Raw genomic sequence first — 121896 nt, forward strand, 5'->3', positions numbered from 1 at the left:
TAAAAACAACGTATAAATCATTTATCAACGATTTACATTGTTAGGCAAGGCAAAAATTAGGGCTTTCAGTGACCTCAATTTGGTGATTTCAAGGAATTTTAAAATCACAAGAATACCTTGAGTACAGTATTTCTAAGTCAAAAAACCTGTACAAATTGTCAAAACCCAATAATGTGTTATGGTAACCTTAGGCAACACAAATAAAATAACTTGTTTCTCGGGCACCGCCCGCACGCAAAATTGGTTGCGCGTGCAGTCTATTTATTAGTCTTGATGAAAAAAAATAAATATGTAACGCCCGCCCGCACATCGACAAGCAAGTCGTAAAAAAAATATCCCGCATGTACCTACATCCGCCATACATGTATATCTATTCAAATGTATTAAAACTGATTCAGATGAACATGCTGTCTTTTTTATCCGAACAATGGCGAAGTTTGGCAGATTTGCCTTTTTTATTGATATCGAAAGAACCTCCATTTTGTATCACGTGATATTAATTACCTCCCCTGATAAACTAGAATTTGATTCGTGTTAAAAGTCAGAATTTGATTCGTGTTAAAAGTCATTGGCGACAATATTTCAATCATTCGATCGTAATCGGCTCATTATTGCCGGCTTCAGTCGGTCCTTGTTTGGAAAATCCTATTGATAAAATAATGAACCGTAGAACAGGTTAATTAATTATAGCTAAGAATACGATACGATGACGATAGTCGTCATGATGTATACCTTAGAATCTGGGTCATTATTAGCACATTTACGGTAGTTTCGATAATCCGGAAAATAATAATTGGATTACCGATTTGATGGTTTTACTGACCAGTTGTTAGTTAGATTTAAATAGTCATTCAATATAAACACCGGATAGAACACCGAATATCCTGAGAAACACACCGAATATCCCAAGAAACAGTATTTCCGGCAATCTCCAATACCGATGATGACACGGTGTGACATGCATTGGTTGGAATTCGGTAAATAATTATAAATAAACCGGCGATACTAGATTTAGTTTTAAATACTGTTTACCATGATTATTATTTTTGATACACCTGGTGAAAGAGGCTTAGTTTTTAAAAATATTGTTGTCTTTATGGAGGGCTATTACATAGTCGTATGGAATTTTATTTTAAACCAATTTCAATTATGTGAATTAAATATGGAAAATTATTTTCCTTTCAGTCAGTGTTCAGTCTCAGTGTTTTAGTAGACTTGATTTTGGGTTTATGTTTTAAGTATGTACAATAAAGTTGAATATAACGGAAAGCAAAAACGTAAACAAGTAATGACTTTCTCATTTAAAAAAAAAAGAAAAGAAAGACCGCCCTCCCGCCCCAACAATTTTCAGCAATAGCCAAATTTTATTTTGCACCATCAATGAGTAAAAAAAAAAAAGAAACCGCCCTCCCTCCCTACAGTTTCAGCTGTCAGTTGCCCGAGAAACAAGACATTTATTTTGTGTGGCCTTATGCTCGAAAACACTAGCGTTAACTAACAAGTTCAAGGAACTTTTACATGAATGAATTTGTAATAATTGTTTATCGAAATCCCTTAAAAACACAGAACTATGTCGAGAGGATAACTTGGAAGTCATCCGCCTTAAAAAACACTCATCATTTCGATGCATCACACACTAGCGTCATCATGGTAAACAAAATACATGTAGCAATATTTGAAAAGGTTACTCAAGAATTGTCTGGCACTTAAAATGAAATAGCATTATTTTATACATTTTTAATGAGATTTGGCAAAGCTCCTTTTATTTAAGCATTTCAAAGACATGGAAAATATTTTTTTCAATTCAATGACATTCAATCAGTACCGTTCATGGAATGGCAAAACATTGCAATAAATAAAAATAATTGATTTTTCACAACTCATATATTATTATTCAAATAATTGCAGGGCTTCGTTTTTATTTGGTGTGTGAAAAAAAAAGCACTTGACATCAACTTTGCAAGTGCTCTTTCAAACCAACTCACAAACATTTTATGGGAGCTATTAATTCATTCTGTGGCACCTGATAAAGATATTTGGTATTAATTCTTAATTCAGTTCACTAAACCCGATAACTGAATGACACTCTGGTTTTTTTAATGTAGGCATTTAAACATGGTTACTGTTTTGAGTGATACATGTATTCTTAATAGACACAGGACTAAAAGATAGGTTGCCAGGCAACAAAACAAACACTCCTACAGCAACTAAGTTGTCCCGGCAGTCAACAAGTGTTGTCGCATATTTTTTTTTTTTTTGTCAGTATTGAGAACATTTATACATGTAACATTTGAAAATCTGATTATGAGTAATAACCCATGATGTAATTATCAGAAAACATTAGAATTTGTTTCGATTGTTTGTCTCATGACATTAAACAATTTATATTAACTTTAGCGACTTAGCTAGAGCATTCACAAGATTTTTCAAAGTGATCAAGGGCCATAACTGTGGCAGTAATTATCAGTAACTCTTAGTCTTGTGACCTAAAACACTGTGTATAAATTTAAAGTCAATCGGATATTCTAGCCTTTAGAGCGTCCACAAGCAATTGTGGATGCTGGACCAACAATATACGACCAAATTTCAATGTATGGGCGTATAAAAATCACTTCATTACTGTGTGCCTAAAAGATTGAACTCATCGTTCTGCCAATTACATCTGGTGTTTCAGTTTCACCTAGAATTATACTTGGTGAAGTCGCGCGAATTACTTGGTCAAGAAATTCTTGAAGATACGTATTTACACAACATGAACACGAGGTGTCATATCTGTGTTAACCAAACACTAATTTACACCCAGGCTGAAATCCCAAAATAAATTGATGACATATATTGATTAATATTGATCTCAAAAGTCCTGAGCAATCGAACTGATTATCTATACTTAGTCTAAGCATACAATGTTCACGATCAAACTCAGTCAAGGTTTTGAAGTACATGTACCTGGTAGTGAAACTATACACTTAGATTCACAGTGTGCTAAATTAGCACTGGCCCGAACGCCAGTGGCCAGTAGATTTTTGGTCTGGCCAGTAAAAATTTAAAAAGCACAAGTCTGACTGGCATGTGGAAAATTTTAAAACCTTCAACCGTTGTTATTCCAAATCACTCGAAAAAAAAAGATAAATATACGCATTTTCCTTTACAAGGTCACGCGATCTCGCGTGAAACTGCGATGGCTCAAAATGTTTGCCTAATTACTTGTCGCTGATGGGCGAATTTTACGTCTGACAGGTGGCAAGAAAAACTATTTTATGTTCAGTAACCTGACTTGAGACCACAATACTCACATCTACGTCTACGTCACATACATTTAATTATTCATTTCTAATTGCTAGAATTAAGCTCAGAAATACCGCGAAAAGTCGCCGTTTGCATTGTTTCCATTGCACACTGTCGTACAGTTACTCACACAGTTGGAAGTAGCCAATTTTATAACAAATTTCACACCATCTACGCTTGTTTTCATCTGCTTGGATAGCATTATGAAGTATTATGTCTAAAAAACTTAAAACGCACCCCCAAGTCATCTGACCTACTTATTCTACCATAACGACACCACAGTAAATATCTGGAATGGAAATGCACATGGCTCGTTGTGTGGTGTATTTAATCAATTAAAAATTTAAAACAATTTCCATAAATAAAGGCTATGAATAATTTACAAGAAAATTTGACAAAATCAATAATTAGGTCGGAAAACAATTTCATTATAAATATAATTTGTAGCGTAAATATAGACATGGATGTGAGAAAGGAATTCCAGGGGGAGTTACCTGTCCTCCGCACGTGGTACATGTAAATATGCAGCCATGCACAGCCACAGGTGTCAAGTCGTGTTTTGATATTAAATTTATTACGTATATTTAAGAATCTGAATTCAATTTAGCACGGAAGTTTGGCATTATAGAATTGCACGAATTTTAAGGTCGCCGAGGCAAAGCAGATTCGCAGACTTTTAAGAATTTTTAGGCATTCCCATAGGTTTCGTATTACGATATTTATAGGGAACAATGTACGTAAAGAGTGTATACCTACATGTATGGATATGTGTGATGTGACTGGTCTTTGATGATTTAGAGTGACAGGTTAGTTACTGAAGTGATATGTAGCCTATAAAAAAAGCTACCTGTGCAACTAATGTTTTATCATTTGGTGGAGCCTTTTAATAACTTAATAACCACGTGTTTGGTGCTAACATTTTTTTTGTTTTTTGAATTTGCCTACATGTATTTCGAATAAATTCATCAACTACTTTTTTATATACATATTACAGACATAAAGAATTAAAACATTCTTTTCATAAACATTCACCATTGGAAATTTTGCCGTTCCTTAATAAGAGTTCTATACGGTGCGTGATCCACAACAACTCCACGTGCTGTATTTGATTCTGAGCGCTAAATTTTACCCGCATGTTATTTTTATAAAATCGTTTTTGACTTACTGTAAATTGATTTGACAGTTGTATTCAACCCTTCCTTTCAACTTATTCTCGAATACGAGATGTCACCTGCCCTAGTCCGAAATGGTCAAGGCCATATTTTTTTGTGTCCAAAATGACATGGAATCTTGCTTTCCAAATCAGCTCTTCATTGACATTCGAAAAATATACATGACAATCCATTATATTTGTATTCACCTAATGAACATCTACATTAAGTTTAAACATTCTACCTCAATTAAAAGTGTTAAGTTCCAAATTCTTGACCAATCAAATTGCTTATCGCTAGTTAGACTAAGCAGAAAATGCTCATCTTCACACTTCATAAAGGCAATCACCTATTGAACACCTACACCAAGTTTGAACACTCTGCCTCAATTAAAAGAGTTATTGTGTCCCAGGGTCTCGACCAATCAAATTGCTTATCGCCCTGCTTACCCTGAGCAAAAAATCGATCATTATCAAACTTAATCAAGGTATTGATGTAATGAAAATATTGTGTCCCAAAGCATCAACCAATCAAATTGCTTATCTCTGCTTACCCTAATCAGAAAATGCTCATCTTCGAACTCCATCAAAGTATTCGCCTAATAAACACCTACACCAAGCCATATTTTAGTATTTGGCTATCCGTCTGCACTATCTGAACATATTCAGACTATTCGTGTGTAATATAAAACTTCATTTTAACGTTTTAAGTGCATACAAATTCATCTATTGTACAGAGTGTGGTATGTGTATAGGCTAATAAACCATAAGATAATTATTCAAATAGATGATTTGAATTATCGGACATAATATTGACTATGCTCATGTTTTTAATAGCTTATATTGTCATTGTCACTAAGAAGCTTAAACATACATTATGCAAGAGCTAAATCTGCCTATTGCAGGTCTTTCTTTGGGCCTGAAATGTTATACAAACTATTAGACATTTATTAACATGAAAAGACCTTAATCACAGCTCGATGCCATCTTATGTGGCAGATTTTCACTAGATTTGAATCTGATTTGCTGCTCAACGCTCATTGATGATTTAATCCAAAAATAGATAATCGAGACTATGTTTTTTTATCGTACTGACTTTAAAAATGATGATCGAGGCTAGCGGCGAGGCCTAAAATTTTAACGCTATTATCTCGGTTCAGAGTGGAGCAATTTGACTGAAATTTTCAGCATATTCCATTTATATTATCTAGGCTTTCGTCAAAACTCTTATACCCAGAACAGTTTTATTCAACATTGTCTAAATAACAAAAATCATTTCGGCAGTTTTCTTATACCTTATTTATCTGAACCAATTTATTTGAAATGATCAATCCTTTTATTTATATTTCGATAAAAACAATCTGTGACCGAGTAAGAAAATGCCGAAATTGCAAGGATAGGAGTTGGCTCAAATTAATCAAACCGTCGTCGTGAGGAAAATTTTTCCACGTTTTATATAACAAGCAGTAATAAATTTCACCACATGAAGGAAACATGAATTATTCAAACAACAAGTTTTAATTGATTAAACCAGTGTAGAAACTGGTGTAAACACTAGTGTTAAATTGCGAGGCTCAGTTTAAGGCATAAAAAAAACACCAGTTACACACCACTACAAGTACAACACAACATTAACACATCTGTAATAGGGGACTTGAATTGACACATTGATGACATTTGCCTCACATTTTTTTTAAAAGTTTTCTGTTAATTATTGATTTAATTGAAGTATTTTGTATGGTGGTAATTGGTAATTGAAAGTATTTTGTTAGTATTGTGTGATATTTGGTGGTAATTGGGTAAATCATCCTTTCCAAATACTATTAATTACCTTGTGGGCATTAAGTGATTGTAGTTATAAACTTTAACAAAAGTCTTTATTCTGGATCGGAGAGCCAACTTCCTTTTCGTCATTTTTTTGGTTAATTTTTGAGGATATTTTGCAATTCCAGCCACTAAAGCATGACCATAGGGTTTGTCTGTGGCCCCTTCATCAAAATTCTGGAATTAGAAAACCATTCACATAAATATTCAATCTGGAAAGTAGCTCCAGTTTCAATATAAAATATACTAATTTTTACTAGTCCTGTTAAATTGTTTAATTGTTGACAGAATTAAGTTGTTGGCAAAAATCATTCCATCATTTACAACAGATGATCTAAAGAGACACGAACATTTATAGTGTGTAGCCACGCAAAGCATGGAAATACACCCTCAGTCATAGCAGCTTTGCCTCAAAAAAAAAGAAAAAAAAAGAGATAGCCATAGAGAGCATTCAAGCTTATCCGAAAGGAAAAATTGTGGCCTTGAGAGAACTGACCAGCAAAGTTAAACGAATTAAAGGGGCATAACCCCGGAACAAACATCGTGACTGATTAAATCAAAATCCTGAAGTTTGAAAAAGATTTGTCAAAAATTGTGGGCTCTAGAGAGCAAACAAGCAAGTGTGGATGGACCGACAGATATGGCAACTGCATGGGAGTATAATTAATCAGAATCTGTTCATCACTTACATAACCTGTAATAATGAATAAAGGTTAAGATTCAGCGATAAAAATTGCTAGGTATATGGGCTATTTTCAAAAAAATGTACAAATAACATAAGAAAAATGGTATACACAATCGGTGATATAAAATTTTCGCAATCATCAAAATAAATTTTATGTTGTACATCAGCATGGAAGTACCTTTTTCGGGAAAAAATTCTGTAAATATTTTATCTAAATAAAATCAGTACAACAAATTATGTGGTCTAAATGTCCCTTCTGTTATACGGTAAAACTGCTCATTCCCAACTTGAACTTGAAAATCTCCTTTGAAAATTGAAAGGTCAGTACAAATTACAGTGCTTTTCAATTAGCTATCCAATAGAGTTGAATAAAATGTCCAAGCTGCTATTTAAAGAAGAAATAGAAATCAACTATAACAAATATTTTAAGAACAATTTGTCTTTTCCATTTATGCTTTGTTAGCAAGTTTGTACATTTTTGTGAAAATAGCCCAGATTCTGAATTCATTATACCATTCACCAGCATCTCTGCATAACTCTCGTCACTTTACTGCTTGGATAATATATCATAATGACAAAATGCTTTACCTTGACAATTATTCCCTTGTGTCCAGCATATCGTCCATTTAAAACAAGGACTACTTTATTTGACTTGATAAACTTCCCCATGATGACTAAAAAATAAAAGTAAACACATTAATTTTAATAGGTCTGTCTACCAAAGTATGTGTCTAAATTTTTGTTTATCACTGAAAATTACTTATCAAGCAGAATTACACATTATGTCAGGCTGTACACATTGACATACTTTGCTACGGTCATTGACATGGTAATCTCCTGTGTGAGGCTTTAATATTATCTTTTTCAATTCATTTCGTTCCTGGAGTTTTACGTCCACTTCCAGAGTTCCAAACAAGGGTGATATTGTAGCTTGAGATCCAGCTTTTTTGGGTAAGACACCTTGTCTTTGCAGGGAAGCGTCCCAAGGTGAAATTCGTCCGAAGGAGAAGCTACGACCTTAGATAAGGTAGGTAAGTTTAGGTTTGAGTTTGACTGTTTCAATTTATGAGGTATTTGCAAATTTATAGAATACTCTGTTAGCAGTACCCGGAGTCGCAAATTACACTATTGATATTAAATAATCTTGCCCAAATATCAGGCTTAAATTTAATTCCAGTTGCAAATCCATTATCAACTTTATAGACCTTCAGATCACTAAAATATTAAGTAAAATAGACGATGTTTGCCATATCTTCTTTAAACATTAAAATGGATTAATGGAGACAACAATCGAGACTATTTAGGCTACTCTTATCAGAACTTCAAACATTTAAAACTTTGCCGAGAATAATTTCAACAAAGTAATTTGACAGAAATTTTCAATACATTTATTTTTGGTGATTTTCATTGTCGTGAAAAAAATCCATTTGATATTCTACTGCATTTTCACACGACAAAGTACAATTTATACAGAAATATAGGACATAAATATTAGATTTAAATTTCTTTGAAATAGCCACCATAATGATATTAACATTTCAGTTTATAAATTTGTGACTGTGATAGCGAATATATACCAAATACCGTAGACTTTTGAATTTTGGTGCAACACTGGTTGATAACCATTGCAATACATTTGATTAATGAAAACTCTTTCCAGACAATCCTGCGACCTTTTGGACCCAACACAAACAACTTTTTGAACTTAATGGCTGATCAGACTTCATGATTGACACTTAGCCAATTTCCTCATACACGAAAGAACCGTACGATTTCTTTCCACATACTAAATTAACATCACGATTATCGGTTTATCAGCTTAGTTATCCCGCTTTGATTGTTGCCATTTCTAATATTTCCGAATAGACTTTTCTTTGTACGCACTAATTTATCGAAATTGGGACTCCTTCTATTGCAAGCTTGTCAAGGAATGCATGTCAATTAAAGATACATTATGGGAGATTTTAATAGAGAGTTGGCCATTCTTGCTATAACAGTTCAAAAATAGATGATGAAAGAAGAATATATTGAAAATTTCAGTCAAATTACTTTATTCTGAACAAAGTTATCACTATTGTAATTTTTGACTAGAAATAGGAGTCAACTCTCTGTTCACCGTCTCCGAGAATGGACGATCGTTTGATCGACAGACGTTAACTCCACCTACATAATCTTCGTTATCAAGTAATGTTTTCAATGGATGTGGTTTAAGACGGGGTTGCAATTCAATTCTTATCACATTTATTTTTACTACAAATTAAAAATAAGACTTTTAATATATAGATCAGAAGCGAAAGTTTGAAAGGAATGGACCAAATGAATGAGGCATAATTATAGCCGACTTCTTGTTAGCCTGCGTGTACTCTTGTACTGTAACTGATAGGCCTGCGTAACTCCCGAACAGTGATCCAATGGAGCTGCATTTCAACTGGGGTGATGTTAGCTGCGATGTTTATCAATTTCTATAATTTTTCTGTAAACACAAGTGACAAAAGAGCGTAGCCTATAATACCGACATGCAAACTCTCATTTTAACCACAACTAAACATAATATCAAGGCCGTATATATCGAACTTTCTATCAAATTGACTGACATGCGACCTCGCTCAACAGCGGCCTCGCTTCGTACAATCTATCATTTAGCCTTGATCTAAAATTATTTCCGGGAGTATGACGTCAACGTAACGGTTAATCTCCGCTTACGACACCATTTAAAAATCTAATCAATCAACGAAATCATGTTTAAATCCAAGCCATCTGTGGGTCTACAGAGTTGATTTTGTGCTTGTTGTGTAAAGAAAGATCTAATTTATAATTTCTATGACATCTGTAGCCTAAATAAAGGCTTGCAATAATCAGATTTAGCTCTTGCATAATGTATGTTTAAACTTTAAGTGCAGCTTACTGATTATTGTTAAAAAAAAATGTCTAATTAGGGGCTTGTAAAAACCGTGCATGTCTTGTAACTTGTAAATATTTTCTTTTGTGTTTAAGTAGGTCATTTTAAAATAAATTCATATTTATATTGTTCTTTTTTTAAGTTACATTAATTTTAGTGAAAACGATGATTATCAAAGAACCGTAAAGTGCAATTAATGTTTTATCGTTTGGTAAAGCCTTTCAATTACCACTACACATTTCATGTTATTTTTATAAAATCGTTTTTGGCTTATTATAGGGTGACCCGCGTAGTGAATATTTTCCCCGACAGAAAGTTGGACTCGACACAGCGAATGCGCACGCTTCAGTGGCTTGTCGCGAAGTGATTTCTCGTTAACTACGTAGTATGATAATTGTTGAGTTGCCCAACGTGCGTGTTTCTAAATTCAATTTCTTGTTCCAGCTTTCTGTTATGTTTCGTAAAAAAGTAGTCTTGATTATCCCGGCCTGTCAATAAGACGTAGAATGATCGGTAGACTGGTTAAGCAAAACTAATTTCAAAACAAATGCACATAACCTATTTTTTTTACTCGCAAGTGTCCGGATGTTATGGCCGACACTTGTAACCATCTTTCAGGCTCAGTCTATTATTTATGGAAGGTTAAACGGTCATAGCTTATTAAATACAAGACCATTTATTTAGTGACTATAAATGTACGAAACTGATTTAAGGCTTGGTGTATATATAAATATTGTAGGCCTACTATTGTAGTGTAATTGTCGAGATATTTGGAGATATTTATTTGTGGTGGGTCACCATGATCAACTGACTCCAAAACGTTGACATATTTCAGTCCTTCATTTTTATAAAATTGTGTGGGAGCCATAAAAAGCTCCTGATACCTTGAATATATGCAGTTTAAAAGTAAACAAAAACCGAAAGTAGTTTATTAATCTCAATATCTAGGAGAGCGATTTACATTTAGCTAATTTGCAGGAGCCTTTAATGACTCCTTCGAAGGAAAGCTCCCCTTAACGTGAAGGACTGATATTTTTGGGAGTTTGAAAGCTAGTCAGTCCGAAATTATGCATGACTGAAATTTTCTGTAATTTTCCAGACTGCATGTATCTTGGAATCTTTGTCTTGTGCCTTACAATGTATTTGGTAGATACTACTAGTAGGGATGCTGAAACAGAAAAATTTTAAATTCTGCGTAACTGAATCATTCATGAACCGACACTTCCATATTTTCAAGATAGTGGTACGTAATCAATCGTTATTATTTGAATGAAATTTCGTTGGCTGTAGTTTGCAAGTTCATAATTTAATCAAATCTACCTCTTCCGACTGGCCTATTCGTCACATTCTGTACCGTTTCTTTACCTTTACTTTTCTATTACAAAAATACCCACCGACAAGCATCTTGTCAGAATTAATTAGCACACCAAAATTAAATTTGGTCACGATACAAAACCTGCCAGGTGAAAGAATATTAATATTTAAGAAGAGAAGTCTTCATAATCTTTGGACACAGAGGGTTGGTGTTGTGTATTCACAATTTCTAAGTCAAGGAATGGATTCAACAAATGAATAAAGCCCAGAGGATAAGCATTTTTAATCAAGTTATTCAATACTTATTTATTTTTATGGTAAATTGTGCAAATTTAACTGGATTATTGTCGATTTTAAACGGATCTAATATCACACCTGAAAGCCAATATGGAAGTTGCGTGAAAAAGGACTTTACCGGAAGTAGCGGGATCTCGCGAGGATATACGAGAGCTAGTTCATGACCACTCGGACCAAACACCACTCGCACAAGACTAGTCGGACCAACTGATAGACCACTCGGACCAAATAAAAAGATTATTCGGACCATACAAAAAGACTATTCGGGCCCAACAAAGAGACCAATAATAAAGTGTTGTTTTAATAAATTAATAATTGCATCTGTTTTCTTTAAAATAATAAAGTGTTATGTACTGGAACTATTTCCACTCGACACAAACTAGGTCATTTCGGGACGAACATTTGTTTCAATTTTATTTCCATAATTTGCTTGCGCGTAGGGGTCTTTAGCAGTTGGAGGAAACCGGAAGACCCGGAAAAAACTTACGGGGTTGGACAGGCGACCCTACTCCTTGTCACGCACAACTGGGGATTCGAAATCACGCCAGTTGACTCAATGACAGACTTTATGATACAGCGCGCACGTGCTAACCATTCAGCCATCCACCCCCCCTCACCCACCCGAACATCTATAGTAACGAAGACATTGCTAAGTTACATGTATCATGTATGTATATAATCACATATAAATTTTCGCTTCTTTGTTTTGTGATTTAATAATAAATAACATATTGTCCGTATTTTATTTTTAAAATGAGTAAGTCAAGCCTTCTAATATAATTTAAAGTAGCTAAGTCTCTAACTCAATATCATCCAAAATCTTCGACATTGAAAACACGATTTATTTGTCGGTTTAAATCAACATGTTGTGATCTTCCTAGGAAAAGATGGCCTTCTGATATCCAATATTTAAGACAAAATAAACATTTTACAATTGGTACACGAATCCTGTACCATAATGCGTTTCAGCGCTATTTGTAATATTAAGGGACTCGAAAAACAAGGCTAGGCATATTCCACAAGTCATGTCAAACGGTGACGCTATATTCTTATCTGGAGAGCATGCCCAATAAATACTATCGGCGTAGACTGGAATAACCAGAAACTAGAGATTGAAATTCAATTGAGAAAACTGGTGTATGTCGCCGAACCTAACTGATTAGAAATTACAGTAAAAAGAGAAGCGATTGAATGTAAATCAATTTATATACATCCATATTACATTATTGTATGCCTTGCGACCCATTTGTGTCAATTTCTAGGTCCCAAATATTAGCAACTTAGGTCAGAGTGGCCCTTTGGTTTGGTCCGAGTAGCAATGATAAATATTGGTCTGAGTGGTCTTACAATATAAATTAATTGGTCCGAGTGGTCTTTTGGTTTGGTCCGAGTAGTCTTTTGGGTTGGTCCGACTTGTCTTTCTATTTGGCCCGAGTTGTCTTTTGTCCAAGTGGTCTGGATAGCTCTCATTTTACCGCACAATACTGGATCTTCAATGAGTTACTTTCTATTTTTCACTCGGCAACCGGCTGCAGATTTCACTCGGCCAACTTCGGTTACTCCTCTACACCAAACCATGTTTCCAAACAGAATTATCTTTCCGTGACCCGCAAATTATATTTTTAACTGGTTTGCTTTTGGCGCAATATTCTGATGTTTAGGCTAACACTGTTTTTAACGGCGTCAGCTTCTTATATTTATTGGGCTACAAACACTAAACAGTTGTCTTTTATTTTCTGAGGAGATTTTCTGACCTGGGTAATGCAAATGAAGTTTGTTACTTTATAGTAGGCTAGTATTTGACTAAAACTGCATAACTCAAATCTTAATCATAGATGTACCGATTGTAAATAATTTTTTTTGTTGACGAAGTCTTTTCTAACTTTTGGGGTAAGACTACTAACTAAGTAGCCTACATTGAAATTAGTGCTAGTACAGTAAAAGTGGTCTTGGCGTCGGGTAATCGATATGAAAACAAGTCTACATTATAATTAGGCCTAGATATCTACCTAGTCCGACTTCATTTCAAGCATTTTATTTATACCCCTTAAGTTGTAGTAGTGACAGTTTAACTACAAGTAAGTACAACAGCAACCAACAGGGGGTCACAGTATCGTGACTCATGGACTTGTCAGGAGTATAACTTGAGCCTGAGAATGATCAATGAGATACACACAAATGGATAAGTCTGATAATCAGTTAATAAATCAGATGTAACTTGTAAATAAAGGCACTGTATGACAGTGTATGTAGGCCTACATATGATATATATTCTAAATACTAATAAATAGGCCTAGTAGTATTGTTTTATTAATATTACCTATTTATTAATTAATAGGGTTTCAGGTCAAACTCAAAGTTTCAAATGATCAAAACGCTCTATATACCAGTCAATGCGTGGGATGGCACCAAAATAAGTGCTTTTCTGTCATATTTGAGTGACGTCATGAGTCATAAGCGGTATTTTCCCTTCAGAATCGCTATACTGGCTAGGCTCTATATAGTACCAATTTTAAAACTGAATGAAATCCGCACGTTATTGTCAGCTAAGATTTATTAAAATCATAATTATATATTATAGATCTAATTTCAAATATTATACTTAACTAATAGAATCAATTAAGCTTTTACTATCTAATATGGTCGAAGCTCAGGTCCTAAAAACGCCTTTAATTTATGGTTTCTGTTATTCTTAAATAGATATTGTTAGGGACCTCATGCTGGAGGTTCGGTCGCATGATCATTTAATGTTCGAATTCTATACAAAATTGTAAAGTCTGAAGTTAGTATCAATGTAATTTGCTTATCTGGTCAACAAAGGTCCATTTACATTGATTTTGATGGAAAATTAGATCTGAATTACATATTACATATTTAAAGTTTATATTTCTTGATTATAAAGGTAGAATTTGAAATTATTTTCTGTGTTTTAAATGGGTTGTTTTTTTTTTTTGATGGCTTTGACCATTAAATTGAAAAAAATCAATGAAATGGACCTTTGTTGTGGTGTGGATAGGCTTGGGTGTAGGGGTGCCGGGAGCCCAAGTAGTGTCGTTAAAAAAGTATTAACATTAGTGTTACTTTACTCTTATTTTATGAAAGTTTTTTTCGCAAGTTGATTTCCTTTATTTTTTTAATGTAGAATGGTAATGAACTGCTTTTTTCCTTTTCTTTGCTTTATTTGTTCCGTTTGAATTTGATTTATCTGTTTAGTTTTTGATTGTTTAATTATTGTTTTTGTTAATTAAGTTGATTCTTTTAAACTTTGTTTTTATTTTTATACGTCCGTCGTCCACAATTTCTTGTGAACGCTCTAGAGACTAAAGTTAATATCTGATATTTACTACCAGAGTTATAGCCCTTGATCACTTTGATAAATCTTGTGAACGCTCTAGAGGCTAAAGTTAATATCCAATGGACTCCAAATTGTTACACAGTGTGTAAGGTCATGAGACGAAGAAGCCTAATGATTTTCAGCGATATCCGATAATTACTACCAGAGTTATGGCCCTTGATCACTTTGAAAAATCTTGTGAACACTCTAGAGGCTAAAGTTAAAATCCAATTGACTTTAAATTTATACACAGTGTTTAAGGTCATGAGACAAGACACCTATTGATTTTCAGCGAGATCTGATGATTACTGCAAGAGTTATGGCATTGATATGTGAGAGACATCAGTTTAAAGTCGATTCTGGTTATTATAATCTAATGTATGAACTTTGTGTTGATTTTACCAGCCTGTAATTGTGGTATCATAATTAATTGTGATTTTAACATTTTTTTTAGTTAACTATATTAAATGAATTCCAAATGTACGTGTTGGCGAGGGGGTACATTAATAATTATATGTTTTTGTAGTACATGTTCCTTGTTTTATAATAAAACTACGCCCTTTCATTTTTCAGAAGAAAAGTATAGAAAATATTTCCAATTATCTATCTTGAGGTAAATCAGTTTATTATTTTCATTAACAGTTCTTATTTTTGTAAATTTTTATGTAAATCAACTACTTGTCATTGGAGTGCATCTCAAAATTCACTTTCCTTATCTACATAAAGTTTATGTAATAAGTTATAGTGTGTAAATTTGAAGTAAGTTCATATGTTTTTTTATTAATTATTTACAGATCACAGAGATTGAATGCTGCAGGTCTTGTGTTTAGTGTATAGACTAATTGGTGGATGTTATTAACATTAACCTTTTAGCAAAGGTTAGCTTGATGATGTTACTGCAGTGTAGTGGAAGATGTTAACCTAACTTTGGTAGACAACAAGCCTAACCCTGAAGTCAACGATGTACAATATGTCAGTGTCACGGTTCCACTACCAAACGTAACGCGAATATACATGTATTTACTTTGATTGAAATGAGGTCAACTTAAAAATTTGTGTAGATGTGTTATTTGTTGTAACAGTTATATCCATAAAAGTTATATCCATAAAATGTAAATTGTATTTTCTCTATATTAGTATAACAGATTTAACGAAATAAGATTATTTCACTCATGACTCGTAGTCACCCACCATCGTAGAAGTGTCAACATATCGAGAACACGCATTCATGAACCATGATTAGTTGGGACAAATTAATAATGAGGAATACTGTTTTCAAAGGCCTTAAGACAGGAAAGTGGTTATTGGTCACAACATTCATGTGTCACTGCAGGGGAGGGGGTGGAGTCAAATGATAATGCATTCGTGTTGGATAATAAGGTCTGTCATTTAGTGAAGAGGCTTAGCTTCGTTTCCAAGAGTAGGGTCGACTGCATTCCCACTGTTAAGATTTCGAGAAACAGGGCCCAGATTCTCACATCAGATACTTGAACCACAGAAAAGGTTACCTTTCAGAAAATTGGCTCTGTAGCCTAAAACTGAATCACCTATATCTCGGTTCAGAGCAAAGCAATCTGACTGAAATTTCAGCATTTTCTGTTTCTATTATTTATTGTTGAACTATTATAGCGAGAACTGTCAGCTCTTATCTAATCTTACCCAATGGCGCCAATGCCCCTTTAAAATGCCCCTTATAAATCTAGTTTAAAATCCAAATATTTGTCTAAACTTTAGACAGACCTTATGATCTACTAGTATTCTCCAGTTGGTCAATTTCACTGCAAGTCAGTCAAAACGGCCAAACATGACTGGCGAAAATAAGACAAATAAGGTTGGAAGTACCTTCAAAACAAACCATGGCACTTGAATCAATGACAGACCTTATGATCTAAAGCATACATCAGACCACTCAACCACACAACTGGTAAAGACTTTAGACAAATATTTGGATTTTAAATTAGAAACAAAACCATACTGTTGAAGATGTAATTGAGACAAGACATTAGACTAGCACTTATATTTATTAGCAAAAAAAAGCCAACAATTTGATTGGTTTTAGTGCTTAGCCAATCAAAATTGAAATTTCTACTAAAATTTGGATTTGATCTTAGTTAAAATTTCCCTACTTTTAAGTTCTGGTAAAATGTCCTTATGTGTCGGAAGTTCTGATTTGTCGACTAAACGAAAGCGACCAGACTGTCCACCGTTGGCTTTGAGAAATGCGACAATTTTGATCGGTGACATACTTTGCGTTACAATGGTGTACATCTGATTTCTAGTGGAATGATTTATAAAGCGAACTGGAACGGGGAGGTTATACAGTAAGCCGTTAATCTGGCGTGTGATATGATGAGGGAAAGCAGGTCCAAACAGTAGAGTAAGCGTCTGCTTGGGCATCTGTTCGGTTCTCTGCTTCACCAATCATGATGAGATGACCAGCTAGATAGAGGTTACAGAAAATTTTCTCCTTTTCTATTTCTGTGTTCATGCTACGACGGTACAGACAAATGGGCGTCAATTTTACATCGTTGAAAATTCCATCCAAGACAGTAATGATGGATGCAGGATGCGTGGCACTGCTAAGTTCGTTCATTTTGACAAACTGTTCACGGAGATCAAATGCCCTAGGATTTGGTGCTGCCTTTACCAAAGTGCTCTGAACCTGTGCTTCTGCTTCTGTTATGACAGACTGTTCGACACCATCTAAGATGTTGCCATGTTCAACATTCATGGTGGTCAGTCGTTCAACCACCATATTATAACACAATGACTTAGCAGTTTTTTTGGAAACTGAAACACCTGCACCTTGTAGTATGTTGTCAATAAAGTACATTCCCTTATGATAAACTTTCCCTGATTCAGCTTTACAACTCTCTACATCATATCGACAACGGACTCGACATTTAGCCACAGAGGCCGCCAACTCCATTTTGCTGACTGAATTGGTTGAAGCATATTTAGGATTGGTTAGAATATCTTGGATCTGTTTCAAAATAGATGGTGGGGGTAACTCTGCAATTGTTTCTTTCTCCATCTTAGCAACGGTCGAGTTAAAATTCTCCAGTTTCTCCTTGATAACTTTTGGGGTCATATCATTCTGGTTCAAAATTTCAGTGACAGGAAGGGTACGATAAAGTTCCACCGCCTTCTTGAAACATGACAGTTTGATTTCTTTCTTGTTGATGCCGATAGCTCTGGCTAGGAACACACCACATCAAAAAATCTGGTCTAATTCCAACTTTACAACTCATCAGAGAATTCTCAAACAACTAAAATGAAATAAAATAGGATTTAATGGGAAAGAGAGGAAAATGGGCTTTATTGTTCACTCGACACTAGGTCATTTCGGGACTAACATATAGTTCATTTTATTTCATTAGGGGTCTTTAGCAGTGGAAGGAAACCCTGAGGACATGGAGAAAACGCACGAGGTTGAACAGACGACCCTACTCCTTGTCACGTACAAGCGGGTAATGACGCATTAACGCTTCGACCACCCAAACTCGCCCAACTGGTCTTATGTAGATGGGCAAATAAAAGAATTTTATACGTAATACATGCTTGAATAAAAATAAAAATAAAGCAGAATCTGTGTTTTTAATGAGATTATTGTGAAAAATATTAAACATGCATTATGCAAGAGCTAAACCTGTCAATTTCAGGTCTTTCTTTAGGCCTGAAATCTTATCTAAATTATTAATTAGACATTAATTAACTTATCCAGACCATAATAAACTCCCGATGTCAAGGCTAGCCTTCGATGTCGACTGGATTACAATTCTATATGATGCTATCGCTCATTGATAATTAAATCACAACAATAGACAATCGAGACTATTAGTTTCGAGGCTAGGCGAAACTTTCATCCGCTTAGTTTTCGGTTCATAGTGGACCAATTTGACTGACATTTTTAGCAAATTCCCTTTACATTATGTAGTTTTTAACTATTATAGTGAGAACTGCTAACTCGTTATCTTATCTCCATCTCCCATAATGTATCTTTAATAAATAAAACCTCACCATAATTTCATTGATTACTTTTTTTTCACTTCGTAAAAACATTGAAAGTCGTCGAATTTTTTCTGCTAGCGGCAATTTTGTGGCATCGATTGGTTCTGGGTTGGGTGTTTTGTGTACAGCGGCAGCAGGCAGACCTTTGTTATCAATGGGGCGTGTCTGGCAGTCTGGTAATGTTTCCCATTTCTTCTCTGTAAATAAACCATTAAAAAATGTAGTTTGTTAAAGCTGCATTTAGTAACTGTATTGAATAAACCATGACTAATATACCGGTGTATTAAATACAAGTTTTTTCACAGTTCATTTCTGACGACGTCTTGAAAAGTGTTCTCTTGTATTTATCAAGCCACAAACAAAATAAACTTCTAAATAACTTGTATTCTGAATATTGTTTAGTGCCCAGGTTCACTTTGCTCATTTCTGTTGATCAGCGGCTGGGGAGGGGGGGGGGAATAGGTTTTACATTTAGATTCAGAACGAACATGATTCTTCTACAGCCATCCTTTTTACAGTGGTTACAACTTAAACATACAGGTTTCAAGTTTAACTGACTACCATGACTAGAGAATAGAATAACGTGATTTATCAACGAATTAACAGAATTTTAAAACAAAATTAAAAGCTTTTGAGCAGTAGTACGGTAAAAATTATGTGTGTCAAAAAGATAAGCACCACCGTTTAAAATGAGGTCTGTTTGATATTTAACCATCAACAATAAACTCAGATGGTTTTTATTTGGAACCATGTAATATCCATCACAAAATACTTCCAGCATAAGTCTTGCCACTCCAAGAAGAATAGTGTCAGGTTCCTTTGGTACCATGGTACTAATCAAACAAGAGGTGTTGAGGACGTGATCCAAGTGAGAGAGGGGGGGGGGGTTGGATGGCTGAATGGTTAGCGTGCGCGCGCTGTATCATAAAGTCTGTCATTGAGTCAACTGGCGTGGTTTCGAATCCCCGGTTGTACGTGACAAGGAGTAGGGTCGCCTGTCCAACCTCGTGGGTTTCCTCCGGGTCCTCCGGTTTCCTCCCACAGCTAAAGATCCCTACGCGCAAGCGAATTATGGAAATAAAATTGAACCATATGTTAGTCGAGTGGACGTTAAACCACATTTCTCTCTCTCTCTCCAAGTGAGAGAGGGATACACATGACGATGGTTATCACTACTCTTGTCTGTAATCCTCATCCTTTTCCTGACCAGATCATCTAATGGACTCCTATATTTTTCGAAATCCTCAATTAAAAAATATCTATTACTTAAATGACCAAATATTCCTGTCTTGTTTTACTTTAAGGTGGTCCTTAACCTTTTGTCAGTTGTATTTATTTTTATAACTTACTTGCACCACCGGCACTGTTTGCGGGAGTTCCAACACCTCCTATAGAATTCAACTCATTGTTAAAAATATAATTTGCGGGTCACGGAAAGATAACTCTGTTTGGAAACATGGTTTGGTGTAGAGGAGTAACCGAAGTTGGCCGAGTGAAATCTGCAGCCGGTTGCCGAGTGAAAAATAGAAAGTAACTCATTGAAGATCCAGTATTGTGCCATTTTACCGATGATGGCTTTACTGTATACACTGTGGAAGAGTATCTCTTCTACTTTTTGGTCTGAATGGTTTTGGTTACCAACAAATTGTACTTGGAAACAATTAGAAAATACTGATAGTGGAATATATTTACCTCAAGCAGGAGATATTATTATTGTTTTACCCTTAGCTGTGTTATTGTTGGTTGTTCGAAAACTTTTTGAAAGGTAAGTTCGTCCCCTGAAAACCATATTGAATTGATGGTCCATAGGGCATAGGCCATAGATTAAGGGGTGCCAGTTTACTCGTCCACAGTTTAGTCGTCCACAAGGTATTGTTTATGTCGTCCACAAATAATGGTTAAAGTAGCTAAGTCTCTAACTCAATAGCTCTCAAAACCTTAGTTTCGACATTGAAAACACGAATTAGTTGTCAATTTTAATCAACATTGATGTTGTGATGTTACCGTGAAAAGATGGGCATCAGATATCAAATTAAACATTTTACGATTGGTACAATTGGTACACGAATCGTGTACCATAATGCGTTTCAGCACAATTTGTAACAAGCGACTCGAAGAATGAGGTTAGACATATATATTCCACAAGTCGTGCGTCGGTGACTTCATATTCTTATCTGGAGAGCATGCGCAATAAATACTATCGGTGTAGACTAGAATAACCAGACGCCAGAGATTGCCATTCGATTGAGACTTCTGGCGTATTTCGCCGAACAGAACTGCTTTGAAATTAGAGTAAAAACGGAAACGACTGAATGTAAATCAGTTTATTTACATTCATATATCGTCGCTGCGCTTCCAAAATCTCGTATCTCGAATTTTGCTACTTTTCAGGAGACACAAAACACTTTACAGATCTAATAATAACTGGCGGACTGAATGGTTCCTTCGATATAATACATGCTAAATAAGACCACCTTCAAGGGTGTATGAGTGTGAAGCATGTACCTATATAACACCAAATTAAAAAAACGAGATACGATATTTTAAAGATTTTTTTTCTCCAAAATGAATGAGATACGATATTCGTATCTCTACTATATTAAAAAAAATGAGATACAAGTTTCTGAAAGTTGTTGGACCAATAAAAGATTATTTTAATAAAGCACAATCACAAATCTGGGAGAGTGGATGAGTTACTGAGTGGGTGGATTTTTGAACTGCTGGGCGTGATACTGGATAAATTGATCAAATACTGCGCGGTGAGTTAGTTACTGAGTAAGTGGGTGGATGGGTGGGTGAGTTACAAAGTGGGTTAGTGAGTTTCTGAGTGGGTGGGTGATTTACAAAGTGGGTTAGTGAGTTTCTGAGTGGGTGGATGAGTTACATAGCAGGATAGTGAGTTTCTGAGTAAGTGGGTGAGTTACAAAGCGGGTTAGTGAGTTTCTGCGTGGGTGGGTGAGTTACAAAGCAGGTTAGTGAGTTTATGAGTGGGTTTGTGAGTTACAAAGCGAATGGATGGGTTTCAGAGCGGATGGGTGAGTTCATGAGTGAGTTTATTGATATAGGTTGGTTATAAGTAATTTGGGATGTCGGTGGGTCAGCGAATGAGTGTGTACATGAGTGCATATTTAGGGATACAAGGTAAGTAGAGAAGTATCAAAGTGGGTATTAAGTCAAAATTTACATTTCCATTAATAAAGCACAATCACGAATCTGGGAGAGTGGATGAGTTACTGAGTGGGTGGATTTTTTAACTGCTGGGCGTGATACTGGATAAATTGATCAAATACTGCGCGGTGAGTTAGTTACTGAGTAAGTGGGTGGATGGGTGGGTGAGTTACAAAGTGGGTTAGTGAGTTTCTGAGTGGGCGGGTGGTTTACAAAGCGGGTTAGTGAGTTTCTGAGTGGGTGGATTAGTTACACAGCGGGTTAGTGAGTTTCTGAGTGGGTGGGTGAGTTACAAAGCGGGTTAGTGAGTTTCTGCGTGGGTGGGTGAGTTACAAAGCAGGTTATTGAGTTTATGAGTGGGTTTGTGAGTTACAAAACGAATGGATGAGTTTCTGAGATGATGGGTGAGTTCATGGGTGAGTTTATTGATATAGGTTGGTTATAAGTAAATTGAGATGTCGGTGGGTCAGCGAATGAGTGTGTACATGAGTGCATATTTAGGGATACAAGGCTTTAGGTAAGTAGAGAGGTATCAAAGTGGGTATTAAGTCAAAATTTACGTTTCCATTTATAGAACACAAACCTTATTGTTTCCCCAGTCTCTGTTGGTTTTTAATTCAGACAGAAAAAAACGGAGAGTATGTTGTTTAATATATTTATTATTATAATAATACATTAAAACCAACACCAACTAAAACTTGTAACACAATTCTGTTATTGTTAAACATGTAATTAAACCAAATCAGTTTTCATGTGGTAAATTATCATAAAATGTATGGTAGTCTTTGGGGATGACAACCTTAAGTTCCTGCAAGTGGCCATACTTTTTCTTCTTGATTGGTAGAGGATCTTCGTGAAGTTGAGGTACTTCATCAAGTGGTGAGGGTTCTCCCATCTTGGCTCTCCTTGGTAAGGGGGAAAACTCGTCATCATAATTTAATTTATACTCAATAACTCCATCTGGATTATATCTTATAACTCGTAAATCAGTGACTACTGGTTCTACTGTCCTTGTTCCTGGCCTTATTGAGTTATAGTATTTTAGCTTGGAGTACTCCTTGAAAAACTCGTGAGTGAGATATTCCACTTCATAGGGCTGTTTGGGTCTAGCTTCGCAGATTTTATCCACGTAGTTCTGAGGTGAATAGATTGGCTTTCGTTTTATTGCTCTTTCAATGACACTGTGAATGGAGTCACACTCCATTTGTGTGTGACCCCTTTCAAGAATCTTCTGAGTAATAACAGTATCTTTTTTTCGAGAAAGCAGTAGAAGAGCCTGAGATACAATTAGATTTCTGTTTTGATATGTGCAGCCATCTGTGTATATAATAACTTCCGTGATTGAATCAGATAATCAGACAAAGAGGAAGCGAATGAGTTGGCAGTAAGGTCTCCCTCTGACTCAAACCAGAAGTAACATTTAACTTGACGAGTGGCTACATTGAAAATAGTGTAATTATGGCACCCTAACTTAGTTTTATAGTAGAGTGCACTAGCCTCTAACTTTGGACACATGAGAATAGCCTGTAAATCCAATGTTAACATTAATAACGATTTATCTTCTAAGGCTCTTTCTTTATCTCGACCCTTTTCCTCTCTGGCAGCTTCTTTCTTCTCAATGTGCAAATTATACTCCTCTTCGCTTATGTTCTTGGTTTGTTAAGCAATACACGTATCACACTGATCTTTCTTGGGTACATATAATGACAAATTCATTTCATCAAAACCCTGAAAGAATAATTTACGGCCACAAACTGTTTTGTTATTGGATTCACAATAGTATAGGTTCTATACACCTTATATATATCAGCTCTTGTTGAAAATGTGGGTTCCAAATAAAGTTTGGTGCTTGTTGATCTACAGTAATGGGACGGTAGTTTAGGGATGTCGTTGAGAAAATCTCTGGCAGTATCACCCTTTGGCTTTAGTGTAGAACGTGCTGGTTTTGAAATTGCGTTGTTGTCTGGAAATTTGGCTGGTATTCCATACTCATTACAGTCCGCCTTCCACTGGTAAACAGTCTTTTCTCCAAGACAGAGTGTGCTCAAAAACATGGATTTGCACACTTGATATCGTTGATTATTATATTTCAAATAATATTTAAATGAACTTTGTCGTCTGCTCTCCCCCTCGGTCATTCTTTCCTTTACCTCTCCCCTTTCAACCAATCCACATACATAGACCCTTTTCTCTTCCCAATTCATATTCCAAAAACCCTTGAAAAACCCCTCTCTTGATTCTTCACTTATTTCATTACATTTCCGTCCAAGTTTCTCGCACCTGTCTGTACACTCCCTTGGTCTCAGTTTTCTTTCTTCTCTGTCAATTTGAAATTTATACTGCCCATCTACTTCAGTTAATCCTTTATACTTCTTTCCTTCCATCCTTAAACGCTTGTTAACCTTTTTCTTCCAGTAAAAACTCTTATCATCTGAAGTACGTCTCTTCTCGCCAGTTCTTACATGTATATCATCACTGTTTCCATCTTCATCCTCTTCTGTGCCAGAGTCAGGTTGCCAATCCGGATCTTTCACGGAGTCATCAAGATCCATTTCTTCTATTAGTCCACCCCTGTTTACCATTGGTTGTTTAATAATTATATCCGGCTCAATATACACATCAGTAAGATCAGTTGCAGGATTGCTCTTGTGGCTTTGTTTAATATCTTGTGTACTACATGTACAGTACTAGTACTCGTACTCGGTTTGGAGACAACTTTATCATTTGCAGAATAATCTAACTCTATGGTTGCTGTTACGTTTTCGGGTGGTGCTTCAATTATGCTGGTTATAATTGAGTCTATACCAATATCTCCTATATCAGTATATACTAATTTCACCAATATCCTCTTCGACCTCAATATCATCTAAACTAACAATGGTTTGAGCATTATCATCGGATACCAGAGGTGATGTTTTGAAAGAATTTTCAATAATGTTTGATCCAGAATTTTCATCTAAATTTGAACTTAGTAAATGGGCTGGTTTGTTGTAGTTGTTGGTTATGTTCTGTTGTTTACCATTTCTGTTTATATTACCTTCATGTGATTTATGAGCTATTGGTGGTCTTTCTAAAGACAAACCTATATTGTTGAAATTGGCATTAGCAAGTTTAAGAATCATTTCCCCCCGAGAAAATGGTAGTAAAGGCCGTTGAGACATCTCTAAAACCTTCTTTTAATTCTGAAATGTAAATATTAAATTACGTCAAAATATCGTATATCGTAAAATATTTTTCTAAATGTTTTATTCCAAAATTTCGTATCTCAAATTTGGAAGTGTTGGCGAATATAATAGACACTGTAATAGTTTAATTAAAATATAAAAGGCCTTAATGTACTACGTTGTTGTTTATTTGTCAATGTGGGAATAAAATGACTAATTTTCTAGGCAATATTAGCTGAGCTGACAAAATATCTACATTACATACCTAAAATTAACTCCAATTGCTACTAAATCACATCTAGGTAACTTAATTATATATAAAATATAAATATTATTTCTTGTTTTTGATTTATAGAGGTTAAATATCATAAAAACTTACCGTATTAAACAAAATGCAGGCTTCTATTGACGTCGTTTCAACGTGGTCTTGAGATACGAGGATTTGACGAAAATATTTTTTGTCTAATCGAAATACGACAATTAGTCACAAGCTAAAAATAAGCATTTCTAATTGGTTTAGAGGTCCGAGGTTTTGAAAGGACATGTATCAATGAAATGTGAATGTAATAAGCCCAAAAGTAGTTTTTGGCTAAATCCGAGATACAAGGTTTTGGAAGCGCAGCACTGATATATTACATTAGTATACGTTGCGACCCATTTGTGCCAATTTGTAGGTACCAAATATTAGCGATTTGGCTCCACAACTAATAGTTGACTCGTACACATGTTAATTCAGTATGGAATAAAAAAGTTTTACTCATCGGTTGTTTATGATTGTTATATTTACCGGTAGATCTACTCTATCAACCAACTTGCTTCACTGATCATGGCCGAGATTTAATTAGTTCACCAATGTTTTTGGAATAAAATAGCCTTGCCTGGTATCGTATTGTTTGTTGATTGGTGTTATGATTTTAGACATAATGAATAGTACAAATCAAAGATAAGACATGCCGTCCATTAAAGATACATAGTAAGATTTAGATAAAGAGCTGTTCGTTCTTGCTGTAATAGTATTAATAGTTCAAAAATAGATAATGCAAAATTAAGATATTGAAAACTTAATTCAAATTACTTTATTCGAAGCGAAGATATTAGCCTTTGAACGTTTGACAAGATGTACACTGATTATGGCTGTACTGGTTGTTTGAAGCTTAGCCTTGCCTCACCACTTTTTTTTAGATTAATTCATATTATAATAATAAATGGTGGAACTATTCTAATCTACTTAAAATCAGACTTATCCGATGGCATGAAGACTTGATTAAGATCTTGCCATGTTAATAAATGTCTAATTAATAGTTTATACATGTATAACATTTAAGGCCTAAAGAAAGACCTGCAGTAGGCAGATTGGTAGCACTATAAACCTCAGAATGCCTCGTTCAGCATTTTTGTCCAAACGTGGCAAAAACGTGCTAATAAAATTTTTGCCATAATTTTGCCACGTTATAACGTGGTAAAAACAAAATGCAACGTTTGTATGGAGTTCCAAAACATATTTTGTTTTAAAATTGGCATGTTTTTGGAACATGGTATTTTGACCAGAACGAGGCTGTTCACAAGGTTGGATACAGGATTTTTCAAAAGGGTTGGGAGTGGGGTTGACGACTTTTTGGACTTACTTCAGGGCTGAAATTAATGCCTGGTGTGGTAACCTGGTTACAGGATACCACAAAATACAGGATGGTAACCTAACAGGTTACGACATAAGTTGCTTGAAAATGATTTATGTTAACCCATCAAGTTTTCTGTTATGTATTATTAATGAGAACGTCTAGGGTAACCTGTAGGAATTGAGGAGTAAAAGATCAGAATTTAATGAATTTGAGAAATGAAATCTTTTTTCTTTGATTTGTTTAAATTTATATATTATTGAACATGAACACGTACATGTATGTAGTTAACCCTGTCAACGTACGTAAGCAACGACTGGAAGCTTTGACCTTTCACATTGCTTCATGTCGTATTTCAGTGTTGTACTACTACATATCAGTTAGTCAGTTTGTCTTCGTCGACCTGGTCCGAGAAGTCATCGTTGATGTCCCACGACAAACGTCTTCAAATTCAATGCAACATCTAGCTTTTTCCGATTTCATTATGGGAGCTGTGCAGTTGACAAAGGAGTAATTTTGCGTCATCGAGTATCACTTGATCGGAATACCCCTTATTCACTGGGGAAATCTCTCCCGCTATCTGCCTTGATAAAGAGCTGACCATTCTTGCTATAATAGCTAAAAAATAGATAATTTAATGTAAAATTAAAATATTGAAAATTTCATTCAGATTACTTCATTCTGAGCCCAATTATCACTGTTTATAGTTTTGACAAGATGTGTGCACAGTGGTTACCAGGGCACTGGTATATTCGAGACTTACAATGTAGCCTCGCTTTCCCATTTTTAAATTAAATTTTTAAATGGCGAACCGTTCTAATCTAGTTAAAATCTCGAGTATCCAATGCCATCAAGAGTTGATTATGGTTTTGTTTTGTTAATATTATTAATATTAATTTAAAATTAAATGTCTAATTAATAGTTTATATAACATTTCAGGCCTAAAGAAAGACCTGCAATAGGCAGATTTAGCTCTTGCATAATGTATGTTTGATAGTTTTTATAACATTTACATGCAAGGCATAAAGAAAAACTGCAATAGGTACATGTAGATTTAGCTCTTGTATAATGCCTGTTCAAGTATTGGCCGTGTTACATGTACGAAAAACTAACAATTTATGGGGTTATCAAAATTACTGGTAAATGCACTAATTGCTTGGATGGTATTCATTTTCCACATGGCCTATTTTCTCAACGGAAACTTACTGGACCTACTCATAATCAGCTTGTATATTTATGTGATAATCATATTTACTGTTAAATGGTAAAAGACTTAGTCGCCATGGGTGTGTGGACGAGTCAACCCAATGCCGTGTGGATGACTGACTGAGTGATAATTCCTTTGAAATTGAAGACGTAAAATTGTGAGAGGGTACATGTATCTGTTCGAATCTGACAATTCATAAAAAGAATTGACTGTCACTATAGAGAAAGGGAGAAAAATAGAATTAGTCTGTGAATTAGCCTTCATGTGCATGTACATGTGTACCTTGTTTTTTTTTGTTTTTTTTATTAATTCTCTACTTAGAAATGGGAGGGAGGGAAATGGTATGAGGTGTTTTGGAAAGAGTGTGTATCCTACATGTACATGTATCTCATACACAACACCAACCTTAGCTTCAGATGTAGATTTCTGAAGCTAGAGCTAATACCCATCTGGCATACTAAAATTTCTCTGAAATACCACGCCCATGAAAAAGAAAACCTCAAAGGGGCTTTAAATGTGCAGATCAGGCCTGAAATTCAATCTGGATAGGCTACAAGTTTAAATTTATACACAGTGTTTGAGGTCATGAGACGAAGAATCCTATTGATTTTTAATGATTTCCGATAATTACTGCCAATGTTATGGCCCTTGATCACTTTGAAAAATCTTGTGATGCTCTTGAGGCTAAAGTTATCATCTGATTGACTTCAGATTGATACACAGAGTTTAAGATCTCGAGAGGAACAAGTAGATTGATTTTCAATGAATTTTTATGACTTGAACAGCTAAAATCATGATATTAAAAGTTTTGTATACTAAACGTTAGCATGGGGCAGAACTTTATGAAAACCAAACAAATTCTAATGGTTTTCTGATAAATACTTCATGAGTTGTTTACTTGTTACTCTTAATCAGATTTTAGTGTATTATAAATGTTTCATTACCGAAAAAGTAAAAATATGCGACAACACTTGTTGACTGCCCGGACGATTTAGCTGCTGTGGGCGTATGTTTCGTTGTCTGGCAACGCATCTTTTTTGTTGATGGCAAAGGAATAAAGATTGCGATTAACTAGTCACATGCAGAATTGATGTTTGTAATCTACATGACGAATGTATGTGGTGTAGTCTGTAGAATTATAGTTCACATGGCTTTGTAGTAACTACATGTACATGTATACTGTCATGAATATCCTTGTCTCAGATATATTGATATGTTTCTATAGTAGCACACTATTCATCAGTAAATATGCCAAGCATTACTGAACAAGCTGTAGGCCTAAACGGTTTGTGTTGTGATTTGTAAATTTGTAATCCATGTGGCGGTGACAGTCGTAGCTTTTAAGAAAAAGTAATATTGGTTTGTCTATACTGTACATGTATTTATAGGGATATTGAAATGGACAATTCCACAGTAACAGAATTACATTTAGAGCTATTTGAAATTTAAAGCTTATATTAATTATTAAACTGTTTAATTATATGATTATAATTTTAAACAATGTACTTTTATAATTTTGTGTACACATTGACATGCAAGTAAAATATTCCTTGGCAGTTGGAATTCGTTATAAATAAGGTCGTATATAGCACCACTGTCATTCTTGTCAGAAAGTTAGATTTAACTGACTTGACATCAACATGACTTTAAGTTGATGAAGTGTATCTGTTTATGATGCAGACAGTTGTCAATAATTTGTTGTAAACTGCATACAGAGACTTGTAACTAATTGATTTTACTTATAATTATTGATATTCCCCATACTACATGTATCTCTCTTTATCAGATTACACAGGGCTTTATTAACATTCCATGGCATTTTCTAAAATAACCACTGGACACTGGTAAAGGTGAACAATGTCCATCATATCCTTTCTCAGTGTAATCCATATAGATCCTTCCAACTCATGTATCTGAACTCATTCAATAAACAGACACATGAAACCAATTAGATTCAGCCAACTTGCTGATTTATGATGTCAAGCTAATGGGATTGGAATTATTAATGAAATAAGTCTTTCGAGTTGATTTGATATTTGTTTATTTTTTGCATTGTCTACATGTGTATTCTGTCTTGTCCACAGGTTGATCTTGTAGTTTTTTATACGCCCACATTTTCATGTGGATGTATTGTCGTCGCCCCTGTTTGTGGACACTCTACAGGTCACAATTTTTATCCAATTTTGACAAAACTTGAATTATAGGTCTATCTCTCAAAGATCTTGGTTCCTTTCCATATTGGCATGTATCTGACCATAACTTCATGGATTGTGGCACCTGATTGTACGAAAAATCAAGTTTTTAGCTTGTGGACACACTAGAGGTCACAATTTTGATTGGATTTTGTTGAAACTTGAAATTCATGTTTATAGCCCAAAGATCCTTTCAATATTCGCGCATATCAGATCGTAACTTCCTGAATTGTGGCCTCTGATTATGCTAAAAATCACGTTTTTAGCTTGTGGTCCCTCTAGAGGTCACAATTTTTATCCGATTTAAAAAAAACATTTTAGTACATGTATCACTGTTACACCCTAATGATGGTTGAGTTCGAATTTTGTGAATATCGGACCAAAACTGACTAGCAAAATAGTGTAAAATGTGGTATGTCAAGGTTGTGGACCCTCTAAAGATCACAATTTTCATCCGATAGAAACTTGTAATGCATGTCTATATCCCAAAGATCTCGGTTCCTTTCGATATTCGCGCATATCAGATCTTAATTTCCTGAATTATGGCCCCTGATGGTTTGAAACATCACGCTTTTAGCTTGTGGTCCCTCTAGAGATCACAATTTTTATCCAATTTAAAAAAAACGTTTTAGTATGTCACCTTTAACCCTAATGATAGTTGAGTTAGAATTTCGTGAAAATTGGACCAAAACTGTCTGACGAAATCGTCGCCCCTCGTACGCAAATAGTGTGAACATCTCATATACATGTATCAAGGTTGTGGACCTCCTAGAGGTCACAATTTTGATGTGATTTTGATGAAACTTAAAATGCATGTTTATAACCAAAAGATCTTGGTTCCTTTTGATATTCGCGCATATCGGATCGTAACTTCCTGAATTATGGCCCTTGATTGTACGATAAATCGCGTTTTGAGCTTGTGGTCCCAATAGAAGTCACAATTTTAATCCGATTTAAAAAAAAACGTGTGAATATATACACTAATGATATTTGAATTTCATGAAAATCAGAAAAAACTGACAGATATAATGGCAGCCTTTTGTATGCAAATAGTGTAAAAATATGGTATATCAAGGTTGTGGGCCCTCTAGAGACCACAGTTTTTATCCAATTTGGATGAAACTTTAAATATATATGTTTTTATCATAAAGATCTTTGTTCCTTTTGATAATCACACATATCCGAACATAACTTCCTGCATTATGGCCCCGGATTGGTTGAAAAATCGCATTTTTAGCTTTTGGATTCTCTAGAGGTCACAATTTTTTTTCCAATTTTAATGAAGGATTGGAATTTCAGGAAAAAAATGAAATGGAACTGACCGACAAAATGGCCGTTCTTCGTATGCAAATTGTGTATAAGTATGTAATACAAAGGTTATGGATCCTCTAGAGGTCACAATTTTTATCTGATTTTGATAAAACTTAAAACATATCTTTATATTCCAAAAATTCTCAGTCCCTTTTGATATTTGCGTATTTCAGACCTTAACTTTTTGTATCAGGGCCCCTGTTTGTACAAAAAATCGTTTTTGTTTTTAGCTTCTTCTCTATCCATCTCTTGCAAAATCTGGTCGTATCCTGCCTGGCAGCCGCTGGTTGTTTTGTGTGTAGTGCGGTCCTACTTCGCTTACTATTAGTATTACAGTGTATAAATGGAGGCCTACTATACATGTAATGAAATTATGGAAGTGTGCCTGAACATGTACATGTGTATGCACTATGATGTATTTGTTTGGATTACATGTACATGAAACACTGAACCTGTACAACACTTATAATGCGAACTTAGTGTTAAAATGGAATTACTACATGTCTACAATTATTCCATGAAGCAGCTTATAAGTTATAATAATAATATATAACTGATTAATTAATTTTTCTGATGGAATACGATTTTACTACTTATTAATATCCACTACTGTCATTATATTATACCTTGCAATTTTATACAATGTACATCTGGGGTTATAAAAAATCATTAATTTTATTAATTATTTATTGTGACTTTTATGCAAATAGAATATGAAACCATAAACTACATGTACATGTATCTAGATACATACATAGACAAGTTCTATAAACCATGTGCGTAGTGCGTACATGTACTGTATACATGAGAGTGTATGCTAGCCTACATGTACATATGTATCTTTTCAGCCCAAAATACAAGTACATGTAAGAAGAGTAAATTGAATTTCCTCAAATTAATTTTTTTTGGGGGGGGGGGGGACTAAATTAAAATACCAGAGCAGGGGAAGAGTGCAGTAAAATGAGTTGTGATTTAAGTCCTGATGCGTCATTTTAAGCAGTAGGAGAGAGATGGAGAAATGGGGTCTAACGTCCACTCGACACAAACTCGGCCTATTTCAGTAATTCGCTTGCATGTGTTAAGTAATAAGAAGCCCTTCCAAATTACAATATTGTGAAAGATGAAATTCTAATAGGAATATCAGTCCAATGATGGTTTGATTCCATTTACAAAGAGATGTAGAGTTGAAATTTTATCGATCTATGTTGCTCGCTATGCCATTTTGTTGTCCACAAAATTTAATGAGAAGCCTGTTTAAAATCTAATTGAATCCAAGCCTGGACATAATATACTGTTGGTATTTTCTATTTTCTTAATTAAATGTACATAATCAATCTCAGTACGTATTAGTGTGGATTACATGTAAGCTGTGAGAAATTTGGTAGTTTAGGTACAAATGCCAATAGCGCATGGTTAATTTAATAGATTTTAATTGAGAATGTATAGGAAAAAGCATATCAAACATTGTTGTGCATAATTATCACTGACAGTCGGAGTTGGAGGGTAAAAACCAGGAGATTTTTTATACGCCCACGTTTTCATGTGGACGTATATTGTCGTCGCCCCTGTCCGTCCGGACGTCCGTCCACAATTGTTTGTGGACACTCTACAGGTCACAATTCTTATCCGATTTTGACGAAACTTGAAATATAGGTTTATCTCCAAAAGATCTTGGTTGCTTTTGATATTGGCATGTATCGGACCAAAACTTCATGGATTATGTCCCCTTATTGTACGAAAAATCACATTTTTAGCTTGTGGACCCTATAGAGGTCACAATTTTTATCTGATTTTGTTAAAACTTAAAATGTAAGTTTATAACCCAAAGATCTCGGTTCCTTTCGATATTCACGCATATCGGTCTGTAACTTCCTGAATTATGACCCCTAATTGTACGAAAAATCTAGTTTTTAGCTTGTGGACCCTATAGCGGTCATAATTTTTTTCCGATTTAAATAAAATGTTGTAGTATATCACCGTTACACCCTAAGGATAGTTGAGTTCGAATTTCGTGAAAATAGGCCCAAAACTGACAGACAAAATGGCCGCCCCTCGTTCTCAAATAGCGTTAAAATATGGTTGTGGATCCTCTAGAGGTCACAATTTTCTTGTGATTTTGATGAAACTTGAAATTCATGGTTATAACCCAAAGATCTTGGTTCTTTTCGATATTCGGGCATATCGGATAGTAACTTCCTGAATTATGGCCCCTGATTGTATGAAATATCATGTTTTTAGCTTGTCCCTCTAGAGATCACAATTATTATCCGATTAAAAAAACGTTCGAATATATCACTGTTACACTGTAATGTTTATTGTGTTCAAATTTTGTGAAAATCAGGCTAAAACTGCCAGGCAAAATGGCCGCCCCACGTACGCAAATAGTGTATGGCATCTGGTATATCAAGCTTGTGGGCCCTCTAGAGGTCATAATTTTTATCCGATTTTGATGAGAGTTGAAATACATGTTTATAACCCAAAGATCTTGGTTCCATTCGATATTTGCGCGTATTGGATCGTAACTTCCTGAATTATGGCCCTTGAATGTACAAAAAATCACACCATAAATGAAGGTTGAATTCGAATTTAGGGAAAATCGAAATGAAACTGCCGACTAAATGGCTGCTCTTTGTACGCAAATTTTGTAAAAGTATGCAATACGAAGGTTGTGGTCTTGTGGACACTCTAGAGGTCACAATTTTTATAATACATTGATGGATTCACTAACCAGTTGTTAGGAAAATTTAAACTCATTGAATATAATCCTCTTGACAGAACATCGAATACACGGAGAGAGAAACAGTAGATAATTTCCAGACAGAATCTCCATTGTCGAATTCCAATGACACGTGACATATCGTTTGGAATTATGTTAATAAACCAGTTCTAAATAATAGCGTTTACCGTTAAGATTTTTTATTTTATACAGTACTGACAGATAGAGGCTTAATTTTAAAAATATTATTGAAGGCTACATGTATATAGTTGTACAGAAGTTTATTTTTTAGCAATTTCAGTTATGGTTGTCATGTGATCATTGTGCCGTTTGTCTATAATCGACGAATGAATAAAAACTTTTGCAAGTTACGTGACTGTTACGTGATGGACAAAGGACTACAAATTGTGTTATGAACAAATGCCACGACGGCATATCAGCTTAGTTTGGCTACGGCATTTTCTCACATGCAATAAACAATAAAAACAATTTTGTTTTTTTGTCAGTATTATTAAGATTCGCGCAGATTGCATATGTTAGAACCCTCTTAGATTCTCACAAAAAATGACGAATTTCTAGCCCTGACTGGTCAAACTCTAAACTCAGTTCCATGAAAATCAGATAAAAATTTGCAAACTGACTGAATGGTTCACCTTTTACTTGATAACGCTGCAAAATATACATGTACATGTATTATATATATAATATAATAATGCAAATCTTTTTGACACTGTCATTGTTACCTCATAGTACATTTTAGTTTTAGTTGACAATATATTTGTTCATATGGAGAAGTGTTCAATCATGTACATGTATGCTGGTGCATTAATTAAATGGTTTTGGATATCATTCTATACATGCCCCATAAATGAAAGTGTCACCAAAATTCTTTTTATTATTAGCACGCAATACACCTGTTCCCATTGGCAACAGATGTTCTTTGAATTTGATTCAATTATTGTTAGTTACAATTATATTATTATCTATGAAATCTATTGATTCGTTAAAACAGGGTAGTGATTTTGTCACAGAACAGAGAGGTCTTACACAAGCTGTTTACTTACATGTTATTGGGTATTTAATGCAAAATTCAAGAAATGAAATGAAATGAAATGAAATGGAGTTCAACGTCTGACTGTTCTGCTCCGAATTGGGCTAATGAAGACGGGCATACGCCATACAGTACAGTGTGCTAGGAGGGAAATTTTGCCCGTACAGCGGCACTATACCCTTCTCTCATATCGAATTCCAACTGTCATGGGATCTTTTACATGTATGCCAATGTGTACACGGGTCCTTGATTTTTTGTCCCATCCGAACGACTAGACAGCTGTCCTTGTCAAACCCTCCGTCCTGTATCACTGACAAGGGGGAACCACGCCGGAACACCTGACCTCCAGGCTAGCAAATTAGCGTCTTACCCACTAAGCCACCGCGTCCCCCAGATATTCAAGAAATATTCACACATATTGCAACCCCTTCACACGTACTAGTCGATTGTGATCAATTAAGTAACGAACGTCAATCAATGGTTGACAAATTGGTAGGGAGGGATAAAACACTTTGCCTAATACTCCCATTTCCCCACACCTGGATGATAGACATTGGATGATCCAATTTGGATCTCTCAGCTTATCTGGGACTTCATTGATCAAATTTGTATGACAAATCGCATATAAGGATATGCAAAGGCTGCCAGATGCAACATAAAAATGTCTCCTAGAGAGAAACGTTAATCATCTGGCAACTAAACTAATTAATTAAAAGACACAGTAAGGTGGGGCTCAAAACTGTCCCAAAGAAGGAAACATTCTGTCCTGCACAAAATTAAAGTAACAACCAAAGCAGGGTGAAGCGCAAAAAAGACCCCACAGAGGGTAACCACCTTACATGTACATGTACGTCTCATTTATTACACTATGTATATGATATTATAAATCAGTTGCTGGTGAACTGTGTGTTAGATAAACAATCTGGGTAAATCAGTTGCTTGTGAACTGTGTGTTATCAATATACAACTGGCGGTAGTTTTTTCTTTGATGTCCATAACAAACTGTCATGACGTCATCATAGGTTGATATATTCGGTTCATATCAACCGCTGATGATGTCATGACAGGTTGATATATCATATATGTAGTTCATATCAACCGCTAATGATGTCATCTCCGGTCGATATATTCGGCTCATATCAACCGCTGATAATCGAAATAATACAAAGAACACAGAAATAAATTTTTATTCTTTTGACAATTAAAAATTGTTATGGTACAGTTTGTAGCATTCAGGACCGAAATAGACGGGCTACTTATCGGCATATTTAAATCGGTTATCCATACTCCATGTCTAAGATATCTTTCAGAATTTTCTTTCCGTCCACAGGTCCACATTTCTATTACATGTATTTCTCCACACACTCCAAGACTTGAAAGTATTTATCGCCCAAGAGTTCCTTTGTAAAGTATTTTTGGGTACAGTCCACTTAAAACAGTCGGTCAAATCCTTTGGATAGATCTTCATCGATATTTGCATTGACATCTATTCCATCGTCAATATGTTGGCTAAAAAGGATTGATTATTCGTCTGACTTCGTATTACTATCCATTTTGTTTTTGCTTTCAATTCAATTACTCCAAAATGGCAACGTATAAACAAAAACATGCACATACATTCATGATTCACATGATTACTTCAGTAATTTTCGCTATTTGGCAGAAACTATCTAGCAATTATCCAATCATTGTTGCCTTTTAATAGAAGAGCCCATTAAATTTAAGCGTTGTATATGTCGGATATAAACCTTCTCTCCCTGGGATTGATATCATAGGTTAATATCCTATACATATCATATCATATACCGGTACAGGTAAACAACCTGGGTAAATCAGCTGCTGGTGACATAAACAACCTGGGTAAATTAGCATGAACTGTGTGTTATCTTGTGTTGTACATTATAAACAACCTGGGTAAATTAGCTGCTTGTGCATATTTTCTGGAAAACTAGATTATAAGAGTTTCATTCTGTTTTGTTTTTTTCTAGATATTTTGCATCTCCACTAGGTCAATATTTGGGACTTAGTTTAACAGGAGAGAACGTAGAGAAACCTACACCAAATATTATTTTAGAAAAATTCTTCCATGATAATAAAAAACCTACAGATGCAGATTTTGTGGTAAAGTATATTTGATTTTTTATTTTGTGCTATAATAAAAGACTATCTGGAGTAATATTTAGTGCAATTCAATCTGTAAAATGATCCTATAGAACAGACAAGTAAATATTTGTTAGAACAGTGCTTTTATTTCAGAATGATTATATGTATTCCAGATGACATAATTTTATGTGTCATCTAACCTAACATTTATATGTATGCCTTATTAAGAAGAATTTACTAAGGTTGCGCAATATTTTAATATTGCTATGATTAATGCAATGCAGAAAAATTAAACAAACTTTGAACTGACTGCTATAGTACAAGTGGCTTAGAATTGAGATTTCATTATACTACCAGTATTATTAAAGTACAATGTACATGTTTATAACCCAAAGATCTTGGTTCCTTTCGATATTGCCGTGTATCGGATTGTATCTTTATGAATTATGGCCCTTGAATGTACAAAAAATCACGTTTTTAGTTTGCGGTTCATGTTGAGGTCACAATTTTTATCTGATTTAAAAAAAAGTTGTGAATACATGTATATGGTCACCATTACGCACTAAGATCTTGGTTCCTTTTGATAATCGCGTATATCCGAACGTAACTTCCTGGATTATGGCTCCTGATTGTTTGAAAAATCACATTTTTAGCGTGCGGATTCTCTAAGGGTCACAATTTTGTTTTCCAATTTTAAAAACCGTTTAAATATATTACCATTCCACCATAATGAAGGTTGAATTCCAATTTAGGGAAAGTCGAAATGAAACTACCCGACAAAATGGCCGCTCTTTGTACGGGAATTATGTAAAAGTATGCTACGAAGGTTTTGGATCCTCTAGAGGTCACAATTTTTATCCGATTTTGATGAAACTTAAACATATCTTTATATCCCAAAGATCTCAGTCCCTTTTAATATTTGCGTATTTCAGACCATAACTTTCTGGATTATTGTCCCTGATTGTACAAAAAATCCTATTTGTTTTTAGCTTGTTCTCTATCCATCTCTTGCAAAATGTGAGTGTATCCTGCCTTCTGGTCTTTAAAATAAAGTGCCTGAAATTAAATAGTTATCTCTAATGCAAATATGTGATAATGAAACAATTTTACTTTCTTTTAATTTGATACAGCAAATCTGTACTGAACTGACTATAGATTAATACATTTTGTCTAGAGCCCCTCTGATTGGTGCAACATTTTATAAACCTCATCATTATTTTATTTCATTGAATTTTGGGGAATCAAAATTTCTTTAAATTGACTAATGGATTATAATTTTAAATATTTAAAATCGGTACAATAAACAGTGTCTAGTACCTCTCTAGAGCACATGTAGTCACTTTTTAGGCCTTTTTTCAGGCATCGTCATTATTTGGTTCATTAATTTTTTGGGTTGTAAAATTTCTTGATTAAGGTGAATTCAACTGCAACAGTGTGATTGATTGATTGGAATTCCTGACGGTATACAGAGTGGGATCTCAGTTTCAAAGCTGGATCTCTTTCTACAGTTGCTGTAGTCATGACTGATTTTCAGAATTTTCAGCACTGACTGATCTTTTTTTCTGGAATATCATTAGCATAGTACTAATACATACAGTACATATAGTACTATTATATATACATGTAGTTTGCTAAATGGCTAAGCAAAGAACATGTAGATTATAATGCTTTGATATTTTTGATAGATATGTCTAGGGTTGTATTGTTCCAAATTAATTATAATTATGTATATGAGGCAAGAGTGATAATGCCTCTTTAATAATCACACGATATCATGTTCTAAAGGTTAATGTTAATAATGTAACGTAATCAGAACATGTACATGTATAGTACATGACATGACTTAGACCTTTGTACCCTTTATTTACCAACAGCCAGACATTGACTTAGCTCTTGTAAAATTGATACCTTGTTTCTTCCCCCGAAGTTCTGGCAAACCTTATGTCATGTAGACATAACATGTAGTTTAAGATTGTATTTTCATTGGATGAAAATCTTATTTATTAAATCTGTAAATTGAAAAGCTATGCAGGCAATTTTGGGACCTATTTCCTAAATGTACATGCAAGAAGAAACAAGGTATCAATTTGACATGGTTTTATGAAACCACGTACATTAGTACTAGTAGGCTAATATTTACACAATCCCTTTCAAATATAATTCCACCAAATTCTAATGAATAAGCTGTGATTGTGTAAGATAAATTGATTTTATTGATTATCCAGGTCATATTTTTATGCACACATGTAATGTAAAATGTATATGGTGTAGTCATGCATGTTCATCTCTCACAATTATTTGTGGAGGCTCTAGAAGCTAAATTTGTAATCTGACTGACCTTACTTATTATTGACCTACATGTACATGTATTAGGTAAACTCAAGAATTGATTGTTAATTATTCATAGCACGCTCTATAAAGTACTACATATATAGGCTTGAAGCATGAATTAGAACCCAAAATCACATTGTATACATATCTAATTTTTTATAGAATTAATAAAGGGATAAGGGTTAAATCTGTCATAGTCACACCTGTGCGATTGTACAAATTTTGAGACTCATCAATGTTTTACATGATTACTCCTGAATAGCTTGATAACCAATTCTAATGTTGATTTAAAGATGGGTTCCCAGAAAAGTATTTATCGGGTGGTTATTTCCAATAAAAGTATGGCAATTTTGGTATATATGTAAAGTAGAGATATCCAATCTTACTAGAAAAATACTGGATTTCCCGTAAAAACACACATGGAGCGTATACAGGACAAAAATGTAAGGGTTCCCCTAATCAACAGCCCGACGATTAGGAACTTCTGCACGCGTGATGTCAAAGGTCACAAGCGAACATTGAGCGCTTGATGTACAAGTTGATAAACTTTATGAATTTGTTATACGTACAATACTTTCTGAGATAAAAATAACGGAAAAAGACGCGGGTAGTGGATAATCCGAGAATTTAATTAGGATTCTATATTTGTAATAAATAGTAAGCGATTAAAGACAACATCGTCTTATGTATGCAATGAATTCTCCTCTGACTCCCAAGACGTGACGTAAACATGACCTGGTTTGATCGAATTTTAATAGCAGGGCATTCCTTTGCAATTACAATGTTTTAGAAGGATTTGAAGCATAATTGACAAATTGATTAGTTTGAATATGTTTTTGGCCCATATACACCATTAAATCACCCAGTTTGTACGCGGGAACCCATCTTTAAACTGACAAATAATTTGGGATTTCAATGTCAAAGACTTTGGATGATTTTGAGTTAGATACTTACCTACTTTAAATTGTGTTCTCAAGCTCTGGTTTGGCAACAATCTATTGAAATTTGCTATTACATATGGGATCTGTCAGCTTTAGCTACATTATCTTTGAGTGGCTTTTAGCAATCTGGAAACACATTAACAGAACACAGTTTTTATGGAAAGCAATCACTAGTTTTATTCTAAAAGCACGATGTTTCGACAAGTATCCTCTAATCGTTATGAAGCACAATGACATTTAGTAAACTTGAGGTCAATATATATGAAATATATTTCATTTAAAAATAGTTTCAACTTTTTCAGGCCTCGGGGGGGGTCCATATTTAGGGTATCAATTTAGGCTGTCCCAGGGTCAAAATCGTCTTTTATGGGCAATTTTGTACTCTGTGAGATGTACTCTTTCATTTAAAATTGATTTTGACCAGTACCCTGCATGTATGAGTATAAGCCATTTCTGGCCCCCTTCGGCTTTGGGGTATCACAGTCTGGGCCATCCCAGGGGTCTAATCGTCTGTTATGGGCAATTTCAAACTCGTTGCGAAATATTCTTTCATTTAAAATTAGTTTTAACTGGTAGTTTTTTTAAACCCTCTGGGGTCCATATTTAGGTGTCAGTTTGGGCCATCCCAAAGTCAAATTTGTCTGTTATGGTGAATTTCGTACTCAGTGATATGTACTCTTTCATTTTAAATTGGTTTCGACAGGTACATCGAATGTACTAGTGGTCGCTCGAGTTATGGCCCTTGTTTCACTTTGTTCAATCTTGTGAATGCTGTAATGCCAAAAGTTATAATTTGATCTCTATGAAATTTATATGTATCATCTAAATTAGTGAAACGAAGGACCCTATTGAATTTCATCAATTTCAGTTATGGCCTCTGTTTTACTTTGTTGAACCATGTGAACGCTCGACCGCCAAAAGTTAAGTGTACCATTCTATCTGTATGTAATTTATATCATTTAAAATAGTAAAACGAAGAAACCTAATTGAAATTCGCAATTTTCGTTAATTACTTCTAGAATTAATGCCGTTGTTTCAGTTTGTAGAACCATGTGAACCCTAAAACGATGAAAATTATGATCTGATCTGTATGAAATTTTCTTGTAAATGCCCCCCATTACCTACAAAAGAATACATATGCGACAACCCTTGTCGACCGCTCGGACGATTTGGGGGGATCACGTGGCTAAGTGGGTAAGACGCTGGCTCGCTAGCCTGGAGGTCGGGTGTTCGATCCCTGCATTGGCCGAGAAAGTTCATCCAGATTTTCCGGCATTGTTCCCCCTTGTCAGTGATGCAGGACGGAGGGCCGGACAAGGACAGCTGTTTAGTCCCTTGGATGAGATGAAAAACCGAGGTCCCGTATATATATAGGAATGCACGTAAAGGATCCCCTGGCAGTTGTAATTCGATATAAGAGTAGGCGTTAGTGCCGCTGCCCGTGCAAAATTTCCCTCATAGCACACTGTATGTCGTATGCCCGTCTTCATTAGCCCAGTATGGGAGTAGGACGTTAAACCCCATTTCATTTCATTTCGGACGATTTGGCTGCTGTGGGAGTATGTTTCATTGCCTGGCAAACTCTCTTTGTACTGGTTCTTCAGTATTAAAACCAAGACAACTATCAATTTATTAAAACAACAATATCAGTTTATTAAAACACCACTTTTTTCAAAATCAGATTGGTCCGAGTGGTCTTCAAAAAAAAAAAAAAAATGAATTAAACAATTATAATTATCACTTTATTTGTTGGTCCAAGTTGTCTTCTAATCTTGGTCCAAGTGGTCTTCTATTAATTTTTTTGTTGGTCCAAGTGGTCCTCTTACCTTGGTCCAAGTTGTCTTCTAATCTTGGTTCAAGGGGTCTTCTATTTTGGTCCGAGCGTTCTTTAAGTGTTCTTCTATCTTGGTCCAAGTTGTCTGGATACCGTCGCCGGATGTTGATGGAGACTATCCGCGGGAATAAAACCTTACATTATCTAAATTGTTTTTATGTACCTCTTGTCTCATTGTGTTCATTATCGCTATCAGTATGTTTGGAGATGGACATGTATTAAGTATGCAACATTTTTAAACTCACGCACTATTTCGTAAACGTGAAGGACTGGATCGTTTACCTCTTATTTTTCAGGCTTTGCAAAAACAGACTGATTCTACAAGACGTCAAATAGAACGATGGTTTCGTAACCGCAGAAATCAAGACAGAACAAAAACTCTTCATAAATTTACGGAAAGCAGGTATATCTACTGTTCCATAAGTAGAATTTTGTACATGTAAATAAAATTTGCTCTAAATAGTCTAGTTGAGCAATCTTTTGATTCATCAGAAACTTTTTGCATTCCGACTCCCCTGCGATTTCTAGCATGGTGAAATTGTACCTTCTTTTTTTTTTCAAATAAAATCTATAGTTTTTCTAAACTTTTGATTTGTATTTGGCTGGGATTTTTTTTATTTCTGAGTTTGTTGTCCGCCATTTTGATTTTTATAGGAGCTACTCTCTATTATATTTACAATATCTAAATCCACAAAGTATACAACAACCTTTTGTTTATGTATTTGAAAATGGTTGTTTTATTAACCATGTCCTATTATTTGTATATAAAGATCGAAAGTCTGTAGCTTACCCTACTGAAAAGTGAATGTACGAAACTAACGGAAAACACAAGTGCTGTCGATTGGGCTATTTATAGTAAACCCAGTGTACTACTAAACAGCGTCCACTGCAGTATTATTTTTTTCAACTAAATCAGGGTACATTACATGATATATAATGTATATTGATGTATATACATCGATTCAACAATGCATGTACATGTATATCGTGCCTGCTGCCAGCATTAATGCACACTACGTGTATGATATAAACATGTGACTTTAGGGTGTGTTTGTACTACACAGTCTATCTCAATCTGAACCCCCTTCTTATGTCCATTTTAAGGAATACACGTAGATGTAAATGGTATTAGGCTAAAGACAATTCCTATCAATTTTTAAGTGTGTTCAGAAAAGTACTTTCAGGGTTATTGCTTTTGAGATATGATTGTTCTTTAAAATATATTACCCTATTGACCAGTTTGTTATAGTACAGGCCCCTTCAAAAAACACAGAGGAAAACATGACACAAAGAGTTTTAATACACTGTGGATGATGAAGCTGCTGGTTACCTTGTTGAGAAATATTCTCTGTCACACAAAGTGTAAACTTGTACTACATGAGTACATGTATCTTTTTAATTAATGCAGTCCTTAGAAATAATATGACCTTTTTCCACAAATATACATGCAGTCATGTTGCCTGTGGAATGAAAGTAAATTACTGCTCATTTTCTCCTTGATATAAGTTAGATTATTACATTTAGTCAGCTCTTTGACACACAAATTATACTCTTTGTTTTTCAGTTGGCGTTTTATTTTTTATTTACTTATTTTTTGGTATGGAGTGGTTGTTCTTCATAATGTAAGTTTTTTTTTTCTAACATACCCACTGCAGGAACACTACACAACAAAAAATAGACCCAAAATTTGTAACAATGTATCAACGGCTGACATAAAAACTATACATGTATGGTGAAAGTTAATCCTAAGATATTGATACGGTACTGATGAATGAAGATGAATTTACCTCCTTAAGACTCGGCCACAGATTCCGTATCCATATCCGCATTTTATGTTATGAACAGATGTATCAGACCATTTAGTCCTTTTAAATTGGAAAATTGGGATATCTTTACATTGAGCATGAAAAACCATTACTAAATGTTGAAATTATCAGTTCTTTAAATATTTAAATGTTAATTTTGTTTGTATTTTTTATTATTTAGAAACCCTGGGTTTGGGATAGAAAGTTAACTTTTCAAGGATGGCCATATCATGTAAGTTCTGTTTTGTTATAATCAAAAGAAATTTAATTCAATTGTATTAGGTGTGATTTTTTTACACCCACATGCTGTCAGTCTGCAACAGTTTTTAAAAACAACTGCAAAAGTTGTTCAAGGGAGAGAGGAAAAAGAAGAGAAATTGCAGGTTTCAACACTAAGAAGCAAAATGTAAGATATAGAATGGGACTCCCAAACAATGCGAGTTCTAGACCATTGCAATATGCTGAAATCTGCTATGAAAATAATTTGCTCATATTATATTTTGAATAATTTTTTTCAGCATGTGACCAATGATATATTCTGGTATTATGCCATAGAAGCTGGTTTTTATGTTTCTTTACTGATATCAGTATTTTCAGATGTCAGACGGAAGGTAAGATGATGCTCTTAAATTATAAAGATGATATTAGCAATTTGTGGCTGATAATAAAAACAATAAGTTTGATTTGCATTCTTTCCTTTGTTTTCATTTTGTATATTTATTGCCAGTAAGCAGTGAGTTCATATAGCCTATGTATTTTTGCATATTTGACTTCTTCTGCTGAACCAGAATTCAACCAAATTTGGTAGATATGGCTATGTTAGTGCTTATTCAGATATGTTGAAAGTTGAATTGCCCCAAAGAAGTGTCGAAAGAGACACCTTTTGAAAGAGGAAATTTAGATATTTTCTGTTTCTTCTTCTAAAACTACTGGATAAATTTTAGTGTTGAAAATCAGATCGAGATTTGTGATCCGAATACTTTTGTTGGCTATCCGAATACTATTCGGATAATTCAAAGACGTGAAATTCTTGAACAAAATTACATCAAAAGTTCATATACCGGTACTCATAATTTCTTACTTGTTTCAATGTTTATGAGTGTCTGTGTATGCCGAGTATGAAATCATACTTTCGATTTGCAAATTGTTTGAGCCGCGAAGAAAAAAACGTGCCTACCTTTAGCCGTAATTATTAAGGCTATCTATGACATCCCAAAAAATCAATGAGTATAACTACTCCTGTTATTCGCACCCTCCCACTTATCATTTTGCTCAATCAACACGAATGAAAAAAGTAAATTAAAAACATGTGCCATTTATTCTGCCAAGGTCGTTTGCCTCATTCTGATAATCTACTACTATTGAACCAATCAGTGAGTGGGAATATACGTGACCTAGGTCATTATGAATAAATTTCATTGTGGGAATCCAAAACACGGTCTAAACTTGTACATGTATAGTAGTTTCAACACTAAATTTTAAAAAATTTGGTTTAGTAGTTGCTTGGCAGATACTTATTCAGATTTGATACAAAATAGTCACTGGATTTGTCAAGCCCGACCTTCACTAGTTAGATGTGGGGCTTCATAGGGCTGACACTCAGTTTATTCGAAAATCTAAGGTCCAGACATGTACACATTTTGTTCATTAAGAACGTTTGACAGGTGAAAATTGTTGAAAAGTAGGCAAGTTGTTGTCATTATGATTGCAAACCTTGAGAGGATGATCCCTACAACATTTGTTCCAGAGTTATTCTCTTTTGTCATTCTGATATGAAAATTTCTTATCTTGTGAACACGATAGAGGCTAGAGTTTTTAAAGGTTTTTTTTTTTTTTTTTCAAACTTGGTATGAAACATAGACAGCATAAGAAGATGACCCCTTTTAATTGAGGTAGAATGGTTAAACTTGATGTAGATGTTCATTAGGTGAATGTCTTGACTGAGTTCAATGATTAACATTTCGAGCTGAAGCTAAGCAGAACTAATCATTTTCATTGGTCGATACTTTGGGACAAGATAATCTTTATTCTTTCTGGTAGAGAGGGGTGGAACTTAGTGTACAGTTTGATTGTTCGATACTTTTGAAAAAAATAAATGTGCGATTAATTAATATGTGTCATTATTTATTTTGGGATTTCGGCGGGGGACATCAGCCTCACTGTTGGCTTGTCCTTTTTGGAGTTACTGCCCTTGTCATCCCGACATCACAGTTTCTCATCAACATGACAGTGGCTAGAGTTCTGGACAGATTTTTTTCAAATTTGATGATTTCAAACCTTGAGAGGATGTTTTTCAAATTTGGTATTATGAGAGGACAGACCTTATTGATATTGAGCATCAAATGACTTTCTGTTTTAGCGCTAACCCCATTCAAACTTCTTGTTAACCTGATATATATATATATATAGAGGCTACAGATTTGTTTCAAAATTGGTCAGGAGAGTTGGAGTCATGAGAAGATGAATATTGATTTTCAACACTATGTGACCTCAACTCGAGTCTTTAGAGATGAGCTGCAGTTGAGACATAGCTGCTGTGTGGGCATAATTCTATGCTTTGCACCGCTATCTTTTATTTCTTCTACCAGACAACTTGATGTATTTCAACCAAATTTCGACTTCTTGCCCTAAGCCAGTTTGGTGGGTACATATATTTATGTTGCCAAGTTTGTGCTTATTCAGAATTCTTCAAATCGAGTTGATTTAAATGTTTTCAACTTTTCCATCTGAACCTCTCGATAGATTTCATCAAAATGATAGATGTGTACCTTGGGTGATGATTACCGCTATTCTGATTGGCTCTTGCTGAAAATGTACATGTACATGTATGAACATTGTCTATATTGTTTTACCAAACAAATAAAGAAATTGTTAGTTAGGGTGTATGTTTTTTTTTTCAGGATTTTTGGGAAATGGTTGTTCATCACCTCTGTACACTTGGTTTAATGTTTACGTCATATAGTGGCAGTCTGTTGCGAGTAGGCGCCCTTGTTCTTGTAGTTCATGATGCAGTGGATTATTGGTTAGAGGTATGTAACAAATTAAAAGGTCACTAAATTATTTCAGGAGAACCTAAAAGATACAGTACGGAGATTGACCGTTGACCAAAGGTTGACCAAACACGATTATCGTGTCGTTTTTTGTTGAAAATTGACACGATAACGCCACGATATTGCCACGATAAATAACCCTGTGGAGCAGTTGCTATCGTGTGCCACGATAGTCGCGTGACACGATAGGTCTCGGTGTAATTTGATATGAAAAATCAACGATTTTTTTCAGTCATAAACAATTGATGTCAAAAAGATATACTGCCACGATGTTAACAAACTGCCACGATATTTGAAATGTTGAATAGTTTCGTCAATAATCCTGACGCGAAAACCCACACTGTATAGAAAGAATGTACATATGCGGTTATATTTCAACGGAGTCACGTAAAGCGGCATGTCTAGTGAAGGAAATGTATGCATAGTTTTACAGAACGACTTCATTACATTTTCAACATTTATACTGAGTTCGTTTTTTATACGCCCACATGGAAATGTGGTCGTATATTGCCGTCGTCCCCGTCCGTCGTCCACAATTTCTTGTGAACACACTACAGACTACATTTATCATCTGATTGTTTTGAAATTGATATATGTTGTTTGCATTAGTGAGATGAAGAATCCTATTTAATTTCAATAGCTTCCGTTAATTTCTTCTTGAGTTATGACCCTTGTTTCACTTTGTTGCACCTTGTGAATGCTCTAACAACAAAAGTTATCAACCGATCTGTATGAAATTTATATGCCTCATTTAAATTAATAAAACAAAGAAGCCTATTGAATTTCAGCAATTTCCGTTAATTACGCCGTGAGTTAAGGCCCTTGTTTCACATTGTTGTACCTTGTGAATGCTCTAACGACAAAAGTTATTGTCCGATCTGTATGAAATTTATATGTATCGATTGAATTAGTAAAACGAACAAGCCTATTGAGTTTCAGCAAATTTCCGTTAATTACATCTAGAGTTATGGCCCTTGTTTAACTTTGTTGAATCCTGTGAACGCTTGAACGACAAATGTTATCACCTAATCTGTATGAAATTCATATGCATCATTTAAATTAGTGAAATGAAGAAGTATAGAATGTCAGCAGTTTCCATTAAATACTTATGGCCCTTATTTTACTTTGTTGAACCTTGTGAACGTTATCATCGGATCTGTATGAAATTTATATGCATTATTTGAATTAGTAAAACGAAAAAGCCTGTTCATTTGCAACAATTTCAGTAGATTACTTCCAGAGTTATGGCCCTTGTTTTAGTTTTTAGAACCTTGTGAACCCTCAAATGACGAAAATTATAATGTCTATTAAATTCCCCTAACCCAATCTTGGGCGAGATATCAAATTTGTTTGATTTTTTAATATGATGTCTAAAATGTCACGAAATTGAAGTTTTAGTAGTTTAAAATCAGTTAAATTTTAAAAATCTGTTAATTTTGGTCATTTCAAAGGCTGTCCCAAAAATGGGACGCTGCCCACAAGAGGGTACATGTTTTAATAAAAATATAAACAATAGCACTGGAAATTATAATGACGGTTTAACAAAGAAACAACTAGTTTTTATTTAGATCAGGTAATTTATTTCATTTCTAATTATATTTGTATAAAATATCAAATGTTAAATAATGTAAAATCCCATGTAGGCTAAAGTCCCATTTTGCTGTATATTTTACTAAATCGCTTTAAACGGCGTTAAAAAATTACAGGTGACGGAAAATTCTTCTGGTTTATTCAGACATATTCTCCTACTTAATTTATTCTGGGGGTTGAATAAAAATATCGGCACCATTTAAGTCGTCCTCGTCATCCAATATCCGATCCAAGGTTTCATTTATACGGAAGCGTATAGGGGTCATGCAAAATTTTGTAGAAGGCCTCGAGATCCTGCGATCCTGTGATAACGATCTCGAGAATTGGAGTTAATGTTCTCGGGATCTTGCCATCCTGTGTAAATTTTCTCGAGATCTCGGGTAATTTCATGTGTGTGCGTAGTTTTAACGTATTCTCAGCGCCCCACAACCTGTTGTTTCGGAGTTTACACACACACACACACGTACACACACTTTCCCGAAAACCTTAATAGCTCAGAAGAGCCTACAGTTTTTAACGATTTTGTTTCAAATTTTGTGTTTTAACGGATTTTCGATTTTAGATCCTTATACAATTTATTAAACAACCAAGTTTTCCTTTCGAATAATCTGCTGTTGATGCATAGATGCTGCGTGGGCGTATCTCCACACTTTGCGTGACTATCGTTCAAATTTCTTTTGAATCATTAGTGTCACAAGCAGAGGAACCCTTATTGATTTGCAGCGCTCCCTGAAGTTTTGTTATGGCGTTATTCCTATTTTCCGGTAAACCTTGTGAACGCGTTAGAACCCAGAGTTTTTCAAGATTTTTTATTTAAAATCTGCTCCGAAGCATTTGTGCCGCAAGACAATAAACTCTCTGTCTAGCTTTATTCTAAAACAAAATATGGTCCGAAAACCATGCAGAATATAACATTTTCAATTAAACGTCGCCCACACATTAAATTGAAATAATTTAACAAGCAAGTCTGTAATTCAAAGCTTTACACATTAAAGCTAACGTGGTAGGGTTTGAATTTCATATTTGGTGGGAAGTATTGGGGCTATAAGACGATGAACCCAATCGATTTTAATCATATTTAAAATTTAGTGTAAATCATGGGTGTCCTATCGATTGTCAGTATATTCTTTCATTAGTTAGCAGTTTTCCTTTGTAACAAATGTTAGAGTATATTTGTTTTATCAAATTTGGTGCGAAGTATTGGGACAATGGTTGCTTCACAACGTGGATACACTATCATATAAGGTTTCATATCAACTCGGGATCTCAGAAAATTTACATAGAATGTCAATATCTCGAGAAAATTAACTCAAATTCTCGAGAAAAGATACACAGGATGTCAGTATCTCAGGAAAATTATCAGAGGATTTCGAGAACTGAGATCTCGAGAAAATTACCAGGTGATCACGGGATTTCGAGAAAGTATCACAGGATCGCAGGATCTCGAGATCTTCTACAAAATTTTGCATGACCCCTATACGCCTCCGTACATTTACACTCAGTAACCTATAAAAATTCATGTAAAATTATACAAAACACTATCTGTGCTGTAAAATTGAAAAATTTCACTATTCGGAACTTAGCATGTACAAAATGGCAAATGTGAAAAACATGCCCTTTAATGGGCAGCGTCCCAAAAATGGGACGGACTTTATTCAGCTCACTAAAAGTAATCTATTTTGATTATTCTTGCACAAAGTCATATTTGAGAATCTAGAACACATAACCTTTAATATGATCGTAAAATTTTGCCGAAATATATACTGTAAAAGGATTACTGACCTTTGACCCTTTTGACTTTTGCATTTTGCAGGCTGTGTCATTACGGACGCCATCTTGGAAGGGGAGGTAACTCCATGAGACTTTTTTTCTAGTCAATGTCAATTAGGCTCTTTATGTATTATACTAATACTGTTACTTTAATAATATCTTGATTTTCTTTGTTTTAATTTTGATTTGTAGGGTCGTCCCCAAAAAGGGGATAATATGCGACAACCTTTGTCGACTCCTCAGACGATTTAGCTGCTGTGGGCGTATGTTTTGTTGTCTGGCAACCTATTTGTTGGGTTTATTCCGTTTTTTGTGTATACACTTTTTTACTGTATTAAAGTATGATAGTTAAAAATTGCTGTAGAATCACGGCACACGATATATTTTTAAATTGCAAACTACAAAACTATTTTGTTGATCAATCTTGATGGTAGTATATTCGAGTGCGGTTTCAAGTTAGGCATAAGGTCGTACTTAACGCAAAATGAAATGAAATGAACGCATCACAGGTCTACGATCTACTTGAATATTTGTTGATTGGATCCGCTTCCAAATCCACGCAATGATTCTGGGCACTCATTTTATGTTAAAAGAAAAATGTATTTCAATTGAAGGACCTATTCGTCATGAACTTTTTGTTTAAAAATTGTACATCGAATACATTCGTGCATGTTACAGTTGGTCTTTTCTGCTCTTTTCAGTAAAATTACTTTTTAACCTTTGTTGATCACCTTGTCTTGTATCTATTACTATTCAACTTACTTAATTTTTTAAAATCACACCAGTATTCGATTCATTCTTTGATTTTTTATCGTTTTTATTAATTATATTTTCTAATATTGGCTTGTATTGGAAACCAAACTAACCCGAAACGAATATATAACAAATGTCATTGCATCATCAGGGATCCGCCTATTATGCTAATCAAAATATAAATCGCTTAATGACACATGATGTGTATTCTCAGGTGGACGTCTGCGAAAAGTAATAATGCAGCAGACATTAATACATGATCAAATCCACTGTGTGGTTTATAATAGCGTTGGTTAAAAAAGGCGCAATCGTGGCTGGTTGGGAGACGACATGTCTACGCATCAAAGAACATTGTCTTGAAAGAATCGTGCAGCCAGGCTTGTTGGCTATTTTTACATTTGTAATAGCGAGAGTTCAAAGAATGATTGGCAACTTACGTTCTTTTGGAGCCAATCACATACAAATTACTTGTGTTCTGTACTAACAACTCTCAGCAATGTAAATTATGTGAGGTGATATTAACCATCGCCAAATATTTTAAATCATGAGATAACGTCAATCAACAAACAATACGAGTTTACTTTATTACAAAAACATTGGTGAACTTATCATTATGTCTAAAATCATAAAGCTAATCAACAATCAATACTATTGCTCTTTATTACAAAAACATCAGTGAACTTATCTCGGTCATGATCGGTTTGCCAAGATAATTGATTATTGGGTAAATAAAACAATATAAACAACTGATTTACTCCATACAATTAAATTATTAAATATTAGATGTGGACAACATAACCAATACCCCCCTGTGGACGACTTAACTGCATACGTGTTTACTTGTGGACGAGTTTACTGACACCCGTTCAATATATGAATGCAACATACAAACAGCTGACCTTATTCATGCAATGGGGGTCTCCAGCCAAATACAAACAACCCCGTGAAACGTCGACGAATAACTTTGTAGTTAGTCATATTGTAAGTGTTACATTGTTTTCTTTAATTTGACATTCTGCTAATTGAGAAAATATTTTAATAATAAATATGGGTTACTAGCAGGATACCCGGCTTCGCTCGGGGATCATAACTCCGAAACTGGAAGTGGTAGACTAACGCCACCTGGCCTATGTTACTCCCCGGTCCGAGCTACCCCTACACCCCAAATTTCAGACTCGGGGCAGACCTAGTGTAGCCGCCAACCCCGAACAGACCGGCTTCGTTCGGGGGTCATAACTCCGGAACCAGAAGTGGTAGACTAACGCCACCTGGCCTATGTTACTCCCCGGTCCTAGCTACCCCTATACCCCAAATTTCAGACTCGGGGCCGCCAACCCCGAACAGACAGACAGACAGACAGACAGACAGACAGACGACAGTCACAAATATATATATAGATAGATTTTACAAGACATCTCTTTTGAAAATTTCCCTTACCCCAAATTTCAGACTCGGGGCAGACCTAGTGTAGCCGCCAACCCCGAACAGACCGGCTTCGTTCGGGGGTCATAACTCCGGAACCAGAAGTGGTAGACTAACGCCACCTGGCCTATGTTACTCCCCGGTCCTAGCTACCCCTATACCCCAAATTTCAGACTCGGGGCCGCCAACCCCGAACAGACAGACAGACAGACAGACAGACAGACAAACGACAGTCACAAATATATATATAGATAGATTTTACAAGACATCTCTTTTGAAAATTTCCCTTACGTTTAATTTTAACCAAAACGCCCAAATTGATTGACATGCAAAGTACAAACCATTGTGACCCTTCTTGAATGCTAACGATTTGCATATCAGAATCATATTAACAAGTGTGATTGTTTTTTTAATAAAGATGTCAAACCTTTTTTGGTAATTTACAATACAAGTCGTACTGTCAAGTTGATGTCACGTGCCTATTCACATTATGAAACCTTGATTGACAGTATGCATTCCCCAGACTCTTTTGTGCGGAGATGATACGTGTCCATGTACATGTATTCAGCAAAGTGTGCTTCATATCAGGTGACGAAGACTTTTAATTCATTTGTGATTTAAACCAGAAAAGATATATTAGTTGAGGTGTGATTTACCAATAATGTTATGCACCGTGTGACTTATTTGTCAGTATGTGAATTACTATTTGGATGGATAAAACTACACCCCGGTAAGACCAGAATCGATTTGTGCACATTTTATCATTTTTCCGTAATATGAATGAATTTGTAATAGTCGATTGACGCAAGTATTAAAAATATGGAATATATTAATGAAGTAATAACGTATTGGTATCTTTAGGCATATTCTGTTTAGAAGAAGAATGAATAGTACCCGGGGTTTCCCGAAAAATGTGTTTATTCCTGTTCAGATTTCGAACTGGCCGTAAAATATTCTTGATTAATGGAAAAATGCCAACGTAGTAACTGATCTATAATAATTAAAGTGCTACATGTATTTCACCTAAAATAAACGACGAGAGGCATGTTTTAATTAAAACACTGAGTCACACCCTGTTTCCAACACTGAGGCAGTGCTATCGTGTCACTCGATATTCACTCGGTAAATCATTGAATTCCACGATAGAAAACACGGTAATATCGTGTTTGGTCAAACTTTCACGATCTCCGTACTGTAATAATCTGAACATGCATACCACTGTCACAAATTACATTAATTGTCCTCTACCTTAGTTTTCCGTTACATCATTTGGGATCAAACTAACTCTAGTTCTAATGAAGCTACACTGTTCAAACTTTAATTTAATCCTTTTGAAACAGATATTTTATTTTATAGTGAATTCCCCACCCAATCACTAATCAAAAATATTAGATCAACTAAATTTAATACTTTTTTGTCCCCCGCCTTTCGAAGAAAGCAGGGGACTATTAAAATGGGTTCGTCCGTCTGTCTGTCTGTCTGTCCGTCTGTCTGTCCGTCACACTTTTTGGGACACAATAACTCTCTTCCTAATTGAGCTAGAATGTTCAAACTTGGTGTATGTGTTTATTAGGTCAATGCCTTGATGGAGTTCGAAGATGAGCATTTTCCGCTTAGGGTAAGCAGAGATAAGCAATTTGATTGGTTGATGCTTTGGGACACGATAACTCTCTTCCTAATTGGGCTAGAATGTTCAAACTTGGTGTATGTGTTGATTAGGTCAATGCCTTGATGGAGTTCGAAGATGAGCATTTTCCGCTTAGGGTAAGCAGAGATAAGCAATTTGATTGGTTGATGCTTTGGGACACGATAACTTTTAATTGAGCTAGAATGTTCAAACTTGGTATATGTGTTTATTAGGTCAATGCCTTGATGGAGTTCGAAGATGAGCATTTTCCGCTTAGGGTAAGCAGAGATAAGCAATTTGATTGGTTGATACTTTGGGGCACGATAACTCTCTTCCTAATTGAGCTAGAATGTTCAAACTTGGTGTAGGTGTTGATTAGGTCAATGCCTTGATGGAGTTCGAAGATGAGCATTTTCCGCTTAGGGTAAGCATAGATAAGCAATTTGATTGGTTGATGCTTTGGGACACGATAACTTTAGTTCTAATTAAGTGAGATTGATGAAACTTGGTGTATAGTTTCATTACAGTAATACCTTGACTAAGTTTGATAATGAGCATTTTCTGCTCAGGGTAAGCAGAGCGATACGCAATTTGATTGGTCGAGACTTTGGAAAACAATAACTCTCCTACTTTGATTGTTAGACTATAAGTAAAGATATACTGTTTGATTGTTCAATACTTTGTAAAAGATAATTTGTGATAAATTTATATGTGTCCTCTAATTATTTTCCTATTTCGGCGGGGGACATCAGCCTCACTGTTGGCTTGTTTGACTTAAATCATGGAGGTTATATATATCTATATAATCCCATATAATTAATCATTGATGACGTAATTTCCCACTGGATTTCATAGATTAAACAGGCATTAGGCAAGAGTTAAGTTGGCTGATTGAAGGTCTTTCTTTAGGCCTTAAATGTTATATTAACTATTAATTAGACATTTATTAACATAACAAGACCAATGGGTCCGATTTTAAACAAATTTGAATCTGATCTGCGATTCAACGGCTGTTGTTGATTAACTGTAAAAATGGATAATTAAGACTTTGTTTATTATTGTAACAACTGTAACACTGACGATCGGGGCTATTGTGTTATTGAAATGAGGTTTTCTTAGCTCAGAGTGAAGTAATTTGACTGAAATTTTCAGCATATTCTCTTTACGTTATCTGTTTTTATATGTCCATGGACGTCTGTTAGTCTCAATCTTTATACGCCCACATGGAAATGTGGTCGTATATTGCTGTAGTTCCTGTCCATCCGTCGTCCACAATTTCTTTTGAACACTCAGACTACATTTATCATCTGATTGTTTTGAAATTGGTGTTTACATTAGTGAGATGAATAAACCTATATAATTTCAATAATTTCTGTTAATTTCTTCTGGAGTTATGGTCCTTATTTCACTTTGTTGAACCTTGTGAACGCTCTAACAACAAAAGTTATCATCCAATTTGTTGTAAAATGGGCGTATGGAATTTATATGCATCATTTAGATTAGTGAAACAAAGAAGCCTATTGAGTTTCAGTAATTTCCGTTAATTACATCTAGAGTTATGGCCCTTGTTTCACTTTGTTGAACCTTGTGAACGCTCTAACAACAAAAGTTATTATCGGATCTGTGTGAAATTTATAATTATGCCTCATTTAAATTAGTGAAACGAAGAATCCTATTGAATTTCAGCAATTTCTGTTAATTACGTCGACCCAATTTCACTTTGTTGAACTTTGTGAATGCTCGAATAATGAAAGTTGTTTTCTGATCTTTATGAAATTTATATGCATCATTTAAATTAGTAAAACAAAAATCATATTGAATTTCAGCAATTTCCGTTTATTTCTTCTGGAGTTATGACCCTTGTTTCACGTTGTTGTACCTTGTGAATGCTCTAACGACAAAAGTTATCATCCGATCTGTACGAGATTTACACAGATCATTTAAATTAGTGACACAAAGACTCCTATTCAATTTCAGCAATTTCCAATAATTACATCTAGAGTTATTGCCCTTGTTTAACTTTGTAACCTTGTGAAAATTCAAATGACAAAAGTTATCATCTGATCTGTAAGAAATTTATATGCATCATTTAAATTAGTGAAACGAAGAATTCTATTGAATTTCAGCAATTTCAAATAATTACTTGTAGAGTTATGGCCCTTGTTGAACCTTGTGACCGCTTGAATGATGAAAGTTATCATCTGATCTGTATGAAATTTATAGGCATTATTTAAATTAGGGCAACGAAAAAGCTTATTGAATTTCAGCAATTCTATCAATTACTTCTAAATTTATGGCCCTAGTTTTACTTTGTTGAACTTGAATACATTCAAATGTCAAAAGTTATAATCTGTTCTGTATGAAATTTCAGTTTGTAGAACCATGTGAACCCTCAAACGACGAAAATTATCTGATCTTTATAAAATTGTCTTGTAAATAAATGCCTTGAAATATAGGTTTATTTCCAAAAGATCTTGGTTTCTTTCGATATTGGCATGTATTGGACCGTAACTTCATGGATTATGACCCTGATTGTACGAAAAATCACATTTTGGGCTTGTGGAAACTCTAGAGGTCACAATTTTTATCCGATTTAAAAAAACGTTTGAATATATCACTGTTACACCATAATGATGTTTGAGTTTGAATTTCACGCATATTGGACCGTAACTTCCTGGATTAGGGCCCCCGATTGTACGAGAAATCACATTTTTTTTAGCCTGTGGTTCTCTAGAGGTCCCAATTTTTATACGCCCACATTGAAATGTGGTCGTATATGTGGTCGAGACGAAGAAGCCTATTGATTTTCAGCGATTTTCGATAATTACTGCCAGAGTTATGGCCCTTGATCACTTCAAAAAATCTTGTGGACGCTCTAAACGTCAAAGTTAATATTCGATTGACTTTAAATTTATACACAGTGTTTAAGGTCATGAGACGAAGAAGCCTATTGATTACTGCCAGAGTTATGGCCCTTGATCACTTCAAAAAATCTTGTGGACGCTCTAGAGGGCCAAATTAATATCCGATTGACTTTAAATTTATGCACAGTGTTTAAGGTCATGAGACGAAGAAGCCTATTGATTTTCAGCGATTTCCGATAATTTTTGCCAGAGTTATGGCCCTTGATCACTTTGAAAAATCTTGTGGACGCTCTAGAGGCTAAAGTTAATATCCTATTGACTTTAAATTTATACACAGTGTTTAAGGTCTTGAGATGAACCAGTATATTTATTTTCAATGAATCTTTATGACTTGAACAGCTAAATCCATGATGTTAAAAGTTTTGTATACTAAACGTTAGCATGGGGCAGAACTTTATAAAAACCAAACAAATTCTAAAGTTTTTCTGATAATTACTTAATGAGTTGTTACTCTTAATCAGATTTTAATGTATAATAAATGTTTCATTACCGAAAAAAGTACAAATATGTGACAACTCTTGTTGACTGCCCGGACGATATACCTGCTTTGGGCGTATGTTTCGTTGCCTGGCAACCTATCTTTATCTGAATTTAAAAAAACATTCAACTATATTAACCTTACACCACAATCATCATAATTAACTGTCAGACAAAATTGCCGCTGCTTTTCCGCAAATAGTGTTAAAGTATGTTATATCAAGGTTGATGCAACGTAAAACATGGGTATCCCAAAGATTTCCGTTCCTTTCGATATTCCCGCATAACGGACCATAACTTCCTAGAAAGTGGCCCCTGATTTTACGAAAAAATCATGATTTAAGCCTATGGACCCTCTAGAGGTCACAATTTTTATCCGATTTTAAAAATCATTTAAATATATCATTGTTACACCCAGATGATGGTTGAGGTTGAATTTGTCCGACAAAATAGTGTAAAAGTATTAAATACCAAGGTTGTGGTATGTGGACCCTCTAGAGGTCACAATTTTTATCCGATTTTGATGAAACTTAGAATAAATGTTTAACCCAAATATCTCTGTTCTTTTCGATATTCGCGCATATGAGACCATAGATTCCTAGTTTATAGCCCCTGATTGTACATAAAATCACAATTTTAGTTTGTCACAATTTTTATCCGATTTTAAAAACCATTTGAATATATCACCGACTCACCATTACACCATAATAAAGGATTAAGCTCGAATTTCAGGAATATCGAAATAAAACTGCCAGACAAAATGGCTGCTCCTTGTATGCAAATACCCCCTTAGAGGTCACAGTTTTTGTCCAATTTTGATAAAACTTAAACTTAAAATAAATGTTTATATCCCAAAGATCTCTGTTCCTTTCGATATTTGTGCATTTCTAGAGGTCACAATTTTTATCCAATTTTGATGAAACTTAGAATAAATGTTTATCCCAGAGATCTCTGTTCTTTTCGATATTCGCGCATATGAGACCATAGCTTCCTAGGTTATAGCCCCTGATTGTACGTAAAATCACATTTTTAGTTTGTGAACCCTCTAGAGGACAAAATTTTTATTTGATTTTAAAAACCATTTGAATATATCACCATTACACCATAATAAAGGATTAAGCTCGAATTCCAGGAATATTGAAACGAAACTGCTGGACAAAATGGCTGCTCCTTGTACGCAAATACCCCCCTAGAGGTCACAGTTTTTGTCCAATTTTGATAAAACTTAAACTTAAAATATATGTTTATATCACAAAGATCTCGGTTCCTTTCGATATTCGTGCATTTGAGACCATAACTTCCTAGATTATTGCCCCTGATTGTACGAAAAATAACTCTTTTTGTCTTTAGCTTGTTCCCTATCCATCTCTTACAAAATCTTATCCATCTCTCGCAAAATCTGGGCATATCTTCCCTGGCAACCGCTGGTTTAACTATTATAACCAGAACTGTCAGCTCGTTATCTAATCTTCCGTAATGCCGCTTTAATTTTGTGGTGCAAGATTGTCAGTTGAAGATATTATTTAACATACATTCTTCAGTAGATTGTAACAAACAAAAATATTATAGTTGATTCACTCATGTTTTTCAGGCAGCAAAGTTGTTTAAATATATTGCAACTGTAAATAAGAAATGGCAGCCACTTTGTGATATTTTGTTTGTTATTTTTTTTATAATATGGATAGCTACACGATTAATAATATTTCCAGTTTGGTAAGTATTTGCAGAACCTCTAAAAATTTATCAACATTAAGTCTCTAGCAAAAATTTGTTCATTGATAAATTTATTTATATAAATCCTGTATGCTACTATTTAATCAGTATTAGTAAACAAACTTTATGGGACAGTCAACCATAACGTAAAAGCATTGCCTTTGATCCCTTTGTAACTCAAATCTGCTTGAAATTTATAAGCTATTTTCAGTTTCTTTACCTGGGAATATAAATTTTGAAGCTTATGACCAAGACATTACCTACACATGGAAGAATAATCTGCTTCATCACCTTGACATTTGTACAGTGAAAACATGATAAATACCTAGCACCAACAATAACAAATACTATGACATTTAGAAACATACTTTCGATACTTCCAAGTCCTTCATTCTGAATTTTTCGTTCTTTATTTTGGTTAAACAAACTACTGCTGCCACTCCAGGGATATTGTTGTATGATTGCAATATGGCTTCCTTTCCCAGCGTAGAATGGCAAAGGAGAGTGCTACTCTGAAATAAGTTCATACAATTTTACTGTACAATTGTATTCTGGTTGCCAAATTTCGGTAGTACAATCTTCTTTCTCAATAATATCCATCTGAAACCAGAGACTTTCTGATAATTAGTGGCAGAAAAGATAGGGCTTCACAATCTAAAATAGAGAGAATGGTATTTTAGTAACATTTATTTATTTTTCTAATTTCAGGATAATTTATAATACACTGTTTCTAGCTCCAAACTATTTTGGTTTTCCACCTCTATATTTCCTGATCAATTTTATGCTGGTTGCATTACAAATTCTTCATATATTTTGGTCAATTATAATTGGAAAGATAGCATGGAATGCCATTAATAAGGGGGGCGTAAGTATTAAAGCCATTGCTATTTGTGTAATCAAAAATTTTGACATACAGTGGACTGTCAAATCCGACATCGCTGCGATATTTGAGCGGTAAAAGTGCCCACAAGGACTAATTTCATACTTCCGCTTGAACAGTACTGTAGGTCATGTCTGTCATTAATTTATCTTCTTCGCACACTTGTCTTTGGTGTCAAGTGTTCATTGATAATCTGTCGTTCTATGTCCAGGTCGTCGCCACACGGTTCGGATAGATCCAACAGGTGTTTCCAACAGGTGCTAGGAATATTTTTACGACTGTGAATAATTCATGGGAAAATTTGTGGGTATTCTTGAGTATTTGTCACAACTATCTTACAAGAGATTATAAAATTATCAAAGTAATCACCAAAAACCTACGCGAGCGAGTTTGAATCTTGCCAATAATTGATTAGTGATTGCTTGTTAATCTTTTGTGGCTTCACACCCACCGATTGAAGGCCGGATTATACAGTGTTGATTCAATGGAAATCATGTGACGGGACGGCTGATGTGATTGATGTCATAATTCGGTATATTCAGAGTGCAGATTACTCTAAGATTTTTGGGTTGAAATAATAAGGAAATAAATCGGGACATGAAAATGATGTCGGATTTCACAGAGAGCCGGAGTATTCAGAGGTCTGATGTGGCAGAGTCCACTGCATAAACAATCTGATTAAGATTTGATGTTATTTAATTTGTTAGCTTGTGGATGATCTGCATGCTGAAAGTTATCATCCAATTGTATTGACATCCAATTGGATTGACAAAGTGCTTAATGTTCATGAGACTAAGAATTTCCAATCTTTACTGTTCAATTTTTATGAACTCATAAGGGCTAAAGCTGTCGTCTTGTATTCTAGAGTGTGTGTGAAAATGCCATCTGTGTGTTGCAGTCAAAGGTTGTAAAATTTCTAAGAAAAACAAATACACCTTTTCCAAGATCCATTCCCACAATTTGTAGAGATGAGGCAGAATAAATTGGGGACTCTCTATGAATAAGGTTAATGTCAGTAGACTCCCGACAATGGAGTAAAAGTTATGAACAAGTGTACTATTGATGGTATGCAGCAGACAGTGACATCATACTATGCTTTTTTTTTTTTATCAGATTGAGAAAGATGAAAGAAGTGACAGTGATATAGAAGTTTCTGGTGAAGAAGAAAACTCAAATAAACCAGAATTCATTATAAACGGTTCCCACAATCTACGGAGTAGAGTTACCCAACAGGAGAGTGTTAATAGCCATAAATAGTTCATACATGTAAATATGTGTCTGCTTGGAAAATACGCTTTGTCTTATTTTTTTGTTTCCTGTATGTATGTATATATATATATATATACACCACAGTGTATTGTTATCTAACTATTCATTGTTTTTATACCCCTACATTTAATGTGAATGTATATCGTTGTGTCCTCTATCCGTCATTCGCTTTCCATCCACAACGTAATGAATATTTTTCAAATTTGCAGGCATTGTCCAAGATCCCTATCTAAATTCAATGCTTCATGATGGCAATTTTTGACATTTTGTGAAAAAAGATAATGGTGACAGTTTTTGATGGAATTTTTCAAAATTTGGTGGAGTTGTTTATTAGGGACAGAGTTCTTAGTGGATTTTTGTTAATACTGTTCTGCATAATTTTTTGAAAATAATTTTCAAGTTATGACAGACCCTGCTGCTGATGGGTATAATATTGAACCTGTGCTGTTCTAGCATTAATGTTATTTTTTTATATATAAACTACGCACTATTAGGAATCACATTTATTATCTATGACAATTTTTGAAATGTTCATATAATGGCCATATAAGGCATGTATATAATTGTTATTATTTTTTTTAACCAATACCCCTTGTTTTTATTTACAATTCAGTTTTACTGCAAGTTAAAGAGATTTAATCTGGGTACTAATATTGAATTTGTTTGGATTGATTTGATGTGTTATTTTAATAAGTGATGGAAAAACTCTATGCAATTAGATTTTATTTACGTTCGTTTCATTTTTGACATTATGTTAACAGTGCAAACCAGGGTTCTTAATCCTTTTGAAATGAACCGGTCACGTGTAATGGATAGTCGTCTTTTCAACGACAGCCATGTTTGTTTGTCGTACTCTATTCACAACAATAATTTCATAACTGCATAAAATATTCAGAATAATAATTCCGAAAACTCTGAATAAACAATGCCTTGGCAATTGCATACTTGTATTCATACCTCGACATATATCGAAATTTATATTCAAAATTTCAGAAACTTGCATAATGCATATCCTACTTTTGCTTCCATCCTAACAAATAGATGTTATAATTTTGTAAAAAGAAAAACTACAAGTAAATATATATTAGTTTCTTTGATTATTTTATTTGTAAGTACATGTCAATATATATAAACAAATTAGTTTCCATGTATAGTCTGAAATAAGTTGTATGTACGAAAGATCTATACTAATGTCCAAAAGAAAGTATACACTGTCCATTTTGTGCTGCATCAACCAAAGTCGTTTTTCCATGGTATACGGTATTTGGGTAGAATGTCAATTTGTTTCACATTTTTATTTTGCTTAGAAATGTTGAGTTTGGACACAAGAGACCAACCCAGTAATGCTTTATCAAATGTTTTTAATCTAAACAAAACTTAGTCATACTTTTAGTGTGTATACTTTCTTTTGACCTCAGTATAGTTAATTTATTTTTAGATTATTTTATTTTCAGTTTTACCGGTATACAATTGTTGGGGTTTTAGATTAGTTTACTTTTGGTTTTACCAGCATACAATTGTGAATGGAAAGATGACAAGGGGGGAGCCATCCAGACTTATTCACATTAGCCAATCTAGATTCTCTACATTTAAATGACATCTAAGTTCTGTCTGGAAAATCACCTTTGCATTCAACACTGCTAACTGGTAGCATCCTCTTTATTTCCATAAGCTTCATCATATTTTGAAATTGATTTTTTAAACAACTGGTATGGCAGCTGACCAGTAAATCATCTGGCGTATAATGGGGCATTCCGATAAAACTGTGTTTGTTTTCAGTTTTAGAAAAATGTCTAGAATCACTTGTAACACAATATTCTTTGGTTTAAAAAAGGCAAACACGGAAAGAATTTTGTTGTCAAGATCAGATACACTGTCCACAACCCTAGTCGGGGATCACGTGGCTAAGTGGGTAAGACGCTGGCTCGCTAGCCTGGAGGTCGGGTGTTCAATCCCTGCATTGGCCGAGAAAGTTCATCCAGATTTTCCAGCGTGGTTTCCCCTTGTCAGTGATGCAGGGCGGAGGGCCTGACAAGGACAGCTGTTTAGTCGTTCGGATGGGACGAAAAACCGAGGTCCCGTGTACACATTGGCGTGCACGTAAAAGATCCCTTGCCAGTTGGAATTCAATATAAGGGTACGCCGTAGCGCCGCTGCCCGGGCAAAATTTCCCTCAGCACACTGTATGGCGTATGCCCGTCTTCATTAGCCCAGGTTAGGAGCAGAACAGTAGGACGTTAAACCCCATTTCATTTCCACAACCCTAGTCACTGTTTTTGTTGTTGCTGTTAAAAACCTGTCTACTGTCTGTCTCATACCCCCTTTCCCCAAGTGTAATACCTGTAACATTCTGCTTATTGCCCATTCAGATGGGGTGACAAACCGAGGTTCTGTGCACACATTGGCATGCACATAAAGAATTCTTGACAGTTGGAATTAGAAATAAGGCCGTAGTGCAGCTGTCCAGGCAAAGTTTCCCTCTTGGCACACTGTATGGCATATGCCCATCTTCATTAGCCCAGTAGGAGCAGAACAGTAGGCATTAAAACCCCATTTCATTTCATTTCTGCTCAGTGCGGGATACACCTAACAAATCTTGCAAAAATGCTGTATAGAAAAGGAATTTATTAGTTTTTAAGCACAAATATAAGGCATCAGCCATTATATCTGTTTCCGAGTTATCTCCAGCATTTTCAACAATGCTGGCAATTTTTTTTACAAGTGGTTCTACTGTGTTTATCATAGATAGCCATCAGACTTTACAAACTTCTGATGGCTTTACAATAGGTTCATCAAAACGTTTTGCCAAATTTTTAATTTTGACAGCTACTTTGGTGACCGACAAAAAAATAATGTCACAGTGGTCAGGGTACTTTCATTAACAGCTCTGTCAGTATCAGCCTTCGATACATCCACAATAGCAAGGGCAACACAATGAACTTCTATAAGTAGTGGATGGTTTTCCTGTAGTAAGGCTGCTACACCACCCCGTTTTCCCCAACCTTAGGGCGCCCCATCTGACCCCAGGCCAAAAATCTTCTTGTTTTGTTGGCTTATAAAAATGCGATAATGACATTAGTGATAGCAACTGCATTGCATTCTTTCACTTCAGCAAGTTTCCACCCTTCAAATAATAGAAATAAAAAATTAAGTGTTTCTCAGAGGAAAGATCCATGCTGTCATCAAACATGAAATTTACGAGTCAGACTGGCTCGGATATTTGAGAGTATCACTTTCTCAAGTTTACTAGAAATTAAAGAAATAAATTCACCACAAGAATTAAAATCATGATATAATTTTTTTGTCATTTCATGTTCCTGTCAAATCGTTCAATTGTTCATACTTTTTGATGGTAATGTTTCTTTTGGCCATGAAATACACATTTCGACTTAACAAAGTCATTGAACTATCCGCCTGGTCCAAAACAATTTCAGTAGATTTAGTAATTAAACTATTTGTTGCCGATAAATGGGATTGTCATTCTACCAAATTACATCAACATAACATTTTTGACTCAAATCAAAGAGTGCTTTATAGTTGTTGTGATATTCTGTTGAATATGACCCATAACTCAACATTAGGGAGTTGAGATATTCAGTCAGTAGCGATCTCATCAAATGGCAGAGTTATTGTCCGAATATTTGATTCAATTAATATTTCAAATAGTTATTTTGGTTGTTTTTGCCACATTTTCATTATCTCCCTCATGACATAATTCAGTAATTCCTTGTGTTATTTTGTAGAACCTATCATTATTATGTATTTGCTTATTCTGATTAAAGTTAGAATCTGTTTGATTATATATCTCTGAAAATATAATTACTGGTATGTAGCAATTTTTACATATTTTGCCTATATTTTATTACATTTTTTAATATGATTTTTGTGCATGGCACAACTTTTCAAGTTTTACTATCTGTATGTTTACACATCTAGACATATTCTATTTTTATTCATTTGTGAATGTTTGCACTGTTTTCTTTTTATATTCAATTATATTACTCAATAAGCAATTTATATGTCTGTGTCTTTCGTTATAAATAGTTAAATTACTAAGGGTGCAGAGACAAATCAACAGATAAAACCTAATTACTCCCCTTTCCTCGGAATGTTTTATATGCCAACATTTCATGTGGGAGTGTATTGTCGAAACTCCTGTCCGTCTGTCAACAACTCTCATAAAGCTCTTTGATATATTTTTTTTTTATCAAATTTGATTTGTTAAGGAGGGTTCCTTTCATAATTCAAATTTTTTTGAAGTTCCATCCGCTGTCACCGAATGCTTGTAAATCTACAGGGTTATTGAGATTACGTTTTTTGGACATACTGGGATTATTCTGCTAGTCCAATCTCAGCCTTTAATTTTATGCCACATTTCAAAAAGCTGATGGTTATATATGCAAACTATTTAATCAACCATGTTCATACATGTACAGATCTATTTATATTAAGTTGTTGTATTACAAATATATGAATTATTTTTAATTTAAGTCTGTCGACAGACATAATATAAATAATTATAATTGTCCATGTTCTATACAAATACTCAAGCTTGATGTTGAACACAGGTTCAAACATTGTAGTTGTCAGCAGCCATATTGTTAATAAAACTTAATAATAGCCTACAAATTGAGTCTATAGGGTTGCTTATTACCAAAGAGAAATTGTGTGTCAGCGGGGTGTTCTCACTTTCCCAGCAGCTATTGTTTACCAGGTAAAATCATTGGACCAGTACTAATTGGGGTAACAATGGTGTTAAAACTATAGTCTTTTTTTTTTCATATCAATATTAACCACTTCACATAAAAGTTATTTTATTAACAAATTTAGCATGTACATATATATTTTTCATATCAATATTAACTACATACAAGTTATTTTGTTAACAAATTTAGTATTGTACATGTATATTTAAAATCCGACTAAATGTGATATCGAATTTCCGTATTCATATAAAGTCGTCAAACCAGTTAATAATCTTTGTTTTTCATCATGTATTCTTCTGTTTAATTCTATGTATTTTCTTTTCTTTGGACGTGAAACGCGTCCATTTCCATATTGTAAAATTTGTATCTCTGTGTAACCCTGTTCTATGAATCTAAAAATATTCGGATGGTTTGACGATACTTTCTTTAACTTTGAATGCCAACCTTCAAAATTGTTGGTTGTTCTTGCACCTTCAGTATAGAAATGGTTCCATAAACTTATATCTACACCTTCGACCCACTGTTCTGTAATATAGTCTGCCAATTCGCGAACCCCAGGAATATCCATATCCACATCTTCTAAGGAGTAAAACCAAAAGTCTTTAATATCACCAGGTTTTATAAGGGCTAACACGGCCGCTCGTTTCACAAAACTAGTCACAGAATTGTTCTCACCATACAGTTTCTGCAAACCATGTTTCTGGGCATTTCTCCAGATAGACTGTCGGAAATGGAACATACAACCTTTAAGGGTGCAGTTAAATTCTAGACGAACTGCATTCTGTGCTGCTACTTCGAAGTCTGTGAAGATGGTAGTTGGTTGTAGGTTTAAATTTAATGAATTGGATTTCTCTTTCAGTATCTGGAAAAGTTTTTGGTATGTTGACTGTCTTTTATCTGGCATAAGGGCGTATACCAACAGAAACATCTTGATACCAATAAAAGCATGGATAGTGTATAGTTGATAATAAAGGGTTGGACAAATAGCGAAGGTTCCGTCGCAGAATAGGATATTGGCTGCTGCTAGTTGGTAGAGATTTTCTTGGGTGCAGAATACTAACATCTTATTCTGGTATTCTGCATGAAGTAAGAAGTTTTCACCATTTTTTGTTTCTTTATAACATTGAGGCAGTTCTACATCACATCGGTTCTTTGGTATAGTTGGTAAATTTTGGGATATGGCTCGATATAACATGGAATGTGCACTGTAAAAAGTTTGTAGAAACTTTACAGTCATCTGCTTCTGAAACTCGTAAATCTGAAAAAATATCAAAAATTGAAAACTATTATATTATATATATCTATTGTCAATATTTACTAAATTTCTTGGTATATATAGTGGAGTAGTTGATTTTAGTTGGGGTTTTTTTTTCAAATGTTGATTTATTTCACTTACTGTTAATTTCTTCTTGGTAAACTGCTGGAATTGGCTTAGCATCTGCTTTAACCGATTCTTTCATTGCTGTAAAAAACATGTCAACTTTTAATTTGGTTGGATCAGCTTGATGATTATGGATGTTTCTGTGGGTAGTAACCAGGTCATTCCTGGTATTGCAAGTAGCAGGGCATTCACGAACAGTACACCTCCAGTGAATGGTGGCTCCTCTTCTTGTCTTAACATTAAACTTATAATTATCATAAACTAGGCTTCGAGTACCTCTCGAGTTTGGAATGAATCTAACATACAATTTGAACTTTCAACTATTTAATAAACTTTTATCATAAACAGTGTTCATCGTAATTAAGTATAAAATTAAACTGACATATGAACAAAAAATCAGACTGTGATTTATAGTTCACACATGTCATAGGTTAAATTGAACTGTTCATGCAATAATTAAAACAGAGTATATAACTCAGTAATCTATAACTAATCCCTAATCCGCCTAATTAGTAGGGTTAATCTGCTGGGAAAGTGAGCACAAACCTTGTCAGCATTAGCAATGGTGTTCTTCCAAATAAGAGAACTTGTTTAGCAAACGTAATTAACCATATGTCTTTGTTAAAATATATGGTGTAGAAATAACCTCCATCATTGTATACCATGAACTCTGTATATAAATTATTAGTATATTTGTTTAAGACACATAAAGAAGGCAAAATTTGGGATCAGTGCAGTATAATGTCAAATTCAATAACAGAATTGATTGATTTGAATAATATTTGGTTTTAAACTTTATATTTAAATTTTATTCTGTCATATTGTTTTGGTTTGATAGAGATATGGATTTTAACAGTTTCAATTTACACTGCCAAAATATTGACCAAATGTACATGTAATTGTGTACTTGGTCCCAAAGAACAAAACCTTTAAGATATGGATGGAGCAGTTTAAAATAAAAACAAAACAGATGGAATTTAACTAATTCTACAGGACTGGAAATTTAAAGGAGATCCCTAATGATTGATGAATACATGTTAATACTGTTCTGAATCTTCAGCACATGCACGAAAGGGTTGACAACTTGGCTAAATGTTTACATCATGTGGTTTGTTAGACAGTTGGAAATGGAGAGATATTTTGTCTTCCCCCTTATATCTAGTCTCACTTGTCTCGTAAAGACTTTTTCTCTGTCAACTTGACATGACTTTTGAAGTTGAAATATATGCTATATATCTAATTATTGTAATGAAGCCTGCGACGTTTAAGATGTATAATCATGTTTCAAATTATGTTTATTTTGATTACCTCTAAGATATTTTTAAAGATATTTATATTTATGAAAGTTATATTTTTCTTATGACTAAATTCTGTTTATTGATAAACAGGAATACAATTTGAATTGAAACAAATTTACCTTCAGATGGTATTAGCCTAATTTAGATTTTAAAATTTATGATTAAAATATAATCAACTGATTTATAAAATCTTGTTGAATTATGTTCAAATATTTTAAGGAATCTTTCTTGATATTAATGTGAATTTTATATTAGATTAATTAGTTTTGTGGAATTGGGCTTTTTTTTAAATTGTTTGATTTTATTTTGTAGTAATGGAATGTAACCTAAGTTGTTATAAGATATACTAGAATTTATCAAATTGTACATATGACATAATAGAATAGATTTTTTGTTTCTGTTTTTTTTTTTCTTTTTTTTTAATAAACACTATTTTATTGAATTTTAGGATTGGGAAACAGGCAAAGCCTATATAATCCTTCTCCCCAAATTTGAGCAAACCCAACAATTATTAAAGAGGCATTATCACTTCCACCAAATTTTGCTGACAATTAAAAATGAACATGCCTTATGTAACTGTGTAGTCAGTCCTATCACCTTAAATGGAAAATCATTTTTTAACTAATTGCTAATGTCTCTCTGATAATAGTTATTATTATTGTTCGATTTATATAGCGCTTCATTACACGTGAAGTGTTTGTGTATTTGTATTGCATATTCTAGGAGTAACCTTGCCATATCATTGAACTATAATATGAATCTAAATTATGGAATCAGTGTTCAAGATAATTTTTATAGTCATCCGATTTCAATGTTGTCTTACATCCACCAGATCCCAGATAAGTTGACGAATAACATTGTTATTGTTCATTAAAGTCTGTGAACATATTTCAGCGTATTGTAAGGATACATGAATAGTTGCCAAATTAGTAATTGTCCCTGAGATCTTGGCCGCAATCAAACTTGAATGCAATTCATAAACAATTTTCGAAGCTATTGCTTAGCCAAAGTATATAAAAATTAGCTTTGTTTCTCATTTGATTATAATCGCTATATCGCTATAAATCCATGGGATTCTTGAAGTTAACTATACTCGTGAATTACCTGCAGAGTGATTACCCTTAACAAAAATAGTTATGGAACGCAATATTTATTCAATTCACTCTTGTTAATATACTTGTTTTCAGCATAAAAACTAATAAATACTTGATATTTGTTTATTTTGTGCAATGTCTATTTTCTGTCTTGTCCGCAGGTTTATCTTGTAGATTTTTGTTTTGCGTGTAGTGCGGTCCTCCTGCACTTACTATTAAGAGTATTCAATTGACTGGTGCAATTTCCTAAACCTCCAAGAGGTCATTTTGAAGTTACTTCTGGTGGCAGTAATTTTGTAAAGAAAATGAATTAACATAATTTGAGAAACAATATTGTAATGTATTTAAAGAATTGGTGTCTTATTTCTGGTCTTATTTACTATGTTATTCATAATATTCATCATTTATGTTCATTTTGTCCACCTCGACAAAAAAAATTAATAATGATTTTTGCATGTATTTTGATAACCATCCTATCTTATCGCAATTAAACAAAGTTTACACAAATAATTTTCTTGGAATGTTTGTTGATTTTTTACCATCATCTATTTTACAGGGATGGATAATGTCTGCTGTAAATCCTAGACATTCAACATGGCAGAGAGAGAGAGAGAGAGTGAAACCTATTGGACACCCTCAAAAGCTTCGGGAGGCTGGAATCAGAGGAGACTTGCTTCTGTGGTTCAAAAATTATTTGTATAACAGAAGCAAAGCTTTGTAAAAGTGGGGCTCCTGATCCCAAGACCGTCCCTGGTGGTGTACCACAAGCTCTCTCCTCGGTCCCCGTCTCTTTCTTTTATATATATATATATACTCAGCCAAATTAAAAACTTGACACTCGGGATTTTTGGGACTAGATTTTTAATATTTGGTTTAAGGCAACTATTTTAGTGTTATGTTGTGCACAGACGAACATGACATCAACAGAAAGCAAGAATACGTCTCGCCGAAAGTCCTTGACATTGATAACGTTCGTGATGTCACAGTACCCCCCCAAAACAATCGGAATAAAGTGTTTAGTAACGGTTGTGGCCTCCTCTAGCGTCTCGTACTGCCACACAAAGTCTTCTCATGGATGTCAGAACATTAGTAAACACTACCCGAGGAAGACGTCGCCACTGCTCAGCAAGAGCATGTTGAAGGTCCTGCAACGTCAGTGGTGGATTCACTTGCTGACGAACACGTTGACCCGGTTCGTCCCAGATGTGTTCAATAGGATTAAGGTCGGGGCTAAGCGACGGCCAATCCAGGACATGGACACCGGCATTTCTTAAAAAATTCTGGGTAGCAATTGCTGTATGGGATCGAGCATTGTCTTGTTGAAACGTTAGTCCAGGCCCATGTCTCTGCATAAACGGAAGAAGAACAGGTTGCAAAATCTGATCCCTGTACTGGACAGCATTTAAGTTCCCTTGGACAACAAGAGAACGTCCATGTGCACAAAAAGAACCCCAAACCATGACGCTGCCGCCACCAAATCGGTCAACTTCTCTGACGCATACTTGAGCGTAACGTTACCTCGTCTGCGGAACACTCGGACCCTGCCATCGGCAAATCTCAAAGTGAATCGAGATTCGTCACTAAAGACAACCGAATTCCACTATCTTTGAGTAAATCTTATGTGTCTTGTGGCCCACACAAGTCGGTTACGGCGATGAAGAGGTGTCAATATTGGTCCATTATAGGGCCTCCGAGCTCGAAGACCAGCAGCCTGCAAGCGATTTCGAACAGTTTGTGCAGTTACCCTTCCACCAAACATCTCTCTACTTGTGGAGGTTGCAGTGACAAATCTGTTTCTAAGATGACGTAATCGTATTGCTTGATCTTCCTGGAGTGACGTCATACATGGCGCCCCCGACCTTACGCGGTCGGCAATAGTTCCAGTTTGAAGCACTCTCATTCTAAGATTAATTATTGTCTGGCGTGAACAATTAAAGGCTCTTGCAACAGTGACCACAGACTGACCAGCATCGAGCCTACCTAAAGCACGTAGACGTTCTACATTTGAAAGGCGCGGCATTTTCTAACAAAGATGAAAATAACAATTTTAATTTGTTTTTCCAGTTCACGTTGCGTGTTCAGTTTAAGCAAAATAGCATCGATTGACCTCACGAGTTTGTCTCATAGCACACTGTATGGCGTATGCCCGTCTTCATTAGCCCAGTTTAGGAGCAGAACAGTAGGACGTTAAACCCCATTTCATTTCATTTTGTGTTTGCACGGGTTTTTCAGGTTTTTCATCTTTATATGCTCAAAAGTCACGTGATCCACGTGACTTTACAATTTTATGAAATTAAAGGCTTCTTACTACTTACTATCGTTAGAAACACTTTAAAATTTATTTGACTTACCAGAAAAAAAAATTTGTTGAAATTCACCAGTGTCAAGTTTTTAATTTAATATAAATGATATCGTTAAGAACATAAATTCCAATATTCGACTTGTTTCGGATGACACTAGCATTTATCTAAAAATTAATGACCCAACCGCATGCGCGGCTATCTTCAGTAGTGATCTTGGAATGTTAAACAAATGGGCAAAAACGTGGCTGGTTTCCATTAACCCACTAAAAACTGAATCACTTGCGCTGGCTAATAAACGAGATCCACTGTTACCTACACTAAATTTAGACGGTATTCCTATTAAAGAAGTTTATCAACACAAGCATTTGGGATTGACTTTTCAGAAAAAAAATGTAAATGGCACAGACACGTTAACATTATTTTGAATAAAACGAGTAAAATGATTAATTGTGTTAGGTCTTTAAAATACAGCCTTAATAGAAATACTTTATAAACTGATATATACTTCTTTTATTCTTCCATATTTTGACTATGTGGGCGCACTCAGGACTATATGGGGAGCTGTAAAGGGTACCAGTCAAAGGTTATATGAAGAAACGGGATTTATCTCTCTGCAAGAAATGCGAAGTCGTCAATATTATTAATCAGCTAACCCCTCCATACCTTTACAGTTTAATTCAGTTCTCCAAAACCCCTTATTATCTTCGTAATAGCAATAATTTAGCTGATTACTTTTATCGAACAACTTTATTTTCTAAATCCTTTATACCTTCTACCATAAAAGAATAGAATAACCTTGATATAACTATTAAAATTTCGATCTCTATAAGTAAATTTAAAACTAAAATAATATAGATAAAGATAAAACTATATCCCATTATTTCAACTTTGGCAAACGTAAAATTCAAATATAACATAGTTGTCTTCTTCTCACTTGCAGTGACCAAAATGACCTTAGATTTCTTTAGGCATATTTCGGATAGCTCCGAGTGTGATTGTGGTCATTTTTTCGAAGACACTGATCATTTTCTTTTACATTGCTTTTTACATTTTAATGTGCGCAAAATATCTATACACGTAGTTATTTTACCACCCAATGTAATCAATATTTACGTAATCTGTTATACGTTGTTAGCTACCATCATACTTCGTTAACCATCTTTGCAAAGGTCTACTTGTTTTTTAACATCCGCAGAAGGTTTTAAGATCAGTATCAGTGTAATATTTTATCGATCATAATCAAAATGCGGACACGAAGAACTGCGTAGCCACTGTGTAAATATGTATATACAAATGTTGATTAAGTATGCATGGTATTGCTTTGTTGCTTATTCACCTATTTCTTTCATATATAGTTATTTATTATCTTAAGAAGAGAGGTCATATAGACTATATCTGTTCCTCAATCCCTTTCAATTTCTAAATAGAATATTGTCTAAAAAAAAAACATCCCAATTCCTCCATTTCCATGAACCTAAAACAATGTTGCATTTTGAATTCATCAGACTGTACATTTAAACAGTAAATGATAATTTCATCATCATCCCCCCTCACCAGTAGCATCGAGAGACGGCGGCCCAGCACTGTAATATATAAAATGGAAAGTGGATAGGATATTGTTTTTTAAAAATAACCCGTTATTGCCGATCGATCATTTCCCAACTCATGTCGTAATTATCTTAAAATAATTGCATAATTTCAGGAACCAGTTACTTTACAATTCTTCTGCGTCACGGTAACCGTCGATCCGTCTATCAATCACATATCCAAAATCATGGATATGATATGCATTAAAATATGACCGTCTACTAAAAACACTTTTTTATTCATACTTATAAATCCATTACGGATTTAACTAAACTAGATATTTTACATAACCAATATACATTTAACAGGAGTAATGATATTAAAGACAATGTGAAAACAGATGCACTACCTTACATCTATTCTATACCTAAATTCCATAAAAACCCAGTAAAATTCAGATATATAATATCCTCCAGTATTTGCCAAACGAAACCATTAGCCAAGACTATCAACAAAGGGCTTAAATTATGCCAAATCCAACATGCCATTTGGTGCAGAACACTTCGTAGCTATACTGGAATTAAAAGTTTTTTTATAATTGATAAAAATAAACCTATAGTAGACACTTTAGAAAAAGTCAATAAAAAAATTAATGCAAACACAATAGAAACGTTCGACTTTTCTACTTTGTATACTATGCTTCAACATGCAGATCTTAAAGATAATTTAGATTGGTTTGTCGATAAAGCCTTTAATGGAGCTTTCGGGAAAGGCAGAAACTTGATGGCCATTTATGCAGAAGATGCTAAATGGATTATAAAACGTCGCAATGCCGACACTGTAGTTTTTGATAAAGAAAAATTTCAAAATATCATACATTTCCTTATTGATAATGCCATATTTGAGGTTGGGGATCAGATAATGCAACAAACTATTGGTTTGCCAATGGGAACTGACCCCGCCCCATTTATGGCAAACGCACATTTATATAAATACGAATTCGACTTTCAAGACCATAAAAGAAAAACAGATTACAAAGTAGCTAAAAGTCTAAACTATACCTTCCGATACATTGATGACATACCACCTATCAATGATAACGGAAATTTTAACAAATATAAAAGTGAAATATATCCTCCTGAACTAATATTAAATAAAGAAAATTCCGGTACTATAAATGCATCTGTTCTTGACCTTAACATCAATATAATTAACAATAAATTTAATGTCGGTATTTTCGACAAGACGGACAAATTTGGTTTTTAAGTAGTAAAATACCCGTCAATCTATAGTAACATACCAGATACCACTCTATACAGTGTTTTCTATTCACAGGCATTACGATTTTTGACAATATGTAACGATAAAGATCTATTTCTCTCCCGAATAAAATCTTTACTTTAAATGCACTGCCAAAGGCGCTACACAATTACGCATTTTAAAAGAAATTTCAAAACTTCCATTACTTCAACATACCAAGTTTGACATTTCTTGTAAGTATATAACCGACTACATACTGGATAATAATGATCCAATTTAAATTTTATTTTAGAGTTTCTGTTGTTACCTAACCCTGTCTGAATTACCTCCCTTAATATTATGCCTTTATAAATACACTTACATAGTACGATTTCTTCAACATACCTGTTTTGCATTTCTTGTGTGGGGTATTATATTAATATATTATTATATATTGTACAATTACATAACTTAATAATTCCGATTAGTCGCTAGAACTTATGGTTTTTTAAGCTTTTAACGTTATTTTATCTGGATTATCTCCCTTATTATTGTGATTTTTTTATCACCTTCTAAGATATGACGCCATTCTCAGTCAGCAGACGGCTGTCCCTCGAAACAGTCTACATTTCCTACTTGCTTCTCTGTATTCAGTTTTGTTTTTGTTTTTTTGTGACTATGGAACATGTACCCTATATGTATTAAATACTGAAGCGTTTCTTTATTGAATTTAAGAGTTTAGACTACTTTTTTTTATACTTTTCACCTATGTGGTTACTTGTATAGTTGAATTTTACTACATATGCTTACATTCGTATTTCGTGTAGCATATATCAGATCATGACTCCTGCTGGCATTACACAATGGGTTTTTTGGGTTGTATTCCTAATTGTTTTCAAATTTGAGTGAAGTCTGTGTCACTACAGACCCGGGACTGTACAGCGCAGTGGACGCTTACGGCTAGCCCCCGGATCCATTCACTTTTTTTTGAATTGTCATTATGTTTGTGTTTTCCTGAGTATGATGTCCTGTCCGTGTATTTGTTTTTGTGTAAATTATGTGTGGTGCAGTCCCCCTACACTTACTATTATGTAAAGTAGCAACTGTATTAGTTTTCCTTAACATTCAAATTCGGTCGTCCTCACAAAGCCAAAAGGTTAATTACAAAACTAGACATTGCTTTCAAAATCACCCAAACTTGTTGACTGTCTTTTAAGAACACCTGATACAACTTGTCATTTATTTATTAAGTTAAAATTGATAGTTATTGAAAATTATAATATAAAACAATATCATTCAATGGTGTCGAAATAACAAGATCTAAATCTTACCTCATTTCTCGCTACTAAAGCTGTCATCATCATTACCATAATCAACCATCATGCATCATTACCATAAACGTCATGCTATGAACCTGTAAACACAAAAGCGAAGAAAATAATCAAATAAGTTGTACTCAAATGATATGTGGTATCAAGTGTTCCAGAAAGCGTAAGCTTTTAAATAGGGTGACATTTTCTGTTTAAATCCCAGGATGCCAAGAGTATTGAGTACAAGGCGACTTCTATCAGCCGAGTTATCAGCCCAATGCATAAGAAATGCACTACGAGGGGTGATTGATAAGTAGTGAGTCTAACACAGAAAGAAACAAGAAATTCAAATCAAATGTATTTACTTTTCAACATAGCCCCCCTTCAATGTAATACACTTCTGTCATCGGTGTTGCAGAGCCTTTATTCCAGTTCTGTAGAAGTCTTTGTCTTGGGTGTGTAGAAAATCATCCACAGCGGCAATGACGTCATCGCCAGACGGGAAATGCCTACCGGAAAGACATTTCTTCAGAGCAGGAAACAGTTAGAAGTCTGAGGGAGCTAAATCAGGAGAGTAGGGGGGATGCTGAAGAAGTTGAAAACGACAGTCATGGATTGCTGACATGGCAACAGCTGATGTGTGCACTGGCGCATTGTCCTGGTGGAAAATCACACCTTTGGTCAGCTTTCCTCGTCTTTTGGTCTTAATTTCTTGCCTCAACTGACTTATAAGTGCTGCATAGTATCTACCGTTAATTGTTTGACCCTTTTGGGGGTAATCCACCATGAGAACACCCTCAAAATCCCAGAATACTGAGGCCATCGCCTTTCCAGCCGATGAAACAGTCTTTGCCTTCTTTGGGGTCGGCGACGTCACATGTTTCCACTGTTTTGACTGCTCTTTTGTTTCTGGCTGAAAGTGGTGGACCCAAGTTTCATCCATAGTAACAATTTGTTTGAGGATGCGATCAGGATCGGTTTCAAATAAGGCTAGATTCTCTTCTGACATGATGTGTCTTGAACGCTTTTGATCAGGCGTCAAAAGCTTTGGCACACATCGTGCTGAAACCTTTGTCATTTCCAAAGTTTCAGTGATAATAGAATGAACTCTCTCCTGGCTAATACAAACTACCCCAGCTATGAATCGTTCAGTAACTCGCCGGTCATTCATTATCAGATCATGGATTTTTAGCACCATTTCAGGTGTTGACACAGTTTTTGGTCGACCAGGGCGTGGTTCGTCTTCAATGCTGTCTCGGCCACGCTTGTATTCAGCTTACCACATTTTAATTGTGGCATATGAGGGAGCATCATCTCCTAATGTCTCAACCATATCATCATGTATGGCTTTCGGTGTTAGACCCTTTTTATGCAGATACTTAATCACAGCTCTCGCCTCGATATGGTCCATTTTCTGATAACAACAGACCCTATATACTTGATTGTTATGACCTGTCACAACCAAACAGTTTAACCGAATGTGATGAAAGTTTGTGAAAGAGACCGAGGAACATAATAGTGCGCGTGCAAAACGTGGTATCATTGTGTTGCACGGTTTTCCAATCAAGGCTCACTACTTATCAATAACCCCTCGTAACTACTCTAATCAGATATCAGTATTATCTAGTGTTTTGGAAAGCAAAAGTTGAACGTCCCTGTCTCTTGCACGACACTGATTACTACTTCCACTAGACGACCAGTAAAGTACAACCAAAAGCCCAGATAGCCACTCAGTGTTGGCCCTACTATGGCCCACATACGGCAGCATCTGTGATATGATGAGGACGAAGCAAACGCTGTGTCTTGATATGGAATACAATAGTCAACAGACCAAGAAAAGGGACAACAGACCAGATTTCCAAGATACTGAAATCTACTCACAATCTTAAAGCGGAAATTGCAAATTTTTAAGTTATATTTTTAAAATTTATTAAAATAAAGCCTGAAAATAGATGGTATCCATAAACAGTCGTACCTTGTTAAAGAATAATCCTATTAATCCTATAATTCACTATTGCCAGCTGAGAAATTGGCAAAATATCAATTTCCTCTTCATTTTCAAACGTTTGAAAAAGGCAACTCCGTGGTGGAGAATAGAAAACAAGGGAGGTAATTGTGTTATTATTTCCTGTGTAAATGAGTTTTAAGTGTGAGAATGACACCTATGATCGTATAATTGTGAGTTGACAACCTATTGAGCAAAAGACATAGAAATAATTACGTTTTGACTTTCTTAAAAAATTTGCAATTTCCGCTTTAAAATACATGTAGGATCTTTAAACTACAAACTTAAAGTAATTATAACCGCCGGAAACCACGCTGTAAAATCCCGATGAACTTTCTCGGCCTATACCGAGAGCGAACCGGCGACCCCCAGGCTAGCGAGCCAGCGTCTTACTCACTTAGCCACCGTGACTCCAGGACAATACGAAGTGACTAAAACACTCCCTAAAACACCCTCATCGTTATATTTTATCGGTTAAAGAGTATATCAACTTTATTTTTGATAAATAGTTGGAAGCGGAGAGGGTGAGAGTATACTAAATCCGCGTCATTATGTACGCCACAGTCCGTCAAAATGCAGGCGCAGTTTTAGGATTTTCAGCCGGGAGGGGTCCAGAAAATGAAGTGCTGACGTGCCAAAAAATTGAACGCTTAAGATGCCATTTCCGGCCTCGAATCTCACATATTTAGATTTGGGATAACTGTGTAGTTAAATCACGACAGATCGAAAACTATTATTTTTACTGCAGCTAATGTGAACGGTCAGTGTTATGACAACATAGGCTACATACGGCCATATTTTTATAATTGTGCGCGTATAAGATAAAAAGAAAATGATGATATTGATTCTTTATCGAGAAGGACGATAATCTAACAATCTGGACAAATGATCAGTCTCTGTTTTTGCGCCTGTCAATGAATACACAGGACATTAAAAAGTATTGATTTATTATCATGTGTTGGAACATTATACAAACAACATTCACTCTTTATGGATGTATAAAACTGTTGCGTCGGTTACATTCAGTAATTATACGTAGTGAATGTGCCCAATTGCTATGATTTGTTTTATACCTTCCTCGCCGTAGACTTGTCTACAAATATATGTATATAAGTACGTCTTATTTACGAAGAACAGCATCGGATGACTGAGGAAAGAACTTTATAATACATGGTATGAATAATTGCTTTTTATGGGGGGGGGGGGGGGTTCTTGGTAAATACTTTCTTTTCTGGACTTTGCATCAAATTTTATTCTTTTAATCTCTCGGGACAATAACCATTCCATTCCCTCGAACATTTATTGTGTGTGTGTGCTATTAAATGGACAGGTGACTAGCCATGGATGAAATGTTATATTGCTAATGACATGTTAATTTATTATCATCCCTTTTATAAAACTTTATATAGATAGAAAGTAACTGCCAAAATGGCCTGTTTCGTGGACATGCAAATCGTATGATTAATCTATTAATTGTTTTACTTACCATTGTTTGATTTCTTATATTGTACAGTATTACATCCGTGCTTGTTTATGTCAACACTTTGTCTCGCCAAGTGATTAGAAGTTATTCCATATAAATCTGTGATTGTACTTGATATGTTAGTCTTTTAGCTCTGCTATCCGCGGTCTTGTAAGTGCATGTAGATAATTATTATTATAAGTTTCCAGTTTTAAAGATTTGAAGAACCATTCAAGACTCTTGTAATATCTGACGGACCTCACCGTCACAATATCGACGTGTTTTGCTAATATATAACGAAGGAATTTATCAAACAACTCTTATTCACACGTCCGGTTGTACGTAACAAGGAGTAGGGTCGCCTGTCCAACCTCGTGGGTTTTCTCCGGGTCCTCCGGTTTCCTCCCACTGCTAAAGAATTATTGAAATAAAATTTTTAAAAAAAACATATGTTAGTCCCGAAATGACCTAGTTTGTGTCGAGTGGACGTTAAACCCCATTTCTCTCTATCTCTCTCTTATTCACACGTGAAATCATTTTATTTCACGTCATCTCTCTTCATATACGTTTTGATTTTTATACAGATTTTTTATAGGTTAATTGTCCACAATTTTTGTAAGCACTCTATATACAGGTCAGGGTTTTCAGACTTGCTAGAATTGTTCAGAGTCGCGCAACAATCTTTCGGCAAGTTAGTGTCCCTACCGCAAAGACTTTATAAAACACTCCATAGATAAGAATTTTTGATATTAATATTTAAAACTTACTGGAAAAGTTCTGGAAGTTATGAAGGGTTTCCCTGTAATGTATAGTTATTTCCGCTTGAACCGCTATTTTGAAAGACATCCATTATAATGCTGCTAGTGGGTGTATATGTGTTGCCTGACAACGCTACGGTTGGTGTAAATGGCTTTTACCGTCCCCTAGGCCGTGGACTAATGGGAATTGATAATCTTGTAGCTTTTTATATGCACACCAGTGTCATAAATGGTCCATTCGCAATGGTACTTTCTAAACCTTATTGCCAATGTTCCTTGAGGCTTGTGGCCATAAGTGGCGTGGTATCAATACATCGCTTGTACGTGACAAGGATTGGGGTCGCTTGTCCGACCTCGTAGGTTTTCTTCGGGTTCAGCGGTTTCCTCCGACTGCAAAAGATACACACGCGCTTCAAGCGAATTATTCGAGTTAATGAAATAAAATTGAACCGTATGTTAGTCCCGAAATGACCTAGTTTGTGTCGCGTGAGCGTTGCACACTCTCTCTCTCTCTCTTGCTGAACAATTTCCTTTGGACGTATATTGTCGTCGCCCCTGTCCGTCCGTTCATATCTTGTTTGTGGACACTCTACAGGCCCTTCTGATAATCCTGCATTTATATATTTTGTCATCATTCAGCGTAATATTTGAAGAAAAAAAACCACAATAGGTTATAAGCTTTATACTTTATTGTATGAATGTCATTGTATCAAACATTAAATATTCTGTTCCAGACGAAACAGATAAATAAAAAGAAAGCATAGATGGAATCTGGTCTGGTACTATTCAATTCATACACAGTAATAAAATTGTTTACAGTACAAAATTGACTGTTTTGTTGACGTGTCAATTCCCAAGTAAACGGACTTTGTTCCGTGACCGAAGCTGGCGACCATTGGGAAGCGATAACTGAAGTCAACATATGATTTATATATAACCACAACAAAAGAATATCAATAAAATGGACCCCGTATGGACAAGCTTTTACTGTTTACTACTGATATATCCAACTTGTAAGTATCTGGTCATTTACACAAATTAATTTTTTATGTGACGAAATTTGAGGTCGCGTAGTAGGCGACACTCCATGATAGTTAAGGTTATAATGGAATGGTATGATTTAAATTCCCAGAAGTATAATGAATGTTTACAGTTTATGTATTTGTCAGAAAACCTACTTCAGATGCCACTGTTCCAGTATAATTAAAATTATTTATTTCATTCCGACATGGACATATTGTTTCTTTTTGTACAAGATCTACTGCTGCTTTATCGGTTATTTATTCTCATTGACCAATTTTGATTCTCATTGACCAGCTTTTCCGGACATGAATATCACGGAATGCTAAAATTCAACAGAATTCATCCTCTCCAGCTCCAGTGCTTCACGCTAACTCCGGCTGAAAAAAACCCCAACAGTGTTCATCGTCTCATTCAAAATGCTGCACATCAAAGAATCTATGAAAAACTGTTTTCGAAAAAAAAGGGATTAACTGTGGAACAGAAGGTTGCATAATGCTGAAAATCGTTAAAAATCTGAAATAAGCTTTCTGATTTGCACCCATTTGATTCGTGGTGGATAATCACGTTAAGTTTTCTGAAACTGTTTGGATTAGTCTCGTCATTTTGTTTTTAAAAAGGGGGGTTGGATGGCTGAATGGTTAGCGTGCGCGCGCTGTATCATAAAGTCGGTCATTGAGTCGACTGGCGTTGTTTCGAATCCCCGGTTGTACGTGACAAGGAGTAGGGTCGCCTGTCCAACCTCGTGGGTTTCGTCCGGGTCCTCCGGTTTCCTCCCACTGCTAAAGACCCATATGCGCAAGCGAATTATAAAATTAAACCATATGTTAGTCCCGAAATGACCTAGTTTGTGTCGAGTGGACGTTAAACCCCATCTCTCTTTCTCTCTCTCTTTCTCTCTTGTTTTTAAAAAAAACAACAACTATCAATTTCAAAAATCAAATTGATGGTTTCGATCATTCCAGCCTTTATTGTCTCCGCTTTGACAACAACGAATATCTATATACTATTCTATATGGAGACAATATAAACTGTTATTATCGAGGCTATCAAACTATTTTTTTTTTTGTTCGACTGGTTTTGATTTTTTCTAGTTACGGATGGTTTTACCATTAAAGATGAAGCTCTCTTGAGAGACAAACTGTTCGAGACTGGGGAGTATGATTTAAAAATTCGTCCAAGTGATCGAGTCCAAGTCGAAATCCTGTTAAATTTGATGACCATTAATTTTTTGGTACGTTGTGTTTTCGGAAATATTTTTTTTCCCAGAGATTGTTTCGGGATCTAAGGTGGCTAAGTGATATAGGAATTGACTCGCTAACCAGACTAACCGGGATTTCATCTCGTGTTGGTCGGGAAATTTCCCCGCGATTTTCGAATAGGTTTTCTCCTCAGTGATGCATGTCGAGAAAGAGCGTCTAATCGATCGGATGACACATAAAAACAAATTCCCATGTACATGGTGGCGTACTATTGAAATTCGAAATAAGAGTAGGCCGCAGCGCCGCTGGGTGGACAATAATTTCCCCACAGCACACTGCATGGCATAAGTCCTCCTTCATTAGCCAACTCGTTGTAGAAAAGTAGAACGTTAAACCCCATTTCATTGCAGAAACTGGTTCATTTGTTTAAAGCGAGAATTTCAAATTTTCTAAGAAAGTCAAAACATAATTATTTCTATGTCTTTTGCTCAATAGGTTATCAATTCACTATTATACGATCATGGGCATTATTTCCCACCCTTAAACTTCTATGACACAGGAAATAACAACACAATTACCTCCCCTTTTTTGCTATTGACAACATGGGGCAGCCATTTTCCAACGTTGGAATTTGAAGTTAAAAATGATATTTTTGCCAATTTCTCAGCTGGCAATAGCGAATTATAGGATTAATAGGATTATTCTTTAACAAGGTAGGACTGTTTATGGATACCATCTATTTTAAGGCTTTATTTTAATACATTTTAAAAATATAACTTGAAAATTTGCAATTGCAACTTTAATCTGTACACTGCCTCGTTGGCCTTTTATGAATTGTCTGGGGATCTATTGTCTGAAAGTAGTACATGTACTAGTTTTATCGCCAAACCGTACACACAACGCCAATGGACATAATTATACTAATGAATATCCTTAAGAAGAATGGGTGTCGTGTTTTCCATATACACGTAGTGTGATGTGGGATATTAAAGATATACTAATATGAAATTTGAAGTGGCAGGAACGAGTGAAAGGTACCGAGTTTCCTAGCATGCATGGGAGACTATAATTGGATCACCAGACTATGACGTCACACAGCGGGTTCAAACGTAGCTGTCATCTGTTTGTAGGTAACGTCTTCAATATATTGACTAGAAAATCATTCAGAGATCTTAAATATCCTCAATAGTATACATATAGTATTACACTAGCACCGGCACTGAACTCAAAGTCAGCTACTGGAATCAGCGTTTTAAAACTCTATAGGTAACCCCAATCTTATATTACTCTAAATAAAAGAGTGCGCCCGTGACGTCACCGGTGGAACCAGAACTTGGCCAGAATGACAATTAACGGCTTACCTGAGCACAAATAAACAAACATTTTCGTCGGTTTTTATTAAACTTGAGATTCCATATTGGGAAGAACTTAAAGGACAATATTGGTGTCAGTCATTATAAAATATGTGATAGAACTGGTTAAATACATCCCAAATATAACTTTAACACAGAGATCATTGCTACCGGAGATGTGTAACAAGCACGTGAAGAAACGGGAAGTGACGACAAACATGACAAACACGAGTTATCCTACTATATATTTCTGAATTGTGAGATACCCTCTCACCGTCCCATATAATAACTTTTAAACTTCAACGGAATTATCAGTGAAATGAAATTTGATTGTTTGTCTGTTATCGCTCGTTACATCAGTCAGATACATAGAAGGATAACTCGTGTTTGTCATGTTTGACGTATCTTCCCGTTTCGTCACGTGCTTGTGTACACATCTCCCGTAGCAATGACCTCTGTGTTAAAATTATATTTGGAATTATTTAACCAGTTCTATCACATATGTAATTATGACTGACACCAATATTGTCCTTTAACAGCTATATGATTTTTTTTTTAAAAAGTTAATCCCTGTAGTTGTCATCCTTACCTATCTTTTGCTGAATCGTCACTCAAAAAATGATACATTTACTTTTTTACTTTTAAGAATATCCGAGACCAGTCTTTTCAAGTGAGTGGATGGCTTACATTGGTAGGTACATGCAAAATTAAACAAAATATTAACTCTGATAACGAATCGGTAGATTGACTTCAAATAATGCACACAAACTAATTATGGACACATTATGCGTTTAACAGGCATGTGAGATTTTGACGCCTTGTTCGACTGGTAAAAAAATAATCCTATTTGACTATAAACACTTAATTTGGTATGGTAATATCTTAATCGGTGTGGCGATATTCGGTAAGTTAGAGAGTTTAAGATTATTTTAAAATTATATTATTCAAAAGTAATTATACTTATTTTCTCGATGACTGCCTCTAAGCGCACATGTACTTGATTTTAGGCTTGGATCGATAAACGGTTAAGTTGGGTTCAAGAAGAGTATGGCGACATTGGTTTTATATTTGCATCTCAAACAGAAGTTTGGCGACCAACTCTTGTAATCAGTAACTGGTAAGTATCAAAACAACGAAACTTTCTTTTGTTTATTAACACTGCCATTTCAATACTGGCAATTATTGATGAATGGCAATTTCTAATCGAAATACTTGTCATTAACTTAGCTATGTCCTATTAGTTACCGCTCTATTATGAGTATTACTGTTTATTTGTTTTTAAAAATCGAATTAGATCGGTGACTTGGCTATTAAAGTAACTACATTTCTACGCATTTTTAATGTTTTGCCTCAAACAAGAGGAACAAGTACTGCAAGAGATTAGTTCGTGTATTTCCAGTTAAAGTTTCTTTTCATATCTACTACACAGGCACCAGGTTCTCTACTGTAGAGTTTATATCGCAAATCGTAAATTTCGCAAGTTATCGTAATTGGACACTTAAACATGCATTATGCAAGAGCAAAATCTGCTTATTACAAGTCTTTCTTTAGGCTTGAAATGTAATTTAAATTATCAATTAGACATTAATTAACTCATCCAGACCATAATAAACTCTCGATGTCAAGGCTAGCCTTCGATGTTGGCTGGATTAGATCCCCATATGCCGCTAACGGCCGTTGATAATTAAATCAGAAAAAGTGGATAATCGAGACTATGTTGTTTATATTAATGATTTTAGTAATGATGACCGAGACTATGCAAAAATTTCACCCGCTTCTTTCTCGACTCATAGTGGATCAATTTGACTGAAATTTTCAGCAAATTACCTTTACACTATCTAGTTTTTAACTATTATAGCGAGAACTGCCATCTCTTTATTTTATCTCCCATAATGTATCTTTAAGGCTTGTGATAATGACGCAGAAAATGGTTCACGGTGTAATTTTGTAAAATCTAATGGGATTATCCATTAAATGCATAAAGATGGTCCCTATTCAAATTCGGAATAATTAGGAAACACTCAGAATTATGTCCTTTACGAAATTAGAGGGATTGTGTAATGGGACCTGAGCAAGAATCCGATCTTATATTTCTCCCTCGTTTCGTTTATATTATGACTGTTATCATTGTTTCAATCATAAATTTAAGATTTATTTTTTAACTTGCTCGGTGGGATTTGTTTATTAAGATTAAAGAGCAGCTAATGCTAACACTGACGACAATGTTGCTGGTGGACATATTAGAGCACCCGACAAGCCCGCTTCTATATTTCCCTTCCTTTGTTTTAACAGCGTTCAGAAGTTGGGAATAATTCAAGATGGCTTTACTCCACTTCGAATTACCAATAGTAGCAAAATCATCTGGGAACCTCCCGGGATATATGAAGTTAGCTGCTTAGCCGATACTACAGTTTATCCTTTTGATGTACAGACTTGTCATTTAACAATCCAGAGCTGGGGATACGCCCTAAAGGAACTCGATGTTTCTGCATTAGGATCGGGGATAAACCTCGAGGAATACAAGGAAAATGGTGAATGGGACATAATTGATCACTACACAATACGGGGGGAGAGTACAGATTCTAGAGATATTGATTATGGACAACTGAGTTTCTATTTTACTTTACAAAGAAAATCTCAGTACTACTGGTTCAATGTGATGTTGCCTGTCATCGTTAATTCAATACTTACTGCCCTTGTATTTGCCTTGCCTGCAGAATCGGGAGAGAAAATGGGCTATTCACTAACAGTTCTCCTGTCGTTTGCTGTGTTGCTGACATTGGTATCTGATAAGATACCACCAACTTCTACTCATACATCCATTATGGGTAACTGCATAATTATTTATTTCAACTTTTAATATCTATGGACATGGGGTACATACTGACCATGCATAAGCAGGGGAAGACATGATAGCAAGCCCCGACAGCTAGATTTTATATGGGGCACATTTCATTGTGTAACATCTTAAATGAAGTTTAGCGATATGCATTGTTGTTTTTAGAAAATCCCAGTCAAACCGGAAGTGAGCTTTTTTGACTTTTAAGGAACATTGTTGGAATTGAAAATCTGAATTTAATCTGGAAGTCGAATTTAGAATTTCTATTTTTTTATTTATTTATTTTTTTTAAAATTTTATTCGAAACCTTGATGTATAGGTAGTGTTAAATATATATATATGTGGCGGTTTGACTGAGTACCTTAATTTTAATTAGATTGCAATGTGCGGCTATAATGATAGGCAATACAGTACACAAATAGACTATATATAACTAGAACCAGATTTGGTTTATCATATAGTTCCACAATGAAACAATTCCTTAGAGAACTTTTCAACACTTCCACTTTTTTTATAGCTATAAATATTTGATTCAGTGGTTTTTTTCTTATTATGTCTTATTATAAGATCCGTGAAGGTATCGAGGCGCTCTTGGGTAGCTAATTTGTAACTTCAATATATATGATAGGCCTACCGAGTCGAACTAGGTACCTAGCTAAAGCGCGACAGCAACCCTGGTAGTGGTTCTATAATAATATTAATAATGTATTTTCAGTTGTTTATTTCTCATTTGTTCTGATAATGGGAGCTCTGGCGGTTGGTTTCAGTATACTTGTTATCAAGTTATATTTCCGAGAGAACGACGAACCAATTTCACCATGGGTACAATATTTCTACAAGAAGATACTTGGGCGATTGGTCTGTTATAGGAAATGCAAACCACGACAGAATTCAGTTTCAGATTTGGGATCAGACAGAGGTTCTATGTACGAAAAGGGCGAAACGCCCAACATGTATCTACAAAGGGAAGCAACCGAACATAAACTGGAAAATGGAAATAGCCCCGAGACAGATGATGACTTGGATTGGAAAGACTTGTCAAAAATATTAGATCATTTTTTCTTGAGATTATATTTATTATTGATATCTTTTGCGACATTTGGATTTCTGGCCGCTTTGTCGCTTTAAACATTGATTTCGTTGTAAGTTAGTCTCTAGTACATTTTAAATCGAACATTTTTTGTTATTCTATATAGATTTGTTTTAGGGTGAGTGTCAGATTTACTGGTGTACGTAAATATACGGAGGCGAAATGAGCCACCGATGTGAGTTGTCAGGGCACCAATTATAGCATGTCGACCCATAGCATTTGTTTGGGTTTTTTTTGTTTTTTTTTTTATTCTTTTACCTTATGAAGTCCAATTTCCCCAATATGAATATCATCAACCGCTTGGATAATAGAGATGACTTTTAAGAATAGGTAAATACAGTCTAGTGTATCCAGACAATATATAGTGGGTGGGGGAATTAGTGCAGCGTTTACACTCGTGAATTCCATTGTCGTTATCCTCTGAAAGGAATCATATTTTGAAATCAAGATCAAGCTTTGCATTAAATTTCTTAACAATCCACGATCCTAGACTTTATGCACAATTTCTTCCTCAGAACAAATGTTTTTGAAAGAATAATAAGTATATCCAATTACATGACACTTGCTATCTATAGTCAGAAGGATTTCAAATTAACATTCAACAACCGAAGCTTAACTGGCTAAATGTTGTACAGGTAATACAGGGGCGTTTTTAGAGAATTTCAGCAGAGGAGAGTCCTGGGTGGACACAACGTCATCTTTGGGATGAGGTCTTGGATGATTAGAGTAGGGTGCGGCCAAAACGGAACAAAGATACGCTCTGCGCGAATCCCCTCATAGGCGTAGGAGCCGGGGGGGGGGGGGAGAGGCAGATTCGGTGAACCGTGCATTTTTCGGGCAATGTATTTCCTTTTTTGTGGGCACAAACATCAAGGAATGGGGAACATTAAGTCGTTTTTACTTAACATATTGTAAATTTATATTGTAGTGTAATTGTGTAATTAATTCAAAATAAACAACCATCACAGCTTTGTGAAAAATTCGTTTTAGTTAATGATCGATTAACTCAGGTTACGCAGAGAGATTAAAATGAGTGTTATGTTTTAATAATATTCATGTCAACAGCTGAATTTTATCTCAAGAACGATAACGTCGCTAGACATAAATTATATAGCAAACAGTAACACGGAAGCTCTGACAATAAATATTTTTACTTTTCTATTTATAAGATTGTAAAAAAAAATATTGTCAGAGAGAGAGAGAGAGAGAGAGAGAGAGAGTTATCGTCCACATATGATTCAATTTTATTTCAATAATTCTCTTGTGGGAATTGGTCTTTGGTAGTCGGAAGAAAGACCTGGAGAAAACCAACAAAGGAAGCTGGACGGCGACCCTACGCCTTGTCACGTACAAGCTGAAAATTGAAATCACCCCACTTGACCGAATGACAGACCTTACCATCTAAAGTACACGCGTTAGACAATTAATTTAGTTCCAGACCCGTATAGTATAGAGGCTGATTATAGGCAGAGATCTTCCCTATTGAATCCCCACCCTCACACACGAAGATTTCAGAAAAGGTCTTATTTGGAATTTGCATATTAAAGGCTCAATACCACTCTTGTTGTAACTGAATAATATGTCCCAATCTTTATTCTGGTCAACAAATTGTACTATTTTAGAATATTTCAATTAATTGATGATACAAATTTCATCTTAACACACTTTATTTAAAAATTTTGACAAATTCAACATAATGATTTGAAACGTCTAACGTAAACCTTTTCAAATGAAACTTCGATTTAAAAATATTTTCGAACCCTCTGGACAAGTAAAATAGAATGTAATGGATAATTTACACAACAGGTAGGACACTTAAACATTTAGTACTTAGATAGAGATATTATTTATTTTCTGGAGCTTTCAAGCCAGCAAGAGTGTTATTGTCCCTTTACAGTGTTTTAATTATACCGCCCAAGTGATAATGTACACTATAATAATACACCCGACAAATTACCTTGTGAATATTAATAATTTAGTATAACAATGGCTGCCCTTTCTAGAAAGCTACCCCTAGCAGCGAGTATGACCTATTTTCTCATTAGATAACAGTATATAATTTAAAAGCACGATTGCTATTCGTGTATATATCTATATCCAGTGGCCTAGACCTGCGTCTCCAAACCTGGGGTCAACGGACCCCGAAAACCGTGATACGAATTTAGAAGTCCTCGAAGTCAGGGAGTACGCGGGGAAACAGGGGCCCACGAAAAAAGATGGTTTATTCGATCTTTGAGTTCCATTAACGTATACCAGAGTTAATTAATAGGACTGGCGATCAGTTTGCTATGGGTTGGTGTGCCACGTTTTTGATCAAAACGGCCATGTTAAAAGTCATAGCGACCCAAACACGGGCAATATGGCTTAACAGAATACATGCATATTTGGTGGGTCCTCGAAGATTTGTAAAATGTTTCAAAGGGTCCATGAGTTGAAAGTGGTTGGGGGCCACTATGTGTCTCAATAATTATTTGTTGTAATTTACTGGATTCAGGGGGTGGGGGTGGATGACCGAATGGTTAGCACGTGCGTGTTGTATCATTAGGTATGTAATTGAGTCAACTGGCGTGGTTTCGATTCCCCGGTTGTACGTGACAAGGCGTAGGGTCGCCTGTCCAACTACGTGGGATTTCTCCGGGTTCTCCGGTTTCCACCCACTGGATTCGGCAGTCACACAAGCCTTTAAAGATTGTAATACCTTTTTTGTAGAGATTATGTCTACCCTTTATTACTTAGATGCTATCTTTGTACGCATGTCTCGTGGTCTAAAATATATATTATACTCCACCCCTACCCCCACACCAAACACGAAAATCAATATGACGGGGACAAGCTTTCCGTAATCCAAGGGGTGACGCTCTTTGAAAATGCCTAAGGCTCCGTCAATTGAATTGCCATGAAAATTGGCATGTTTCTTCTTTGAACAACTCTGCATCGATTTGGCGAATTAGTTTTTTCAATTTCATTTAACAACTTGGTCAGTTCCTGGTCCATAGTACGATCGTACTTATTGTTTAGGATAATATACCTTTTAGTACAGGAATGGCCGATCCCTGAGGCTTGCGCCGAATTTGGCGCTATGGATGATATCAAGTAGCATTCTCGTGATAATAATAAAGTAAGGCAGTAGACCTACTTATTATTTTTAGCGATTTTATAATTTCGTGCACATCCTTTTTAACCAATGTTATATAGTGAATGGCCCATGTGCTGTACTTGATAACGAAAGGTAAATTTCACCTACATGTACACACTACTTTTATAAAATAAAAGTCTGGTTTTATCCAGACACCGCATAATGCAGCTTGGGACACAGGTCTCCATTTCCAGATGACGACTGGCGGGATCAAGTTGTTGGAAAACGTATCACAAATATTGAGTTTGTTGTTCGGTCCTAAGGTAGAGGATTTTAAGGAATTTTAACACAAAATTAAGCAGTTTTAATCTCCAAAATATTATCGGGATTGGCCCTTTAAAGACTCAAACTAGGAAATATTGACATTTTTTCTGCAGTCGCTCTGTAAAAAACGATTATATTAGGGATGTTTTATACACATAACTGGTTCATGTCCATGATATACATTATTCAGTGACATGGCATTACTGGCATACATCGGGGGACGATAAATCTATTACCAAATGCACACCACCCATGACAACTGAGAAGCGGGCAAAACACTTCTCACAAGGTCGCCAGTGAAAAATAAACCTGCTAAAAACTCCAGAATTTTGAAAGGCTGTCAATAAGACTCTGATGTTCGTAGATTTTGAATGGTAAAGCTTTTCATAAATTAGGCAGGAATGTAATAAGATTGGTAGTATTATTGCTCTTTAAATTAATAGCATTATATTAACTATGCTTTAACTAATTATTGGTTTCAAATTATAGAGAAGTCATATCCCACGCACTCAAATGAATGCGTGGTGTGGTTGACCCATAACACGATTAATAAAACCAAAACGTAGCTGGTTCCGTGTGAAAACAAAATATCACCAGATCACTTATGGTAGGAAAATTACCATTGCATCATTTGGCTTAGTGACCAATAATTAAAATTAATTACGTCATATTTGACCAATTAGATAGTTGAAAGCCAAAACCAAAGGTAGAAAATATTCAGATCTCTGGCCGATCGACAGACGGCCGCTAGATTCTTAGAAGGAGACGATGTAGCAATTTCTATCAGCAGGATGGAGAATGACTTTATTGTAATCTATGCTTGTAACCTATGTATCCAGTGTAGAAACGAGCTGTTTCATTGTTATTCCTGGTAAGATTAATGTCTTAACGACTGAGATAAAAAAATATATATATACACAGCGTGAGTCCTAGCCATAAGAAGAGAATTACAAATATAACCAGAGACAATAATAAACGATCACAAGGCTATAAAAATATGTAGCAGAGAAGAGAGAATGCGTCACACGTTGGATGTGGGGAGTTTTTGGCTTACTGGCTTTCCTAATATACTCTTCAAAAAAAAATTCAGAAACAATACAAAACTGCGGAAATGCACTGCTTTTTTTATTAGAGGTAACCAGTGTATGTTAATAACAGGCCAATTGCTTACACATGAACATAAGCAGTTCAAATGGGCGGCTTATCTGACGGCCACATTTCACTCGCAAAGAGATACACTTTAAAAAAATGAAATTGGATGTTTTTTAAATTTGTCTTAATAATGAGTAATTGCTTCACCAATCCTCAGACATTCAGCAATTTGTCGTGGCATGCTCCAAATCAACCGTCCAATCACGATTTGGCGCAATCTGACCCACCCCTCTTGCAGTGCCACGGCCAATTCTTGCCTCGTTGTCGGTAGACGTTGACGTCGACGAACACGTCTCCCGATCATGTCCCAGACATGCTCTATAGGGGAAAGGTCAGGACTCATGGCTGGCCAAGGCATATGGACAATATGGTGACGCTGGAGGTAGTCATCCACGATACCAGTGCGGTGGGCACGGGCATTATCATCTTGAAAGATGAAACGTCGACCTGCTGCACATTGAGCAAAGGGCAGAACTATCGGTGCCAGTATGTGGTCACGGTAGTACACACCAGTGACCCTTCCTTGAACAATATGCAATTCCGTTCTGACAGTCATGGTGAATCCTCCCCACACCATAACATACCAACGCCCGAATCTGTTATGCTGTCTGGCGTTAACGTTAGCATGACGCTCATTTACACGCCTCCAAACGCGAGCACGCCTATCGGTGAAATCCAGACTAAATCTGGACTCATCTGAGAACATTACACGCGCCCATCGACGATTACCCCAATTTCTACGCTGCCTACACCGTTGGTGACTGTTTGCCATGTGCTGGCGAGTTAATGGAGGCACAACACGCGGTCGTCGCGCATGCAAATGGGCTGCATGTAGCCGATTTCTAATCGTTTGGGGTGGAACTCGAATTTCTGTACAAGTTTACAGAAAGCTGATTGGCCGTTTGTCCTCGATTTCGCAGGACCTGTGTACGAATGTATCATTCCCGGGCTTGTGTAGTTGCTCTAAGACGACCAGAACGAGGTCTATCATCAGCATTGTGTGTTTGTTGGTATCGATTGCATAGTCTGCTGATCACAGACTGTGACAAATTAAGCATGTTGGCTACTGCTCGCTGTGTAGAACCCATTTGAAGCATGCCAATAGCACGTAGACGTTCATCATGTTGAAGACGTCTCATTGCAAATTAAACGTAACACACTAAAGCAAAGATACGCTAAACAGTAAATCTTATGCACGAACCGATAGGAAAGCAAACAGGGAAAGGATAAACCAACACGCGGCAGTTTTCATCAACCCTTCCTTGAAGTGTCAAATTTGACAATGAACCCCTCCCACGTGTATGGCGCTATTGCGTGTCGCATGTGCAGCTCAGTGGTTCTGTTGGGGCGATAAGTTCTTCATCTGTGAACATACTCTCAAAGCATGTTAAGTGTCCATGACTATTTATCATATCACAACCTGCATAGGTATTTGCATGTCAATATCCCCAACTTTTTTTGAAGAGTATATAACCAGCGACGCATAGCACTAAGCATAGTGTTCCAGGAAACAACATGGATGAAAGCCAGAACAGGAAGCAATCTGATTAAAATACAGATCTATATTTCGTTTCGTTTTTTTATACTTTCGATGGCCTACACTACATGAAGATCTGACAAGTTATAGCGATAGGTCACGTCAGGGGTCAAAAGACTGACTTTTGACCTATGACGTCAGACATTTGATTAACCAATCAGCATTGATGTTACTAGTGGATTACCCACAGTTCCGGGCAAAAAAGGTCAAACACTAGATTCGACAGACCATTTGATTGGCTGACCCATCATTTCAAGCATTTACCCCCCCCCCCCCCATTAATCTGGTCTGCCCTCTGTTTGACACCCCCCCCCCCAATAATTTTAGAAAATAAAAAAAAGTATTTGTGATACGTTTCGGTAATCAATACCTTCTACGGTGAATAAATCCCACATCCCCCCTCAGTCATAAACTTGCATGTTGTAGAGCATTTCCGTATGGTGGCTGATAGTGGCCATGTTAAATCTCGCCCTTTTCATAACGCGACAACACGACATCACGACAGTATTGGCGCAATCATACGACACTTAACTCTGTCGTATCATCGTGTTATTTTTATCCTAACGTCGAGATGTCGACTTATTGGCCTAGTCTCTTTCTACAAGTCACAAAAATACAGCTGTACTCATTACACTCATTACATCAGATTAGATACAATAAGACTCGTCAAAAGAGATAATAGGAAAGTGTTGATTAATTATTCGTTTTCTCAAAATAATGAAAGATTTTGCGCCCAAAATTGAATTATTGGTATTATATTCAAAAAATCTAGAATTATAATAGCAGGACAAAAGTGAGTCAGCTATGTTAATTCCTTGAATAAGAAGTGGTCTCGGTAGGTATCGAACAAGCATGCATTGCCTCGTGTACGACACCCACCAATAATTATAGATTACTGAAGCGATATTTTAGAAGCGATTTCAGAAGATTTCCAATTTATTTTATTAGAGTGGGAAGGGGATTATATAAAACCTCAAATCAGATCACAGAAAATCACTGCATTGGTGTAGGGGAGGTTTTTTTATGAGGTGAAGAAAGCGATTTGCAGCTGTTATTGACCTTATCGCGTATTCATATGTTTGTCATCACTAATGGGATCGGGGCCTAGATGATTAAAAATAGGCCCAGTATTGCCTTCAGCTATGAACACACTCCGAAAGTCCCCTACGCACCCCCCCCCCCCTCTTATTTTGTTTAACAAATAATTTCGGAATCAATAAAATGGCAGGTCCCTATCAATGATGTTTGATACGACTGGAAATTAATGTGTCTAAAATTGATTAAACAACATAGGGTAGTAAATATTACATTTCGAATCCGTATCAATGATACATTTACTCAAAATGTTCCTTCTAATGGATCACCATTTAACTTGAAAACAAGGGAAGCAGCCGATCGAAGAAAAAAAGATTTTAAAAAACAAGTTTCAATATGACAGTCGTGGTTCGGTCATGCATTTACATCCGTGGGTGTCATCCTTTCTTTGAAAGTAATGATTGTGCCAAATTTGAACAAAGTCCATCTAGATTCGCGGCCTGTAGGTAAAGTGTTGACAGATAAAACGTAAAAAAAACAGACCTATAAAAATATATTTTCTAAAACTATTTTAATTTTGAAATTATATTATTTTCACATTTGCCAAGTGTTTTAGCGAATAGTTATAGAAAGGGTCTTGTCGATTAAGACTATAGCGCATGTGCAATGTGCGGTTTTAAACTTCCGAGACGACAAGTCGACAAGTCGATGATACGACAGTTTCGCTTTTTGTCGTGTCGTCGTATCATCGACTTGTTGTGGCGATAAGTCGATGATACGACGGCACGACAAAATTGGGTCGATGACACGACAAAATCACGCGATCTTACGACAGTTTGTTCTGTCGTAAGATCGCCCGATTTTATCGTAAGATCGTGTGATTTTGTCGTGCCGTCGTATCATCGCCTTATCGCCACTGTAAGTCGATGATACGACGACACGACAAAATCACACGATCTTACGACAAAATCGTCTGATTTTGTCGTATCATCGACCTTATTTTGTCGTGCTGTCGTATCATCGACTTATCGCCACGACAAGTCGATGATACGACGGTACGACAAAACACTAAACTGTCGTATCATCGACTTGTCGTCTCGGAAGTTTAAAACTGCACATGCGCTATAGTCTTTATCTACAAGACCCTTCTATAAATAAAAAAACAAAACTGACACAGTTATATGGGACAACAATCACTGTTTTATTATACACAAGCACAGCGTTTCGATAAGTATTCTCTTATCGTTATCATTGTGCTTGATAACGATAAGAGTATATTTATCGAAACGTTGTGCTTGTGTATAATAAAACAGTGATTGTTGTCCCATATAACTGTGTCAGTTTTGTTATGTTTCCAATTGCTAAATGCCACTAAAGGATTATATTACCTTCTATAAATATTCGCTAAAACACTTAGCACATGTGAAAACAATATAATTTCAAAATTAAAAGAGTTTAAGAAAATATATTTTTATAGGTCTGGGGTTTTGGGGGGGGGGGGTGTTTTTTTTTTTTTTTACATTTGATCTGTCAACACTCTACCTACAGGCCGCGAATCTAGATGGAATTTGTTCAAATTTGGCACTCTCGGAGGTCAATGCATGACCGAAGCACTACTGTCACATTGAAACCTGTTTTTTTTTTTAAATCTGTTTTCTTCGATCGACTGTTTCCCTTGTTTCCCTTGGAAAGAACGTATTGAGTAAATCTACGCTATCACTAATACGGATTCAATATGTAATATTTCTCATTACTACCTATGTTGTTTAATCAATGTTATACATGTTATTTTTCAGTCGTATCAAACATCATTGATATCATTTTATTGATTCTGAAATTATTTGTAAAACAAAATAAGAGACGTGGGGGAGGGGGGGGGGGCGTATGAGGCTTTCATAGTGTGTAATCATCTAGGCCTCGTTCCATTGTTTTTGGTGCTTGATATTTTGCGGGGGAGTCGCAGTGTCTAGGCAGGTAAAACGTTGGTTCGGTAACCCGAAAGCTGGGTGTTCGATCCCTTCATTGGACGAGAAAGTTCATCCAGATTTTCCGACGAGGTCTTGTCAGTTGTGCTGGACAGAGGGCCTGGCACGTAAAATATCCTTTGGTAGTTGGAATTCGATATAATGGTAGGCCATAGTGCGCTGTCCTGGCAAAATTTCGCTCATAGTATGGCGTATGCCCGTCTTCAATATGACAGTAGTGGTTCGGTCATGTATTTACACCCGAGAGTATCATCCTTTCAGAGGATCGCGTGGCTACGTGGGCAAGACGCTGGCTAGCTAGCCTGGAGGTCGGGTGTTCGATCCCACACTGATCAGAAGTGAATATTCGCTAGGCCTCTGATAAGGATGACATCGATGCGACTTAATGAGTCCCCAATATTAACATTATTCCTCCGACAAATTTAATTCTAAAACATTTTTTTTTATGTATTAGAAAAATACATAAAGACATTTGAAGTATTTGTAGGTAAAAAATATTTCCTATGTAGCGTAAATGGGTATTAAAATGAGTAAAAGGCATCATTCTACCCGAAGCAGTTACGTCTTATATAAACAATGCACGAGCCATTGGTCCAATGATTAACACCGCGTGACGTGATTGCATGTGTTGAAAACAGTCATCTTTTACAGAGATATTAGACGACTTTTTTCACAGATTGGTTCGATCCCTGCATTGGCCGACAAAATTCATCAAGATTTACCGGCGTGGTTCCCCCTTGTCAGTGATGCAGGACGGAGGGCCTGACAATGACAGCTGTCTAGTCGTTCGGATGGGACGAAACACCGAGGTCCCGTGTACACATTGGCGTGCACGTAAAAGATCCCTTGGCTGTTGGATTTCGATATAAGAGCGGGCCGTAGCGCCGCTTCCCGGGCAAAATTCCCTCATAGCACACTGTATGGCGTATGCCCATCGTCTTTAGCCCAGCTTAGGAGAGAACAGTAGGACGTTAAACCCCATTTCATTTCATTTCATGCCATCCTGTCTTTGAAAGTAATGATTATGCCAAATTTGAACATCTAGTTCCGCAGTCTGTAGTTATACCAGAGGGTTGACAGATAACATCTTAAAAAAAACAAATCTATGAAAATATATTTTCTAAACCTTTTTTAATTTGGAAATTATATTGTTTTCACGTGTGATAAGTGTTGTAGCGAATAGTTGTAGAAAGGGTCTTGTAGATTAGGACTATGGCGCATGTGCAGTTTTAAACTTCCGAGACGACTCGGAAGTTTGAAACTGCACATGCGCTATAGTCTTAATCTACAAGACCCTTTCTGTAACTACATGTGTTCGCTGAAACACTTAGCACACGCGAAAACAATATTATTTCAAAATTAAAAGAGTTTTAGAAATATATTTTTATAGGTCTGGTTTTTTCTTTGTTTTTTTTACGTTTGATCTGTCAACACTCTACCTATAGGCCGCGAATGTAAACTGACTTTGTTCAAATTTGGCACAATCAATCATTACTTTCAAAGAAAGCATGACACTCTCGAATGTAAATGCATGACCGAATCACTACTGTCATATTGAAATGTGTGTGTTTTTAAATCTTTTTCTTCGATCGCTGCTTTCCTTGTTTCATGTTAAATGATGATCCATTGGAAGGAACATATTGAGTAAATGTACGTTATCACTGATACGGATTCAATATGTAATAATATTTCTCATGTTTAATCAATTTTTGACATATTATTTTCCAGTTGTATCAAACATCATTGATACCATTTTATTGATTCTGGAATTATTTGTAAAACTAAATAAGAGACGTGGGGGTGTGGGGGGGTATGAGGCTTTTAGAGTGTGTTCGTAGTTGAAGATATTACTGGGCCTATTTTTACTCATCTAGGCCCCAATCCCATCAGTGATGTCAAGCGGATGCAAGCCTATATGCGATAAGGTCAATAACGGCTGCGAATCGTTTTCTCCACCTCATAAAAAAACTCCTGCATCTATTTGGGTGACAATTGGGGGGGGGGGGGGGGGGTTGTATGAGGCTTTTAGAGTGTGTTCATAGTTGAAGATATTACTGGGCCTATTTTTACTCATCTAGGCCTCAATCCCATTAGTGATGTCAAATGGAGAGAGAGAGAGAGAGAGAGAGAGAGAGAGAGAGAGAGAGAGAGAGAGAGGGGGTTTAACGTCCACTCGACACAAATTAGGTCATTTCGGGACTAACATATGGTTTAATTTTATTTCAATAAATCGTTTGCGCGTAGGGGTATTTAGCAGTGGGAGGAAACCGGAGGACCCGGAGAAAACCCACGAGGTTTGACAGGCCACCCTACACCTTGTCACGTACAACCGGGGATTCAAAACTACGCCAGTTGACTCAATGACAGGCTGCGAATCGTTTTCTCCACCTCATTCAAAAAAACTCCTGCAACTATTGGGGTGACGTGCTGCACTATGATAATGCTGTGATTTTAAAGAATGTGACCCGATTTGGTTTTTTTACAATCCCCTTCCCACCCTGTCTTCTGAAATCATTTTTAACCTATCGCTCCAGTCATCTATAAATATTGGTGGGTGTCGTACACATGGCAATGAATGCTTACTTGTTCGATACCTCCCGACACCACTTTTTCTTCAAGGAATTAACTTAGCTAACTCACTTTGGTCCTGCTATTGTAATTCTAGATTTTTTAAATATAATACCAAATATAATTCACTTGTGGACACAAAATGTTTCATTATTTTGAGAAAACAAATAATTAATCAACGTTTTCCTACTATCTCTTTTATATTTATCAAATCTACTACTTAGGCCTATATATGATGTAATGAGTACAGCTGTATTTTTGTGACTTGTAGAAAGAGACTAGGACAATAAGTCGACATCTCGACGTTACGATAAAAATAACACGATGATACGACAGAATAAAGTGTCGTATGATTGCGTCAATACTGTCGTGATGTCGTGTTGTCGCGTTATGAAAAGGGCGAGATTTAACATGGCCACTATCAGCCACCATATTTCCGACAGTCTATTTTTCAATATTTTCTTGGCGAGGTCCCCACTGGACTCGCTACTTTGGCGCTCACAAGGGGAATTCGTTGAGGTTCGCAAGTCCGTTCGTTTGACATTTTGTTCTCTAGTCGGATAAACTAGTGATCAGGCGACGAACGGTATCTGGGCAGATCTATTTATCTCGACGATCGGTGCCTGACAGTATACTGTAAGACAGCATTTCCGGCAGTCTATTCTTCAAAATTTTCTGGGGGAGGACTCCCTACTTTGACGCTCGTGAGTGGGCTTCGTCGTGATTCGCAAGTCCGTTCGTTTGACACTTTACCTCATCGATCAGTGCCTGAAATACTGCCAGGCTGCATTTCCGGCAACCTGTTTTTCAAAATTTTCTGGGGGAGGCCCCCTACCCCTAGTTGAAGCTCGCGCCTTTGCCCCCTTAACCTTGGACTTTGCCCCAGCTTTGCCCCTCCAATCACCGACGGCTGGCGCCGCCACTGAGCAGAACACGAGTTAAATAACAAGTCTTCCAGATCCAAGTGTAGTAAAGACAAGTAAAACGAAATTTTGAACTATAAAAACGAAACGAAATAGGATCTGTGTTTTAACCAGATTTGAACAGGAAGTGATATATATTTATCTCTATTACAAAAGAATTATGTCAGGTTGTATGCATATGTGATTTCAAAACTTAAAATCAGATTTTCTGAAAACTTACTTTTTTCCATTTCCGGAATTGTCTTAGTGGACAAAGCATCAAATGACACATCGACAAGAACATACGTCAGTGGTTGGCGGTTATACATATTATAGATTGCACCACATGCCCCCCGCCCCGTCCTAATATGAGTACATTAATATAAACCACAGGTACGAAATCCCCTCACACATTGAATTTTATCTGAAATATTATATTTTTATTTCATTAAACTTCAACGTACATCAAAAGATAGCAGCCATAACTTTAAACTCGCAAAAGTAATTGTTTTGTACTAAAACAACGTAGTTATGTAAAGATAAATACAAATGTACGAATTTTCTGTAGACTGATAAGTTCATAATATGTGTTACTTTTTTCGTACTGACCCCCACATCGTAAACAATTTAACTCAATTTCTAGATAAACAACTTAGTAACGTCGATATGCAAATTCCACAATCCACAGTCGGAGTGCATGTGATTGGCAAGAAGTTTTGTTTTGCTGAAATAATCGTTTCTGATTGATTGATTCTATATTTTATCTGGTATAAAAATCCTTTATTAGAGACCCCAAATCCTTACCGCAAAACACAACCGTGAGTGCAGTATATTTCTTTTATCCTGTGAATAGTTCAGATGCGGTTTTGGGGAGTTTGATCGTGTAAATTGGAGACAGGTGTTTGATTAATACATACTTCTTTTCAAAACACAATTTTCAGTAGCTCACAAACATTTTTGATGTCTTTTAAAAATATTTGGGGTTTTTTTTTAATTAAACCGTGCAATGAGAATTTTTAAAAATACGAAAAAAAAGATTTAGACAGGCTGGCTTTGAGATAAACAAAAATTGTGTACTCTTTGAAAACGTTTCTTTTTTAAAACACATTTTTTTTTTTACAGTGAAACAATTGTGATGGCACCCCGTGCCTACATATGGCCGTCTCTTTTTCTGGGATTTTTGCTTTTTGCATCGGAAACCCAGGCCAGGTAAGCATTCATTTGTATTTTTGTTACTAAACATACATAAAATCACAAAGCAATTAAAATAAGTTTCGCGGTTTTAGGCAATCAGACTTTTCGGCCAAATGGGTAAAGTGGGAAAACAATTTATGATATAATTTAGCTGGCAAAATGAAGTGCCTGAAGTCTATGGCGGTATATTAGATTAAAAATTCGTGTTATCGTCTAATTTCTAACTTATTTTCATGGAATTCCTAAATTAAGACAATGTATAATCCAATTTTTTTATTTGAATTCTATTTCATCTTATTTCATCGTCTTAGTAACACGAAAAATGTCTTTTACATTGACGCTTTACGTATTTAGCATGAACATAGAACAAATTTAAAAAAATTTACACTTATACCTCGCAACCATCATTATTAAGTCGTTTAGTGTCGCCAGCGAGAACTGAGTTTAGTGACTGAGCACCTGGTCAGAAAATGACGTTGATATTAAAGACTCGCTCTTTTTCTGGTTGAATTGTTGGACTGGTTGCTAAACCAGAAAACAACATCGCACGTGATATAATTTGCAAATACTATGACACATAGGCAATACATCATTTGATTTGATTTTTTTTTACAGTTAAGGCAATTAATATTTATGTACTGTTGATCTGTATTCTATTTCTGCTCTAACAACAATGTCACTTTATAATGATAAATATTTTCTTGAAATAGTTCAAAGATATAAGTTTAGAAACCGGAATAATCTGTCCATGTGGATCGCGGATGAAGTTTCTATTTCTGATGAATTCATTATACCAACCAGACTAAGTTGCATTAAGCGATACGGAATGGCACAGATAGCGATATTCTTGACGAAATTAAACCAAAATGAAATGGGTGTTTAATGTCCTACTTTTCTTCACCAACTGGTTTAATGAAGACGGACTTGTGCCATACAGTGTGTTATGAGGAAATTGAGCCCGGGACGGCCTACTCTTATTACGAATTTCAGCTGCCACGTGTTTCCGTCCGATCCGAACGACTAGACACTGCCCTTGCCCTACAATAACAACCGCCTCCGCAAATAATGTCCGAAATTATAAGGGGGGTTGGATGGCCGAATGGTTAGCACGCGCGCGCTGTATCATACGGTCTGTCATTGAGTCAACTGGCGGGGTTTCGATTCCCCGGTTGTACGTGATAAGGAGTAGGGTCGCTTGTACAACCTCGTGGGTTTTCTCCGGGTCCTCCGGTTTCCCCCCACTGCTAAAGACCCCTACGCGCAAGCGAATGATTGAAATAAAATTGAACCATGTGTTAGTCCCGAAATGACCTAATTTGTGTCGGGTGGACGTTAAACCCCATTTCTCTCTCTCCGAAATTATAAAGCTTAGTTTTGCCAGTATGTATACTAGCTGACGATGTTATATTACTCATAGAAATATAATTGACTATAGATTAATATATTTTGCCTGGAGCCACTCTGCTTGGCAAAATATCATCTAGTTGCCAAAATAAAGTGCCCGAAATCTAACAAAACACTAATTTTACTTTTCTGTTAATTGAATACCGCGAATTTGTACAGAATTGACTATGGGTTAAAACATTTTGTCCGGAACCACACTGCTTTGTGCGCCATTTTTCGGACATTGATTATTATTTGTGAATGTAGCCCCAACAGTGTGATTGAATGATCGGAATTCAGGTCGGCATATTGGTTGCAAAACCATTGGACAACTTTGAAGTTGCATCTGCTGCGGTTAAATTTTCAAAGTTTTCTCGGGGAGGGCGAGTTCCCAATACCCCGCGCCGACCGGTACTCTGTGGACTAAACGGTTGATTGGTTGTCTGGAATTCAGGTCAGGCACCTAAGTTAGACGGCCGTCAAGTTTTCCAAACTTTCTTGGGGAGATTTCGGCGGTCGCCGACGATCGGCGTCGCCGTCTGTAAACCAGAATTGTTTCGGGCATGTCAGGATCCCCCCCCCCCGCCATCACCTTTCCTCACACACACACATACCCACCCACCCCCAACACCCATTGGGCCCTTATGATACCCAGTAGCCTTTTATAGTTCAAGCAGATATTTTTTTTTTCTTATGAGATTAGCATATGGGCGTTTATTTTTAAATCTTACTTACATCGTTTAACTAGTAATACAGATGAACCATATCTAAGTTAAATTACTTGTAGTTATTGCCCTTGTCATAAAAACTTTGCTATCAATCTCTGAGTTATAGTTTTTGAGATTTTATTTGGAACTTGACGGAATTAATTCATCATTTGTAAAGATGACCTCTCGAGTCCAGCATCAGTTATCTGGTCTTATTTCAAAACTGATGATCAATTAGTCAAACCTTATGTAAAAATAGAGTTGTATGTCATTATTTACAGTGTAGTCGGGTCTATGTAACCCTCTAATCTGTATGGTCCAGTTTCTGACGTTTCTTGTTAAGACGTACTGAGGTTTTTGAAATGGTAATGGGTCACAGTCATATTCAAATTCGTGATTTAAACAGGAATAACCCTTATTAAACGTCTATCAACTTACCTCCTAATGGGCAACCTATGTTTTATAACAAAAATTGATGGCCCACCCTATCTGTACATTCTTATTGATCAATTATGTTTGCCCCAAACACTGTATCTCATCATTAACTGGATGAGAAGTGCAGAAGAATAGTTTATCGGGCAATGGTTGGCCTTTACATAACAATTTGACACAGAAATTAAAATTGCCATGCAGGATTGTGGTTTACAATAAAATATTTATGATTTTTAGCATCGCCAGAGAAGTCCTCCTTTCTACGTTCAAAACATGATTATACGATGATGTGAACGGACACATATGACCGCCTGGACTGTTTCCCAACAAACTTCACAATAATTCATTACAACTTTTGTTTCAGGACAAGAGTCCGACGAGATGGTAGTGGTAAGTATAGGATTTAAGAATGTTATACGTCAGTATGATTATATAGAAATAGTTCAACAGTACTGTTGTCAGTGGTTGTGTGCTTGACGTTTAACGGCATTCGTCACTACTTAAAAATAATTGGGATATGTTTTGGACTTGGATTTCAGAAGTAAAAGGCTACTGGCTTTTGAAGAACGTTAGCCACTGTCTTCCGCTTGAAATCTAAAATGTGACCGGATTTATAGAAATAGGGTACATGGGTAAAAAGAAAATTAAATTTTAGAATCGAATTGGTATGCTGCTAAATTGGCAATTATGTTACGAAATGGCCGAGATATTTAACTCTGATTTGGTAAATACTTTAACTTTAATTCTAATTAAAAATAATTGACAATTATTAAATAGCAATCAAAATCAGTAAATAATAGCCTCAAAAGGTAAAACATTAAACTAAAACGTTAGCCATATTTTCCTTTTTTATATTGGGGGAGTCCTGTGACGAGGAAATTGTATTTTAGGCATAGGGGACAGTTTTGTTATAGGTGAGAGTAATCAAATACTGTATGGATCGCATCATTGTATTGGTATATTTGGAAAGCGAAGGAATCTGAATTCGGAAGCCTTTAATTAGCAACTAATAAAGTGTGTGGGGGGTGGGGGGTGTGTCTTCAAATACATTTCAATGAATAAAAGTTCGTTAGACCTCTTAATTAACTCTAATCTGAAGCAACTATCTAATGCTCTGTAATACATTTTCAAAGAAATACCAAGTTTCCTGGCTAACATTCACCCGGTGCCTGGAAAAATTTCTGAACTATCTGGAAAGCGTTGATACATTCTTGAATGATACCCACTATAAGTTGAGCATGCACTAAAAATAGTTGAATATTCATTGCCAAGTTAAACCCATGCCATTCATTGGCTTATAATATTTTTTTTTAACATTCTGACGATCATAATCTTTATAATAACAATATTAATCATCTGATTAAATAATGATTGGGTGTGGCATACTGCACACAGCGATGCATCTACTGCATACCCCGAGAATATAGGCGGAGCTAACTGTAGACAGGCAGCCTAAGTTTGGGATGGGGGTGTGGATCATACCGAGGTTTTACTACGTCCGGTCAAAGCCAAAGGCGTGCCTTTTATACGAGAATTGTGTGTGTGTGTGTGTGGGGGGGGGGGATCTAGAACATTAACGTGTGCGCCTGAAATCATAAGATCTGTCATTTAGTAAGTGGTGTTATTTCGATTCCCCGTTTGTACGTGACAAGGAGTAGGGTCGCCTTTCGAACCTCGTGGGTTTTCTCCGGGTTCCCCGGTTTCCTCCGACTGCTAAAAAACACCTATGCTAAAGCGAATTATTAGAATAATAATTAATAAAAAATGTCTATTTACCTCCTGATCAAAATCATGACTATTTACCAAAACCTGACAGAAAATATACAAACACTCTTCTTCAATACTAGTCAACAAAACCGTCATGCAAAAGGGGGCAAAGGTGGTGGGGAAGAAAGAGTACAAGGGAAGCAAGCTTAAAGTATACTTCATGTGTAATGGGTATGAGAAGCTATATTCTGATTTTTATCTAGTTTCAGAAAATGGTTTATGTCATGCTATATCTGGACCGGCTCATGGTAAAGTGAACTGTGCAGATGACCAATTTGATTAGTTAGTATATTATTGTATATTAACGTCATCTTTGATTAACCTAGCGAATATTCACTGCTGATCGATCAGTGTGGTAAAATGTAGAGCTCATCAAGTCACCCGACCTTAACGTATACCGTTACGCCCATTCAGGTGTTCCCTGGTTATTGGTTTCAGTTGCTATAATGTCTCTTTAGAGAAGATTTTACACCGCTTATAGTTTTTAATTGCACTCATTTTGACAGTGTTTGTAGGTATATCTTTTTCTGATTTTTTTTTTCGAAGACCCACGGTTTGAGTCGCTATCGGCGTTGGCTCGGTACCTCACCACTTAGCCTTGACATTTTAAAAACCAAAATGGTTGATATACAATATTTAAAGCTCTCTGGATATGTATTTCATACAGATAACAGATGAAAAAGAAGCGCCTATTATGAAATGGGTCCAATATAAAATCATGGAACCAAAGAGAAACGTCACCAATAAATCCCACGCATTAAAGGGTCAATTCCGATAATATTTTAGAGAATAAAACTGCTTAGAGTTAAAATCCCCTAAAATCCATTACCTTAGGGCCGAGCAACTAACTCAATATAGGCCTATGTGATACGTTTTCAAACAACTTAAACCTGTCAGTCTTAATCTGGAAATGGAGACCGGTGTTCCAAGCTGTATTATGCGGTGTCTGGATAAAACTAGACTTTTATTTTATAAAAAATAATGTGTAGCCGAAATTTACCTTTCGTTATCAAGTACATCACATGGGTCATTCACTGTACAGACCTCTAACGAAACGGGAATCGATTATAAGGTCACCCAAGGAAAAAATTGACCCGAAATCTTTAAAGGGTTACGTGTCCGGAATAGCCGTTTTGACGTTCACGTCCAAACGACTCATTATTTTGAGCTAAAGTTTTGGGACAGGGTAAATACACCATTCCTCTATATGTTGGCGCTTAAATTTTTTACTTACTCGGACTTTTATTTTTGAGACGCTGTTCAAATCGGCATAGTCCCTTTAAAGGAACTGATAAAATCGGTATCTGCTCAGGAGTCAGACTAATTAATTCTCGGTTATATTGAAATGGGTCCCATATAAAATCATTGAACCAAATAGAAATGTCACCAATGAATCCCGCGCATGATAGGAACCTTGAAAAACCAATATCTGTACGGAAACCACATTTTATGGTCAAGGGGACATAACTTTAGAAAAAAGGACTTGTTTTTCAGCATCTGCACATCTACCTGTGATAGTGGTTATCAATTTACCACAAAACAGAGTTCTATCGATCGAACATGTGACCAGTATTCAGGGGAATGGTATGATGGCAAAGACTTTCCACCATGTGTTCGTAAGTTACCAACCTGTTTGTCTTGGGTTTAGTAGGTCATATAAGAGTCATATATAAACATCAAGAAGAGTGTCATAGAAACCTTGAAATAAACTGGGTGATACTGTGAGAAACATCAAAAATAAAACAATAAATTAATAGCTATGTTAACTCAAATAAAAATTGGTAATTGCATCCACTCACAGAAGTACTCATGATGAGCATATTTTTCTTACTTGGCAATGCAAAATATCCTATATTAAATGAAACTTTTCGTATTTACAGCTGTTTGTGCTAAGAACTGTGCGAACAATGGTACCTGCATTGGTCCAAATCATTGTAAATGTCAAAATGGATGGAAGGGTGACTACTGTGAACATTGTAAGTAACAAACTATTGGTATCCGGCTCATTATTCATGAAAACTAAATTAACTGGAATATAAAAACATGGTTCTGATAATGGCTGCTCAGTATGGTAAACAAGCAGATTGAAGTCATTGATCTTTATTAGATGCTGCTATAGATAATTTACTATTTTTTAAAGAGATTAAAGTTTCCATGGATCAGACCCTACTTGTGGTAATGTACGGTAACTGTTAACAAATAGCATGACAGTAGTTGTGACTGTTGCCTTTTAACCCCCCCCTCCCTTTCACCTGCCCCCCCCCTCCCTTTCACCTGCCCCCTTCAAAACTAATTATATATAATTGATGGTATTTAAAATGTCTATAGCACCATACCTCAATTATCCAAAGAGATACCTATACATGTTTTCTCTTCAAAAATATAAAATTTGTAAAAATCAGACTAGAATATATTTAGCAACAAGAACATTTCTTTCCTATATCCTGCCAATGTTTGCAGGTTGTTATAGAAATGGTTGTGTAGGATACGATTATTTTTCATCTATGTTTTTTGCAGATGATCCAAAATGCTTACAACGAGAAGGACCAGAATTTGGAACAATAAAATGCCAGAATTTAGATGATGGTTTATTTTGTCATGTATCTTGTAATGAAGGTTATACATTTGAAAGTTTGCCAGCTGTGCAGTATACATGCAATCAAGATACTGGTTGGGATCCACCAAAAGAAGTAAAAATACCAAACTGTATTCCAAGTAAGTAACTAACTATATAGCTAGCCTGAATCATCCCCGGCCTCACATTAAACAACACGTTGTATATATAGCCCAGGGCATGTTTAATAGCTATTTGGAGCAGATGTTGGATGAAGGTATAGCCGAATGAATCAAACTCGGGTAGTATATTGATGTCCACAATTCTTGTAGGAACCCCACAGTACCCTTGCCTGGCAACAATATTTAGACGAGCAGAGAGGTGGAAAACTTATTTAAACTAAAAAACGCACATTTCCTGTGTTGGAAGTCGATTGGACTCTCCCAAGCCCCTGGATCTTCCCTGTGAACTGTTAAGTAAACCAATGAAAAACATAAAGCTCTCAAGCTATCTGATAATCTTGAAACGTTGGCCAGTGTATTTGAGGTTTTTCTTTTTCGTTGAACATGCCAGATGATGTGAGACTGTTATTGCTGATTGCCAAGTCTTGTCTTAATCCAGAATGTAAATTATATTTCAGTTCCCACAGTTGGTGTGCCAGTTACACCTGGTCCAAGTAAGTGAACAATATGATTTAAATATGGATCCTATTTATCTTTGCAATGTATAAGTGCAAATATTTCAAGTAACCTAATCAAAATCAGTTGGTTTTTTTAACTGATTTTTCATTTTGAATAAATTTATCTACAATATTTTATATTGTACTCAATTTTACTGAACAGCTTATTTGTTCATCAATTGTAACTATGGTTTTACTAGATTTAATGATCAGTGTACACTGGTTACAGTGAACGTAAATCAAGTGACTAGAGATTTACTGGTACTCTGAACATCTCCAGAGATGGTGCAGAGGGAGTAGGCTTTGTTTGAAATTTGTTTATGATACTTTCCAAAGAAGTAAAGTTGATAAATCCTTGTATAGTTTGTTACAAAATCTATCATATCATTATTTTCTTCAATCTGACTCCTTCTCGAATACTGAAACAACAAAGGGAGACTATATAGAATAGAGGATATTTTTTTCAAAATTTTACCTTTTCTCTGGATTTTGTTGATACAGTTTTTAGAGTATAAGCCTGAATTGATGTTTTTTCTATAAACACAACCAAATAAAGCTGAATAACTCTTCATTCATAGATAATGTATTTCAACAAACCTTATGGTGGATGAAAAGTCATCACAGAACCAATTGGCCGTTTTGAAAAAAAAAAAAAACTTGCTCATGACTGTAGGCTATAGCTACTGGTGCTTGTTTTGGTATCAGTCTAGAGTAGGCTAATACTAGGTGTAATGAACTATATCTAATTCAAGTGTGGTCCTATACAGCTGTTACACTGCTTTCTTGTTATCAGTTTTAAGAGATTTAGGGCCCCAGTTATAACTGTGCATGATAGTTTGCCTGATTCATTTTGTGGATGTTTCTTATGTTTGACTTTGTGGATGTATGATATCTTTTTCAGTTTATACACCATTTCCAGTGGCTGCCACTTGTGTTGCTTGGAGTCAGAATCACTATCGTACATTTGATAATAAAGTCTACTCCTATGATGGTCAATGTACCTATGAGCTTATAACAGATTGTAGCAGCTTCAAGGCTTTTTCTGTTCAAGTCAAAAATGATAGAAACTGTGTGTCAGGGACACAATGTAAGAAAGAAATATCAATATATGTTGGAGATGCTAAAATATCTTTAAAAAGGGTTAACGATGCAGCTCAAGTTAAATTGGGAGACGACATTTTAAAAATTCCCAGCTCACGTGATGGTTTAGTGTTCGAGAAAACTGGACGTTTCTTGACAGTTCGTACTCAGCTTGGGTTTCAGTTGAAATGGGACAGTAAGGAATCGATATTTGTTCAAGTTGAGAAGAGTATGAAGAAGAAAATATGTGGACTTTGTGGTTTGTATGATGGCAATCCACTCAATGATTTTATGATTGGAGGAGATATTGCTCCATCTGTTATCAGTTTTGCACATTATTACAAGAAGATAATTCCTGGTGAAGGTAAATGATTATGAATATCAAAGTATAACCTTGTGTTTTACAGAAAGTATGTCAATAATCTTTAGCAGGGATATGCACAGTTTGTGGAATAAATGTATTGCAATTTAAATTTTTATCCACTTTTGAAGAATCTGCATATTACTGCTCCTCCCAACTTTGTTGATCTGATGTGAATGATAAACATTTGTTGTATACATCAATCAATATTTTTTCATGTCAAATCATGAAAGGAGGTGTATGTATGTATAGTCAAATAAACCTTTACAGAAGACTTTGCCTGATAATAATATGCTCAATGAAGAAGACATATTCTTTTCTATCTCTTCAGCTACTTGTCCAGATTTACCTCAGTCCAGTGGTTGTTTAACAGACACACCAGCTAATATTGCTAAAACACAATCAGCCACAACACGATGTAATCAGATGAATGGGGGAAAGTTCACCTCTTGCAATTCAGTAAGTTTTTATCCTTGGAATGTGTGTCAAGACAAGATTGGGGAGAATTTTTGGAATTTATTGATTTTTTTAAGATTGGCACGAGAATGGCCTTAATTCCTAAATGGCAACAAGCATCAGTAAATAGTACTGAAAACAGTTTTTGAATACCCACAAAGCATATCTCTATCTGATGACTATAAAAATCTAACTTAGTTCAAACAAACCCTCTAGAATATTTAGGACTTTTCTCAAGATTGGATCTTATCACTCAAGAATCTTATTGGGGAATAGTCTCTTCTACTTTCGAGGTTAAAGCATCTGCTTGCATGATGTCTAATTACAAAGTCAAATTGCCAATGACTTCGTACCTGTCTTCATTAGTCAAGTCAGTGCAGAAGAGTAGGATGTTAAACCCCATTTCTTTTTCATTCATTTCAATTGTCAGAATTGGGAATTTTGATTTCAGTTGCTAAGCTCTACCTAGTTTATGATAACATATTGAAAACTAGATGAAATGGATGATATATCTGACTTTGGGATGAAAGGATGTTGCACATACTGGGTTTCTATATGACACCTATATTGACTATAAATTATTATAGTACAGCTGGGAGCCAAGATAGCCCCACATTACACTGAAAGCCAACTGGCAGCGAACTACTTTATAGCAAGGTCCATATTATATGATCTTATTTCATGTTAAAATTATATGGCCATTATGAGAAATCTATTGTAAGGAATATATTTCATTCATTACAAAGCTAAGGTTGCTTTTACCTTGAGATTAGTATCCAAACAGTGTCTGTAGCAACTCAATGTGCAACGATTCCTTACTCCATCATAGTGGGTATGTTGCTTCTTGCTAGATATCACGTATTTCTCTACAAGATCACTTGTAAGGAACCACAAGACAAGCATAATCCATTTCGACCTGTCCGTGCAAATACAATCTTAGATATGAACCTCTCTGTTTCTGATAATGTGTCTATTTTATGATTTTTCTCAGGTTATTGATCCAGCTGTATATATTGAAACTTGTAAGTCAGATTGTTGTAAATTTGATACTGCCTCTTGTATGTGTAATAGTTTTGAAGCTTATGCACGAGATTGTTCAAGAAAACAGATTGTGTTGGATTGGAGAACTGCACAAACATGTCGTAAGTATCCTCTTAAAATTTTCATCCAATCAAGTTTAACGTAATGATGCATGATATTTATAATAACCTTAATAGTTGGAATTCAATGAATTTGATGAAGAATATCGGCCAGGCATTGAACATATGACCATTGAAAACAAACCCAACAACATATTATGTTTTTGATGGAGTAGGATTGCCCGTCTGTAGTTCTCCCTCTCCACTCCTTAAAAGGTAAAGTCTGTAAAGAACCATTATATGCCTAATATAAGGTGCAATATAGTTATAATTTTGTGCATTAGATATAATAATGTACCATATCTATACTTTTTCAACGGAAGTAGTGACAAAGTAGAAGTAGAAACTTGCTTCTGTATATTAGAATACTCCATTTGGAGTTATAACATCTTTTGTCTTTCGCAGAACCAGACACGCTGCACATGCATGACAAATAACATCTCCAGCCTTTTGCAATTGTCTGAAACTTATCATAACCACCAATCATATTATAATCATAAAATCTAGATGATGACATCAAAATATGTCCATTCTTCCGACATTAGTCGAGAGAAACCAAAGATCATTTTGTTTTCTCTTTAACCTTCTTAAATCTCTTTCGTAATATTTTATTTATAGCAATATCTTGTGGAAATGGTATGATCTATCAAGAATGTGGAAGCAGCTGCCCAAAGACCTGTGCTGACCCAGCAGCTACTTGTTCTGATGACCAGTGTGTTGACAGTTGTTTCTGTCCAGAAGGAACTTTGTACCATGATGGTTCTTGTTTCCAACCAAATCAGTGTCCATGTACACATGAAGGAAAGGACTACAAAGAAGGCGAAAAGATACCCAGCGAATGCAATACATGGTGCGTTTCAGTAACAGTGTTTTCATTTCATTAAGTGGAACACAGACAAAACAATTTCAGAAATAGTAAGAGGAAGAATTGAACATGCTACATCTTTTTGTAGAAGTCACCCTTATCAGTAAATTGACCTGCAAATAATGGAAATGGCCACCCAGAAAATAAAATTCTGTTCGAATTATGGGTTCTGGGTGCGATATATTTAAATCTGTGGTCAATGTGAACATTTAGAAATAAGATAATAGTTATACATAGGTATATTTTTATTATTACAGTACATGTAGCAGTGGTAAATGGTCGTGTACAACTCATAATTGTGATAAAAGATGTGCAGCAACTGGAGATCCTCATTATCTAACATTTGACGGAACACCGTTTGATTTCATGGGTACCTGTTCTTATTATTTACTGAAAGATAATAACTTTGATGTTATTGTTGACAATATTGCTTGTGGACATGGTGAAGCTACCTGTACAAAATCTATTACCTTAGATTACAATGGATTAAATATCAAGTTAGACCACAATCACGAGTTATATGTTAATGGTAAAGCAATTACACGTCTTCCTTATGAAGTACCAGGTATTAAGATCTTCATGGTGTCTTCACTCTTCATGCAGGTGAGTTAATTTCTATTAAAAAATAGATAGAATCAATGTTATCATTTGTCATCCACCATTCTGAACTTATGATGGTGTTTTTACTCAAGTCCAGAAACCTGTTGATTTTCTGTAACTTTTGATAACTTCTATAGTTATGCCCCTGTGCTCTGATGTCTAAAAGCTTCCAGCACCAATCCACTTTGCTACAAGATCTTGCTAGCAGCATAGAGGCTTTAAATTTTTCTAAAAGCATTTTGCATGCTTTGATTATTATTTAATCTTTCAGAAATATTTATGTGGTGTTTAGCTTATAACTGCTTAGGCAACTTCGTGCTGTGAGTGTTTTGTAATTTAGACAAAACTTAATGGGAAATACTAAATCCATCCTATATTAGAATTTTGAAAAACTCAGAAAATACTGGAATGTATTGAGGGTTGTTATTTAGTGGCTATATTGTTGGGAGAATTTATTAGGGGAGACATTCAGTACTTATGTGCAAAAATAATAAATGGCAGTTATATTATAAAGGACATCAGTGATAATTGAAGTACCCCTGATCATTTTTCATTCCTTGCAATAATTTCAGGCTGTTCTTGGAAACGGAATAACAATATTTTGGGATGGACGAACAAGGGCATACATAACAGCCCCACCTGTGTTCATGCGTAAAACAGGTGGCTTGTGTGGTTTTTATGATGGTAAACCAACCAATGACTTTAAAACTCCAGACGGCAATACTGAAACAAATCCAAATATATTTGGGAACCGATGGAAGACAGAAACCACCTGTATTGATGTGCCACCTAATACTATGCCTCCTTGTGACAGAAACCCAGAACGTAAACTTAATGCTACCAAAGAATGTGGTATATTGAAAGGGGAAGTCTTTCAAGGTATTTAAACACAACCTATTAAACAAGTTTACAAAAAATCTTGGTAAAAAAATCTGTCTATACCGAGGTTGTTTATTGTCTAATTTCAACAGCTGATACTATTTTCTATATGCATGCTACAACAGACTCTATGGACAGTTTTCGATTAAGGTCAAGTGTTAAAACACTCAATTCAATACAATTGTACATCATTTATAATTTAACTCCATCAAGCACGTCTCCCCGCTTCCTGTCACACTTGCTACTTCCAATCAACAAAATACAAGGCATTACAGTTATCTACCTTTTCCTGCTTTCATCCCACCCAAATCCAACGCACAATGATCTTACCGTTCATTGAAAATTTAGACAACACCAAGATTCTGCAAACAATCTACCAAAAGTCTTTCTCCAAAATGTATCCGCTCCTTCAAACCATGCTACTTCTTAGAGCACTTCAACAACCCTCTAAGTCAATTGAATAACTATTGCGCCCAAGGACTAGTATACAGTTTTTAGAAATCTATGGAACTGTAGTTTTGGACGATTTTGGGTTGTTCAGGAATATATCAGTGTGAATTACATAATTGTCTCTGAAAGGTTATAGTTGTTTCTGTTTTTATCTTAAATCTATATGTAAGTGCTTAGAAATACAATCCATAATATCAATAATAATCACATACCACAGTTTACTATATAGGACATGTAAATACTAAAATAAATGTCCGCACCACAAGTATTAGACTAGTGGTATGTGAGTAAGTGATCCACTTTCATTTTGTCAATGTTTTGTACTAAATTTGCCATTTCAGCTTGTCATAGTAAGGTGGCAGTAGACACTTACATAGAAAATTGTATGTATGACACATGTGCCTGTCAAAGCAACTTTAGTGAATGTCTGTGTCCTAATTTAGCTGAATATGCTAGTCAGTGTGCAATGGAAGAAATTAATCTTAACTGGAGACAGAAAATTCCTGAATGTGGTAAGATTTAAACCATGTTACTGGGTCCTGAAATGGGTTGGCATCCAAAATACTTTTAAGGGTATTTAACCTCATTGATATGAATATATATAGTGTAAACTTAGCCACTGAAGTGAAGCGCATAAGAATAAGATGCTCAAATATATTGAAAAAAATAATCAAATGTCAGCACATGATAAATATTAGATTGTTCATTTTCTGGCGCATTATCATTTATTGGTAATTTGAATTAACTTTTTTTATTTTTAGCTATAAAATGTCCAGCAAATCAGATATACATGAGCTGTGGTAATCCATGTGTGAGATCATGTAGAAATATTGCTTTAAATTTAGACTGTCGAGCAACATGCGTTGAAGGATGTACTTGTCCTTCAGGCTTTACATTAAATGATTTAAGTGAATGTATACCCATTTCTGATTGTTACTGTATATTTGACAATCGAGAATACCAACCAGGTTTCACAACACTTAAAGGCAAAGATTTATGGTAGGTCTTATATGTATTTGTTCATGTCATTTGTTAAGATTGTTCAACTAAATTGGCAAATACAAGTACTTGTATGTTTAAAATTTAAAGAGACAGTATCACTTTCACCTTGAAAATAGATGTAATATCAGATTAAAATATTAATAAACTCAACTACCTGTAATTAGCTGCTCATTTAAAAGAAATATTGTAGAAGCTTCTCTGAAAGAAAGAAAAAAAATATTAGTGGATCATTTGTTACATATTTGTAAGGGCAAATTGTCATGACTTAATATGGAGTCTGCATTTTTTTTTCAGTCAATGTGTGAATGCTCGTTGGTCATGCCGAACATTTGTGACTGAAACTAACACCACAGGTGAAATTTTACCAACTGATGTTGTCATTCAAGCCCCATGTCCCTCCAACATGAAGTATTCAGATTGTGTTAGCAGGTGTCCCCAGACATGTTCCAATCTTCATGATCCTCCCACCTGTACCAATGCCCCATGTGAGCAGGGATGTGTCTGTGAATCTGGTTTTGTATTTGAAAGCAGTCAAGAGAATGCAATGTGCATTCCTAATAACACATGCCCATGTTTTCATGGTGGTCAAAAATATTTCAATGGACAGGTCATTAAAATGGACTGTAGCAATTGGTAAGTCTCATTCTTCCTTTTTTCTCCGCCCATATTTCAGTGTACTATGTTGTCATCCTGTCTGTCGGTCCGTCAGTCCTCCTGTCAAAGTCAACAATTGGTTTGTGAACTTGATAGCGTCTACAGTTTTTGACAGATTCTTCTCGAATTTGATGTGAAGCATTGTGGTCAAGAAAGAATCTTTCGTACCAGAGTTATCCCACCTTTTCTGAAAACCTTATGGATGCAATAGAGGCTGAAGTTTTTAACAGATGTTCTTTAAAATTGGTGGGAAGCATTGGGGTCATGAATGAATTAACCCTAGCTATCCCTTTACCACATTACCCTACTTTCCAGAGTTATCCCCCCTTTCCAAAAAAAATGATAGAGGCTACAGTTGTAACAGATTTATATGAAATTGGTTTGAAGTATTGATGTCAAGAGAGGACGAATCCTATTGATTTTCAGTGCTCTGCGACTGTTCATTCTGTTTTTGAGTTACCTGCTTTGCTGAACACCTTGTGGATGCGATACAGGCTATAGTTATTAACAGATTTTTTTTCAAATTCGGTGGGCAGCATTGGGGTCATGTGAGGACAAACCTTGTCATTATTCAGCATTCTGCAACTTCCAGTTCCAGATTTATTCTCCATTTGCAGAAATATCAAATCTGGTCGACATCAAAGTTTTTCTTCCGGATAAGCTGCTGTTGATACATTGCTGCCTTGTAGGCTATTGTTTTCTTAATCTTAATTTGGTTTATGAATGAATATTTTGTAGATCTTATTTCACTTCAATCCATTACCATGTTTTACTTTTTACACCTGAAATGACAAACTACTCAAGCTTAGTTAATTAAAATTACTGGTCCAGATATCAATGTAGAAATAATCACCATGGTTTGGCAACTTTCTCAGTGACTTCATATTGTAACATGAACATATAAGTTCACCGCATGCAGTCCTAAATTAATTAATTTTTGTACCTTTTTTCCCCTCTATTTCCAGTACATGTCATGATAGAAAATGGATTTGTAATGAAATAGATTGTCCAGCGTACTGCACAGCCTATGGTAATTCCCACTACATAACTTTTGATGGTAAACCATATAACTTCCAAGGAAACTGTGATTTTATACTTGCCAAATCCACAGAATTTGATCGAGAGCAATTTCAGATTATCACAGAAAATGTTCCGTGTGAAGGTCCAGGTGTCATTTGCTCAAAGGCCATTGAATTTACCATTGGTGAACCAGGTACACCAGACTTCTATCGACTGAACTTAGTCCGAGGGAAACCTATTATGGTCGATTCTAAAGCTCCATTTGCTATAACAGATGTCGGAAATTCTGTCATTGTCAATACCCCAGGAGGAATCACACTTTCCTGGGATAAAGGTACTACTGTCTATGTACAGCTATCTGCAGAACACATGGGAAAGGTAAGAACAAAGATCTCAATATGTCTGACTCAAGAATTTATGATTAAGATTTTATTTATAAATTCAAGACATACGTATATGATCACTTATGATGGGCAGAATGATATATGTATATCTGCTGATCCCCTGTTATACATTCATCTATATATACTGATATCCAGCAATGAAGTTCCCTTGTGCTGATAAATCTTTTCTTATTTCTTTCACATTATCATTTATTCATAATTGTTGAGGATCCACGGTGGCTAAGTGGGTATGACGCTGGCTCGCTAGTCTGGAGGTCGCGGGTTCACTCCCAGTGTTGGCTGGGAAAGTTAATCGAGATTTTCCGATGTGGTTTCCGCTTGTCAGTGGTGCAGGACGGAGGGTCTGACAAGGGCAGCTGTCTAGTCGTTCAGATGGGACAAAAAACCAAGGTGCAGTGTACTCATTGGCGTGCACGTAAACGATCGATTGGCAGTTGGAATTCAATATACGAGTAAGTTGTAGCGTACTGTCCGGACAAAATTTCCCTCTTAGCACACTGTATGGCATAAAAGTACCTTCTGTACAGAAATTCTAAACACTTCTTTGAAAATCAATGAAATACTATCCTGAAGAGCTGTGAAAGATGCAAATTGTGGTAGAAAATTGCCGAAGTATATTGATTTGTTTCAAGGATCACTTTTATTTTCCCAACATTTTGTATTTTAAAGTCTCTGAAACATTTGCTGGATAATTAATCCCAAAAATATTGTAAGAGTTTAATCTCTGTAAGGATTAGTTCAGTTCCTTTCATTATTTACAAAGATAATATGACAAATTTGTCAACACTTGGCACTCTGCAAATGTTATAAATGGTCAAGGCAAGTCAGCATCAAAATAATTTGTTTCTTTTTAAAGGTTACTGGACTTTGTGGTAACTTTAATGGCAATCCAAAGGATGACTTTAAAGGCAGACTAGGTGGACCCACCCTTTCATCAGCCATCACATTCGGAGATCAATGGAAAGTTCATGATTATTGCAAAATCCCACCAACAATTGTATCTGAGTGTGAAAAGGTTCCAGCAAGAAAACCATGGGCAGAACAAAAATGTGAAATCCTGAAAACGAAGGCTTTTGAACCATGCCATTCAGTGGTTGATTATAAACCATATTTAGAGAGGTGTGTTTTTGATGTATGTGCATGTAATATGTCGGGAGAATGTGAAAGTTTATGCACTGATGTTGCTGCCTATGCACACGAATGTGCGATCAAGGGAACACCAATAGTATGGAGAACTCAAGAGCTATGTTGTAAGTATAATAGTTGTTTTAAATGTTTCAATCTAATTTAACTAGAATGAAACTATAGACATAAACATGAAATATTTTATTGACATTTAGAATAATACTCTTTGCCAATACTCTAGGTCTCCTTTATAAGATAAACACCAAAACCATATAATAAGAAATTTTGATATAAATTAAAAATGAAAATCTTAAAAACCTTTTCCTCTCTCTGCACCACAATTTAGTGAACAACCAAGCCAGACGAATTTTTAAAAAATTCTCAGTAATCTTAAATGTCAAATCTGAATATGCACTGTTAATTAGCATGCTTGATTAAATTTTGGAGTCACTTGGAGAATGAAAGCCTAAGACCATTGTTGTCTTTCTAAAAGAGTCAATTATGGCAAACAAAATGCAAGAATACCACAACCTAAGTACTTAAAAAGTACATCTGTAGCAAAATGCCTTTCCACTGGTAATTCAACATGGGGTCATTAGCATTTGCTCACATTACATAATTTAGGTTTATGAGTGACTTCCCTACAAATACTTAACACCCAACTTAGGCAGGTCTATAGATATGGCTATCATAAAGATCCTCCACACAGAATTAAGTTTATGGATTCACTAAGATTCTCCTTTAATCAAGAACTTGTCTGATGCCTGTATTTTTATATTTCAGATATTGAGTGTGTAGATTGTGAAGAATATAACCCATGCATCACAACATGTCCCGAAAAAACATGTGATAACCATCTTCATTATGATGAGATAACTAGAGAATGCCTGCAAGAAGCCTGTTATGAAGGTTGTCATAGAAAACCGTGTCCACCAGGCCAAGTGTTTGACAGTAATGTAGAACCAATGAAATGTGTGTCTGTCACTGAATGTCAACCCGCTTGTCTAATTGGCAGTAAGAAATATCGAGAAGGGGAGAGAATTTTTGATAAATCTGTTTGTAATCCTGAATGTGAAGTCTGGTAAGTTCAAAAAGTAGAACAAATTAATCTTTGTTTTGTTTGTGATTTCAGTGCATCAGAATCAAAGGGCATAATTCATACCTGTTGTTTTCACTCTTCTGTCTGTTAACTTTTTACATTTGGACTTATCAAATCTTTTTGAAATTGTCTATCTCAAGGAAGAATCCTATTGATTTTCAATGATGATTGACAATAACCTCTAGAACTATTCCACTTTGTTACACATGTTGTTTAGCACCCTTGATCTGATCTTTTTGAAACTTAGATTTTTTTATCTGGTAACTGCTAGGACAATATATTTTGTGGTTAGCATATATTTCGATGCCTGGCAGCCTATGTATGTTTCAAGATTTTGTTATACAATTAACAAAATGCCATTGTTGGAAATTAATTGATTGATGTAGGCTTCTTGTTGGTCGGTCCTACTCCTTGTAATCATTCTATAGGTCAGAGTTTATTTTTATACGCCAACATTTTCATGTGAACGTATATTGTCATTGCCCTTGTCCGTCCACAATTTGTTTGTGGACACTCTACAGGTCACAATGTTTGTCCGATTTTGACGAAACTAAAAATATAGATTTATCTCCCAAAGATCTTGGTTCCTTTCGATATTGACATATATCGGACAGTAAATTTCATGGATTATGGCCCCTGATTTTACGAAAAATCATGTGTTTATTGTGCACACTCTAGAGGTCGCTATTTTTATCCAGTTTTGATGAAGCTTATAAAGTATGTTTATTACCCAAAGATTTCGGTTCTTTTCGATATTTGCGCATATTGGACAGTAACTTCAGGGAATATGGTCAATGATTTTACAGAAAATCATGCTTTTAGCTTATGTAGCCTCTAGAAGTCACAATTTTTATTTAATTTTTATAAAGTTTAAAAACCGTTGCACCATAATTATGAATGAGTTCGAATTTCGTGAAAATCTGACTATAAATTCCTGTCAGAATGAATTCTTCCCTTTACTCGGAGCTAGTCTCAGATAAATTTCATGACATATTCAGTAGATCTTCCATATTTACGCATTTTATGTTCATATGTATTCTGTTTTCAGTACCTGTAAAAATGGCACACTAGTAAGTTATGGATTTTGTTCAACAGCTACGGTTACATCAGTAAATGTTGTGAAGTCCTCAACAAGTCCTAACACTGGTACTGTCACAGGTTCTACCAT

General features: G+C 35.5%; 3 protein-coding genes and 2 long non-coding RNA genes across 5 annotated transcripts; 4 read left to right on the plus strand and 1 right to left on the minus strand.

Moving 5' to 3' along the window:
- The first annotated feature begins 12924 nt into the window (after positions 1 to 12924).
- On the plus strand, positions 12925 to 15905 carry LOC126832140 (uncharacterized). Its single transcript, XR_007684561.1, has 3 exons — positions 12925 to 13212; positions 15362 to 15401; positions 15583 to 15905. It is a non-coding gene; the product is annotated as an uncharacterized LOC126832140 (long non-coding RNA).
- Positions 15906 to 16790: 885 nt separating this feature from the next.
- Positions 16791 to 20357, minus strand: LOC126832138 (uncharacterized). Its single transcript, XR_007684559.2, has 3 exons — positions 20149 to 20357; positions 18809 to 18996; positions 16791 to 18057 (listed from the first exon to the last, which is right to left on the minus strand). It is a non-coding gene; the product is annotated as an uncharacterized LOC126832138 (long non-coding RNA).
- A 13-nt stretch (positions 20358 to 20370) lies between these two features.
- On the plus strand, positions 20371 to 70706 carry LOC126807700 (ceramide synthase 6). The gene is made up of 10 exons (XM_050532449.1): positions 20371 to 20564; positions 37213 to 37345; positions 42730 to 42836; positions 43998 to 44055; positions 44420 to 44470; positions 44757 to 44849; positions 47139 to 47267; positions 59443 to 59564; positions 60273 to 60429; positions 61558 to 70706. The coding sequence occupies exons 1-10, from the start codon at positions 20371 to 20373 to the stop codon at positions 61699 to 61701; spliced, it is 1188 nt and encodes a 395-aa protein (XP_050388406.1). The 3' UTR covers positions 61702 to 70706.
- Positions 70707 to 79580: 8874 nt separating this feature from the next.
- Positions 79581 to 89250, plus strand: LOC126832129 (acetylcholine receptor subunit beta). Its single transcript, XM_050562836.2, has 7 exons — positions 79581 to 79749; positions 81531 to 81809; positions 82911 to 83050; positions 85017 to 85061; positions 85378 to 85487; positions 86663 to 87198; positions 87925 to 89250. Exons 2-7 carry the CDS (start codon positions 81758 to 81760, stop codon positions 88335 to 88337), a joined length of 1296 nt encoding a protein of 431 aa, XP_050418793.1. The 5' UTR covers positions 79581 to 79749; positions 81531 to 81757; the 3' UTR covers positions 88338 to 89250.
- Positions 89251 to 110779: 21529 nt separating this feature from the next.
- Positions 110780 to 120893, plus strand: LOC126807701 (SCO-spondin; the record flags this gene model as incomplete). The annotated part of the gene is made up of 10 exons (XM_056103284.1): positions 110780 to 111038; positions 111367 to 111494; positions 114668 to 114947; positions 115868 to 115936; positions 116186 to 116423; positions 116721 to 117059; positions 118046 to 118478; positions 119361 to 119754; positions 120413 to 120710; positions 120869 to 120893. Coding segments are annotated over 10 exons (2463 nt in total), but the record flags the coding sequence as incomplete, so codon positions are not given.
- Positions 120894 to 121896: the final 1003 nt, after the last annotated feature.

This window comes from Patella vulgata, chromosome 9, assembly GCF_932274485.2.
Source record: "Patella vulgata chromosome 9, xgPatVulg1.2, whole genome shotgun sequence".
Lineage (NCBI taxonomy): Eukaryota > Metazoa > Mollusca > Gastropoda > Patellidae > Patella > Patella vulgata.

Excerpts from the sequence above, each read along its gene's own strand:
- LOC126807700 (XM_050532449.1), top strand. The coding sequence starts at position 20,371 with ATGGCTTTACTGTATACACTGTGGAAGAGTATCTCTTCTACTTTTTGG. Across the intron at positions 37,346-42,729 it reads CTACAGATGCAGATTTTGTG|GCTTTGCAAAAACAGACTGA; the intron begins GTAAAGTATATT and ends CTTATTTTTCAG. Across the intron at positions 44,471-44,756 it reads TTCAAGGATGGCCATATCAT|CATGTGACCAATGATATATT; the intron begins GTAAGTTCTGTT and ends AATTTTTTTCAG.
- LOC126832129 (XM_050562836.2), top strand. The coding sequence starts at position 81,758 with ATGGACCCCGTATGGACAAGCTTTTACTGTTTACTACTGATATATCCA. Across the intron at positions 85,062-85,377 it reads TGAGTGGATGGCTTACATTG|GCTTGGATCGATAAACGGTT; the intron begins GTAGGTACATGC and ends ACTTGATTTTAG. Across the intron at positions 87,199-87,924 it reads TACTCATACATCCATTATGG|TTGTTTATTTCTCATTTGTT; the intron begins GTAACTGCATAA and ends ATGTATTTTCAG.